General features: G+C 40.0%; 11 protein-coding genes across 20 annotated transcripts in view; 5 read left to right on the top strand and 6 right to left on the bottom strand.

The window, feature by feature from the left end:
* LOC115421938 (alpha-1,3-mannosyl-glycoprotein 4-beta-N-acetylglucosaminyltransferase C-like) overlaps window positions 1–8,999 on the top strand; it is a 13,383-nt gene extending 4,384 nt beyond the window's left edge. For 2 of the 3 annotated variants that reach the window (XM_030137951.1, XM_030137950.1), the window contains exons 4-5: window positions 451–705; window positions 1,397–3,488. In XM_030137951.1, the coding sequence (XP_029993811.1) occupies window positions 451–705; window positions 1,397–2,277 (1,136 nt within the window). In that variant the 3' untranslated portion in view covers window positions 2,278–3,488. Of the gene's footprint in view, window positions 1–450; window positions 706–1,396; window positions 3,489–8,988 lie in introns of those variants that run through there. The other variant, XR_003935764.1, reaches the window with a different exon arrangement.
* On the bottom strand, window positions 2,493–5,696 carry cfap126 (cilia and flagella associated protein 126). The gene is made up of 5 exons (XM_030138827.1): window positions 5,670–5,696; window positions 5,523–5,585; window positions 5,300–5,374; window positions 4,943–5,134; window positions 2,493–4,110 (listed from the first exon to the last, which is right to left on the bottom strand). The coding sequence occupies exons 1-5, from the start codon at window positions 5,694–5,696 to the stop codon at window positions 3,793–3,795; spliced, it is 675 nt and encodes a 224-aa protein (XP_029994687.1). The 3' UTR covers window positions 2,493–3,792.
* Window positions 6,228–14,536, top strand: ccnq (cyclin Q). Its single transcript, XM_030137953.1, has 5 exons — window positions 6,228–6,656; window positions 7,160–7,343; window positions 9,232–9,364; window positions 10,164–10,382; window positions 13,081–14,536. Exons 1-5 carry the CDS (start codon window positions 6,509–6,511, stop codon window positions 13,168–13,170), a joined length of 774 nt encoding a protein of 257 aa, XP_029993813.1. The 5' UTR covers window positions 6,228–6,508; the 3' UTR covers window positions 13,171–14,536.
* A 10,806-nt stretch (window positions 14,537–25,342) lies between these two features.
* Window positions 25,343–64,475, top strand: atp2b3b (ATPase plasma membrane Ca2+ transporting 3b). 5 transcript variants are annotated; one of them, XM_030139115.1, is made up of 27 exons: window positions 25,345–25,891; window positions 29,698–30,461; window positions 33,769–33,966; window positions 35,124–35,381; window positions 36,820–36,945; window positions 37,759–37,884; window positions 39,246–39,302; window positions 39,675–39,716; window positions 39,840–40,013; window positions 40,924–40,995; window positions 41,212–41,354; window positions 42,945–43,077; window positions 43,661–43,770; window positions 44,061–44,195; window positions 44,880–44,986; window positions 45,132–45,207; window positions 46,130–46,288; window positions 46,444–46,623; window positions 47,127–47,214; window positions 47,304–47,410; window positions 47,732–47,923; window positions 48,823–49,036; window positions 49,700–49,911; window positions 51,174–51,281; window positions 51,479–51,661; window positions 53,572–53,731; window positions 59,978–60,120. In XM_030139115.1, exons 2-27 carry the CDS (start codon window positions 30,218–30,220, stop codon window positions 60,001–60,003), a joined length of 3,630 nt encoding a protein of 1,209 aa, XP_029994975.1. In that variant the 5' UTR covers window positions 25,345–25,891; window positions 29,698–30,217; the 3' UTR covers window positions 60,004–60,120. The 5 variants fall into 5 exon arrangements, with proteins under 5 accessions (XP_029994972.1, XP_029994973.1, XP_029994974.1 ...); XM_030139112.1 differs by lacking the exon at window positions 53,572–53,731 and having other exon boundaries at window positions 25,343–25,891; window positions 59,978–64,475; XM_030139113.1 differs by lacking the exon at window positions 53,572–53,731 and having other exon boundaries at window positions 25,343–25,899; window positions 59,978–64,475.
* Window positions 64,476–68,413: 3,938 nt separating this feature from the next.
* Window positions 68,414–70,920, bottom strand: crebzf (CREB/ATF bZIP transcription factor). 2 transcript variants are annotated; one of them, XM_030139117.1, is made up of 4 exons: window positions 70,741–70,920; window positions 69,241–70,062; window positions 68,975–69,049; window positions 68,414–68,566 (listed from the first exon to the last, which is right to left on the bottom strand). In XM_030139117.1, the coding sequence occupies exons 2-3, from the start codon at window positions 70,008–70,010 to the stop codon at window positions 69,040–69,042; spliced, it is 780 nt and encodes a 259-aa protein (XP_029994977.1). In that variant the 5' UTR covers window positions 70,011–70,062; window positions 70,741–70,920; the 3' UTR covers window positions 68,414–68,566; window positions 68,975–69,039. The 2 variants fall into 2 exon arrangements, with proteins under 2 accessions (XP_029994977.1, XP_029994978.1); XM_030139118.1 differs by having other exon boundaries at window positions 68,975–70,062.
* Window positions 70,921–72,115: 1,195 nt separating this feature from the next.
* Window positions 72,116–74,414, bottom strand: las1l (LAS1 like ribosome biogenesis factor). Its single transcript, XM_030139413.1, has one exon. The coding sequence runs from the start codon at window positions 74,379–74,381 to the stop codon at window positions 72,663–72,665; it is 1,719 nt and encodes a 572-aa protein (XP_029995273.1). The 5' UTR covers window positions 74,382–74,414; the 3' UTR covers window positions 72,116–72,662.
* Window positions 74,415–74,582: 168 nt separating this feature from the next.
* Window positions 74,583–78,253, top strand: haus7 (HAUS augmin-like complex, subunit 7). The gene is made up of 9 exons (XM_030139414.1): window positions 74,583–74,691; window positions 75,236–75,351; window positions 75,463–75,527; window positions 75,642–75,703; window positions 76,245–76,432; window positions 76,578–76,689; window positions 76,861–77,073; window positions 77,623–77,734; window positions 77,835–78,253. Exons 1-9 carry the CDS (start codon window positions 74,635–74,637, stop codon window positions 77,894–77,896), a joined length of 987 nt encoding a protein of 328 aa, XP_029995274.1. The 5' UTR covers window positions 74,583–74,634; the 3' UTR covers window positions 77,897–78,253.
* A 528-nt stretch (window positions 78,254–78,781) lies between these two features.
* Window positions 78,782–79,597, bottom strand: mrpl49 (mitochondrial ribosomal protein L49). Its single transcript, XM_030139689.1, has one exon. It carries the CDS (start codon window positions 79,562–79,564, stop codon window positions 79,037–79,039), a length of 528 nt encoding a protein of 175 aa, XP_029995549.1. The 5' UTR covers window positions 79,565–79,597; the 3' UTR covers window positions 78,782–79,036.
* Window positions 79,598–81,337: 1,740 nt separating this feature from the next.
* On the top strand, window positions 81,338–84,671 carry LOC115423015 (ninjurin-1). Its single transcript, XM_030139690.1, has 4 exons — window positions 81,338–81,506; window positions 82,777–83,011; window positions 84,143–84,278; window positions 84,360–84,671. Exons 1-4 carry the CDS (start codon window positions 81,444–81,446, stop codon window positions 84,442–84,444), a joined length of 519 nt encoding a protein of 172 aa, XP_029995550.1. The 5' UTR covers window positions 81,338–81,443; the 3' UTR covers window positions 84,445–84,671.
* A 1,347-nt stretch (window positions 84,672–86,018) lies between these two features.
* emd (emerin) lies at window positions 86,019–91,154 on the bottom strand. The gene is made up of 7 exons (XM_030139691.1): window positions 91,034–91,154; window positions 90,560–90,638; window positions 90,379–90,474; window positions 88,712–88,746; window positions 88,603–88,628; window positions 86,631–86,705; window positions 86,019–86,549 (listed from the first exon to the last, which is right to left on the bottom strand). The coding sequence occupies exons 2-7, from the start codon at window positions 90,636–90,638 to the stop codon at window positions 86,357–86,359; spliced, it is 504 nt and encodes a 167-aa protein (XP_029995551.1). The 5' UTR covers window positions 91,034–91,154; the 3' UTR covers window positions 86,019–86,356.
* Window positions 91,155–92,134: 980 nt separating this feature from the next.
* On the bottom strand, window positions 92,135–135,871 carry flna (filamin A, alpha (actin binding protein 280)). Of its 3 annotated transcripts, none has more exons than XM_030138063.1 (48): window positions 135,614–135,871; window positions 128,514–128,986; window positions 117,315–117,566; window positions 115,866–115,963; window positions 115,188–115,335; window positions 114,559–114,677; window positions 114,400–114,477; window positions 114,128–114,290; window positions 113,816–114,016; window positions 111,631–111,768; window positions 111,298–111,424; window positions 111,079–111,215; window positions 110,724–110,920; window positions 110,074–110,187; window positions 109,833–109,976; window positions 109,211–109,334; window positions 108,850–109,010; window positions 108,668–108,758; window positions 108,298–108,467; window positions 107,998–108,115; window positions 107,692–107,804; window positions 107,391–107,540; window positions 106,665–106,983; window positions 106,187–106,360; window positions 105,909–106,071; window positions 105,663–105,823; window positions 105,413–105,580; window positions 104,318–104,441; window positions 103,708–103,864; window positions 103,413–103,602; window positions 101,952–101,975; window positions 101,213–101,460; window positions 100,080–100,179; window positions 99,852–99,992; window positions 99,591–99,719; window positions 99,022–99,195; window positions 98,778–98,939; window positions 98,457–98,660; window positions 98,035–98,187; window positions 97,828–97,950; window positions 97,039–97,305; window positions 96,801–96,938; window positions 96,533–96,648; window positions 95,545–95,677; window positions 95,222–95,398; window positions 94,891–95,109; window positions 94,578–94,775; window positions 92,135–93,852 (listed from the first exon to the last, which is right to left on the bottom strand). In XM_030138063.1, exons 2-48 carry the CDS (start codon window positions 128,881–128,883, stop codon window positions 93,668–93,670), a joined length of 7,560 nt encoding a protein of 2,519 aa, XP_029993923.1. In that variant the 5' UTR covers window positions 128,884–128,986; window positions 135,614–135,871; the 3' UTR covers window positions 92,135–93,667. The 3 variants fall into 3 exon arrangements, with proteins under 3 accessions (XP_029993923.1, XP_029993922.1, XP_029993921.1); XM_030138062.1 differs by lacking the exon at window positions 101,952–101,975 and adding an exon at window positions 100,923–100,997; XM_030138061.1 differs by lacking the exon at window positions 135,614–135,871 and adding an exon at window positions 100,923–100,997 and having other exon boundaries at window positions 93,668–93,852; window positions 128,514–128,883.
* Between the last annotated feature and the right edge of the window lie 6,925 nt (window positions 135,872–142,796).

The raw sequence follows: 142,796 nt of genomic DNA, 5'->3' as shown, positions 1-142,796 counted from the left end.
TAGCAGTGGAAACCCTGCATATGTTCCAAAAGAAATGTGTTTGGTTTAAGATGGGTAAAGTCAAAACTGACCATTTTCACTTCATTCAAAGTATTACTGCTCAGTTTATGTACAGAATAAACTGAATGTCTGCATACTTGTGCACTTTTCTCCTTTTTTAATTATTCTACTCAACAATACTAATTGATCTCATTTGCTTGCTCACTATTGTCCTCTACAGTAGTGTCCCTACATTAATTTGTCATTTATAGTCATTTACGGTAAATGCACACAGTCTGCGGAGGCGCTGGCTGCACATCAAAGACTTAATATGCATCACTCCTAAACCAAACAACCAGCTAAGAGCCTGTAAGTGCTATAGAGCAGTACTTAGAGGTTTTTTTGTCATTGTTGCAGATTGTTCATCTTCAAAAATTACACATTTTTTCCTTTTTTTCTCATTTCTGGCAGGGTTTCTTGCTGTTGGCCTTTCATCGGTGAAGAGGACAAAGGGGACCTATCTGATTTCAACTTTGCAGTCCCTGTTCTCCCAGTCATCTCCTGAGGAGCGCTCCTCCATGGTGGTGGTAGTGTTGCTGGCAGAGTTTGATGTCAGGTGGAGAGTATATACAACAAAAGAGATCAAAACAGCATTTTCTTCAGAGTTAGAACAAGGCCAACTGGTGGTTATACATGTTCCTGAGGAGTTTTACCCTCCTCTTACAGGTACAGCACTTGTGTCATTTGTGTTATTCAGAACTATGGCTTAAATGTTATTTTGAAACTTGAATGTTGTATGTCAAAAACATGATGGTTGGATAAGACTGACAAAACCAGCCAATCCAGGTGGAACAGTACTGCACATTTAGGCCTTACAACGCGGAGCCCTTTGTTTGCCCTTCACAAACCTAACGTTTAACTGTTCAGTGCATTTTGAGTGGATCCGAAACCTTTATTACCAAAAAAAGGACTCCCCTGAACTGAAGTGTGAACTGTCATAGACATGTCATATTTTACAGAGTGCAAAGAGGACAGAGATGGTATTAATAATGACTAAGTCTAAGAAAATGATGAATAAAACAATCTGTGCCTGAAAAAAGTGGGTCTGAAAAGTATAATTGTGAAATGTTACCATATAATAGTCCATTGTGCATCACTCTATTGATGATCCTACTGATCCTCACATCCTGAGTTTGAACATTCCAGTCAAAACCAAGATGCACCCAAGAATCGGAGAACCCAAGAAAATTATTGATTCATCACAGAATTGTTTAATTAAAAAGTTGAAAATACATCAATAATAGCTGTTGATGTTGTCCATAATAACAATAATGTAATGATAATAAGGTGAATTTTGCTGACTTCAAAACCACTGTGAAATAGTGTTATACACTGTATCTTTTTGTTTTATCTCTAGGTCTAAAGAGGAACTTCAATGATGCCCCAGACAGGGTGTCTTTCCGCTCCAAGCAGAACGTAGACTACTCATTTCTGATCCACTACAGTGCTGGACTTGGCAAGTACTACCTCCAGCTGGAAGATGACGTTTCCTCTGCAAAAAACTTCCTTAGTACTATTAAACTGCGCATTAATGAACAAAACACGAAGAAGACCACCTGGGCGATGTTGGAATTTTCGGTCCTTGGCTACATAGGGAAACTCTACAAATCAGCTCACCTTCCTCTTCTGGCCCGCTTCCTTTTCCTCTTTTACCAAGAAATGCCCTGTGATTGGTTAATGACCCACTTCCGTCTGGTCATGACACAGAAGGACACAATTCTGTTCAAACCCTCACTTTTCCAACACATGGGCACCTTCTCCTCTTTTCAAGGAACATACAACAAGCTAAAGGACAAGGACTTTGAGGAGGGGCTCTACTCAAATCCAGTAGCAGATGTTTACACCAATATGTCTACTTATCAGAAAAACTATCCCAAACTGGCCTGGGAGGCTGGGGAGGGATTTTTCTGGGGACGCTCCCCAGAGAAAGGGACTTACCTGACTGTTGTTTTCAAAGACCCTACAGTGGTGACAGGGATTTCAATAGAAACAGGCTCAGGTGGTAAAGACCTCCTGGAGGCAGCTCAGGTAGAGCTGGGCCATGATGTGATTGACAGTGGCAAAGAGGAGAAAACTTGTAAAACGTTCCAGTTGCTCGGGCAACTAGAGAACGGGAGGCTTGAGTTGCAGGGGATAGACAAGAAGCATGGCTCTGCTTCGTCCTGTTTGAGAATACTTGTTACAGCAGGACAGAAGGATTGGGTAATCATTAAAAAAATAAGAATCTCAACAAGTTAAGAAGGAATACACCTCCGCACTGGGGCTGTCCCTGACCAAAGATTTCCCTAGTTGCTAGTTCCATAGTTGACTAGATTTTTTTCATGTTGATTGATTTTTATTTAATAAATTCAAATATAAATTGGTCAATCTAAAAAAAACAAAATAAAAATTACCCATAGGTGTGAATGTGAGAGTGATTGGTTGTTCGTCTCTGTATGTCAGCCCTGTGATGAACTGGCGACTCGTCCAGGGTGTACCCCGCCTTTGCCCATAGGTAGCCGGAATGGGCTCCAGCACACCCTGTGACCCTAGTGCGGATAAAGCGGGTTCAGGAGATGAATGAATGAATGAAGTTCAAATATATCTTTTTATGAGGATAAGAAATATATTTGAGTTCCAAGCCTGTGAAACAATGTTAACTCTGTGTTACATCACAGAGAAATAAAAGAAACATTAATAAAAATGTTTGAAATGTTACTTTTATAGAGGAAGCAGCAGAAATAGTAATGTCTCTGAATGTCTGAACATTTTGTTAATTTATTTCAATCTCAGTTCTGTCATTTACATCACCATGAATGTGTTTACAGAGAGAAATGGACATTAGGTTAAACAGTAACTAAGATAATTTAATTTCCTCAGTTTCCATGAGCCTAATGGTCCATATGTATCTGTGTTATTGAATTGGAGCTGGCAGCCATGTTAAGTCATTAACATTAGGTAACGCATTTTGAATAATAAGCCATATTTGAGGTTTTTGCACTTCACTTTCTTGGGGAATTAGATAATAGGTCATGTAAACGATCATGTCCGTGGATGACTGAATGAGTGTTGTTTCCTGTGGAGTTTTGTTTGCCTGCAACCAACCAACCAAACAGGACTTTGTTGACTACAGATCTACTCCTTGACTAATATTTGGTCGGCTATGAGCGTTTTCCTACTACACACTAAGCCTACATGTGAAATTACTTTTCAGATAAATGTTCTGAGTCTGAGTATCTGGTTTGATCTGCTGAACCTTGCTTTGAGATTAAAGCATGTGATTTCTGTGCCTTAGAAATAGTTTCATTAATGTCTGTTCAATGAAACTGTGCAAACCTATTGAATGTTTGATTAAGCTCTGTCCTTTAAAAAAATCCTTCATAATGAAGCGATTCTCCAGAATATCAGCAGTATGCACACAATTCCTTGTGTTGAATATATTTGTATGAATAAAATTGCTGTGTTCACACAATGCTAAGTGTTCTTGTGTCTGTTAAGGAGTGACTGAAATTCATGTGATTTTTACTAAATACATTGAGTCATTTGTGCTGGTAACAGGGCTTCCTGTGTTGCAGTTGTGCTGTATTTTTCCAAGACAATAGGCCCGACTATTGTGAGAGACGGACATTTATAACAATTGTTGACTGAAAGACATGTTGCTGTGGCCCCACCTAGTACATTTACTTAATTACTAGTTGCATGGAAAATTCAAATTTGACTGGATTACTCGTGTTGGTCTTCTTGTTTTTGTCTCTGTTCAGATAATATTTGAGCTCATGGGTTCACTTCTTTCTGTGACATATTACTCATTGGTCTCCTCTTGCCAGTACCAGATCTACTGCTGGTTCCTTCTCTTGTAGCAGGCCTTGAAACTGGCTTCTCTTTAGCTGTGGAGAGCTGGCTCAGTGGTCTGTCTTCACCAGTAGCCTCAGCAGGTTTTATGCCTTCAGCAGTCTCAGAGACAGATCCATGTACTACTGCTTTGGAGTCCTGGGTTGAGTTTCTCTGGCCTCCAGTGGGGGGACGGTCCTGAGTTTCTGGCAGAACTTCAATTGCAGGCGGGGTCAAAGAGGACTGACCAGCACCATCCTGCTGATGTGTAAGACCAGACAACACGTTAATGTTATATTGTGTATATATAGTAGTAAACATTAATGCAATACTGTATAGACACAAAAACACCCAGTGCATATTCTTCATTATGTAACAGTTAAAAACTGAAATGAGAAAAAGCATGACAAGGAAACAAATGCAGAGCAGATATTATTAGGGACAGAAGGTCAGTGAACGCTCCAAGCACCATCCATGAACCAGGAATGACTAGATTTACTCTTCCTCTTCTTTCACCTTTGCGTAAATACAAATGCAAATTTGCTGCTGGTTCCCCTCAGGAAGCGAAGCCCAGCTAGGTCACATCTGCTTGGGTTAGGTTGTGTAAAAATTTACAGTCCTTTGAATATATGCAGAACAGAAAAGTAAATGATTTGCCATTCATAGGAGACAGGTGCCTAAAGATTATCTCTGTTTGATTTTTATTCAAATTTTTTCATTCCTTAACTTTTTTTTTTTTCTTTTAACAGTTTCTTAACTATTCAGATGAAGGGTCTGTACCTCCTGGCACTGACTGGTGACACTCAGCGATGATACAAGAATGAAAAAAATATTCTACCTTTTGATGTTTGTGTAACAGCAAAATGTAACAACTGCAAACTATGGCCTAACTGCTTGATATAATTAGATTTTTTCTTATCCTCTGACTCACCTTGTGGTTTGGTATCTTTTTAAGCTGTCATATCAGTGTTTTGTTGTTGTGGTGTGCTTTGAGGCTGATAGAAACAATGATAGCTAATTGTCCTGTCACACCCTTTAAACTTGAGGTTTTGAATGTGTGTGTTAACCTCAGATAACAGTCTCTGGTTCTAACCTGATGGCCAGCATCCTGGTCCTTGTCTGTGTTTTTGCTGCCCCTCTGTGGCTCAGAACTGCCAGTGTCAAAACCCCAGGATTTGAGTCTGTTGAGACCCTCCACTGAGCGGGCTGTGGGGCAGATGCGGTGGGCTGGGATACGAGCTGGTAGATCCCAGGTCCCTTTAAAGTCTGGCCAAGCACTGCCCTTCTGTAGCATAATATAAATATTTAAAAAAAAAGATGGTGTGAAGTCGCAGGTTCTATATTGACAGGTTATGGTCTTTTTAATAACTTGAGTACATTTCACAGTTTTTTGAGATTCTCCGAATATGAATTAATAAAACAGACAAGGAATAACCAGACATGTTATTACCTTGACCACTCCAGGGAGCAAATGACCTCTATCATTGGCAATGAAGGCTGTGTGACCCTCATGTGCAGTGGGTCTCTGCAAACACACAACCACAATGTGAGCTGAACCAAACCCACTCATCAGATTTTCAGATGACAATGCTACTCTTGCATCTATCACACAACGACATGAATTACAACCAGTGTGATACAGTAAGACAGAAGTGCTGATATAGGTTAACTACCTCTTTGAAGGGTTTAGACACACACCAGTTCTGCAGCCTCTGCGACTTGAATGCACTGTCATACTGAGAAAGGAAAGTGTTCGGTGTTATGTGAGAATATGTACAACATGTGAAACTCATTTCTTCCATCGGAAAGCAAAGTTTTACCTGGTTTGCAGAGTAACCGGACGACATTGTTGCATCTGTCTTCCTGTCTACAGCCTCCACCTCGGTTTGTGTGTACTGGTTGGCATAGCAACAGTCAAATGACCTCTTTCATCCTGGCCTTTTTTAAAAAAAAAATAAAATAAAAAATGCTTCAGCCACTGATTTTATGACTAAACAGGTCCTTAATCCTAATTTGTTTAAGGCACGCAGAAATGAAAAACAAAATGCTGACATTAAATTACAATAATGACAATAATTACGTGAACTGAACAAAAAGTTAACTTAGAATATTTCATTTTGTTTTCATTCATCATAAATCAGTGATCATTGTGGTATTTATTGTCATATTTTTGTTCGTGTTCTTAAAAAGCAATGTTTAAATATCACATTTACATCATATATAATATTTTTGACCCCCTTGCATCTTTGATTCAAAATCTGTATCTCTTTCACAACTTTCCCCCATAAACTGTACATTTGTGTACTTTGTGGTCGCTGTTAAAATGTTTTTCCTTTCCATTCTTTGATATTTTTTTTTAAACCGGAAATAGCTTTATTTTTATTCCGGTTTCGAGCTAACGTGCTTTGTAATGTGTAACCTATATGCTCCGAGTGTAACTTAGCTAAAGAGGCTTGATTAAAAAAAACAGCGAGTTCAGTTTTAATCGTATTTTGTACTTTATTTTGTTTTCCTAACATAACTGTGGTCACATGTGGTTAGGTGAGTGACCGGTGAGCTAGTATTTCATTCTCATGCTAATGTTAGCATAACTCAAGCTAATGTAGACAGTCGTTTGAAGTAGAACACTTGTAGCTCTCCTGCTGATGGTTCAGGAGGTATGGAGGGTCCGTCCTCACGTCTGTCTGAGGCCCGAGATGGAGCAGTGCAGCCGGCGGGAGGGAGGGATGCCAGCGGGGAAGTGGAGTCTGACTCTTCCCGGGACGTGAAAACACACTTTCGCGTGTGTCGGTTCATAATGGAGACAGGTAATCAGAGCTAAAGCCCACGGGTTACACAGTGGTACGGGCAAAACACCGTCTATTACTGTGGAATATGTTCATGTCTTTGTTTGGAACAAGCCACTGACTGCATAGAATTGAGTACTAAGTAAACATCTGTCAGTTTATCAGATTATGTCTGTTTTTCAGCTAACATTATAGCTTGTAATAACAGGGAAACCACAGGTGTTACAGGTAAGATTAATAAATGCTTTTTTCCATTTAGTTTCCTCAGAAGTTTCCAGGAAACGAGTATGCACGAGTGCAAGCCCTGAAGCTGATGCCTGAAACACTTGTAATGATGTTATGAGCAATACCAAGTCAAAATGAAAACAGTCTAGTTCTACCTTAATTTCTCTGTGTTAGCTACCCCAGCAGTGATCCAAAACAAAATGATAGTGAGCATCTTTGCATGTATTTACTCATGACAGAGTGATAAAGTTGGCAGTTGCTGGGGCTCAGCTGCTTAATGCTCTGCTTTCTCTGGTCAGGAGTGAAGCTGGGTATGCGCTCAGTGCCTGTGGCTACAGCCTGTGTGTTGTATCACCGTTTCTTTGAACGTGTGAACATCAGTTCCTATGAACCATACCTGGTGGCCATGAGCTGTGTGTACCTGGCTGGAAAAGTGGAGGAGCAGCACATAAGGACCCGGGACATTATCAACGTAAGCCACAGGTACAAAACATGGTTGAAATCAAATGCACCTGATTATTGCACACAAATGACTATAAATGCTGCAAGGAAGGGTTATTTTCATTATTAATCAACATGACAGCTTGTTTTTAAAGTATCTGATCACTCTTTAGGTTCAAATGAATAATAGGAAATTTACTTGTGTAGTTTAACAAATTTATTAAGTGTATTTCAATATTAATGTTCGCCAACATTTGCCATTGGACTTCCAATAAACATAGATAGATAGATAGATAGATAGATAGATAGATAGATAGATAGATAGATAGATAGATAGATAACACAGACATGTCAAACCTCAGAAAAATATGTTCATTATGCACCCTCTCATCTTTCTCTCGACAATAGCCCATACAGAGTTCAGGTCGGATGACTTGGCTGGCCAAGCAATACCGTGGTCAACAAACTATTTATGAGTGATTTTGATACTGTGGGCAGATGCCAAGTCCTGCTGGAAAAGAAAATCAGCATCTCCACAATATTTTGTCAGCAGACGGAAGCATGAAATGTGTTCTAAAGTCTCCTGGTAGACTGGTGTGTTGTGTGTCATATGAACAAAATCAAGTCATCAGTCTTCCAGTAGAGTGTATTGAACCAAACTGATGGATTCATTGTATTTATACTGCATATGGTTTATTAACTCAAAATTAAATATTAAAATCTTTTGAGGTGTCGTCTATAATTATCAGTATCAAAGAAATTTTTGAAAAATTTCACTTTACATATAATGAGTGTAGAATATATGCAATTTTCACTGTGGGAAATCACATTCCTCTTTCTTTTTTGGGGGGAATGTCTTGAGATGCACCTATCTAGTTACTGTAATGTCACAATGACATACAATATGAAAATGAAAGTTTTTGTCATATCACCTACCCCTACCATTGTGCATTTTATTTATTTTATTGTGGTTTTTATGCATTAATTTATTTTAATTGTTATGAAACACATCAATGCTTGGTGATAATACAAACAAATATGTAATAATAATGTAATAATCTGCATTTTTAGAGGTGAAAATGGCTCTACTCACAACTTCCTGTTTTGTCACCTTGATGATGAGTTGAACTTCTAGTAAAATACAAAATGTCTTTAAAAATACTATCACTAATCAGAGATGCTCATTCATTTTCCAGTGGGTCGAACAAAGGCATTTTACTCTTGCTCTGTTGACTCATAAGGAGCCATTAATTTTTACCTTGTAAAACCAGTGTCTCAAATGGTTTATTTGTCTCTCGGTTTGAATCCAAATTAACACCAGTGTCACAACAAAGGCTGCATAATAGCTCTTTTTGTAGGTGAGTGTAGGTTTAAGAGGCTTCAGGGCTCAAAATTGTACAATAAAAAAGAAAAAGCAGCAAAACTATTCTAAATATACTGCACATTCAAACCAATATTTTAGTTTCATGTGTGTCTGTCATAGGTGCTAAAGCTAGTACAAAAACTCAAACTAACCCTTTCTCATAAGTATCTTGTGATTCTGTGTGATGTGGATGTTCTTGAACTACAACTGCCTCACATCCACACTTACAAATTCTGCCACTTTTCAAAACAGCTTTTCCCTGCCTTTTCACATACAGTAGGTGGAGTTACATGCAGGGGTAAAGTTAAACTTTGGATGGATGAGTGACTGAATGATAAAACAAGGAAGATAATGTATGAGGACTGATGACTGATACCCCTGAATCAGAGATAAACTACAATATGTCTGTGTTAAAGTTGTGTTGGACCATTTTGACACATTCAGAACTTATGCCACTATACGAGGATTTTTTGCATGTTTGCTTCTGTCTCATCAAAGCAGTCACCTCAAATGCTCCCCTTCTCTTCCATCCCACCTTTCCTCTTTGCTTCTTTTCCTCCCTTGCAGGTATTTCAACAGTGGCAGTGCTCCTCTAGAATGTGACAAGGAGTTTTGGGACCTGAGGGACAGCGTAGTGCAGTGTGAGCTCCTCATCCTCCGACAGCTCAACTTCCATGTCTCCTTTGAACACCCTCACAAGGTAGGCCTGTGTGTGTGTGTGTTTTCCTGTCCTCCTGATTTAGTGTTGAGCCTTCCTGTCTGACTCTGTTACTGTCTTATGTTGTCATGGTTGTCCCAGTGTGTTTGTTTGTACAGTTGCTGAAAAAGTGGAAAAGGTGTTGTTAATGCTAAGTTGTAAATACTGTGCATACTTTTTCAGCTCGTACGATCTCGCTATTGATTTTATATTTAAACTTTATTAATTTTCGCACAGACCCCTGCCTTCACAAATTGTATTTAAACAGATGTAGATTTTGATGATGGCAATACATTAAAAAAATCTGGTGACAGGAACAAAATTAAAAGTTTTTCAAATACACCAGGTTTACTAGTTTGTTAAGATTCTACAATTAGTAAGTTAATTGGTAACAGGTAATAAAAGGAGCTTCTGCCAAAGGCTTCAGGCACTTTCATACCTACCTCATTTATCCAGATTTTGATCCAAATTTCCTGTCTCATTCTGGATCAAACTGAACCATGGTTCGATTCATTTACAGTATGAATCACTTTTGGGGATTTTGGAGCAATTGTATGTATTATCACAAAGAAATTAAAAATGAGCTGAATTAAGAACATGCTGATGTAATATCAGACACATGTCCATCTATAAACTATTCAGTGTCAAGTATACAGAGAGACAGAAAAATAACAATGACAGCATGGTGTAGGAAATTTTTTTGAGTGAGAACACAAATAACTAAGTCAGCTGTAATAACTGTATTACAGTTTTCCACTCTTTGACTTCACTGAATGATATTGTAACTTTTCTTTCTCTCCAGTACTTACTCCACTATCTGTTGTCGGTGAAGTCACTGGTCAACCGCCACGCTTGGTCTCGGACCCCTGTCGCAGAGACGTCCTGGGCATTGCTTAGAGACTGTTACCATGGAGCCATGTGTATCCGCCACGCACCCCAACATATTGCCATAGCAACGCTGTACCTGGCTCTTAACAGCTACGGAGTGGAACTGCCAGTTGGGGAGAAAGAGTGGTGGCAGGTGTGTGTGTTAGCTGCACATAATTATAGTATGAAGAAAGGACTCATCTAACTGTGCGTTCATATGAACAAGAGCAGGGGACCGGATCTAAACAGTCATCTAAGCATAAAATCCAACTAAAATCTGATTCAAATCCGTTGTACTGTATTTCATGCAGTTTTACTGATTTTAATTGGGATTATTTATCAGAGTAGTTGTGCTCAGTTATTTTTGTGTTTCTAGTGCTACATCTGAACAGACTGAGGACAGGTCCTACCTTTAAACGTGTGTGTTAAATTTACACTTAAAGATGTGTCAAGTCTGAAGCGGTTAGATAATTGATGCTTTCTTGTTTCTCTTCTCACTGTGGGAAGATGAGCCAAAGTTCAGACCAGGACAAATTGGTATCTCCACTTAATTGGATGGTAACAGCAGTATAGTGTAGTGTTTGTTTCTCTTTTAGGTGAGTATGTTTATACCTCATAGTATTGTGTCAGAGACAATTTTTACTCATATTTATTTTTTTATATATATTTTAAAATCTTTTATTCATTTTTTACATAAGCACTGTGTCACTCCACAAACACCTCGCTTGTTTCCACAAGTTTTGTTTTCTTCAGAATGTTTGTGTCATTTTACACTTTTGGCCTGATGTCTGTGCAGTACAAACATTGTATTTAATGATCAAATATGGTTTAGAAAAGACTTAAGAATTGATTTAGTAAACACTCAAAGTAGGAATTTTGTGTCTAGATGATGAATTCAAAGTCAGACAAGCTGCTGGAACAAAATAGAGATAGGACATTATCAGAGCTGGTATTCTTTTTTTATGATTATTTCATAGTGATAATTTTTTTCCCAGATATGCAATGTGCTGATGTGGCTCTGGTACTGTAGGGTCACTGTGGTCTAGAGCGATGTCCTGCTGACATCATTATCGGAATGGCTACACGTGACAACCAAGAGGCTGTCAACATCGATATGATAAAAGAGCGTCTCATCATTTTAATCCCACCACTCCAAGGTGAAAACTCCCAATACATACATCAGAATACTACTGCTACTAGAGATAATAATAATAATAATAATAATAATAATAACAACAGTAATAATAATCAATGTCATCCTTGAAGAAACCCATCAGTTGATCAACAAACTTCTGTGGTCCATCCAATAGTGTCTTGTTCTCATCAGGAGCATTACAGTGTCTCACCCCAGCACAAGGCATTAAATAAAATCTTAAATTGCATTAAATCTTAAAAGTATACCTTGTTGAAACCTGTTAAATCCTGTAAAATGCTCCTTGACAAACAAGATCTTTGTCTGTAATGTACAGTATGTGAACATGTAATCAGCAAAACCAGCATTTCACTTTTAAGATTCAGGGGCTGGGGTAAAAAAACAAACGAAAAAAAAAAAAAAAACTGCGGAATTTGATAATATGCACCTTCCTTTAGCAGTTCTCTCCTCTTGGTCCAAATCAAAAGACTAAATGGAAATAAAGATTGGATGGATTGGAAAAGAGATGAATAGAATAGAATAGAATAGAATAGAATAGAATAGAATAGAATAGAATAGAATAGAATAGAATAGAATAGAATAGATTATCTTTATTGTCATTGTACAAGTACAACAAAATTAAAAGTGCCATCCAATCTGTGTTTCATATAAAGCCTGCTATAAAAATGCAAATCTCCAGAAGCCTCTTTTCCAATCCTTCATGTCAAGACACAGATTAGAGTAGTAGAATTGGTTCATGTTGCATCTGATCTTGACAGAATCTGATCAGCCTTTGGTAATTACAGCTATCAGTCATGTTTTAACCTCCGTACTTGTCTGAACATACATGTGATTAGACAAAATCTGAGAATCACAAGGGACATTTCCTACAGCCTGAAAACCTAGTCAAAGAGTAGATGCAGAAGTTTCTTGTTCTAAGACCACTTCATTTATAATAACCTGAAGGACAATTATAGAAGTTATGCCCAGTGATACTAAAAACCTATCTAGCACTGCAGCTTTAATTGGATTAGGAATTTCTTAAATACATCATTTCAGAGCTCTAACTGGGCTGTTTTGTTTGCCTGTGCATGCTGGATAAGGTCACTGATAAAGCCTGAGGGGTTAGTTTGCGAAGCAGATTATGTTTGTTTTATTTGCCCATGGTAAGGTGTGTGTGATGCAGGGTTGCGTCTTCACAGAAGCAATGTCCCAGTTACTGGGTACAGTTTTCGTGGGAGTTTCTTTGCCACAAATGAATAATCCCTACAAAAACTTAGTAACCTCAATAAACATAGTAGGACTTTCATGCATATGCAGCGTCCGTTTTGTAACACGTGTGTATCTGTAGGTCATGACATACCCAAACAGTAGGTGCAGCAGTAGCTATGTTGGTCACTAATGCTTTAGGTGTCCTCCTGCCTTTGGCTTCACATCTACCATTCAAGTGTGAGGTTCCATCACTGGATTGTGGGCGCAATTACAGTTTCCCATTGTGAAACATTTTTAGCAATGATGTTTCTTTTATTATTTCTCTTTTTAAAAAAGTTCATCTATCCAAATGCAAATGGAAAAAGTCTGAATTTGTTATGAGTTTCCACTTCAGTTCTTGAGGCAATAAAATCTAGGTCATTTGAAATGATGTGTAGACCTTTGATGTCCCCTGTTTATTGAGGCCAGGTGTGGAGCTAAAATCTCTCTTGTGTGTCTGTGTGTGTAGGTTCTATGTGAGGATGTGACCAGAGCTGACATAGACGCTGTGATCTCAGACCTTCTCCAGTTGTACGACATGGAAGCCAAGTGTATCTGAAGGACATAACCTTAGATCTGAACACAGGAGATGCATAACAACTGTCTTGTCTGTCGTGTGTGTGTATAGTATCTACATATGATTTAATGTGTCTGTGTGGCATGTGCCTGTGCATGTGTGAACACCATATCTGGGTTCAGGTGCATTTGTATATTTGTGTGTGTGTGTGTGTGTGTGTGTGTGTGTGTGTGTGTGTGTTAGCAAGCGAGGAACAGTTTGTGTTGCCCCAGTTAGTCTTTGAGGTGTGACAAAAACACATCTGCACTACCGATCCCTGCCACCTTGGGGAGACATTTCTTGCTTTCTGGTTTCCAATCCCTGGGCCCTGCAGAATGCTGATGTGCTCTGGAATACATCATCAGCACCGGCCCTCTTGAAAAACATCCCAGCTCTCAGCACCAGCCAGCCTTTCATATTCCACACAGACAAGATTACAAATTGATTTAACACTCCTCACCCAGTTTTTGAGGACATAATAAAAATAATCTCAGTCAATAATTGTCAGAAAGATGGTGTGATTCCCAAGACATGGGAATGTTGACCTCTGTCATAACTTTATTGAACACCAACGTCATCCCAACTCATTGGTCCAGTGGGATAATTTGATCCAACTAATGTATGTAGTTGAGTTTATGATCGTTATAAGAATCCAGAGCATCTCAAAATTAGCTTTTCATAACTGGATACCAGTTTTCTCTATAATAAAACATAAACCAAAAAATAAATAACACCTCTGTTATCATTATTAGTAGAAGATTCTGAAGTCCTGTAATTGGATTTATGACATTCATCATGAGCAGTTACTGTTAATGTATACAAATGATTATTTTTTTTATAAAAAGAGGTCTCACCATCCACATGTAGGTTTTGTACTAGTCTTGCTTTGTGTTAATCTGTCCTCCATAGTTTTGGCTAGTTATGATTTTTTTTTTGTCCCAACCCATACATCTAGTTTTCTTTGTCAGCAACAAGAGTTAGTCAAAAACCTAAAAATCTGAACTAGCCCATCTGTGAATATATCAGTGTGAAATATTGTGACAGCCCACGGATAAAAGCCCATATAGCCTAGGGGTAGCTTCAATTCTGTAATACAGTTGGCTCAAGTATGTGAGTGTTAAGGTTATTTCAGGACTCCTTGTTCTGACTTTTAATAGTCACGTTGGGGAGAAACAGTAACACTAGAATGAAAGCTCAGCTCATCTCTAGTGTGAGAAAGGAGTTTGACTTTTTCACATCAGCCTGTTAATATAATGTGAAAGTTTACTTGATGTGTTTTGAAGTCCTGTTTTTTTGTTTATTTTTACTGTACAGAACTTCAGACTTGATATGTGTCAAATGGGAATAAAGACAGATTTTTGTATTCTTACCCATTTTTTGTGTTTTTGTTTTAAAATCTTAAGTGTGTTTTTTGTACAGGAGAGAGGAGTCGTAGTCACATGATCAGCACTGACACATCTGAGTCTCCATTTCTATCTTATCCTCCCTCCTTGCTTTCCTCATGCATTCTGTCTCTGTTCATGGGACAAGAGACATTGCGTGCATCCCAATAGCGTCACGTGTTGTACAGTATCCCTCTTTCTGACATATCCTCTCTGTGTTCATCTGTCACTCATGCAACTCTTTTTTTCCCCCCCCTCTTCCTCATCTTGCTGCTGGGGAAAAATCTGGCTTGGCCTTTTTCAAGCTGCTCCTCTTTTGACTCCTGTCACCCCATCTCCACCTTTTTTCTATCTCTATATTCTTTGTGCTCTCCTTCACTCTTTCTTTCTTGCTCATTTTTTCCTCTTCGCTTCCATGCTACCTTTTCTCCCAGTTTCCTTATTTCTCTCCTCTCTCTGTCTCCACCCTTTTCCTTCCTTTTTTCCCCCTTTCTCTCCTCCCTCTGTCTCCCTAATGTTATATTAATAATGGAGAGGGTGCGTGTTCAGCCAGACTCCATGAATTAACCATCAGATGGGAAAGAGAACTGAGGGAAGGAGTCGGACGAGTAGGGAAAAAGAGAATGACATGGATAGATGAGAGATGGAGAGGGGTACAAAATGAGGAAAACATAGGAGATGGAGGCAAAAGAAAAGCTATGGATGGAGTTTGAGAGCAGAAAATGCCAAGTGAAGGAGTGGAGCTCATGCATCTTTGAATTTCACTTCAGCATTTTCCAGCCTTTTCTGATCGCCTCTGTGCTGTATGCCTCCGATCTGCTTACACATCACTTCAGCTTTAACTGTGGGCTTGAGGGGAAGTCAGAAGGTCACACACGCGACCAGCTGTGTGTGTGTAGATGTCTCTGTGTGCATGTGTGTTTATTTTGAAATGACAGTTTGGGATGTTAATACTATATCAGGCCTGCAGTCTAGGAGCTGAGTGCCCTTGAACTGATAAAAGCTCTGCATCCTTCAGCCTCAGATCTATTAGACATCAACCAAGCGCCCCTAAACGCTCTAAATGCCTAATGCATAGACAATAGATTTAAGAGATCAGGTGCTGGGGTATGTGTGTGTGAGTCTGTGTGTGTGCACTCTGAGCAAGAGGTGGAGCAAAGAGCGGTTTGCATGATTCATCATCCATGTAAACAAAGGTGAAAAGATAGATGGAGCAGTAGATAGACAGCGCTGTCAATCCAACTGTCAAAAGTCTATCATGAGCATTACAGATGTGCTACGTCATTGTGCTAGTTATACAAACACAGACTGTTGCAGACAGTGCACATCCACAGCTTCATGCTTCAGTAACACTGAATCTTGCTATCTAAAATATTACTAAACATGTGACATTTACAATTATCTTACCTTATGTTAGTCCCAAGGGTCAAATCACAGCAACATCTCACAAAATACATTTTGACATTAACCACAGCGTTTTACATAATGCAGCATTTCAGAAAAAATGGCACAAGTCTGATCTTGTCACTCATATGTGTCACTGAACAGCATAAATCATATATAATCACATTTTTTTCAATTGTCGTCAGGGTTACATCCATATGTGGCCATAGTCTGAACAATCAAGATCAGAATTCATGTGATTTTTACATCACGGTATTGAGATTTGTCACAAGGAGGTCACTGAAGTAACTATAATTTTCCAGTGAGTTCAAAATGACAGATAATACTCACACTATATTATATTTTATTCACAAGTAAAGTTTGCAATTTGGTATAAGATGCATAGACAATATGAATGGGTAAACTTCTGATCTGAACAATAAATCTGGACTGAGCATCAGCTGGCAGTGTGAATGTAGGACATGATGACACAAAAGATAGGACACAAGTAGGACTGCAACTAAGAAGTATTTTCAATTTCATTTGTCAGATATTTTCATATTAATTCTTTGATCCATAAAATGTCAAAAACATTGAAAAATGACATCCTCAGTTTCTTGTTTGGTCTACAATCCAAAGACCTTCCCTGTCATAGAGGACGAAAGAAACCAGAAATAATCAAAATGAACAACCTGGAATTAGAGAATTTTGATTTTTTTTTTTTTTTTTTTTTTTTTTTTTAGAATTAGAATAGATACTGATTAATTCAACAGCAGATAAGTGATCAACCTTGACAGGACCCAAGTTCAGTAACAGTTCAATGTAATTTCCTGTTTCTATCCATTAAGTAAATGCTGAATGGGATAGTGTCGCATCCAGTCACAGACAAGACACATTGATCCACTCTTTGTGTAATCTGAAATGTCATGATGTGTGAAATATGGGTGTGTTTCCTGAAAAGTTCATCTGTTTTGTGAATTTTTTTGTTGTGCTTTGTGAACTGTTGTGTTTTGACCCTCAGGGCTTCCATACATATTTTACACCAGTGGAAGCAAAAGGGCTGAGATCTCTACAACATGGATATTCAGGTTTTTGAGTACACAAGTCAGGGTTTTTCAGTTTAGTACACATTAACCCATAAACACCCAGAACTACTTTTGTGACAGTTCCCAAATCAATTTTTCTCTATAGTTAACCTTTCTTCAGTGATTTATCACCACAGATTGGAATATTATCCTCCTTATTTTATTTTATTTTTTTTTGTGTGTGTGTGTAAATCATGTTTTGTTTTTTGTTTTTTGTTTTTGAAAAGGTGACTTATTCAACAAAGATGTCAATAACTGAACAGAAAAACAAGTGTCTCCATCCACTGTGTTTCCATGTTCACTATGGAGCTTCTGAACATCCAAATGGGTCATATCTGTTGACTATGAAAAGATGACAAACTGCATTTTACACCAATTATTTACATGTATTGATAGGATTAGTGCATCAACAGGTATTCAACAGTTTAGATCAGTAGATGATTTTTGAGTTTTTATGGGTTAAATTGCTGCTAAATATACACAACTGTTATGATTAATTACTGTGCAGATTAAAAGACAATGCCGTATACTAAAGTATGAAGCTGAGTTTTTGTATTATGTGATTTATGTGCCTGAAGTTGCATCAGATAAAATAAGAAGGCCGTACTAGGTCTTCCACATAAAATCACCCTTTACATCATCCAGCGCAGTGCTTCTCCACCCAGAACACTGACATGATGGCTGCTTGAGTGTGTTCAATAGTGATTTAATTTAGGGTGTTGGCAGTGGGACTGGCACCATGAGAAAAGCTTTACACTGACTAGGCTTATTCTTCAGATAATATATCCTGTACTGTGAGCTCCTTCTGTCGGCCTTTTCAAGGTTTTATAAATGCCTCACTGCATAAATTTAGAATAGCTGAGGTGAAGATGGGGGTATTGTGTGCTTTAACCTCTCTCTGTGTTCCTTAACTACAAGTGTTGGACTGTATGGATGTGGGAGCAAAATAAAAACTGAGGAATGTGAGGAATAATTACCTACAGGTCTTCTTTCAGTAATTAAAATGAACCATAGAATGTTTTTGCAGTGTGAATAATGAATGAGCCATAACTGTATCTGATAACATTTTGGCCTTGTAAATTGTAAGAGACATACAGGTGCGGAAAAAATGATTAGACCATCAAAAGTCATCAAAAACAATGGTTATACAATCAGGTACTAACTCCTGTGTGTATCATGTGACTAAAACAGACAGAAGCGAAAACATGGATTTTTGGCAGTACAAATCCATAGCTATTGATGTAAGAACTTAAGTGATTTTGGTTATTATCAAGAAAACATGGAAAATGGATAGATACCAGCTCTTAAATTAAACTCTTATGAGCTTTTTTTTTTTTTTTGTTATCATTATATTTGTCCTAACAAATGTACCTTTAGTTGTACCAGGCATTAAAATGAACAAGAAATTGAAGAAAACAAGGGGTGGTCTAATATTTTTTTCCTCAATTGTATTTAACTTTAAAGGACATAGAGGGTGTCCACAAAATCTCTTTACAATTGAAAAAAATTATTACAAAAGCAACTGATGAGACATGTTAATCAGATTTATTCTATGTTTAGGGGCCAGGTGTATTTTTATTTGTTATTTTGGGTATTGTGCACATTTGTGGCAATAGGTGACAGTATCTGTTCAGGCCTGTGATTTGTCTATATAATCAGGTGGGTTAATCAGTGCAGGTGCACACGCTGGGGAAGCCCTGCGGTTTTTGGCTGTGCCATGGCATGTAACACTGGAGGTCAAAGTATTGTATTATTGTGTATTGAGTACTGGATAAAACTGTTTGTTTCCTACGACCACATCGTCAGCTCCCTGATAAAACCTGGTAAGTGACATTTTTGGTTGGGAATAAAAACCTGCTATCTCCCCTATTATCATATTCAAATTTCAGTCTCCTTTGAAAGCTGTTTACATTCCAACATAAGTACTAACATTAAAGGAACAGATATTTTTTTGTCATATTTCACAGTTTCCTGTTATATAAAAAGTTTTTTGTTTCTCCTGTAAAATTTGCCAAAAGTCACATTGCAGGTTTTATCAAGAAGCCGACCATATGTAATAAATCAGCAACGAAGGAAAGGAAATGTTTGGACATTTCCTGTGTTGGCGCACTTACACCTGCACCTGTACACTAGCACAGGTACAAGCCCTTCAGACCAGTGTTCGCAGAGGAACAAAGGAAGCCGTCTGTACTCAGTGGTTACCAAAGTTTGAATGTGGGATGTTGGATCATACTGTATGCAATCGAATCATTGGTTCATTTTTCTCCAATGAGAAATCAGTTACTACAAATGTTTACCTTGACCTTTTGACTGAATATGTAGCACCACAACTGGAACCAGATGGTGCACCACCACATAGGGGACTGCATGTTGGTGGGTTCCTAAATCAAACTTTTCCAGACCAGTGGATTGGAAGGGATGGTCCAATTCCCTGGATGCCTCATTCACCAGATATCACTGCCCTGGACTTCTTTCTAAAGGGTTATGTTAAAGATATCATGTATCAGACAATGATATGAGACATCAGTGACCTGAAGCAAAACATCACTGATGTTATTGACACCATTGATGAGGCTATGATGCAGACAACATGGAAACAAATCCAGTACCGTCTGGATGTGCTTCATGTAACTAATAGAGGTATATTAAATGAGGCAAAAAAAAAACTTCAGTATCTACTTTTCATTTTGTAATCATTTCTACAGATTTGTTTATTCATTTGCTTTTGAAATAAATGTGTTAAAATGTAAAGAGACTTAATGGACACACTGGAAATTGATCAAGATCATGGGTTCAATATAATAATTATAAATTAATATGGAACAGATAAGACAGACAAAAGAATTATTCAGGACTGTAAAAACAAACCAAGTCCACATGCTTCTCAAAGCCTTCACACTAACAATAAATTGAACATAAATGATTTAATAATGCTTTATTCTTCTGCCCAACTACATTTTAGAAGGAATTATTGCTATTTTAAGAGCAGAGCTGTAGTTGTATTGTAAAACGTACATGTTACTATGTATACGTTAAGTTTTTAAGAGCTTACAGTTTTGTTTTCTGTGTTTGTGAACACAGGTCTTCAACTCTCTTGGGTCAACTGTCTGGATGTTTTCTTAAATAATCTCACACATACACTCATTCAGAATATCCCAGAGGCTTTCATGGTCTTTTATCCTGGTCTTTGTCCAGATGATCCCATATCACTTCTACAGTCTTCTTCTGAAATGCATGACCGCACATATGTATTTCTCACCCATGGTATTAATATATGTACAACTGGAATATACAGCAAATATGTACACTGTATTAAAAAGAAAACTGCATTTCAGAACCAAAAATATGAATATTACGGAAGCTACATGGGATAATCTGGACAGAGAAAAAGTTTTAAAGTATTTTTTTGTCTAAGAAACTTATTCTGGCTAAGAACACCCTTTCTTTCATTTTTACTTCTTTCTTTCTTTCTTTCTTTCTTTCTTTCTTTCTTTCTTTTTTGCTGCTGTACTTTTACACTCAATGCTTCCCCATTTTGACTTTATTTTGTTAAATAAATAATGACATGATGGATTCTGTTGTGTTTTGTTATACACTCTTACAATCATTTTAGAACTTGGTAAAAGGACCAGCTGATTTGTTATTGTTTCCTGATGTAAAATCATATTTCAAAGGTGTACTTTCTTTTTCTCATGACTAAACAAAGTTGTGTCTTCTCTAAAACATAAACAATATTCTGATGACTGTGCACTGAGGACATGACCAAATTGAATGCATAAATTAAAAAAAATGTAAAATACAAAACAGTATTGTAAATGTCTTATTTCTGTTTAAGTGATGCAGTAGACCCTACATTACATTAAATATTAGCCTTTAGTTATAATAATAATAATAATAATAATAATAATAATAATAATAATAATAATATATGGATCATTTTATAAAAATGTGACTGAAGTATATTAAGTACTTCTGTTTGCTGCATTATATTTCTGACTATCCATTAGTTGTACATTCACTCCTCAAAACTACTTTACACAATCAACAGAGTGGGGGAAGAAATATTTTTTCCTGTTTTGCTCATTAATAACAATACATAATTACTCATATCTGTACTTGGTTGTCAAAAACAATATTCTGACGAGCTTTGTAACCTGACAAAGACTCCTATTTTTAGATTGGTTCATGTTTTTGTAGTCAAGATGTTTAAAAGGAGAGGGAAGAAATTTTGTGTTTATTTGTAGAAATAATAAAACAAATGAGTACTCATCCACAAAGAAGGTATGTCTGATTGTTTGCATGTGCCTCTGGGAGATGGTGTGGAACAGTTAAAGATAAGAAGAGGAGCAGATAAAATCAGCAACAAAGCTTTTTGTCAAGATGTGTGTGTATATATGTGTGTGTGCTTGGGCAAGTCTGTGGTCCATCTCCCTGCAGTGTAGAGGATATCTATTAATAAGTTCATCTGATTCATCTATAAATACATTTCTCCTCTTTCTCCTCACACTGGTTCGCTGCATAACAAGCTTTGACGGTAGCCAGTTGGGTATAGCCATGCATGCGAAGGGGGATGTGTATGTGTGTTTGGGGGCCGGTGTGTATCTATGTGTGCGTGTGTGTCGGCAGGGGCTGCATGAAATGAACGTATAATTCTTTGTTCTTCAGCACTAGGGTGTGCTAGCTTTCAGCACAGCGGACAGCGCCTCAGGGTTCTGCTTTATTTGGTCACATAGCAGAGGAGGAAGGGTCTGCTGCTTCTAAATACATCAGTCAACACTCAGTTTATTAATGCAGACCCATGAGCTGAGGACCCACCAAAATTATGTTTCACACCATGGGGACTCAGTCTTTTTAGGGCACTTTGAGGAGTTTTTGCACAGTCCTGTTTTGTCTCCCTCGGATATTATTGATAAAGTTTGTGGTTTTATATGTGGCATCTTTTTGTCTTTTGAGCCACTGTGGCTATCATTACCCATGAAAAGCAACCACTTCCCACTCTCATATTGATGCTTTGAAGAAATCTGAACAAGCCCATCTCCTTTTGTTCCATGGAGCATTTTCCTGGAAAGATCAACAGGACAAGGAATGTTTACAACAACAAATGGAAAAGGTTTCTTACGTCTGATCCATGTTGACTTATCCTCAGAGTGTTGGTGTGGTGTGATCTCAGTGTTTCCTTTCTGATTTATCTATGCATTATATGTTTATATATCTATTTAGGTATAGGTGTGTAGTTATTATCTGCAAAATATACTTAGTACAAATAGTCTTTTTTTACTATTAAATATGCTGTTTGGATTCATTTTTAATGCTGTATAAATGTGTATAGTTCACGTTAATCTACAACTTTGCATGTATTCTGGAAGACCATTATATGTTTATAGCATTGCTGTCCTGTGAGAGCAACTAATCTATAAAAATTCTACTTTTTATGAGATCAGTAATACAGACATGTATCTGCATTGTGACAATGCATTTCCCAGCTACAATCCAAGGGGTTTTTTAAAGAGTTTACTTAACTTAAGGGGGGCTTTGTCAGCCCATAAACAAATACTTGATCCTTCAAAGAAACTTCAAAGAAACATCAACCAACACATCTGGAGACACTTGGTTTTCCTTGTACAGGAAGGAGATAAAACTACTACAAATCTGAAAAGTAACTAAAGCTATCAATGTACTTGGGTAAAAGTGCAATCTTTGCCTTCTCGTCTGTTTCTTTCAAACTTTTGCATGACCATTCAAACTATTCAAAAGAGCATAAATGCTATCAGGTAGGAGGATACAGTGCTTGTAGCTGAATTTTACAAACTGTCCCCTGGCTCATGGAATCCATGGGATTACAATTCCATAAATGTGAAAACTAACTTTTTTAGTGATACCTACATGCAAAAAAAGTGCCAAACATTTACATTCAAACAGAGAACTGTGATCTCTCTAAAACAAAAGGAGAAAGTGTTGTTTTCAAGATTTCATGTCACTTCATCAGCCGTGGCCTAGATGAATGGAGAGTCAGCTTGTGACTGAAGGGTCACCATTTTGATTCTCTGGACTGGCAGAGATTTGTTGGCTGATGTGCCTTTGAGCAAGGCACTTAACCCCCCTCCCCCAATTTGCTTCCCAGGCACCTGATATGGCAAGACCACTACTCATGGTATGCAGTGTGTGATGTATGCATGATCTAGTGATGGCTTAAAGGCAGAAGGTGTGTGAACCCTTACTGACAAAATAATTATTTTTTCTTCTTAATCCTTTATCAGGCAAGTGACTATTTTTGGTAATTTCTGCATATATTGCAAGACAGTGAGAGCATCAGATACAGTGAGGACAGTGAGGCAACAATCCCAGGTCCAATGTGGTCTCCAGGGTCTGTAAGGTCCACCTCTGCATGAACAGTGAGTGTACCTGCTTTGTTAGGTACCATGAAGTAATGGTACTAATGTAAGGAATGATGTTCAAAGGGATGATGTGGATGTGGACAGGGGTCTGGATCAGCACTTATGTTGGTCTAATGTTCTAAAAGTGATGTTCTAATGTTCTAAAATACATGTTCCTTTCAGCTTACAAGTGTTTATCTTGATTTCTTCTTCTTTTTTTTTTAACTTCTTTTTTTTGTGTTTTTTTTTTTTTTTTTTTGCTACTTCCAGGAAAGGAACCAAATATGGTCACTTTACTGACCTTGATTTTCTACATTACAATAAAAGTTTTTGAAATATTTCACAAAAGTAATAAAGTCTTGTTAGGTCCTCCAAAGACACACCAAGGTTGAAATGTTGAATTTTAGAGTATTTCAATGAGTGTCCCATAAAGGGTTAATGTCCATGTGAAAGATACACTCACATCTAGAAGTGAATTACACTCTTTTTTTCTTTTTGGTCGCTGAGTGTATCAGGCAAGTCTTGTATCATGAAGTTAAGTGGACTATGCTCCTGTGCCACCAGAGATTGTCAGGGCTTAAAGGGAGATCCCCTGAAGTAAGACTTTTTTTTTCCTTGCACAAAAAGTCAGGACAATGAACAGTTTTCTATGTTTATTTTAATTATACATGTTGGGAAGAAAAAATAAAAAGCTCATGCTGAATTCTTAAAATATTCTGTAATTCATAGAGAGCAGACTCCCAATATTTTTATATTTAGGGTTAGGATCGGAAACCAGAGGCTACTGGTGTTTACATGTAGAGTGACAAATGAGGTCTAAGCAGTATTTTAAGTTGCAATGTCCTAGACTGATGGTAAATTATAATTACAATTATTGTCTTTCATTATTCAAAAAATCCTACCACAAATCTCCACATCCAGTTCCCTCTCCCTGGCCTGTCCATAAAAAAACAAAGAAAAATCATTAACCTGTTTTCATAATAGTAGAGCTGTAATTATTGTTTCACAAGTATTTTTTTTTTCTCAAGATAGTGTCTTATCTTAAAGGGTTGAAGGGACCCATCTTCAAATATGTGTCCAAAAGAAGAAATGCCCTTTGAGTTCTTATGTTTAAAACCTGAATCCATGATATCTGGAAAAAAAAAAAGTGTTATTACCAGTTGGAGTAAGATTGGATGTTACTCAACTCTCACTTCACTTATTAAATGTATTTTACTGGTGTCTTACACTAATTGTTTAACAAAAAAAAAAAAAAACAGTAATGCTTCAGCATCATGGAAGAGTTCCCAGTTATACACTGTAAAAGGGCACTCAGTTGATATTTTCCGAGATATGGAATATCCAGTCTTCATAAATTACCCAGAAGCTGTATAGGTGACAGCTTTATGAGTGGCCTTCTTTTGCTCCAAATAGAAGAACTACAACATCCATTTATTGTGTAAATTATTTTCCGAGTGAAGACAATTCATTGTCGTTGGATGAAGACGAAGGAGAACATTCATTTTAAGAAGTGACCGCCTTGCCAGATTTGATCAAACAGTGGATTTAAATTAGCTTTGAACATCTGCTCACACACGGGTCTAATAAACATTCTATGTCCATGCAAAACCTGCACAGGACCATCTCAGATAGAAAGGAAGTAAGTATTTGAAAATGCTAAACAGTTTAACTTTGATTGACCTGTAGGAATAGGAAACCCTTGTAACAACCTAAGCCACATGTAGCATAACTTCTTTTCACGTTCCGATAAAACACTGAAAACATCATTATCAGACTCATCTGCATGTTCGTGCAGATTACTACAGCCTTACTCTACAATAGCGTCTGATAAAAGCCGACACAAGGAGCGTACGGTCCGGTGTGTCTGTTGTCGTCATCACGTCGTCGGTTAGGTGGGGGGTGACGTACGGAGCAACCCTCCAACCCCCCTTCCTCGCTCGGCTCCTCTCGCGGATGCTGCGACCGAGCTCCTGTGCGCGCGGGCTCTCGCAGCGGCTCAACCCCCTCCTCCTCCTCCAAAGATGTCGCATGAGCTTCTCCTCTCACCGCGGCGTTTCTTTTCTTTTTGCTTTTCTTTTTCTCTTAGTGCCCTTATCAGTTAACCGAATTCGGTCAAATTAAGCAGCTTTTACCGCTGGGAGCAGCCCTGGTTCAGGCGCATGGACTGCCCCCCTCCCCACAACGGAGGTGTTTAAACCCTCAACCCGGCGCATCCTCTCTCGCTCGCTCTCTCTCTGTCTCTCTCTCTCCTCAACCGCCGCAGAACTCCGCCGACCAACCGTCAGGTGACCGCGCGGAGCGGAATATTCATCAGCACCGTCGTCGTCTTTCATCCTTCCACTCCTTCGGACTCCAGGCAACCGGAGCTGCCGCAGCCCCGGTCCCCCTGTATCCTCTCATCCGGTCTGGGACATTCTCCGCTCCACGCACACGCAGATTAACGGGATTCTGCCTCCCCGCCCGCGCGCTGATGCTGATGTCCTTGAGCTCGGCCTGCACGGTGAGTCGGTGAGTCCGTGCGTGCCCGCGTGCGTGACTGTTATTTACCCCGGGCGCCCGAGCGCCGTTTTTATTAGGGAAGATGTGCTGCTTGCGCTGTGATTCATTATTAGCATATATAGATGTTTTTATCGAACTTGCAAAATGTAACAGGGCCTGATATGGCATTTGTCATTCCAGGCCTTACAGAGCTGTAATAATAGCCCTTACAGTAGGGCAGATCAGAATACCGAGGCAAACAGCGCTATGACATTAACAGGGAGTCTGTGAGTATGCTTGTGTTTGCGTATACGCGTGAATGTGCATGCGTGCGCGTGTGTAGAGCTAATGATACATATCCATCCATCCCTCCATCCATCACTTCGTGTCCTGTGTGAAGGGCTGCAGTCCAACATTTTCACCTAGCAGCATGCGCTATTCTTCCGCTTGCCTCTTGGTTTTCCCGGGCGCTAGTATGTAGGCTGCCACACTATAGGGCATTTGGGTGTCAGTTGCGTTGTTTGTCTCGGTTACAGCGTGTCGCACCTGCAGCGCTGAGCCGTGGGGGTGTCGGTTTGATCTGGTAATGATCTCTGGCCGGAGGGACCTTCAGAAGTCGGTCGGCGTTGGGTGGGTGTGAGTTGGACAGAGCCGGCCGGCGGTGGCCGGGCCGGTAACCTTGCGGAGGGACATAGGGTAGGCAAGTGGCGCACCATGCTCTCTTTTACCTGACATTTTAATGGGCCTGCACTGAGGTGCCTGTGTTTCAATCAGGACCCTGTCTTGTCTTATAGCTATGTGTTTAGGATGAGGGTGAGCAGGGGGATGAAGCTCAGGCACGTCTGAAGGTGACCATGAAAGGTCGTTTCGTGTGGGAAACACACTGTTGCATGAGGCCAGTCCTGCACAGAATTGCACAGTCTTACTGCAATCGCAAGTATTAAGTTTGTGTATGTGTTTGGCTGTGATGGAGGTGGATTGTGGCTGATGTGGGAGGGACATGGGATGCTCAGTGTGAAGATATGTGTGTCAGTGCAAGTGTGCAGTCTCAGAGAAATTGATACATATCAGAGTGGACATCAATCAGTCAGACTTTCTTTCTTCCTTTTCTTTCCTGCTCTCCAAGACTACCCTCATACTCACTGCTCCTTCATCAAACTTTCACCATCATAATTCTTCTCGTCATCAGCTTCACTGAGTTGCTTTAATATAATCTACAATAATGCAGATATCTGTGTCCTGTTGAAGGCCCACCTTTAATGGCTTCAGCCACAGACTGTGTTGAATTCTAAGTGTGCTATTCCCACTGGGCATTACAGAAGTGTGTGACTGGCACCAAGCCAGCGACGGCAGGCAGCAGCCCAGATACAAGGGCCCTGCCAGAGGTGACCCTTCAGATGCCTGTCGGAAAGTAGGACTGCAGGTGCACAGGTGGCCCGCAGGCTAGGCAGTGTAGCCAGAGAGACAAATACTGACGAATGAATGGGCATACGTGCACACATATCCAAACACACACGCACACACAGCAATGATGTGAACACTCTCACCTAGGATCACAAATGTGAGCACAAAAAGTACAGACAGGGGCACCTGAGTGCATTTGCTCACACATGGGCACACACACACTTGTTCAGTCACATGTGTTCAAGTGTGTGTATGTTGCTTCCCTAAATGCACCCACAAAGCATACGCAGCCCTGCTGGCCTAGAATCAAATCCTGCGAGGAGCTTCTCTCCTGTGCCTTCCTTACGCTGCATGCTTCTCAACCTTCTTGCTGCCGTGATAAAGAGAATATACCCGGGGGAAAAGAGTGCCCACTTTCTCTAGGAGAAAAAAAAAAAAAAAAACAATCAAATTGCTCAAACCCTCTAAGGGATCGTGTGCAGAGAAGCAAGGCTAGTATTCAGGATAAATGGGCAAGCCGCTGAGGATTGTGGTGACCTTTTGTCTGACTCTTTTCATGTTCAAACACATTTTCATCCAGGACAGACCTCTCTCTCCCTCTCTCTCTCTCTCTTACTTCCTTTCTTTTATTCTGAAAGTGCTATGATGTATGACACATTTGTGCCTGTCTCATGACAGAGATCATACAAGTAGTGTCTTTGGGCATGAGTGTGAGTGTCCGCTTACTGTAAAATTGTGATGCTTGTTTCCTGTGGCAAAAGCAGACTGTATGGCGAGTGTTTCTGTAAGAGTTAAGAACGCGTAACAAATTAAGTAACAAAGTGTTTTTTTTTCTCAATTTATGTAATACAGGCTCACGTGCACACACTTGGACACACGTACACTATACACTCTAAAGGTCTCAAACAACAAGAACCAAACAGAAAGACACATTCAGAGTTAGTTACATTGGGATGCTGAAAAGAAGAGCTTTTTCTGCATGAATGTTATAAAATCAGACAGAATCAGTGAGTAAGAGCCCAGGCTGGGAAGAAAACGTGTAACTGCCTGAGTAAATAAATGATTGCAGTAGCAGGAAGCAGATAGACAGGGAGAATGACAAAATCAGTGAGTCAGGAGAGGGGGAAAAGAGAGGTGAGATGATAACAATGAGACACAACAGGAGAAGACGTACAAAAACACATGGTAAATCCATACAGATACAGTAGACAGATAGGTACAAATAAACTGATGGAAGAGCAGGCAAATAAGAAAAGATGGAGAGGGAGAGGAAGCTTCAAAGGCAGAGCAGGGTGACTCAGTCATAAACTAACACTCTCAGTCAGGATAGAGGCATGGCAGGCCAGTGAGGAAAAAGGGAGGGAGAAGATGCAAGAGGCAGAGGGAGCTGAGGGAGAGGGAAGAGTGGAGAGGAGGGAGGAGGAATTCATGATGAGTTTCTGTTTTCTTTTTTTATGCTCATCCTTATGTAAAATACCCTGATAGGGAAATCAGAATATGTTGTGTCATGTGTGATGCTGAGAATATTTAGCTACAGCCGGCGCTAATTGCTCATGTGGGATGAAGCTTCAATTTAGTGTGGCTGAAGGAAAGCGAGTTAGCTTGCCGTTGTTCTACTAGGCGGCACTGAACATTATCAGTGTCAGATTTATTTTAATTAAATCAGTTCCAGAGATCGACTGAATGTTAATACAGTGATGAGGAAATCAGTGGATTTGACAATAGCAGTTCTCTTCGGGAAATTCACCTTTTGTTTAGATCTCACACAAGCCGCTACTTCTCAGAATTAACAAATTAAGCATAAATTAATTAGACCTGCAAGGCATGCAGATGCATCCAGACATGGCATGTTTGTGTGGACACTGAAGTAAACTGTACCTGAAATTGAGTTAATACATCATTAAAACCAGGAAAGGATGTGATGCAATGCTATTTAACGTCCAATTCAATATCAGTTGAAAACATTAAAACAAACCACACAAATTAGATTATTTGATTGGTGTTGAATTTGTTTGGATGCATGTTTATTTGAATAGGTGAGGGTTTTTTTGTTCATTTTCATCATGTCTTTACTGAGCCAACTGAGTAGATTTAGTGAAAAGTTTCTCAATGTATCTTACAGAGCCACGAGTATATGTGGCTGTCAAACTTAGTGGTTCCCAGAAACTGAACTTTATGTCTCAGATGACTTGATTTCATTGTTTTTTAAAGGTAAAGTGTAGCAAAACAAGTATCATGTAAGACCTAATTTGGATCAAAAGCTATGTATTTGTTTTAGTTTTTAGTTGCTGCATCACATATTCTGCTTTCACAGAGGAATCCAGTCTCTTGATGCTTCATCACTGTCTGAGAGATGATTTAATGTAATGATAGTGAGATCGATGCAACAGAGTGGTAATGCTCAATCTCTTGCTTTCCTCCTAGGCCCTGGTGGTGCAGCAGTAACTACCTCTGAACTGGATCCACTTCCTGTCTCTGAATTATCAGCCGCCTTTGCCTCGCTCGCCCCTCTCTCCATCCGTCCATCATCCCTCTGTCGCTGTCTGTCAGTCTGTCGGCCCGTCTGTTCGTCCATGGACTGGCCGTGACCCTGGAGGGAGGGGGACAGAAACGAGGAAAGAGCGGAGTCGCAGAGGAGACGAAGGAAAAGAAAGCTGGATTCGTTCAGACGTCACGCTTCTCAAGAGCCCCTGCTCGCTGTCCTTCATCCCCCTCACCCTCCTCCTCTTCCTCTTGATATGGGGAATTAAAAGAGAAGGAGATTAGGCCAAACATTTAGGAGAAGAAAATAAACAAACCTTTCATTGTCCCTAATTAGAATTTTTAAGAGATTCTGACTGTTGAGCACATGATCAACCTTTCACCAACCAAACACAAAGGGAACTGAGTTGAGGACGGACTACAGAGAGAAAGGGGGACCAAAACAAGAGAAAACCTAACTGACATGTCCACAACAGCCACAATGGGTGAAATGGCAAACAGCGCAGTGGAATTTTATCCCAAAGGGACTCGAGGTGGGGGCGGAGGAAGGGCAGATGGCACCCATGCAGGGGGAGACTTTGTGGTCACAGTTAAGGAGCTCAGGGAGCTGATGGAGCTCCGAGGGACTGATGCTCTGCAGAAGATCCAAGACAGTTATGGCGACACAGAGGGGCTCTGCCAGAGACTACAGTCCAGTACCACTGATGGTGAGCATGCGTGGATGAAGGAATGGTTGAATGGGCAAAAGAGGGCATGGATGGATGGGTAGTTGGATAAATAATGGAGAAGGGCTAAATGAGTGAATGGATGAGCGTGTAGATGTATAAATAGACTGATGGAAAATGGATGAATGGATAGATGAATGGATGAACAGACTGCTTACTGAATGGATGGATTTGTCGACTTATAACTGGATAAATGGAGATTAATTGGTACACAGAGATTAGGTGAACAAAGTAGTGGATGGTTGAATGACATTGTGATCAGTTGTGTCATACATAAACACTCTGCTGCACTAGAGCTGTTGCTGCAGACGTTGATCAAATCTGTCCAGCCTTTTTATGATCACCTGGCTCAGACATATTCAGATAAACCATTTATATGACTGATCATTCTGTGACAACTTAAACTTTGTTGAAACAACAATTCTAAAAAAGCATTTCGATCACAAATTTGAGCAAGACAGTGGATACTGGTTGAGGAATTACTGAGGGGATAGAAATGGTTGGTGAATGGATGTATGGTAAATTAAATATTATGTGCCAGGGAGACAAGAATCTGCAACTGCACACCACCAACCATTTCAGGCCCAATGTCCACACTTATAATTTCCTCATGGTGCTGAGGGTGTTTTTCAACATTCAAATTATTTCTTCTGTATTTTTCATTTTGCTCATAATTTTGTCATTTTAAAATGAGTCCTACGTGTGTATGAAAATTCCTCACTAAATATAGGGTATTTTTACTGAACATTTTATCGATGCTCTGATTTGCAAGTGCAATCAGTGCCTCTCTTTCTCACATGAACACAAAGAACACATACGCACACTTACAAAAGAAAGTAATACGATTACACCAATCAAAGATTTGTAATGATTTGTGAGGGTTGGATTTCTCTGTGTGCTTTTGTACTTGTGTGTGTGTGTGTGTGTGTGTGTGCATGGCCACACTTGTATGTTCTACCAGGGGTGTGGTACCACACTACACCCACTCCTTCAACTAGTTTGTAACCTAGCAACACAACAGCAGAGAGAAGTTGGCTGGGAAAGTCAGCAAGAGAGGGAAGATGACTGAGAACTGTGAGATGGAGATGGTGAGGAACAGAGAGGGGCGAATGGAGGAAAGTCGTTTGTGAGTGTTTATGTGTTTATAAGAGTAACCAGTGTCTATACGAGGTGTGCGTATCTGTGAGTGAAAGAGACAGAAAGAGAGAGAGGGGGAGAAAGAAAAAAAATGAGAGAGTTGGAAGGTGTTCAGTTACAGTAAGTCTGTGTTGAGTGTTGCTAATTTGATACTGTGAGCTGATCAGGAATCAGTGCAGCAGGTCCCAACAAACCCAACACACACACACACACACACACACACACCTTCACACACACACACACACACACACACACACACACACACACACACACACACACACACACTCCAATATACACACGCAGAGTCATGTATCTGCAGTTGTCCCTACCAAACACAGTTGGCAAACAGTGCACACAGATAATAAACAATTGCACAGGCACACTGCTCTACACACTACTTGGCTGAGCTTCTTGTGCACGTCGCTGACTTTCACAAATTACATATGGTGTCACCTGGCATGATAAACCATCCTCACATGCCAATGAAGGGAGATGTTTTCCACCTTGTAGAAATCTAATGTCATTACCCGAAACTATGACGGCTCAAAGTTGCAATTGATCATTCAGAACCCACAGTTGAAGATATTTTCTCCTCTGGATTTGAAGCGCTTGACAGTACAACAAAAGCTGCTGCCTCTGCTTAGTGTGATTACAATAGCTCTGATCTCAAAAGAGGAACATGAATTGGCAGATCAGATAGACAGATGAGAAAATATATGCATTTACAGTACAGAAATACTCAGGAATTATCCAGTCACTTGTGCCTCCAGAAATACAAGATAGAATATGACTTGCACACTGGTATAAACACTCCATGTGGTTATATGTTATAAGACAGCAGATGCCGAACATCATCTGTAATATGACACCCAGAGCAAAGTGGGGGTTAAACCAATACAGAAAGGGATCTCTGTCTCTGTCTCTATCACACACGCATAAACACCGATATGGATATGGATACCCTAGCACTGCAGTATGAGACTATTATATACACACAGAAGAGGGAGAAGCAAGGAGGAGAAATGATGAGAAAGAGAAAGAGGGAGTGAGGAGAAGAGTGTGTGTGGTTATGGGGGGGTGAGGGGTGAGTAGGGAAAGCTAGAACAGCTTGCCGCATTGTCAAGGACACATCAAGGGGAGATTGAGAGAGGGAGAAAAAGAGGAGGACGAGAGCCAACAACAGAGACTGTGGAAGAGGATGAGGAGGAAGGGAAGAATGGAGGGATGGAGGAGAGAGTGAGGGAGGGATGGACTAATGAAAAGAGGATACAGCTTGCTACGATTACTCAGCATAAGGTCACCTCCTTTCTTTCCCTCCCTGTCTCTCTCTACCTCGCCTCGGCCTGAACCCTGTTGAGCGTCATATTGCTACACAACTCTTCAGCAATGCTGGGAGCTACATATGATTCCCTGCAGCAAGCACACTGGACACACACACACACAGACATCACACACAACCACACAGGCAAACGGACCCAAAGACTGTCACTGATCTCGGCCAACCACAGCATACAAATTGCCATTCCCCTTCCTAACAGCCAATCAAAAAAAAAGCAGTGCTCCAAACCTAGCTCAGTGGAGGAATGACATCACCTGTTGCTGGGCAGAAACCTGTTAGAGACAGGAAACCCTGGACCTAGTATCCTGGTCACCATGGAAACTGAATCACTTAGGGGTGAGGTTGAAGGGGAAGAGAGTGAGGATGGAGATTTAGGAGGGAGGCTGAAGACATGGGAGGCAGAGTCAGGAGAATGAGGACTGAATTTTATAAGTTTGATTTCATTTTATATTTTTAGTGTGTTGTTAAATTGTATTTAGGGGTAATGTTTGGAGTCACTCTGTCTTCCAGTGACCTAGTAATTCATTACCATGTATCTGTTAAACAGTATAACAAGGTCATCTACAATTTATGAGTGAAAGCAAACATGGAGCCCTTCTCAGCACTTTATTAAAGCTGTTTCACAATTGTCATAAAGTACAAAAGTGACTTAAACTGAGTTGTAAATAACTTTTAATCACTCCCAGCACTTTCGTCACTTTTACTTTCTCAGATTTTTTTTCTTTTACTTAAACAGATTTGCTAATATCTTTTATTTCAAACTTTTTCTTAGCGTCTCTCTTAGTTACCTTCATGTCTCTCACTCACTCTCAGGTCTCAGTGGGGACCCAACAGACCTGGAGCGCCGGGGCCAGATATACGGCCAAAACTTCATTCCCCCAAAGAAGCCTAAGACATTCATGGAGCTTGTGTGGGAGGCCTTACAGGACGTCACGCTCATCATACTGGAGATTGCTGCCATCATCTCCCTTGGCCTTTCTTTCTACCAGCCTCCCGGAAAAGAAAGTGAAGGTGAGGAGAGTAGACAGAGAGAAGATTCAAGAGTAAACTGAGCCTCAGAGAAAGGTAGTTTCACTCCTGATTAAAGAAGAGAACAGGATTAACAGATGGAGGAAATGAAGGATGTAGGAAAAGTGAGTGGATGAAATTTAAAAGCCCAAAAGAGAGTTTTGGCTCTTGTGAATGTGCAACATGATTACTAGGAACAGATTGAGCTATAAAAAATAGAAACATGAGTTGTAAAAAATAAACGCATGATCAAGTTTTAATACATGTTCACAGATATTAAGGATGGAAAGTAGAGAAAGACTAGAAGGAGTTATGAGTATGTTCTGTCTTAGATTTCATATAATACAACATATGATTCAGCTGGTGTAACACTGTGTTGTTATTATGACTAGAGTAAATAATGTTATAAACTACACAAAACTGAATCATAAGAAGTGACAAAAGAACCCACTTCTTCAAAAGATCCTTGAAGCTCTTTCTAGATTGTTTGAAATAATAGAGATAATGGTATGTTGCTGCTCATTGAATTGTTGGTTAGTCAAACAGATCTGAATGAAAAGTTTTTGATTTGTTTGACTTTAAAGATTGTGGCTTCACCAAGTAACAGTAAGAGAAAGGCAGTTGAGACAAAAAGTAAAAATTGTGGCAAACTGTTTTCGATTAGCTTTCTGGGACAGCTAACCACGGTGATAGGTCATGATAGAAAGGAAGTGGGCCTAGCAAAGAGGGGACATTGTGGCTCTTTTTGAGACCACACAGTGCACCATAGATAAAGCACATGCAAACTATACTTGCATTTATTCCATTAGAAAGAGCCCTTCAATATATGCATTTGCTGTTGTGTGTCATGAGCCACCGCTGATGATTGTGTCATTTTTTAATGGCTGTACCACCTGACGCTATAACACATGATGCAGGCATGACCTGAATTTTTTGTTTGATCTTGAATACATATATATTACTGTAGCTCACCACAAAAGAAAACTTCTTTTTGTGTCTGTCATTTTTCAGTTTAAGTAATGGGTAACCTGTCATTGTTGATCACAAGTATCTTTCCGTGCTGCTTTTGATATCTCAAGTGAAAGATGTTGAATCTATCTGAAATTTAAACTGTGTATAGATTACAAACCATCCATTTGTCCAACCATTTCATTCTCCAGCGTGCGGGAACGCGTCGGCGGGTGCAGAGGATGAAGGTGAAGCTGAGGCCGGCTGGATTGAGGGTGCAGCCATCCTGCTATCCGTTGTGTGTGTTGTCCTGGTTACAGCGTTTAACGACTGGTCCAAAGAGAAGCAGTTTCGAGGTCTGCAGAGTCGGATTGAGCAGGAACAGAAGTTCACTGTGGTGCGGAAAGGAAATGTCATCCAGATCCCTGTGGCTGACATGGTGGTGGGAGACATGGCCCAGGTCAAGTACGGTAAGGACTCAAAGACCATGACATTGTTCTCGTCTGACAAGTTCTGACAAGCATATACTGTATGTTGTTGCATCTTGTTTTTATTACACTACTCTACTAGCATTATATAATACTTGATTCAGTGGTGGTAATTTAACACTGCACCCCAAAAGGAGAGTCGCTCTTCAGTTTCACATCTGTTTCATCCCTGGCCACACCCAATAGCTTGATATGTGATGATTCATATTTTTAAAGTCCATGTAAAATATAATGTAAGAACCCTTCATTCATTCATCTTCTGAACAGCTTTATTCTCGAGAGGGGGTGCTGGAGCCTATCCCAGCTATGTTTTGGGCAAAGGCAGAGTACACCCTGGACGTGTTGCCAGTTCATCGCAGGGCTGACATATAGAGACGAACAACCAATCACTCACATTCACATCTATGGGCAATTTTAGATTAACCAGTGAACTTATTAGTGCATGTCTTTGGATAGAGTGAGGAAGCTGGAGTACCCGGAGAGAACCCATGCAAGCACAGAGGGAACATGCAAACTCTGAAATATGTAGCTTTAGTAGATAGAGGGTACTGAGCTATACATGTTTGCTAACCACCCACAGGTGCTAATGTTACCATTTGCATTACAAAGTGACTGGACTATCTCAGTGTGCCTGATAAAGTTTGATATGGTTGATTTTGATACAACTGACATTGCATTTTTTGTTTGGGTCATGTGTGAAATTATAATATCTAAGAATTATGCCAAAGGGCATAGAATCTGCAGGTGTGCTCGCCATTGTTTTGTTACTACAGTCATTTGTGGTAGTGCATGCATAAGGTAGGGAGGAAAGGACATTCACCTTGACATTTCTTCATTGTTAATGCGCAAAAAATTTAATAAAGTTTGTTCTCAAGTCCAGGCCCCAGTCTAGTGTCAAGTCTTTTGAGGACAAGTTAAGCCTCAAAGTCACTGCGTGTGAAGTCCAAGACCCAAACTTCAGTCCCTATTTCTGCCTAATAGTGATGTCATTCTGTAGTTGCACACCCTGAAGTACATTTCTACATCACTGCAGCAAGTGGAGATTTACTGCAGTGATGTAGAAACTGCAATATGAAGATTTTAGGGTTTTAGTTCCTCTTTAAGGTTTACGTGAGGTATACATTTGAATGTGCTTTGTGATATTTGACTGATGCGGTTACACTGCAATCTCAGTGTCACCTTTTATTCGGAATCGTTGATTTTTAATATCTCAGTGTAAGTATGTTAAACTCAAAATATGACATGCCCTTAAAAGTCACTCATAGGTTTATGCATTATGATACTGTATATTACCATGTTAATCACGCTCACTCTAGGGAAACATGGGCCCTGTTTTACCCTTGTTTAGAAGTGTCCTTAACCAGAAAGGAATTTAACTAGAAGGTGAATGAATCGCTGATCTATCAATGTCTGTGCTTAGGTGACCTGCTGCCAGCTGATGGTATCTTGGTCCAAGGCAATGATCTGAAGATAGATGAGAGCTCTCTCACTGGAGAGTCTGACCACGTGCGTAAGTCTGTGGACAAGGACCCCATGTTGCTCTCAGGTGGGTTTTTATGACAGTTTTTTTTTTTCAATTTGTTCACATGCTGCATCTTATCACTAGAGTGATTAGAGGTAAACCAGTACTTCCAAACCTTAACTTATACAGATTCAGAAACAATTCACATCACAATTTCTGGGCACCAAATAAACAAAGTTGTACTGCCCAGGTTACGGCAAGGCAAAGCAAGGCAGATGTATTTAGCACAATTCATACACACGGCAATTCACAGTGCTTTACAAAAATGGAAAAGAGACAAGTTAAAAACACAATTACAATTAAAACATAATCAATAAAACATAAATAATAATCAATTAAAATAAATTAAAAGAGAAGAGTGCAGATAGAGCACTTTCAGGTTAACAGGTGCATCACCTCGGGTAACATAAACAAGAGGGATTTCACCGTGATATTTATGTTTAAAACAGTAGCTCAGCTTTTCAGTTAGTCAAATTTTTAGAGTGATGCATTTATTATTTAAAATTATATGTAGATCTAGCCAAGTTTCTCTAAAGTTACCTTAAAGGCTGATGGAATTTTAAGCCTGGCAGCTGTACGAGTAAAGTTAACCTAGCTAGACTTGCTTGTCGTAGCTCTTTCGACATAATATTTGACAGACTAAAAATTAGTCCACATTCTCCACTTCTTGTATCATGTTGTATTATGTTGAGCTGACCTCTCAGCACCTCACCCCATCCTGCTCTGACAGTATTTTCTAATTCTTGCAGAGATACTTTGAATTGATTATTTTTTTGTGCTGTGTTACTGTGGGTGTGTAACTGAATCTAAAATCACCAATCTGTTTCGGATATTAAGGTACCCATGTGATGGAGGGCTCAGGGAGGATGCTTGTGACAGCTGTAGGTGTCAACTCTCAAACGGGCATCATCTTCACCCTGCTGGGTGCTGGAGAGATGGAGGAAGATGGGAAGGAGAAGAAAGGTAAGTGACCACTACTTATGTGTGTAGCCCAGTGAAAAGAGGTGATGTTTAATGATAAATCAAAGGGGCGGATGGTTTTCTTCTTGAAATCTTCTCAGAACCAGGAAAAGACAGAAACATTTGGAATCAAAAGCCTGAATGAAGGTTACCATAGGATGGTTACAGTCTCTCTCTCTCTCGCATCTCAACTGTTTCCATGGATGAATACTTCAAACTGCTCTTCAGTCAGTTAACATGTACTCACATGACAGCATGTGTGTGTGTGGTTGTTGTGTGCATTGAGGTAGTTGGCTGCCTAACTGATTTCAGATAAGAGCTTCAACAGGAAACACACCAGTTTAACCTCATAGATAATTTAGCCCACATCCTCTCCATCCTTCTTTCCACTCTCTGTTTCACTCTCTTTCCCTCTTGCTGTCTCACGTTCTCATGCCTCCCTCGCTCCCTCTTGCCATCCTTCCCTGCCTCTCTCACTTCATCTTGTTTACCCCACTCCTGTGCCCTCTTTCACTTTCCCATCTCTGCTGTTGCTCTCCCCTGTTTCTCCTTCCCTCCCTTAATCTGAGAGAGAGAGGCTGCAGATTGAATCAATTATTGAAAGAGCAGGGGAGAGCGAGGGAGCCGGAGAGATTCAGGGAAGAGTGTTGGTTGGTCAACGCATGAAGCATTAGTCTATGCTCAAATTTGTTTTGGAAGGCCCTGCAGTCAGAGCGCAGCTGCAGACAACAACAGAGGCACATACTTTGAGAAGCACTTAAGGTTAATTTCATTACTAGTGCACTCATCCATACCTATACCACTGCAGTTCTCATTTATGCACTGGAATGTGTTGCATTGTTGGTATCCTGAAGGGGGCAAATCATCTACGACACCCATCAATGCAGAAATTGAAAGAAAAGATTTAGCTGATTACACTTATTTTATGAAAAAAATAGTCTAATCACTTTTTGTTTTCAGTCTGTTTCTAAAGTGTTAGTTGTGTACAAGAACCTACTGCACTCAGTGCAGCAGCCACTGTGGGGTGGATCATTCAGTCATTTACTGGAGCTAATACATTATTCATAAGACTTCTACAAATGCCATAACTTGTTAGTTTTTCCTGATGCAATGTGGGTTTGCTATAGGGCTGTTTACTTTTTTCTTTGATCTGTCTCTCAGTTTGAGTTCGAGGTTATATTCAATTAAATTTTTTTTCCCCATTCTATAAAGCCATCTACAAACATTTTACTAGCAGAGTCGTGCGTGCAAACACTTTGAGTATTTGAGTTTTTTATTCTCCCCTTTTTGCTCTCTTTTTTCCCTTTTTGCCAAATCCTCTCACGTATCCCAAAACCTTCCTGTCTCACACAACCTTCAAACAGAGGACAGTACTCAGGTCCTCATCTCTACCGATGCCAGTTACAGCACAGTCACCAATGGTATGTGAGCATAAAGTTGTCTGCCCTGCCCCGTTCCTTTCCTCAGGCAATGAATGGACCCTAGTAAACGGTGCAGTGAAAGTGACAGTGACTTCTTTGGACTCTGTTCATATAAAAATGTCTCTGAGTCTGTTGACCCCATGTATGAAGATGTGTGTACCTTCACTACTCTTCCTCTTAGTATTTTTTTTTTTTTGTGAGTTTCTGTTCATAGAAGATTGTTTTTGTCTGTCTTAAAATGAGAAATTTAACTCATATTTACTCGTTTCAAAAATCTTTTCACAACTTTTTCTGTTATTTTCAATCTCTTTTCCCTTTCTCCTTTCTTTCTATCTATCATCTTTTCTTTTCAAACTTTCCTTTTTTTCTCAGGAAAACAACCTGATGGAGCTGTAGAGAACAATCAGAACAAAGGTAAAAGAAAAAAAGGGCTGCATCATGTGTATGTATGCATACATACACATGCTTGGTTTTGGATGCAGGAGCATATTTCTCCTTCAGATGCTGTGCTGAAGTGAGTTTTTCTGTTTGTTTCAGCTAAGAAGCAGGATAAGCAGGATGGGGGTGTTGCCATGGAGATGCAACCCCTGAAGAGTGCAGAGGGAGGCGAGGTAGAGGACAGAGAGAAGAAGAAGACCAATGTTCCTAAGAAAGAGAAGAGTGTTTTGCAGGGCAAGCTCACCAAACTCGCTGTTCAGATCGGCAAAGCAGGTAATGAAATGTCATATGTAAACTGTGCATAAAGATGTCAAACATTAATTAATTTTCAACACTATTCAGACAAAATGTAGAATTCAGCACCACAGGGGTTTTGCAGATGAGGGAAGCAATGAAGTAAAAAATACTTGGCAACTACACTTAAGCATCAGTATTTCCTTGAGCTTATTTATTTATTTATACAACTTTTTACTTTTACTCCCTACATGAACCACTTTATAACTTATTACATTTTCACACCAGGCCTCATACTTTTACTTTAATATATTTAGTGGAGTTATTTTGCATTTTTGTCTACCTTCCTAACATCAAACTAATATTTATCTACTGTAATAGAGTATGAAAAAAGTGATTGCTTGGTGTATCAACTGGGGCATATCCCAGTTGATCCAGCATAGAATCCAATTACAAAGTAAAGTTAATATGACATGATGTTCCATTAGTTTTCCAGAGAAACAGCTGATAGAAGTACATTTATATTCTACTCTGCTTGCTTGTGAAGAAGTTGAAGCTGCACCTCTGCAACATACTTTTGCCAGTTTGTTTTTTACACAGATATCTGCACTTTAGTAAAGTATATGTGATCTTATGACATTTCTAGAGGTTTGTGACCATGACGCACAATAGTTCTTTGTGAATATGGGAAACTATTTGTGGGAGTTTTGCTTAAGTTTGTGGATAAGGTGCAATGATGCAGAGATATGTGAAAAAGAAATGTCCTACATCTAATAGTTAAGATACAGAAGTCAAGTGAAGCAATGAAGCACAGTGCAGTTGTTCATGCACACAAAAAGCATAGCTTATGAACCAAATGAAAAGGTGCAGCCGAGGTATCAAATCAAGTTAGGACAGAGTAACTGAGTGACACTCTGATGAACTCTCCTGTCTTTGATTTCCCCCACAGGTTTGGTGATGTCAGCCATCACCGTCATCATCCTGGTGCTCTACTTTGTCATCGACACGTTTGTCATTGAAGGTTTGTGTGTATGCAGGTTCAGGCCCAGTGACAAGTAGAAACACACACACACACACACACACACACACATCAGAAAGCATCCTTCACACTTCCCTGCAGTTTTTATGTCATTCTTTTCCTGTGGTGCCAAATGTTTACCACTCTGTTGGGTATGAGTCACTCTTTAAAGTAGACTATTTGTTTTGGTCTTAATATGAAGTGTGGTGTGTGTTGCAGGTCATGCGTGGCTGGCAGAGTGTACTCCGGTTTATATCCAGTACTTTGTCAAATTCTTCATCATTGGTGTCACTGTGTTGGTGGTGGCAGTCCCAGAGGGCTTACCGCTCGCTGTCACCATTTCTCTGGCTTATTCTGTCAAGGTAAGACCATCCATCCAGTTTAGTAAAAGGGCAGCAAAAGGAGACATAGGTTGTAGTTTATGAATATGTGATACAAGCACACAGATCTCACAGTCAAGAATCAAGTGAAGGGAACAAATCAGGATGAGAAAGTGTGTGGTTAATAATCAGTGTTTCAGACCTTAAATTATCCTTATCCCTTTTTTATCAACAAAAACTTTTAAAATGCATCATGCGACTGAGTGACCATTTTTTTTCATATCTCAAAAACAGATTCGGTAGTTTATAGTTTTTTCTTCCTCTTTGGTTTAACAGAACCAGCTGTAAAACAACACCTACGGTGAACGTGTTAGCATACAATTTAGACATTCCGCAGACACAGAAAACATTAGCATTTATTTGGAGTCATGTCACTGTCCGCCGACTCAATGTAAGACCAATTCTAGTACTCCTCTAGCCTTGAGAAAATAGGACTTATCCCAAATCCTAAATGCTCTGCTATGTTATCCTGCTCTCTGACATGTGGTTCTGAATAGATAGTGTTGTAAGTTTATTAGAGCTTTTTGTGGAGAAAAGCTGTGTACAGAGGCTGTAAACAATACTGAGGAATAAAGTCTGGCAACCTGTCACTATGACACACCTTACAGCAGTGGTTCCCAACCTTTTTTGGCTCGTGACCCATTTTATTATCACAAATTTCTGGTGACCCCAGACATTCAAAACAGAGAATTGTTTTGCCAAAATTAATTTGTTTTTGATCATGTAATAGTTCGCTATGCAATGTTGCAAACAAATGTTAATTTTAGATGATATTTAGTATGTATAATGTATATTATTATGGATGGAGGCAGAAAAGCCAGGTGTAGATTACTGCACAAAGTGAGAATTTTATTTTCCTTGGTCAGGATATGTACAGTCAGTCCAGCTTGGATTTACAAGGCTGACAATTAATACTGAACAAACAAGAACTCAAACTATGAATTATGAAAGAGCTGCAGCATCTGAAACCGACCACAATGAACATTTGAAAGATAAACAGTACCACAGTGCTTCAGTTTCAGCTTCACAGTTTGTCATGTTTTTAATGGATTGTGATTGTCTCTGTCAACTCACCATAAATTTTTGATTTTTTTGTTTTGTTTTGTTTTGTTTTTTTGTTTTTTTGTTTGTTTTTTATCAATTACTAGAAATTTCAGGCGACCCCATTTGAATTCCAGGTGACCCCACGTGGGGTCCCGACCCCAAGGTTGAAAAACTCTGCCTTACAATTTACACATAGCAATTTGATCCATGTGGTGATATTAATTAGCTGCATTAAATTCAATAACAATGTGCTGGTAACATGAGCAATGGCACCAGTTTAGTCCCCTTCTTTGCAAACAATATCAGTAGGGACCTAAAGTATAATCTATTCTAGTATTAAAAAAAACCACAAATATTTTATGTTTTATTTGCTTCTAAATGGGTACTGTAAGAAAACAGTAATAACTATTCACCTGTTTCCCTCTTTCCTTCCTACTGTCCTTCCTTTTTCCCCCTATTTATCATTTCAACTCCCTCGCATCTGCCCCACACCCGTCCCTCTGCTCTCCATCACTATCTCATTTGTAGAAAATGATGAAAGACAACAACCTTGTACGGCATCTGGATGCATGCGAGACCATGGGCAACGCCACGGCCATCTGCTCTGACAAGACTGGCACTCTCACCACCAACCGAATGACTGTTGTACAGACGTATGTAGGTGAGTGAAGAGCAAATTTACAGAATATGTCATAGGGATTTGAGAGGAGCTGCACAATTAATCACCATAGTAAAAAGGTGCATGTTAGAACATAACAAAGTGCTCTCTGTTTAGTACAGTCTGCTTATTATTTACACCTAAAACAGGGACTGATGATAGATTTTTAAAGGCCTATATAATGATGATAGTTTAGAGCAAGAAAAAAAGCTGACTGATGTTGAACTGAATGTTTAAGTTAAACTGTGAAATGCTTAAATAAATGAGTCAGAATCACATAAAATTCAAAGTAATTAATCAATAAATGTTAACATCTGAAGATCAGAACATCCACAAAAGTTCTAGTTAGAGTGAAATTTTAAATCATTCCAGTTTAAAAGCCTAAAACTAGCAATCAGCCTGTATTGGTGCCAACTTCTGCCAATACTGATAGTTTGTAAAACATCTTATCTCTAAAAGAAATTAGTCTCTGTCTGTATTTCTCTTTACATATTGAAGCCTTTGCATTGTACATCACATGATTATCAGGTGTGTAGACTAGTTGAAATGGATGTGCAAAGATTATTAATCACACATTATTTCCCAGGTGATGTGCACCACCGTGTAATCCCAGACCCTGGACAGATCAACCCCCGGACCCTGGATCTATTAGTCAATGCTATCGCCATCAACAGCGCCTACACCTCCAAGATCATGGTGAGTCATGGACAGACAAAGATACCACTGTTTTCTGGAAAGTCATCTTACTATTTCGCAGACCCTTCAGCAGACCTTCATTGTGAATGCTCAGGTGGATGCAGGGGGATTCTGAAAATAATCTCACCTTTCACTGTGCCTTTGTTTTAATAATGTCACCCTTTCCCATGTCTCTTTATTCCTTTCCACGACTTTCTCTGCTATCCATCTATGTTCTGTCCTCCTCACCTTCCCTGCGTTTGTGTTTTCCTCACTGCCCTCTGTAATCCACCACCCCTACTGTCTGTCAGCCGCCTGATGTGGAGGGGGGTCTAGCTAAGCAGGTGGGCAACAAAACAGAGTGTGGCCTGCTGGGATTTGTATTAGACCTACAGCAGGACTACACCCCTGTCAGAGAGCAGATTCCTGAGGAGAGACTGTACAAGGTAGGAAAACATGGACCGCATTTTAAGTTGTTCAAATGAAATCCTTTGACACTTACCAGCTGAAGCAATCTATTTCAATTTATCCGACAAATTACATCATCACTTCCAACCACTTTCCAAAATCGCTGTGAACTCTTGTTTGTTAATTTTATCATGCTTTTTACAACATATCTCTAAAAGTTTATTCACCTCATATGTCTCAAGTGAACTAAAATTCAAGTTGACGGAGTTAGAAACTTCAGATTTGCAGCTTTTTAGGATTAAAATACCATGTATGTAAGATAGATTTATTGATATAATTTTAAATAAACAATACTATTACTACTACTACTAATGGTAATAATAACAATAAAAAGTAATATATGTAATATGTATTATTATTATTCTCCATCAGTGATTATCAGTTTGTATTACAATGAACAGAAAGTAGGCCTATTTTGGTAATATGCTTTATGCACAGCTTCATTGTAACTCACACGTAATGCCATGCAATTAGATTTTGAGTGTGTAGATATGTACAGATCCTGTCAGATCAAGAAGCTATAAAGTTAGACTTATCATTTAGTTTCTTTGCAATATCAAATTTGCATTATTCAATACCTTGAGCAATGTTGCGAGTTATATATGTATATGTATGATTTAACACTTAGAAATCTCACCTTCTTTCAACTCTGTTTCTCTAAGGTGTATACATTCAACTCAGTGCGTAAATCCATGAGCACAGTGATCAAGCTACCCGATGGTTCCTTCCGCCTCTACAGCAAAGGAGCGTCTGAGATCATGCTGAAAAAGTGAGTGATGTGGGACAACACCTGACTGTGAATTAATGGGGGTAAACATGTTCATATTAAGTTGAGACTCTGACAATAACATGGTAACTGATTGTTTTTCGAACACTCCTTTGTGCATCCTTTTTCTGTTCATTAATCTCTTCAGGTGTTCCTACATCCTCGATGCCAATGGCGAACCTCGCAGTTTCCGGCCACGTGACCGAGATGAGATGGTGAAACAGGTGAAATATTATTTAACAAGTCACTTCTGCTTTCATTCACAATAAGACAATCTTCCCTGGAAAATTAAATATAAAGCAAACTGATGGTCCATTTGAAAAACTCCAGATGATGTGCAGTTACTAAATCCTAAAAATGTCTTGACAATCACAATATTCGCCCACTCTATTGTCATGAAGATCTTCCACACAGCTCTGCTTCAGGCAAGGCTAGCTGTCTTTTTTTAAACATGATTTTATTAGACTGCCAAAGTTTTTAAAAGCTGCTGAAAATCTTTAAGACAGACTGCTTTGCTGACTCAGTCTAGTTGTACCTAAAATATTCACCAGCAAAAATAACTTTCACACTTTATTGATATGAAAACTGCCGTTCCAATCACACTAAACACCACAAGCATTACTGAACAGAATGTGAGTGAAAACTGTGGCATCAGCGTTGGCAGACTTATATACAAGTTTATTAAACATAAAATCTTGCTACATCATCCTAGCTTTAACTAAAATATCCACCAATAAAATACATGTATTTATTCCCCATACTGTAGATTTAATTGACTGACAGGATGACTGAACGTGTTTATCTCATAATGTACACTGCTTTTGCCTTGAGAAAAATAGCTCTCTTCCATACACAAGTTTTTTCCAGCTCAGTTACTCAGTTTGCACTGTGGCAGCGTTATGCCAGCTCTTCTTTAAATCATAATGCCTCTCTCTGCTGTCTGCATTCAGCTTGCAGTGTTTTCCCTACAGCTACATCATAAGACCCTGCCACAGATGCACCAAAGTTTTACTTAAAACTGCACAAAGGCAATTTAAGCCAAGTTTTAAACTTTTGTATGGAGTAAAATTATTTTTTCTCTTTGTAAGAGATCAGTGGAGTGAGAGGTTTGTTTTGTTGTTATTTATGATAATCATTCATTCATAGGTGATTGAACCAATGGCCTGTGAGGGGTTGAGGACTATCTGTATTGCATTCCGTGACTTGCCATCTAATCCAGAACCAGACTGGGAGAACGAGGCTGAAATAGTTACAGAGTTGACCTGCATCACTGTGGTTGGGATAGAGGACCCTGTGCGGCCTGAGGTATGTGGAAAAAAATAAAGTAAAAGTGCATCTTTAATTTAAGTTACAGCTGATACTCTGAGATAAACTGCTCCATAGCGTGTGGCTGTAATCTGTGTGTAAGAAAGTACTTGGCATGAGGTTTCTGTGTGAACAAATATCTCTATGCGTCCAAGGTGCCTGATGCCATCCGAAAGTGCCAGCGTGCAGGCATCACAGTGCGAATGGTAACTGGTGATAACATTAACACAGCCAGAGCCATTGCTGCTAAATGTGGCATCATCCACCCCGGGGATGACTTTATCTGCCTAGAGGGAAAAGACTTCAATCGACGAATCAGGAATGAGAAAGGAGAGGTGAGTTGGAGTTAAACTCAAAAAATTAAAAAAAAAAAAAAAATCATCAGTTTAGTAGCAGATCTCTTGATAACCCCACAGCCTCTCCCTTCCTTTAATGTGTCCCCTCCTCAATGCTGATATACTTATCCTAAATGTTTTAGCTAGTACACAGCATTAAAGCTTACATTTGTTGAGCCTCGCTTTCAACAAACCCTTTCAGTGTCAACATATTAGCATTTAATAAAATGGATTGCTGCTGATTAGTACTGTTGAGTGCATGTAAATTTATATTTGGAAATGCTGTGTGTAAATCATCATCATATAAGAGTACGAGTACAGTGTAATTACTTTGAAGAGAGCACCATACAAGGACCACTTTCTCAGTGCCTCATTGATGCTTTTTCTCCAGAACACTTGCTTGTAGTTGGATCCACAGTGACATCTAGTGAAGATTAGTTCAAATTTTCTCTTTCATGGACTTCTACATTACACTCTTCTCCACTTTCTTCTCCATTTGACAGATTGAACAGGAACGCATTGACAAAATCTGGCCCAAACTCCGTGTGTTGGCTCGATCATCACCAACTGACAAACACACACTGGTCAAAGGTGAGTCACACGTTTCCTGCTCCAAACACACAAACACACACACACACTGGTTCATACACACTCTATAGCCTTTTACTGTTTGTGTCCAGGCATCATCGACAGTAGCATTGTAGAACAGAGGCAGGTCGTCGCAGTAACAGGAGATGGAACCAATGATGGACCTGCGCTGAAGAAGGCTGATGTGGGATTTGCCATGGTAACTTGTTTGAGATATTAGTCATCATGGATGTTAATGTAGATTTTAGAGAACAAATGCTCCTTTCTATATATCACTATGAAATGAATGCCACAGAACATATTAATGATAAATATTAACTTCAAAATATTTCATCTCTTAAATGTATATGTTTAATAGCGTGACTGTGACATTGACCGTGGCTAAGTGGTGACACTTGGCGACAGGACTACACGATATTGAGACAGTTGCACTTCAACATAATTTTTATGCTTGACTGTTTGCATGAATCATCTCATAACTGTCAGTCCTTTTCTCCCTCTCTGTCGAAACCTCTGTCAGGGCATTGCGGGGACAGACGTGGCTAAAGAGGCATCTGACATCATCCTGACTGATGACAACTTCAGCAGCATTGTCAAGGCAGTGATGTGGGGACGAAATGTCTACGATAGCATCTCCAAGTTTCTGCAGTTCCAGCTCACGGTCAATGTAGTGGCTGTCATTGTGGCCTTCACCGGGGCTTGCATCACTCAGGTAGACAGCTTTATTAATAAACATATAGACACATGCTGACACATGTACATTTCTATGCATACACGCATAAAATCACTCCATAAACATTAGTCACTTTTTGACTCCTGAGACAAAGAGGATGAAAACATGCTTTTTTCCCTCACACAAGTCAAACAGAGGCACGCACAAATACAAATGGTATGTTACTTGTTGTCATTGTTGCTTATATTATTGGAATTTTATCATAGTAAAAGGGATTTTTGAGGCTCATCTTGAGCTCTTATCACCATAGCAGTAGAGCCCTACAAAGCAAATCTGTAAGGAGTATTGTATGGTCAGGTTTCTAAATAAAATACCTCTACATAACAACTTCCGCTTTAAATTTACACTAAGTAACATTTGTTTGTGGTAGAGTCTGTGTTGTGCTGGTACATGGCTGTGTTGACAGTGGACTTTCTAAGCTAATGTTGCATTCTTTACTCAAGAGGAAGGGACAGAACTGCACTGAGAGTCTTGGAATAAAGCCTAAATATAATCTTTTGGAAGTCAGTATACAGGCTTTTATCATGGATGTAGATCACCGAGAATGTCTGGGAAGGTGCTAATTTTTAAGGTTCATTATAGTTTGTTCACACGTCGGAGAAAAGTAAAAAAAGGATTGCACAGAATTGCAGCATGCAGAGGCAAATCATGAAGACACATTAAAATACAAGACTGCAGTATGATATCTTTACTAATCTTGAGATTTTTCATAACCATTGAATGGAAATACGTACTCCAATCAATAGTTCACCAATCATGACGTTCCTAACCACTGTAGATCCTCCTTTATTGGAGCAGTTCATCAGCTTGGCAAGGACTGGCGAGGTCTCGCCTGACACTGACTTGCCAAAGACTCCTGATGATGAATCTCTCTGCAGGACTCTCCGCTGAAGGCAGTGCAGATGTTGTGGGTGAATCTGATAATGGACACGTTTGCCTCTCTGGCCCTGGCCACCGAGCCCCCCACTGAGGCCCTGTTGCTACGGAAACCCTATGGCCGGAACAACCCGCTCATCTCACTGACCATGATGAAGAACATACTTGGCCATGGAGTGTACCAGCTGGTCATCATCTTCACCCTGCTGTTCATAGGTGAGTACACCACAAACACAAGCTCAGATAACCAGGAAAATTGTTTGAGCTGCTATTGAAACAGCTGACTTCAGTAATGTCAGATTTTATGTGTGACTGTTAGCTTACCAAGACTTCAACACTTGTGCAGACAGATACATAAATAGAACCAAGATCTTTGGTTGAGGCAGCCACTGGAACACTCTGCCAGAGGACTCAGGGTAGCTGGAGATCTTTCTTTTTTTTTTTTTTTTTTTTTTTTTTTTAAGATACTTTTGGCTATTTTCAAGTCATTATTACACTTATACAGTAGAAGTAGACAGGAAGGTTGCAGGGAGACAAGAAGGAAGATGACATATAGCAAACAGCCACCGGGGCAGCTCTGAGGTAGAACACAAAAACTCTGGGTTAGCAGTTGGTTAGATAAGGTTTATAACATGCTAAGTTTGTTGCTCTGTTTTATTCTTTTTTTGGTGATAGAAAAGTATTATTTTATTCAATTCGTATGGAAGAATTTGATTTATTGATTGATAAATGTGCAAGCACTTAACATTTAGTTGTTGACATGTTTATTTTTCCTTTAACTGATCCAGCACAAACCCTAATTAACAGTTTTTACATTTCTCGACCTCTCATTTCTACTTCCTCTGCAACCCTGTCCTTCTTTTTGTTTTATGTCTCCAGGCGAGCGTATGTTTAACATTGACAGTGGCCGTAATGCTCCACTCCATTCTCCCCCATCCGAACACTACACCATCATCTTCAACACTTTCGTCCTCATGCAACTCTTCAACGAGATCAACGCTCGCAAGATCCATGGAGAGAGAAATGTCTTTGATGGCATATTTTCCAACCCAATATTCTGCTCCATTGTTCTGGGGACCTTTGCTGTTCAGGTAAGGTTAAAAAGTCAAATGCATGTTGCAGAAGAGGAAATGGGAAAGAGGAGCAAAGACAGAATGTATTATGACTCGACAGCTTGCCTAATTTAAGATGTCACACTTTAGCCACTGTAAGAGGAAAGCTGCATCGTTTCACATGAGATACAGATGAAATTTACAAAATAAGGAGCTGTTAGCACATAAAAACAAAGAAAGACAGAGTGTAAGATTCAAAGTTGGAAAGAGGGAAGTTTTCTGAAACTCCTCTGTTTTGTGTGGTCCTCTAGGGACAGACAACAGAGGCATGAGAGTGAGCTAGAGGGTGATGGCAGTGATTTGGAGTGTGACAGCGACAAAGAGAGTGGAAGAAGTCATTTCAGATAGAAAGAGGATAGAGGATATGTGCGAGTTAAGGACAGGAGGCAGCCTGAGAGAGGTGGAAGAGACAGAGCGTGAGATAAATCAGAAAGCTGGATGCCTCATCTCTTTACAAAGATATTATTACTGTACTTGATACACTTTATCATAGTCCCAGTGAGATTTATGACAGTGCTGTTCAGTGTCAAGATGATAGTGTCATTCTGTTAGACCTTGTTCTGGGGTGTAAATGATCGTGTTGCTATTTAAAATGCTGGTGGTACCTTCACTGAATTATGTGAATGTGTATGAGCGAAGTGTTACTGTGACACAAAGTTGAAACATGTTACAGGACTGTGTTCATAAGGGTACAATTATCAATAATTCATTTTTAAAAATGCATAATAATTTCACTCAAAGTGTCATTTTATGTTAGTATTATGACTGGCCAGGTTTTTTCTTCACAGCACTGTTTCACATCTCGGTGTCTTCATGTTGAAGATCAAATTAGGACATTATGTTCTTACACAGTATTTTCACACTCAATACCACGCCAGTTACACACAAATATGCTAGAAAAGACTTAGAACAACTAACTGATGTTGTCCATGTCAGATTTCGTATTTGTATTACGTATAAAGTGGAAAGCTATACCTCATGAATATTTAAATGCAGTACTCAAACACAAATTCTGTGCTTGTATTATTACACTTGTAATTCCATCTTGACAGACTGCAGAATAGTGTCTGCTGTTGGCACATCCTGCTGTTATTGTTTTTCCTCCTTACTGTACGGGCTGTGTTTCGTGCAGCAGAGATCGGTGGTGCAGTGCCAGTTTCTCCCTCAACGTTGTGTGTGTGTGTGTGTTTGCGTGTGTGTGTGTCACAATAATTATGTTGTACCCTGTGCTTCTGCTGCAGATCGTGATCGTGCAGTGGGGAGGGAAGCCCTTCAGCTGTGCCCCTCTCAATGTGGAGCAGTGGCTCTGGTGTCTGTTCGTAGGAGTTGGAGAGCTGCTCTGGGGGCAGGTAAGCAGCTCTTCAGTCTGCTGAGTCAAACCACACAGAGCAAGTGTAGGCTGACAGGCCTGGTTTACCTAGATTTTCCCTTGAGGTGAAGCTAGGGGAACATTTTCACACTAGTTTAGACACTACTATTGTATTCTGCCTGATTCTGCTCTGTATCTTGCTGCATTGTATCTTTCTAATTCAGCATGTGGTTCCAGGTAATTGCCACTGTGCCGACAGAGCGGTTGCCATGCCTGAAGGAGGCTGGGCTGGGCCTGGAGCCTGGAGAGGAGGAAGGAGAGGAACTGGCAGAGGATGAGGAGGAGATTGACTGTGCTGAGAGAGAGCTGCGCCGTGGACAGATCCTCTGGTTCAGAGGACTCAACCGCATCCAGACCCAGGTACTGTTTGACAGCAAAACAAATAACTAAAACCCAAACTGTCTCGAGAAGTCATTTGCAAAAATATCCAGTCTGGCATCACAACACTTTGACCTGCAGCTGCATAATGTCAGAAGCCTCATAAGGTCATGATACATGTGTAGTTTAAGGTGGATTCAAGGAAAAGGGAAAAACACAGATCAGTGTTTTCAAAACATTTTAACAATTTGCATTGAATGCTAATTATTTAACAGGACATTGCTATCAACTGTGTTGTAATAATACTTAAAATAAACTACCAGTATCATGGCCTTTATTCATTAATATTATGGGGCAATATGAGAGACTTTTGGAAAGAAAGAAAACATCTCCATAAGAAATCTACCATGCTACTGTGAAATTGTTTTAGTTGATGATATAAGAATCATGACTTTTTAACTTAAAACTAAGTTGAAAGTGACCCTTATTCGTTTCTACTCTTCAAAAGTCAGTCTCTATTTTTCTGTCTGTGCTGTTCCTCTGACATGTGCCAAACAGAATAATGCCATTTTTTTCTCCCCAAAGCAGCTAACTGTTTTGTTCTGTTTAAACATTGTGTAATGCATTTCTCAAACTTTTTTCTTTCTTTTTTTTTTCACTGGAAGTGTAATATGATATACATATAAATGTTACGAGAGAGGCATAAATGTGGTAACTGGATGTGTGTTTAGCATGCACGTTCAGCTGCACTTGTGTGTATGTGTGTATGTTTACATTTTCTGTACAGGCTGAGGCTAAGTAGACAGGCTGTTGGCTTTGGCTTGATGACATTAATTGATTGATTCTCACACTGCTTTGTGAGAGAATGGAGGTAAAGACAGCAAAGCAGCACCGGCAACAATCTGCTAACGGCCTCCTAGCAGTGTTAGAGAGGCAGTCCAGACTCTCTGCTTAAGTGCCTGTCTTTGCGTAAAGTGGTCAGTTTTTCATTAAGAGGTTTGGTCTGAGTGTGCAGACAGCAGTACACATACACACACATCCTCATACAAACATGCAGTTATTATCTCTAATATTGTAGCGTTTTTATGTAATATTCAAAAAGCCAACTACATACATTCGCTGATGCACATGTTCCCTCAGATGGAAGTGAAGAGCTATTGCTAGTGACGTTAAGTGTTTTAAAACACAGGTGTCAAACATGCGGCCTGGGGGCCAAATCCAGCCTACCAAAGGGTCCAGTCCGGCCCTTGGGATGAATTTGTGAAATGCAAAAATTACACTAAGATATTAACAATCCTTTTAGTTCAGGTTCCACATTCAGATCAGTTCAATCTCCAGTGGGCAGGACCAGTCAAATACTATCATAATAACATAAAAATAATGACAACTCCAAATGTTTTTGCTTTGTAAATGTAAATATTTTCATGTATTTACACTAAAACAAAGTATAATTTTGCAAAAAATGCGAACAACCTGAAATATTTTAAGAGAAGCAAGTACAATTTTAACAATATTCTGCCTGTTATTAAAATGTTTTGTGTTTGTAGATCCACTGTGATCTATAAGTTATAATGTACATGTGTAAATGATAAACTGAGGCAGAATATTGTTAAAATTACCCTTATTTTTTCAGTTTGTTCATGTTAGTCACATCTTTTGAAAGGATAGTTTGTAGATGTAAACTTTTTCATACGGTAAATTTACTTCTTTTGCTCTAAAACATAGAGAAAAGTTTGGAGTTGACATTATTTATATATTATTATGTTATTATTTCACTGGTCCGGCCCATTTCAGATCAAATTTAGCTGAATCTGGCCCCTGAACTAAAATGAGTTTGACACCCCTGTTTTAAAGGGACCCACAGTTTACCAGTACATGCAAACACATCTAGTACACTCAGACCGGCCTGTCCTGCCTTCACTGAGTGCTGCTGTTTTGTCTCTGTCCTGCAGATGGAGGTAGTGAGCACGTTCAAGCGAAGTGGTTCGTTTCAGGGGGCAGTGAGACGGCGCTCCTCTGTGCTCAGTCAGCTCCACGACGTAAACACTATCTCTACCCCCTCTCACGTAGCTCTCTCCACCGCAACAGCCAATACCAGCCCAGCCCCCGGGAGTGAGTCCGCCGAACGCATGTACACATACACACATGTACATACACACCTATACCTGCACACACACCTGCAGCCAGTCACTCACTTTCTCTTTCGCACATTCAGTCATTGACATGAACACACACACACACACACACTGCTGCACGGCACGTGGACTGCAGTATTACTCTCTATGGTTGTGTCCCCTCCGCTCGCTGCTCGTGTGTGTGCAATGTCTCCTCTATTCTTTTCTCAATTCTCCCTTTCAAACAGCACCCAGTCCTGACCGGCTGTGTTAACAGTCCATTCTGGCCTGATCTGGTCTGGTCCAATTCCCAGTCTGGTCCCAGTCCAGAGTCTCTTTTGTTGTTGAGTGTTGGTTGGTGCAGGAGGTGACTTGCTGTTCTCTCTCTCTGTCTCTGTATGAGATTTCCTGACAGAAATGGACCAGCATAGTTTATAGAGTCACAAAGGAAAGTGATTCATTTCAAAACAACAAACAGTTGAACATTTTTAAGAAAACAAGTGAAGTTCAAGAAAACAAAACTTCTGGACACATTGTCATGTTCAGAGGGCAAATGGCAGCACCTCCTACACTATGTGTTATTACTTGTTTGTGAAAGAGGTCAAGCGTGGTTACTGTGGTTAATCCTTGCTGTAAACATTTTTGTAAAGAACTGGTGTAATTTTCTCCTCTATAAAAACAAAGACAGTATAAATAGTGTTGTTCTAACATTGACAGTTCTATTTTAAAAATGCTATGGCTAGAATTCATATTCATTTCGAAATGGCTTTCATATGGCTTCTGCAATTCTCTAAACTGTAAACCTTCGAGTATAAAAGGCCCATAACACACTGCTGTTTCCAAGACTGAAAAGATGCCCTCTTCCTCTATCGCTCTTGCTTTCTCTCTCCTTATTCTGGTCCTCTCACTTTTGCTCAGTGCTGCAATTGTTGTCAACTGGTTATTTCTGTAACAGTATTTCCAGCTCCGACGTCACAACAACTTTGGCTCTCCTTCCCCTGATGTCTCCAAAAAGTCCTGTTTTCTCTCTCTCTCTCACACTTTCTCTGTCCAGTCTGGTTTTTCTCTCCTCTCTCCCTCACGGTTGTCACTCTCTCCTCTTTCTCTTGTATTTATGAGGTGTTACAGGTTCCCAGTGCTTGAAGTCAACAGGAATATTCTGCAAAATGTGTTATAATTGTTCTTCATAAATAGAGTTGTTCTTTTGTAGACACCTTAAAAGTATTTAGATTTTATCAGATCTAAATACAGGCTCTTGTGTAGCATACTGATAAGATTTCTTTAGTAGATTTTCATTTGTTTCTTTTTCTGTTTTCTTTATATCTTACTTTGACCTTTACCTCATCCCTTTTTGTCATCCTCCCATCTCCTTTCTAGAGTAGCATCCACCCCTCATGTTTTTTCTTGATTTGTTTGTATGTCAGTTCTGCGTATGTCTGTGTTTGTGCGTGTGTTTACCTGCGTGCATGTGGACTTGCTGACGTATCTGTGAGCCGCAGTTTGACTTCTGTGTGTTTGTGTCCGTGCATTTGTGTGTATGTCAACGTGTGCAGCTATGCTAGTACACTTGTGGCTGTGCGTGAGTGTGTCCGTGTGCGTGCATGCATGTGTACGGCTGAGCTGTCTCTTCATTTGATTGTCTCATCAGTCTTTTCACCGTTCCTTCTCAGTTGCTTCTTCTTAGCTTCCTTGCTCCCTTCTCTCCATCCTTCCGTCCTTCATTCCACGCTGCCTTCCTCCCACGATGCTCCATCACCTGTAGGTGTAGCTCTAGAGAGGCTCTAGTCGGCGCCTCATTGTTGACTGTGATCATTTTGTAGTAGGAATTACCTCGGCTACTTTGGAAACACATCCTTCTCTCCATCACTTTTACAGTCTAATTCTAATGTGATATAAAATATAATGCATTATTACAAAGAAAACTCAGCTTGAGTCAAATCTGCCACATTGTCTGGCTGATATCAAAGACAGATAATGTGAACAAAGTGTGGAAGGAGGGATGTACTGTCAAAGTACGAAACATGAGATAAGGTCCAACCACTTCCAGTTCATTGCTTGCTTTTTCAATTCTTCTTCCCTAATGTAAAGAGGCTGTTGTTTCCAAATCTGTTATTCAGCTGCCGTGTGACACATTCTTGGATTCTGAAGTCATCCTCTTGTGCTTCTGTTCATGATGAGAAATCAAATGGAGTTCCAAATAAATGAAACAAGAAGGGAATGTGAAGGAGCAAGCATTAACCATGGTTTAATGTGACCTCAGGTTTACTTTTCTGAATCACATATGCCATGTCCTATGCAGGCAGCCTGTGATCAACTAAAATTGGATTTATTTCTATTTCCTTGAACTGTCAGGAATATCAGGAAGAGGCTTAATTAAAAAAAAAAAAACAAGCTGTGTAAAATTCACTTACAACCAAAAAAAAAAGAACGCCAGGCCTATTTTATTTTACTAATTTCCAAAATGACATTGTTAATATTCTAGAAATTACTGGCAATCCAAAATCAACAAATATAACTACAGTTCATTAATCTGCGCGTTATCATAAACTGATCTCTGCTACCTCCACTGCTGCCTGTCCACAGTTAGTTTCAGGCTCACTACTTTACTCCATTGCCCAAAGCTCTACTAGCCCTTAGACTTGGCACTGTGCCCCATTGCAGTACGATGTACGTAGGTCTGACGTCGACATCATCATAAAGCCAAATCTAGTATCACTGGGTATGAAAAGAACCCTGGGCTGTCTGAGTATATAACTAACAAATGTTTAATAGAGATCAGATGAAATAAGGTGCCTGTGTTTCATGCTTTCATTCACCTGAGCTGTGCTGAATATTAGTGATCCCTCTGGATCATTTGAACCGATCTATGGATCCAGTTTGTTTTCATTTCAGGCCAGTCTGCCTCTTATTTGTACAGTTACAGTTAATGGTGCTTTAAAAAGGTTAAGCACTGATCTGAATAGACGTAATTTGGTTAGAAACAGTAAAGGGGAAGACAATGAATCCCAAACCCATCCTCAGTTCCTCAATTCTTTGCTGCCGTTCTCGTAAAAGTCCATTTAATAAGTGGATGCTTGCTGCTTAGATGGGATGTGAGTAGCAGCCATGCAGATACATGCATTGAATTAAGGAAATATTGCTGAGGTAATGTTAATGGGTTAGTGCTCAGCCATGTCCAAGCCTCAGCCACACTTCTCAAAAGGCGGGCGTTCCTCAGAGTTGGGCCACACTGTGGGATATGGGAGCCATTAACCAGTCATTTACCTCACAGCTTCTCCCTGTATTTATGTTGCAGTTTCTTCTCATCAGCTATTGTTTTGCACACAGCAGCCTCTACCTTCCAGCGCCTGTTTTCTTCTCGTACTTTAACCATCACGTTTTTCCATCAAGCACTGCTGAAAGAGCCGACAGGGAGAGAGGGAGAGAAAAAGAAAGTGGGTGAGAGAAATAAGTAACACAGCAGTGCCCTGACCTCCAGGCATCTCTGGTCACACTGTGGGCGTTATATACTCGAAAGTTTACTCTTTCCATGGAGACAAAATGAAAACAAACCAAGCGCTGACCAAGTGAGAAAGTAACATTCTGAAACCTTCTCAGTCTGCATGAGATGTTTTTCTACTGTCTGACAGGCTCTTTGGAAAAACAGATAAGCACTGAACCTACTGCTTGACCGTTTGTCTGTCTGTACGTCTGTCTGTCTGTCAGTCTATCATATATAGCAGAGTCATATATAGAGACTCCTCTTAGTTTGGCCAACTGCAGCACTGAGCCCATTCAGCTGCCTGAACATCCACCTTTCATGACCACAGTTTGGATTCCAGTCGGTGTTGCAGTTGACATAATGCATTACCATTGAACTCATTTGGCCAAACTGTCTCTATGTAGGGCTCTGCCTGCCTGTGCCTGTCAGTATATTTGTACTGAACTGTCTCTGTTTCTTTTGAGCTCATGCTGCTTCTTTTCCTCTGTTTGGGCTTTGGGGAAGGGTGCATGGACCAACTGCCATGGCAAAGGAATGTGTTTATGCACGCACACACCATACACTGCATAATGCACCTTGTATACTCATAGACTTCACTCCAGTGTGTGTGCGAGAGAAAGAGATGCAGAGAGCGTAAGTGACAAAGGTCTGATTCAGCATGACCTGGCTGCCTTTCTGTGTCACAGGGCTGATGCCCAAGCTTCGCGTTGGCCTTTGAACCAATCACCTTCTGTTTCCAGTAATCTAACCAATCACATATTGTTCTAACCTGCTGATTCTCTGTGATGTCACCTTTCTGTTTTGCAAGACTTGTTTTTTTATATCCTGCAGCAACATCATCAGCATCATCATCATTTCAATCACTCTGCTCTCCTCTGTCTCTCACTGCTGCATGGCCAAAGTACATTTAGCACACGGGCATGTGTGTGTGTGTGTGCGTGTGTGTGAGTGTGTGTGTGTGTGTGTGTGTGTGTTCGCAGAAATGCTGACTGGCTGAATCAGTGTTTGGCTGCCAATGCGTCTGAGCGTTTGAACCTGCTGTCTTAAACAAACAGCCTCATGACTGATAGCGATGCATGCAGATGTCCATGCCTCCAAGCTACTGTATATGAGGTGGAAATGACCCACTGTTCCTTCACTTCTTTATAACTGCAACTGCATGCATATATATGTGTGTGTGTATGTGTGTATATGTTGTGTGTGTGGTCACTGCTATAGGTTCTTGCCAATGTCTTATTTTATTGTACATTAAACTAACACACTCACAGTTCCTGCTTCTGTGCTAACAACCATCCTCATTTTTGTGTACATGCATGTGATTCAGTGTGTTCAAGTTTGAGTGTTTTTCACCACATGCATTGTATCATCCAGCAAACCTCCATACACACACCCGCACCCACACCCACATGCATATATAGTATGCTATGCGTGTATGTGATGTGAAAGGTCTGCAGCTTCTGTGGTCTTTGTGATGGTGGATCCTGAATGCTTTTGTCTCGTGAGGTCTGATTGGTGTAAGAGAACTGACAAAAATGTCATGAGCCAACTTGTTTTTCAAACACCTTTATTTTTAATTTTTATATTTGGAGACACACAGGATCAGGTGGACAGATTGTTAAAATATCAAAACATTACACAGCTCTGGAAATAATTAAGATACCACTGATTTTACTTCTTGGAAAGTGTGTGAGAAGAGTGAAGATTTTTGAAGTTTATTATAGAAACTGTAGACCACATTTCCCCAAAATTCCAATTAAAAATAAACATTAAATCATGTTAATTTTCAAACAGCACGATACTTTGCTTTACTTTGGAGATACTTTGGAGGATTTCAGTATTTGATGTAATGACCTTGATTTTCAGTGACAGTTTTCATGCATTTTGATGTGTCTTTCATACTACTACTGGTACAATATGCCACTCCAGGTATACAAATACACCATATCACCTTTGTGATGATTTTCAGTAGAGCTCAAGTCAGAAAATGTAGAGTGGTCTCTTAATTTTTTCTAGACTAGACTTTTTCATATACACCAAAGTTGAAAAAAGTGATTGCAACAAAATTAGTACTGGTGTGGTATAACCCTGTCCTTTTGGCCTAATCCCACCAATAGAACTAAGCTGGAATCAGCTTTAAAGGTTCAGTGTGTAGTATTTAGTGACATCTAGTGGTGAAGTCGTAGAATGCACTAGTCTCTCCTCATCTCACCCTGAACTACAGTGGCTGCATAAAACAAGCCAAGTTGTCTTTAGAGCCAGTTAGGTGTGTCCTGATCTGGCCTTTTTTTAAGGGGATAATAACTCTGATCATCGCATGGATGATACTAACTTAACACTGGATTCTGTCCACCTTAAAACAAAAAAGAAGAGGAGAACGTTGTTTCTGAGTCACTATAAAAACATGGCAAACACTATTTTTGATGTTTTCTGCATTTTTATACACTAATGACAATATAAACATGAATATTGCAGTATATTCCATATCTGAAAATCTTATGCACTGGACCTTTAAAAGCAGCTTTGGGGCAAAGGAATGTTTATCAGTAGTATTGCCTTATGTAGCATGAAATGCCTCATCTTTACAAAATGAGACTGTCGCCACCTGGCCCTGAATGCCTGTCTGTCTGTCACTGTCTGTTTGTCTGCTGGAGGACACAAGTCTGTCTGTCTCTGGGTTTCCATCCTCTCCTTTTCCCACTTTTATATCTGACTTTCTCCTTTCCTTTTGTGGTCTCTTCTTCCTCTTCTTTGTCATCACGGCAGATGCGAGTGGTGAAAGCATTCCGTAGTTCACTGTACGAGGGCCGGGAGAAACCAGAGTCCCGCAACTCCATCCACAATTTCATGGCCCACCCGGAGTTCCTCATCAATGATCTCATCCACAACATCCCGCTGATCGACGACACCGACGTGGACGACGAATCAGAGCTCAGCAGATACCAGCACCTGCACCCGGCCCTCCGCAAGCCGCCACCCCCTCCTACCCAGCCACAGCCCCCGGCCCGCATCCGCCCCACCCGTCCTTACCGCCAGTACAGCCTCCCGGTGACACCTTGTAACAGAAACAATAATAACAACAGCAGCAGCAGCAGCAGCATCAGTTCAACAGTCACCCATGACAAGAGAAACGACGTAGTAGCCCCTAGCAACCGGAGCCCCCATCACCATCAGCGCCATCAACACCACCCTAACCATCATGGCAGGGACAGGCCGGTGAAACCCTCCGCCCCTCACCTGGCCCATCTCTACTGTGTGGAGACCTCCTTATAACTGAGCTGAAAGTGGGTCAGGGAGGAAAAGGGAACGGAGTCTTAGGGGAGGGGAGGAAAGGGGAGCGGAAAGGAGAGGGCTGAGGACAAACATAAGACATTTTCATCATCTCAGATCTCACTTATAACACTCTTCACAAGTGGGAGCAATGGACGAGGGAGGTACAGGAGGGAGTGGACAATGGCCGGAGGCTTCTGCTTGCAACTCCCTGAGAACAGTGTGAATTTCCCTCCCTTTGCCCTTGCTCCAGTCCTCTTGGTCTGACCCACCTCACCCCTCGCCTCCTGACACTACCCCCTCTCCCCCTCCCACAACCTTAAACCCACTCCGAAGAATCCTCCCCACCCCGCCTTGACCTCATGCACACTCGTCACATACACATGCACAGGTCTGCTCGTGCTGCATTGTCTTGAGTAACAGTGGGTCGGGGAGGTCTTGGGAAAAAGGACACGGTACCGGATAGGAATCACAACAAAAAAACAGTACACTTCTCAACTCTTCAGCAGAACAGGGCCGTCTGGCTATGGGGGCTGACTCACTCTGTTTCTATCGGTGTTCATTTTTAGTGTTGTCACCCCACCCACTTATCTACCTGCCATGACACCATAGTCACTGTCATCATCAATTACCCAGCTATAATCTACAGCCACTTTAAAATCACTACTTTGCTTGCGATATAAGTAACGCTTTGTTAAAGCTTTAACTAGACTTCAGTCTTTTCCATTCACTTATTAATTTACTTCTCAACATAATGGTGCTCATTCATTTGTTTCTTTGTCATTACTTCTTTTTCTCTCTCTGCTTGTGGTTTTTACATTGAGCTTTTTTAAAAATGTCTTTTACTTTGATTCTCTCTCTCTTTCAGTGTGTATATGTGTACTGTCTTGTCTCTTCAGAAAAAAAAACTAACAAAAACATAACAAAAAACAGAAATTGCAAACAAAGATACTGTTCATTTAAACCTAATAGTAAATAGAATGGCTGCAAAAAACTATAAGGAGGGGAAAATACATATATACGTATATATAAATATATGTATATATATAATTTGAATGTTCAGGAAGCAACAACACAGAAGTATTCATCTTCATCACTGCTCTTTGTTCAGATCCTTGAATGCTGCCCCATAAGTCCACCTGTTACCTGTAACACTGTCCACCCTGTTATAAGATGATACAGTGTGTGGGATTTGACATTATTTTGATATTTTGATGTATACGTACATTAGCCTCATGCAGTAGAACCTTCATTTACAGCCTCCTGCCATGTTGATGAACTGACGAGTATGTATGGGTAAAGTTACCGGGCTGCACCTTGGGCCGAGCCCCACGGATGACGTCCACTTCCAGTGTCTTCATTTCTGTAACACCTTCCACCATCTTCTCTCTTGCTGTTCCTCAGTCCATTTTGTTGTTTCCCTGATGTTCACTTTGCTTGTCTTTGTCTCTTAAAGTCTTTTGTCAGTGGGTGTGTCAGCTTTTTTTTATTTTTGAAAAAAAGCTGAATGCTTGTGAAGCATTAACCCTTTAAATGCCATCAATCACGCAATGCACAGGCGATGGCCCTTTAAAACTTACATGCACTCACTCAAAACATCAACCCACTCCCGTTCACTCACGTGTCTGTCACGTGCCCTTTCCATTAGAATTGTGGACAAAGAGATTGTTTCGTATGATTTGTTCAGTCTGGTCGTTTTTACAGCAAAGATCTAGTTCTTTAAAAGCAACCAACAACCTGAGCACCACTTGAGCAGTCAGGTCCATGTGTAATATCGGTGTTCAGTTTCAGTCTGCTCAGATCTATCAGGTATGACCAGTGAGAGCTTACATGTCATGTCCTTGTCAAATACTGTGGACTTCTGTCATCACAATGTACATGACTGGAATCCATTAATATGAATCTTGTTGGAGCAAACATAAAAGGGCATAATGCACTGCATGGGCACACCCCAAAAAGAAAAACAAAACCAACCAAAAAAAAAAAAAAAAAAAAAATCACTGAAACCATTTAAATACAGCCACCTCTGTGACAGCAGGTGCAGCGCTCCCAACATCACATTCCACTGTTGCCATGCCGAATCCCACCTCAACATTCCATGGAACATAACATTCCAAGCATCACATTCCAGGTGTGAGAGTGCCCTCCTGTATCCCATGTTGCACTAGGTGTGGGTGAACCGCTGACTTCATGTTGCCTCGGAGCACGACTGCAATGCAATTCAAACCTGGAACACCCCCCTCCCCCCTCCCTTTGCTTCCTGTTTTTTCCCCTGCTCTTTCTTCCCATCCCCCCTCCCTCCCCTTCAGTTGTCACCCTTTGACTTCCCTGTTGAGTTTAATCAGCTGGTCCCGACACCAGAGAAAGGCACGGGCAGACATTATGCAACAGACTGCCATGTGGGCCCCTGTACCTGGGCACAGGAGTAGATCTAAAAGTCTAACAGGGATGTTAGCACATGCAAACACAGAGAGAGAACATGTCTGTCCTGCTGGTTCTGTTTCAGGATGTGCGCAGGGCTCTCTGGGAACACCCTTACCTGTACAGAACTCTGTCTTCTTGAATGCTCATCATCATCGCCACTGCTCTGACCTGATCTCAAATCAGGCGGGCGGTGACATTGTATTGGTCTGTCTGTTTTGAAGCATGCATTTGGTATCATTAATGTCACTCTTTATGTGTTGGTAAATCATTTAGGCTACTGTCACTGCTGTGTGCTATGATCAGTCTCTTCATATTTGCCCTCGTCCTCTCTCTCTCTCTCTTTCTCTCTCTCTCTCTTTCACATACAAACACTCATGTCCTGTTGAAGTCTAACCTATTCTATTTCAGCACCTGTTACCACAGCTCTTTCAATGCTTTCTTCGGTCAACAAAACTCTTGTGCACATACTGACACAGACACACATGCATACCTAACACCAAACAGGCAGATTAATCTACAGTGGTGTAAATTTGACTGTCCAGTTTCAGCCATCTCTGTCCATCTGTCCAGCCACGTTACATCATGATGTTGTGAGACAATTTCACAGAAGGCAAACACAATGTGAAAAAGAATATATTATATTTATCAAAATTATAAATTGTACAACTGCACCACTACTGTACAGATCGCCCAAATGTGCACATGTGCATCTTTGATTTACAGGTACTATGTTCCTGTTACACTTTTTTTGATGTTTCTTTCTTTTAAATCCTACTGCTTTTTGTAAAGAGAGGAACAACAAAATGGAAGCGCTTGTATATTATAATTATGATTATTATTGATTTTCTCCACCGGTGCGCCCACTGATGGAAAAAGACAGTTGCACATTCTCCTGAGCATATTCTGAGGGCTGTGTTTTCTGTCCATTGAACAGCCCCTGAAGTGTGCAAAGGTGAGGAGATGTTTAGTCTCTTAAGACCAGAGACACCACTCTGTAAATATAGAACAGGAGATACAAATGTACCTCATTATGATCTAAAGGACTGGACAAAGTGGGGACCCAGGGAGGATGGAGAACTGGAGGGCGATGCAGAGCTAGAGACTGCAGAAGTGCAATGCATCCACTTGTATGCATTGTTTAGGCTGCTCTTTTAGATCTGTTACCAGTATTTACTGCCATGTCACGACGGAAAGAAATGAAAGTTTTACATTATTCATTATACATACTGTTGTAAATATTGTGTGTGGAATGGTCCCCCTTCTTGCACAATGCAGTGCTGTTCTACAGACAGAAAATACAGCCTTAACTGTGCTGAAATAAAAAAGACCAAAAAAGAAACAAAAAAAACAACAAAAAAACATAAAGACTATTGAATATATTAAAGAGTTACCTGCCTGTTATTTAAGCGAATAAATATCTATATATGAGAAAGAACACACCTGTATACTGTAGACTAAATCTGTATGGAAATCTAAGAGAATTTAATGGGAATTAAGTCCAACACCTTTTGTCTGTATGAAAGAAAAAAAATACATCAAAGTATTCTACAATAATAACTTTGACAAAGTCTGTGTGGTCCTGTGTTGTTTGTTCACAATGTTAGATTCCACTCACATTTTATAAAAACTCTAGAGATGCAAATATCTGACTGGAAATAGGTTTACTGTAAACTCCACATGATCATGAATGAAGGGGACTTAAACACCATAATTTGGAATATGTCATTTTGTTACACATCCCTGGACCAGTGTTTTCATCGTGAAGGCAAATTCTTTTAGAACAATTACATCTATTACACAACAGAATTTAACAGTCCTGCCTTTAAAAAATTCAGTAATTTTGCATTTATTAATTATTGCATGATGTGTGGAGGATTACTATTAATAATCATGTGTTAGTGTGCAAATATTAATTCTGGAGATAATTACAATCTTAATCTGTAGAGTATCCCTGTTACTTTTCATACGGTAAGTAACAATATGCAGCTGAAACAAAAGTAAAATACTTCTAATCCCTGTATATTATGTTTTTATCTGTACTTTTCGAGTACTTATTCATCATCTGACAGAAATGTAAAGTTTTTCTCAAGTTCAGACATTTCTTGAAGTTGATGCTCCAGTTTTCCCAGAACAAATGCAAACTTATAGCTCATCTTCACAGGTTTTTCCTATAGTGAATTAATCTCACCATTGTGTAGTGACTGTTGTGAAGTGTCTGCGCATTTGACTTCAGGTTAAATGGTTTTGACTGAAAGCTTTGGCACTGAAATAGACTTTTGTAGTTTATGAAGGTGAGTGTGGAGTCATGTGTTTGTGTTAAAGAGTTCTGGGAGATAGAGCATCCATTTCAATAGTGGATTTAAACTATAGCGGTGACAGTGATAAATTAATTTGGAGTATTAAGTTATTGCTCTACAAATCTGGCTCATGTGAAATATTGTTCAGTTATGGGAGATGTGTCTATTGTTAGATGTTTGGGATGTTCAGTGATTGACAAACTGCAACACCAGCAGCTTTACACTGACTTCACACTATTTTTAGGTGCTTGCTTATACTGAGCACTGAAATCCTCTGCTGTAAACATGTCTTGGACCCTGTGTTCATTTGTACACCTGAATTCACAAGGAGACAAGTCGTTTTCAGATGATTTTGGTGCATTCTCCACAAGGTGGCGTCTGGACCTGGACCACTCCTCTAACCGAACCAGGTTATGTAATCCTCCTCATCCAAAGACACATTTTGAGGACTACAGACTGAAGGTCACAGAGATGTTTTAATGTCCTGTTGGAAACCTCAGTTACTCCATAAAACACTCCACGTCTAAGATCAGATATGTGAATAAATCCATGAACCCTGGATCAGGTTGTGTTCAAGGTCAGAAACATCCCCTGGACAGATTAAATCCAACTGTATGACGAAATGGCTCTTACATAAACAGGGCTGCAGGTGTTTTGTCAGCATTCACACATAACAGGACAGCTCTAATGCTTATTTGTTCAAATACTGACCTAAATCTATGGCTGTATAATCAAATGGTACTTGGTAGTACACTTGGGTTTATGCCGATTACCTGGACCTGAATAGGCCTCTGTCTACGTCCACCAGTGACGGGGCTGAATTTATTAGTTTTCAGGTCTTACATTTTTATTCAGTTATAAGAATGGTCTGTATTTGCAGCCAAAAACACTTGAAAATCCACACACTCTGGATTATTACTCTTAACCTAGCACGCCTTCGAACTAATGCAAACAGTGGTTCTGGTCCATTTAACAGGAGCAGAAAACAGGAATATGGCGACAGTACAATGTAATTCACACATTTTTTCGTAGTTCCACTAATTGATTAATATTAAGTCCCTTGTGCCTGTTTTATTAGAAATGTTCTTTACTGATCACTTCATCTCTTGCACTTACTTTCAAAATATGTCAGATTACTACATGTCCTGTGAAAAATACATTTTAATTATAGTTATCACATTCAATTACTTTTATGCTACATATTTTGCACCCACATTATGCCCCCAAATGCATTTAGTGTGCATGTTTATTAATAAGGCACCTAAGAATCTAGAGGTAATTCTACATAAATATAATATTCTAATCTGTTATTTTAGTCCCTCAAAGGTCAGTCTGCTTCAGAGGCAGCTCTCATATGTTCCACTTATATTAACATATACAGTACACACCCTTACAGGATGCTGATAAACTACTCACTTCTAGCAAGATCTGGGTGATATGATTGGAAAACTAAAGGACAACTTTCTTTTTTTCCCCCCCTCCTTGGTTCTGGATGACTTCAGACCATTGTTGTTTTCTGGTGATGTGAACTGAAAACAAACATGATCTTCAGGTACTTTCACTAAAACTATGTAACTGGAGAAAAACATTTTCAGTTAAAATATTACAAGTAAAAACATTGAGTAACAAATGCCTCCAAAGGATTCATCTCAATTCACAATGTTGGTGTTTTAGCCGTTTTCAAAGTAACATCTTGATAAACTAATTTGATCTCTTATTCAGTCCCGCATAAGATCCATTAGAGGATCAAGTGTCAGCTGTCTGTCTTAAGTCTTCATACAAGAGCTTTATTTCTGAGCTTATAAATTTTACTATACTTTGTCAGGTGATCTTCGGTACAAGACATGGTTTGAAATTTAATTTCTGCATCTAACTGCTGTACTGTGCAGGTTTTAACCCATGTACTACATATCCTCCACAGCAGGCTACTCCTTCACCAAGACAAACCATTTTGTCAGTTTTTTATAGTTGCCTATGTTTAAGTGCAGCATCAAACTCAACTTGTGTTAAGCTGTACTGTATTATCTGTGTGGCAGTGCAGTCAACAGCACACTAAAAAGTTTCAGGTTCAGGTGTTTCGAGTGGAAATCCCAGAGACGTGACTGTCTGACGCCAAAGAAAACTGTGTTCCACATTCAGTGAAGAGCTGAGAAAGATGCACAAACCATCGTAAAATTGAATGTTTCATTTCAGCTCAGGGAATAAAACAGTTCATGCCTGTTAGAAGCTTCCTACTGGACCGGACACAATAGTGAGTAACCAAATTCTGCAAAGACTGATTGTATATTTTCTACATCCCACAGGGATGAAATGAAATCATATTTCGTCAGACAACTTGGATTACAAGTTGTGACAATAGTGAAATTATGCAATATTTGCCCATTGATGCAAAAAAAAAAAAAAAAAAGACATTGCAAGACAAAGACGATGCAGCTTTAAAGTTAATAATGTGCATCCTTTCTGACACTATTACTGTGATTTCACCCACTTCTTATGTAAGAAGTTCATTATTGTCATATTGCACTTCTTGGACAAGACAGCTATTGTGACATTTTATAAATATAATCATAGGAACATTCTCCAACTGCACTACCACAATGACAGCAGAACAAAGAAAACGGTAAGCGGAGGGAAATGAGGTCGCATACTGAATCGAGGACAAAGAGGTTTTAGATTTTAACGAAACGTATGAAAAGAGGTGAATTGGATTTGAAGTAAATGGGCTAAAACATGCGACAGCGGGATGCACAGCTTCATCCCTGAAGGCCCTTGCTCATACTGTGTGCTTTGTAACTTCCAAATGAGGTCTTGGTATTTGTTTTGAGAACCTTTACCAGACTTGACCCAAATGTTCAGGAAAAGTAAGATCTTTATCGGCAGAGAGCTTGCTGTTTAGAAAGAGAAAAAGAGATGCATTAATATCAAAAGCACAGAAGAAAACACAGTAGATATTTGTAAATGAAACATAATCAAAATATCATTTATTTGTTCAACATTTCCCATGTCTCAAACATTATGTAATCCAAATTATATACACATTAACATGTTAACACACTTCATCAGTACTGGCGTTTCACCGCCTACAATAGCTCACTGTGGATGTATTAGTGAATACATTCCAATGTGTCAGTATAGACCAGAGATAAGGAGACGTATGCCTCTCATATAGCTTTACTCCGATTAATGGAGCAGCTGCAGTTAACTCCAACAAATGAGCTGCGATGACAAAGAGCTAAAGATACTGTGGAGTATTGGTGAAATAAGATCACATATACCATTCGTTACCGATACTACCTTTACAAAAATACCAGGCCACGTTGACAGCAGCTTGTCCAGCCTCTTCAACTTCCACCAGCAGAATCCACTTTAGCATAAAGAAAAATAGGTACCGCTAAATGAGAAGTATTCTTTTGCACATTGGTGACTGTTCACAAAGAGATTGTTTGGCCAAAACATAGTATTTACAGATTTATCTTTTCTGTGGATTATTTCACTTCCAATCTGAAACCGTTCTCAAGATCACTCTTTGTGGACCTTCACCTTTATCATAATATCTTTATGCTATTTCACACAAGATACTTTTTACATTTAATTCTTACTTGTACATTAACTAGTAAAATAAGAATCACTCATAAACAAAAATTATAGAGAAACACAAAGCCCACTAACTGGAATAACTGCTGTATAAAAATAGAAGAATTAAGGTCACTGCTGAACACCTCAAGCCTGTAAAAAACAAAATAAACAAAGTCTTGTCTTGTCCGATCCTTACCATGGAGTCAAGCAGGTAAAGGTGTTCAGAAAGCCACTCATCTCGCTTGGTAGATCAACCATTACCTAGAAGAAACTGTCAACAAGGTTTAGCAGTAACATGTACTCAATCTCATCACACATAAATACATGCATATTCAGCAGTTCTCAGGTAATTTTAACTAATTCAACAGTGTTCTGTCATCCTCACAGAGCTCAGTTTACTGAGTCAAATCATGTTCAGTCTCAATATCTGAGATCAAAGATACAGTAAGTACTTGACCCTACATTTTAAGCGATGTGCTTGCACTCTCTGCACATTTTGTGCAGAACTCCACTGAGACATGGTTCTTGTCCACATGCAGACACACGCCTCCAGATGTCTCTTTCTCCTCCACTTTCACCCGTTTCCTGGGTAAGGCATAGTCGTGATCATTTGAGTCGCACCCCTGGAAAAGTGAGGAGGATAATTTCATCCCATTCACACCGCTCAGTCTTGACAAGAGCTGGGCTAACATGCTCTCATTGGCCAGCACAGCCCTCAGGTACCTGGTTTCATCTTCAAGCTCCTCAACTCTCTTGGTCAGCTGAGAATTTTCCTGTTTAAGTGTGTTGTTTTCTGTTGACAGAACACCGACTTTCTTCTCCAGGCTGCTCACATATTCTTTCTTCTTAAGACGATTCAATCTGGCAGCGATGGCGTTTTTGTTGATCACACAACTAGACTGGCTTTGCCTGTTCCTCTTCAGATCAGATGAATTTCTCTCTGGAGAGGAGGCTGTTGAGGCTTCTATCCCAGAGTCTTGCTCTTTGGCACTGTACACACCCAAGTCAGCCAACCCGATATCAAAAAGAGGGGAGGATGTGTCTCGCTCAAATGTCCAATTCAAGTCTTCTATTCCAAGTAGGTCTTCAAGCTCCATTCCAGCTGTGTCCAGGTCATCAGCTGGAAATCCCTCTGATGGACTTGGGAGATCTTCTGCAGCATCGGTCACTTCTACCTCCACAGGCTGCACCTCACAGCTGTTGGCAGTGCGGCCTCTTCTTCTAGTGATCATAGCTCTTTTCTAATGAGACGGCAAGGATGGTTTCCAACCAAAAATTCCTCACCTGTGGACAGACAAACAGACACACACAAAGACACTTAGTACTTAGAATATTTAGAGAATTACTTTATCCTTGTTACTTGGAAATACAACTATTATTCTAATATAAAATGTGCAATATTGAAAGTCAATATTTTACATTTCAAAATCGTTTAATTGCATTTACTCCAAACGTGTACCAGTGTCACTATTACGTAAGGTGTGTTTTAACGAAACGTATGTGTTACGTATCTGGTTCCTTCCTTAAACCAGGCCCAACAGCATTAGCACTCACTTGATACTGGAAGAAACTATAGTAGATTTGTACGACGCCGAATGTTATTTTATTAGACACAAGTTATATTTCGCAAATGAAAAGACAATAGCAAAAAATACACATAAACTGTTATATTCACTTTCTGTAAGCATCGATTAAGTAAGCTAGCTTGCTAACTGAGGCCTACTTCCTTACCCGTTTGCGGCCGCTTTAATAACAGCCAGCTACAACTATAATATTTACCATTGCGAAAATATAAATCAATTATTTAGCAGGTTGAGTTATTTTAACCGGCTACACAATAGAGGGGAGCCTTCTAAGTAATGTTGTTTTTGTTGGATTTAGCTTCGTGTAGCTAATAAAGGCCATGAGGCGCCAAACAGAGAACACGAATGACGCAGCACCTATAAAAACAAACCAACTTACCGTCTGCTTCAGGAATAAAATAAAGGTGTAATATTGCAGTCAAAATGGGTTCTTCGACCAGAAGGCGCTGCCCGCTGACAAACTTAGGCAAGTTGCAGTCCAAAAAAAAAAAATAAGAAAAGCGCAGATGACGGCGAAGTCTGTGTCTACGAACCCCGTGCGTCTGGATGACTGCGGGCACTTCCGGTTAGGTTTTCAAAGTAAAAGCATGTTGACCTTTGATCAGTGGGCAGTACTTTGGCTTATGCTCATGAAAGGAGGCATCCAGATAAAGGAACAGCCAAGTTATTCAAGTGTGAACTGTAGTTGTCCAAACCAGGCTTGTGTGTTTGTCCTTTAGGTGGCAGTTGACCAAAATTTCAGTACATCAGGTATGTATGTAACATCCAGTACTGTTAGAGGATTATTATTAGCAGTAGTATTAGAGTATTATTATTATTAGTAGTAATATTAGAGGATTATTATTTGTAGTAGTAATTTTAGAGTATTATTAAAGGTAAAGGTCCTTGTGTTGTGAATGATAATGATGAATGAAACATGTTTCTCTTGTCATCATATCAACATATTAGTCAAATCAATATTATTCCATTATTCATTTTACACCTGTTTACTGCCCTATTCATCATCTCATCCCTCCTACAGTGCAAATAGACTATATGTGTTTTAACTGGTCCAAAACAAACTCTTAAACTCTAAAACTCCATTATTTTAATAGTAAACCAATTCAAATACATTTAATCTTTTCTACTTTTCTGGTTATGTTGTGGTCTGCCATATATTGATTTGTCTGGATGCTTCTTTTAAGAGATATAAGCTTAGTCTAGAGAAAACTTTATTATAATCATACATTTCATTTAACTTCGTTGATTTACATTGTTTTGCAACATTTGCAAAAGAAGTTATAGTGAAGCAAGTAACTGTTCCTCACAGCAATCATAATATTAATGATAAGAAAGTTTATTCATACAGCACTTATCACAGAAAAAATTCACAAAATGCTTTACACTGAAATCAGAAGTAAAATGCATAGGCAAAAAAAAACCCAAACAAAAAACACAGCTACATACACAGGTATAAAAACATAAAAGCAAAAGGTCATAAAATCAACCCCTAACTAAAAGCCTGTCTAAACAGAGTCTTCAGTCACCTTTTAAAAGACTCAATCAAGTTTAAAGTGTGAAGGGCCAGTGGTGACACATTCCAAAGTCTCTGGGCCACTGCTTGAAATGCTCGATCCCCTCTAGTTATGAAGTGGGTGTGGGGGATGACCAGCTGGCACTGACTCGAGGATCTAAGAGCCTGTGGAGGGTTGTGCAATTGAGTAAGAATTTAGGGTTGTTTTTGCTACTTAATGTCTAAAGGAACAGCGCATTTCTTAAGGACAAAAGGCTTTTATTTAGTATACATCCATAATGCATTACAGAAAAAAACACCTTCTGTTGTTAACATTACAATATGCATTTTGCCAGTCCATTTTAACTGAATGTCATATATTCAGAAACCCTCTGAAAACAAAACAAAAATAGCTGAAAAAAAAAACAACTGGTAGCCGCGATAGGCTCCAGCACCCCCATACTTCTCACAAGGACTAAGTAGTTCACAAAAAGGATGGATGCAACATAAGAAAAATGCACCTGACTGTCAATACACCATGTGTCACATGTATCAAACTACACCACAATTCACTTTTAACTTGGTCAATTACATAGGCCTATATTAATGACATCATAAAGATTCGTTTTACAAAAACTTTGCAAACTTCCAACATCCAGAGAAAATACACATTCTACACCTGACTCTTTTCTTTACCTGTTCTGAGCATTTGTGTTTGTGTTGGTCTCAAGTGTCAAAACCATAGAGAGCATCAGATCAAAACTGAACTTGCCCCTTACAACCTGCATTTCACAGTATCATTAATCATCTTAAAAAAGTTGCAGGCCAGATTTCAGCTTGCTGACGTCACTGTGGTTCCAAAGAATGCCTTCAGTTGTTCTCACTGTGGCTGGGACTCCTGGGACATTGTGTTGTGCTGTGCTCTCCAACTCCACTGGCTGATCAAAGACAGTCATCGTTGAGTAGGTGTCCACCATGAGGCATGAAGGGTCATCTGACTGTCCAGGTACCTTACCAAGGGGATAGTTTTTCCACAAAACTTTGTCTGCACAAATTTGCCATGGAGAGCCTCTGAGCAACTTTGCTTTTTCTGCCTCAGCATCTGCCCACTTGTAATCGTGAGGGGACTCACTCCTCTCAAAGTCTGCCCTGGATCGCCATCGTCTTGAGTGCTGGAGCTTCTCATGTAAACTATCAAGTGTGTATATGGGCTGTTGTTTCTGCTGTGGAGTGGTGTCACATTCTGGCCGTGTGGTCTGAGTGTAGATGGAGGAGAGCAGCAGCAGCCTCTCTCGGGTTTCCACAGGAAGTGGATGCTCCATGTCATCCAGGATTAATTTGAGCAGGTGAGGCGTGCTAACACATGGAGCATCCAAGCATGCAGAAAGCAGCTGCTGCCACCTCAACTGGATGCGGTTCACAAAAATACTGCTCTTGATTCTGGCCTTCTTCTGACCCTTTGTCTCAAAATGGTACTCAAACTTTTTAGTGTTACAAATGAAAACTTCAGAGATCCAAGCAGAGATATAGTAAGCCTTGTGATTATTTGGCTCAGTGAAGAGCATTTTCAGTTCAATAAAGAGCTTCTCCAGAAGCAGGTGAATAAAGGATGGTGAATTAAGCATCTTCAGGAGGGGCAGCCAAAAGCGCAAGAAATTTTGAGGGAGTCGGGGGGCAGAGGGGCTGGTGTTGTTAGAAGGGTCACAGCCTAGTGTTTCCAGCTGTTCAACAGTAGGCACCAGAAATCCATCCTCCAACAGCACATCAATCAGCAGGTCACTTGAGTCCAAAGCAAGCTGCTTGATCTCAGCTAGAATCCAGTTCATTTCTGCAAAGGGTTCTGGTGAGCACCTCTTTTCTTTATATTCAGAAACTCCATCAAAGCCCTGGTACTGCTCCCTTTCATAAGATATCAAAAGTTCACGTGCATTCTTGTAAGCCTCCACCTCTTTTTGTCTTGCAAGAAGCTCATCGTCTTGGGACTTTAAGTAAGCCTCCTCATCATCTCTATCTGACTGGGATTCCCACGCCTCCTCATTAGAGCCCCCTCCCAGTTGTCTGGACCAGTACTCCTGCTGGAGCCACTCCAGAACCGCCTTGCATCCCTTTCGACACCACTTCAAGGTCGGGAGTTTCCGATGTGTAAAATCGTGCCTTAGATTCACGATCCATTCTGGGATGTTCAACTTGCCAGCCAGCCGCCTGAGTGGTCGTGCAACTTTCCCCTGCTGGCGTTCAGTGATCAGATTGACAAACCTGACCATGGCTGTTCCGTAAAGCAGGACCAGGTCATCTCCGTCCAGCTGTCCTGACCGGTCCAGTACCTGACACCTGACCAGGTCGGCGGTGCAGTCCACGGCCACGGGGGAGTTGTTAGCATATCTGCTTTTCCAGGCAGATATCCTTTGCAGAGCGTACTTCTGTAAGGATGGATCATTTGAGTAGAGATACTCCAGTACCTGGTCCCACTCAGCTTTGTTGATCCATGCTACCACATGGCGTTTCTTCACCGAGTTCTTTCTCTTCATTTCAACGGCGGGAGGGGCTCACAGGTCACTCACGGATACACCCTGTTTATGTACAGGCGAAAGGGTGGTAAACTCTTGTCTTCTGAAGGTTCCCTTCTTGAACAAGTATTAAAAATACCTATTTCTTGTGGTGTAAAAATGTTCGTAGCTCACATTTCTATAGTTACCGATAGTATCACATCCAGGAAATGACATAATCATTCCTCGTCTTCATTTGTAACGTCATTTGGGGCCGACGGCGAACAGCAGCAAAATGGCGGGTGGTTTGAAAGAAAAACAACTTGCTCAAAATGTTTATGATTTATTGCAGGTAAAGTTTAAAAAAGGCTTTAAACATTACGAAATAATACTTGTCTTTGTGAAACGTCGGTACTGTAACCAAATCTAATGTAATCTGGATACATTATTCAACATTGACTTATCTTCGTTACTTGTAAAGTTGTAACTATCACGAGATAATACGTTGGTAGCGTCTTGATATGATTTTATTACAATAATCAATATCATTGTTTCCTGTTGTCTATCACGAGGTTAACCTGGATCAAACGTATAATTTGCCCTTCTGACATCCATTTGATATATGCAAGTCCTTACAAAGTTTTACAGTCAGTTTAGTCTTAGATACATTTAATTTTGGATGGGTTATGTATGTTATAGTCTATGTAAGCCAAGCTTATCATAATGATGTCTTTACTTATATACACACGTAATTGATTGGAAAATGTAGATTAGCAAGGGGAGAAAGGAGATTTGTCCAAAACTCAGACTTAGATTTGGTTACAGTTCATATGATCGTGGTACATCGTCATTTAACAACATCTGAAAATCTAATTATCTGCCTTTATTTGTTCAAGGCTGCATCTTGTCCCTTGGTAGAAGGCTTGTTCCTGCAGGAGTCTGACAGTAAGCTGCAGCTCCTGTGTACTCCCTCTCAGCACCGCACTGACATACTGGCATGGATCTGCAGCAGGTGAAATAAGATAACTGAAACTCTGGCTTTTGGTCCATCTAGGTTGAATATCAAGAGTCATAATTACATTGTAATAGAAAATAAACCATTTGCCTTGTGGTAACTTTACAGTGTCAACCCAAACTTTTCCAAGGAGATGTCCATAAGATCTAAAGTTCCTGACATTTTAAATAAAGGTAACATTATTATGTTTCAGTGGTTTACATACTTTATTAAACTGTAGTAACAGACACCTTATTTCTCCAATTTTTTGTTGAGACAAGCTACTTAAGTTGCCTGATTCTTTGTAGATATGGCTGCACTTGGGCAGGAGTTGATGTTGTGCAAAGCAGATGATTTGGATCTGATCAAGGTGAGAAGCTTCATTATGATGGTCTTTTCACTTAAAAGAAAGGGATTTGGGCTCATCAGATTGTGTCATTAATTTTCATCCAAAATGTTCATGTGAAAACCTCGGTAAAATTTGTGTGACCTTGCAAAACCCTAAAACTCTGCTCCACACACTTTTTAAATGTATTTCAGTTTTTAAGATTTGACAGATTATGAATATATATGTTTTATGAATATCAAAAACACTCATTAAATATAGATTACAAAAACAAAGCGCATATACCGTATTACACGTTTTGTTTTTTATCTCCAATCCACTAACATAATAACCAGTTGTTAAGTTATCAGACAAACATAATTATGATGAAATTTAGCTCCTTCCACCTTAAGCACTTTTCAAGGTATGATAAATTCATGACATGCTTTAAGTTCTTTTTTTTTTTCTTCCAACAATATCCATGACATGAACTGTGCGAGTTAGTAGAGAATCACCTAACTTGTCTCTATCACAACACTTAGAATCTATGTAATATTTTGCACCATTTGTCCAACCATTCATTCAGGGTGAACAAAGTCCTCTCCAACAGCTGCAGTTCTTCGAGCAGCTTTTAAGTCTAGTCCCAGGCTGCAGGAAGTCACCGTTCAAAACAGACGAAGAGATTCTGCTGAATGAACTCTTTGCTGCTGAGAATCTTCCCCTGCTCACACAAACTCTGAAACCATCACTTGACCCATGGCCTGCTCACATCAAGTACGTAAACTTTCTCTTGCCATTCTTTGACGTACATATTGTATCCTCTTATAGCTTTGCAGTGTTCATGTCTTTTTACACTTTGGCAGTGTCTTTAAACATTTGTCCCTCTTCACCTCTCATGTATTTTTAATGCACGTCACAGGGCATTGCACAAGGGCACCAAGTCATCTCATCAAAAACCAAGTAGTGAAGAGGTTGATGTGGCCTCTCTTCTGCAGTCGACACAGTCAGCTTTGGAGCAGCTGCAGTCTGAGGTAGAAAGCTCAAGTCACAGCAGCAGTATTTAACTCTTTATTCTTTAACTCTAATCTCCAAAAAAGCACTGTAGAATAGAAACATGCAGTTTCCACCAGGTCATGTAGGCTTCTCCTGGGTGTTTTTCACTGGTGGTCATGTGTTTGCCATTTCTTTTTCCCTGTCCTCAGTGTGAATTTCTGACTACAGAGGTTCAGAGTCCTGGCGTCTTCTCTCCAAGTGCTTTGTGTGTGGCGGCCAGTGACCTTCAACAGTTAATGGCTACGTTCACCCATGTATATGAAACAGATTTAAAAGCCTACTGCAACCGAGATCCTCCCAGTCTCAGCACAGAGACGGCCGTCTTCCAGAGAGTACATCAGCTACTGCTGGCCTGCAACACGGTAATCCCACACATTAATCAACCCTCCCACCCCCTGCATCACACTGTAGAGGCCCTGAGTAGCTCCTTCAGCACCAGACTTTTACATCTGCAGTGCAAGAAGGAGCAATTCTGTAGGGCATTCCTCCCCACAGCCATCAGACTTTATAACAGTTGTTTTTAATTCTAATGCTCTATTTCTCATTTTCTTTTATATTTCATTTCTCACTTGTTTGTGTTTTTTTTTCTACCTGTCTTTGCACATGTTTGTTGTATGTTGCTGCTGTTGACTGTGAAATTTCCCCAATAAAGTCATATCTATCTATCTATCTATCTATCTATCTATCTATCTATCTATCTATCTATCTATCTATCTATCTATCTATCTATCTATCTATCTATCTATCTATCTATCTATCTATCTATCTATCTATCTATCTATCTATCTATCTATCTATCTATCTATCTATCTATCTATAACTTCGTACCTGTTAACATGCAAATATAAGCCTGTCCTGACCTGTACAAACAAGTTATACTAATGCACTCTTGCATGTGATGTGTTTCTTAGGAATTAGAAATGTTCAATGAAATCACAGAAGCATCTGCGTCCATGACTGACGATGTGAGTAAGCTGCAAATGCAGCCTCGCTACTGGAGTCGAGGGGAGAAGCGCACATTGCGTAAGTGAATGCTTTACTGTTAAATGCACATCCACTCCAGAAGTGTGATGCATGTTGTGTGAATTGTTTTTATTTGTTTGGCTTCTGTTGTCTTTTGCAGCCGAGCAGTTGGAGGAACTCACAAGACGTTACAGAGACTTTCTCTCCCTACTTCATTCGTAGCGAGGCTCATAAGCACAGATGGCACGTCTCGTCACATTGTGGCACTCAGACACCGGCCAAAAACCTCAGACCACTGATGAAAACTTGGGTGTCTATTCCAGATATAAGAGGGTTTGCCCTGAGTTTGTATGTTAATAATTACCAGCAGCCGCTGGTACTTTGCAGATATTTTAGCAGAGTGCCCATACCGCTGTCTGTGTCACATGACTGAGGTGTTGCACAGGTTTAAACTGGTCAGTAAGTGAGGATCAGTTTGCATTAGACTAATTGTATCATAATTTAACTTGTGGCTTCTCACTAATTCTTTCTGTTCACATTGAATTTTTGAATAAATCTGTTTATATTGTAATCCCAGCAGACTGAGATGTACTAATTTACTCTTTTATGCTTGTTTTAATCATTTAGCAGAAATGGGAGTAGTATAATGAGCATACAAGAGCATTTGAGAACCTTGATTGTACTGTACATAAATCATCATGAACCTGCCAGATACAGGTTTATGTGTACACCAGTCTCTGCTACTGTCCTTTTTAAATACAATTTTAAGGCCAAACTTAATGTAAGGAATGATAAATCAATATTGACAGCAGTTGTCCCTCCTATATTTTTGTAAACTCACTTTGTTGATTTGAGGCTTTTTGAGTGTTTAGAAGAGCTGTAGTACTAAAAAGTTTTAAACAGTGGACACATCCTTGTTTCATAAGACACAAATATTTCCACCTTACCCTTCAAGTGTTTGCCAGGATAAGATGTTTGACTACTTTGGGTCATATTTTTGGGACGGTATAACAGAGAAGGAGTTCAGAGGTTCTGATGCCTCAATTCAAAGCAACAGCCATTACACAGAAAGAACAAATGTCCCAAATGCTTTAAAGAACACAGCAGAAAGTTTTAATTTGTATATTTAATGTGACATTACAAACACATATTTACATTGTTTCTTTATAATCCCATTAGTGCAGGAGGTCTCTGATTTCAGTAGAGTCCAGGATGATGATGTGGTCCCAGACAGACTCAGTTTGATCTTGGATCATCGGTCTTTGTCCAGATGGGACACCCTGCTGATGGTCAGGTCACCCTGTGCTCCTGGGGTGACAGCTGGGACAGTTCCAGGGGCTGAGACTGCTCTCACCACCCCAGTTAAAAGCCTTTACTAGCCAGCCACTCCTTCAGCTCTTTATCAAAGTGACCTTTGACCTTCAGGGTCTTAGTGACCTCGTTGACCTGTGTCGGCAGCTCTTTCCCTGTCACCTCCTTTAAATAGTCCTTTACGTCCTTCTCCAGAGCCCAGATGTCACCTTCCACTTTACGCACGAGCGTCATCATGCGGTTACCGTGGGTCAGGTCCGTGTAAACAGGGATGTTGTACATGCGCGAGCGACGGATCATGTAGGGTAGAGGTGGGGGTGAGTCTGCCGGAGGGGTCCAGCCGGACGGGGTCGGACCGGCGTGTTGAGGCGGTGTGGGGACCCGTGTAGGCGGGATGAGCCGCTCTACGAACTTGTATTCCTCCGCAGACTCTATTATCACCTGCTTTTTGTCCTCTGGAGCAGCAGCAGAGTTAAACCGAAGACCGGCAGGAGCGACCGGTATCCGGCTGGGAAGGCTGAGGGCTCCCCGTAGAGTCCTCCGGAGCATCACGGGCTGAAGAGTGAAGCACGCCGCCATGTTGTCAGAGAGGAAACAAGCGGAAGTGATAGGGCCGGAAGAAGGAGGAGGAGCGGCTGTGGTGCGCACTGCCCCCTACTGGTTAATGTTATAATGCACTCTGGAAGTAAAATCTAATAATGAAAAACAAGGAGTAAAAAGTATAACTCAACATAAGGAGAGAAAACTGTTTTAATCCTTTAAACCCTTAACCTAAAATGGTCTGCCTGGACTTTTTTTTTTTTCTTATTTTGACAAATTAAAAGATTAGAAAATATGCTGTGAGTGAGTCTGTTTGCCCATTTTTCCAGAACACTTTTTCCCCCAGATCTTTCAAAATCTAGCAATTATTCACAATTTACTGCATGTTATAATACTGCTAAAATGTCTTCTTCTCCAGCTTCTAGCACAGGCATGAATGAAATTACTATAGGGACCCAATAAAACCTATAAAGCGCAACGTCTCAGGTTTTAGAAACCATTGGAATTTTTCCACTCGCACAAACAGTGAAAGAGTTACAGCCATCCAAACTGCATATGTGCAGGGTGTGTCAGCGATGACACGTCAGGTTTTAAAGAGTTAATGTAGCAGCATATCAGATATGAGGGGCAAAATTACCTTAGTCAAAGCAACCATCTGCTTCTACTAGGGCTGTCAAAATTAACACGTTAACGCAGATTAATCCATCATCATGATTAATTTGATTAAAAATTTTAACACAATTAACCCTGCAGCACAGAATGACTCTGAATGTCTCTGGCAACACATTTGGGACAGTTTGTCCAAGTAGAGTTACCAATGTGCACATGCAAATGGGCAGTTGATCCCGTAGTGACAGGCAGCAGAACCAACCCATAAAGATGGAAGACGTTACATAACATGTTGGCCCTCTGGATGGAAATATGAGGACAAAAAAACTCCAAGATGGAACAGCTGTTTCAAGTTGTTTTGTTGAAACTGTTGAAGGTGTTTAATAAACATGTTAAGTGCATATATATTCCCTTTTTTCTTGAGCCTGTTTGCTCAGGCAAAATGAAACATGAGTTAATATAGATTAAAAATGAATGATATTTAATCGTGATTAATCGAAATTAATCCACAGCAACCCTGTGATGAATCTAATTAAAAATTTTAATTGTATAACAGCACTGGTTTCAACTAAATCTAAAACTCTAATACACTACTAAGGTGTAAATTCAATAAGACATAGAAGCATAGGCCTACTTATTAAACCTCTGCATATTACAGACTTAAGCCATATAGTTAATTGATTAATTGTTTATTAAATAATCTTGCACAAAAATCAAGATGGTACTCAAAGAAAAGTAGAATTTAAATACAGACTCACAAAAAATATCAACCGCATAGAAGATGCTACAGCTGTCCTTTTTAAAAAATGAATAGTAATAATAATAATAATAATAATAATAATAATAATAATAATAATAATGATGATTTATTATTTTGTTGTGTTGAAAAACAGATGCAGTGAAAGATTATCAGTTAGTTTGTTGGAGCATGCCTTTGAAAAAGCATCTTGTGTAATCAGTTTGTAACTCTTGTAGTTTATAAATTCCTTCGGTAATTAAAAATGTATCATTATAAACAGTACGGTTTTTGAGCCAAACAGGGAAGCACTTTTTTTCTTCTTCCTTTTTTAAAAAAAAATTCAGCACAACATAATAAAAACAGTTCAAGAGGAAGTTTCTTCAACCAGAGAGAAACACCCACGGTGTTAATGTGGATGTGACAATGGGAGGGATTTTTTTTTTTTTTTGAGTGTCCTTGTAACTGGATCTACAGGACGTGTTGGTTTTGTCGACTCCCATTCTCTGAAACTTTCTCTGAGAACATTTTGTGACATCACCAGCAGAGGAGCAGATTGTGAAAGGCAACAGCATGGAGCGGGATCACAGGCTTAATGGCGAGAATATAGCTCTGAATAAGATGAATGACATAGAGGTAAGAGTCAGGACAAGATTCTATTCTATTCTATTCTATTCTATTCTATTCTATTCTATTCTATTCTATTCTTTAATTTTGCTTAGTGTTAAAGGGGATCATAGTTGACCAGTAGTAAGCTTATACTGAACATGTTTATGGCTGGGTAATAATTGATAACATATGGTTAGATTCGTCAAAGGCTGAAGCTGCAGATGTTTGTTATCAGAGGAACTGAGGCTGAGTGCAGCCACAGTGAAACTTGTTGTTGGAGATACTGCTTTGTATAAACTAAATTGTCATACCTTGTTTACTTTTAAATATAGAAATAAGGTAGAGGCTGCCTGTTCTGTATTTCACATTTTTACTAACTACTACCAGGTCCTGGGTTTTTCTCTTACTGCTCCGACAGCCCTGGTGGGTCATGGCTTGTAAGTTGGGTTATCGCTAATATGTTTTGTCATATTATTGACTATGGAAAATGAAAAACTATAATATGCAAAAGGAAAGCATGGCATATTATGATGGTTAAATCATCCCTTGTTATCCTCTTTTGGATCCCACTGGTGCTCTACAGTCTATTTGTAGAGATGCCAAAGGTGACATAACACAGTCTGAAATCTGTGTTTGTTGCTTGTCAGCATTCTGCAGAGATGAATAAAAGTGTTGTGCCTCAGGCAGTTGCACCCAGGTGTGACGTCTCTCCTACTCCTGCAACAGGATTGGACAGGGCTGTGAGAAAAATGCCTTTACAGCTGATGTGGGTACACGTAGGGCTTGGTGTGTAGGGACATTGTCACACTTTTTTACCACCTTAACACTTGCAACTTTCTTCTGTTTAGCGCAGAAGGAGAGCAGTTTAGCTTGTGCATGCTTTCAAATACCACAGTTACTTGAAGTTGTGAATACCAGTGGGCTTTCAGCACAAAATCAGTTTAACAAATTCCCCAGATTCTTACGTCTGTCAGTGAAAGCATGTTATGCCATGTTCTTCTCTTCATCTCTCTATTTGTCTTCCTCGAGCCCAGGTGAGTCAGTACCTGTTGCTCTGCCACTCCCTCTTCTCCTCTACAAACCACACCTGTGAACATTTAGCAACAAAATCCATAACAGCTTGGAAACAAAACACAGTGACACATGGAAATTTTCCATATGTACAGAACCATTCAGACATGTGACTTAATAAAGTGGTGACAGTTTGTTCCAGAAGGTGGACTTGTATGTATCCAACAGTGGATGAAAGGTTCTGTCTTTGACTCTGTGATATCTTTTCTAATTTCTTGACTCGTAGGCATACACAGATGCCAGCGGCAAAATACATCGACCCATTAACATAAATCACTATGCCACTAAGAAGAGTGCTGCTCAGAGCATGCTGGACGTGGCTTTGCTCATGGCCAACTCATCCCAGTTGAAGACAGTTCTTTTTGTGGGTCCTCAGTACCGCTTCTACATCCCCCTCATTGTGCTGCTGTCTCTGTCCATCACATTACAGGTCATAGTGGGGCTGCTGCTCGTCTTTATCGGTAAGTGACACTGACATTTACATCTTCATTTTCATCAAACTGGGCTTGCGTTCTGTCAGATACAAGGATTAAAACATAAAATCCCCTACTTTTAACCCCTTCATACTGTCCCTACCTTCAGTGTCTGTTAAATTCAGTTTTGAGCAGGTCCAAGAATCCTCTCAGAACAAATATCTATAACCAAACATCTGTTTAAAGCTGACATTAATAGATGGATAGTTAATCCGTAATGTTTCAGAGAGCAGGAAGAGCATGTTTTTCAGGTTTCATGCAACTCATTTACAGAGAACAAGTGTCACATACTGACACAATGTCCCTCGTTCACATTTCAAAGATTGACCAAGAGCATTAAACTACTAAAAAAAAATGTCTTGAAAAAAATGAGCAAAAATAAACAAATTTGTCAACAAAACAGACAAAAATGGAAAAAAAAGAATGACATGGTGAAGAAAGTGATCAAAAATCACCTAAAAAATGAACAAAATCCTGAACAAACTGAATAAAAATAATTAAAATCTTCATGGTCAACAAAATGGACAAAAAGTAAGACTAAAAATCACCTAAAAATGAACAAAATCAGCAAACGTCAATTAAAAATGAACGTGTTAGTCCATTAAATGAACAAAATCTCCTAAAATGAATGAAATTAACAAAAATTAATAAAAATGAACTCATCGGTCAACAAAATGGACACAGTGAACAAAACAATGAGCAAAAATCAGTTGAAACTAATAGAAATCAGAAAATAATCAACAAAATAACAAAAATGTGCAAATCTATCACACAATTTCATGTCTTGTTTTTCCCTACATCATAACCATAATATATTGAACACAGTACATATTGAAACTGGGACCTTAAGTTAATGTCAGATCCTGTCATATCTGACCCACAACAGCTTCACTTTACAAATATGTAAAATCTGTATAACAGGATCCATTCCATCAAATTTAGTGACCCTTTCACTTAAGACTTTCAGAGTATTTCTAAGTCTTTTTACTGCTGTCAAAAATCAAATGTCAAATTTAAGACTTTCATTAATTCTGAGAACAAATGGGACCTGCTCGGATTTCTTTTATTTATCACTTCATTTTTAGAATTTGTTTATTCTTTTGTGTGTGTGTGTTTCAGTGAAATACGATCTGAATGATGTGAGAAAACACGCCAAGCTGAACAGGATGAACAACGTCGCCACTGTCTTCGTCTTCTTCACCGTCCTCATCAACATATTCATCACAGCTCTTGGCTTTGAGGGATACACAGCCAGGTATGGGTCATGTGACATAGTTAATAGCCCCTCCTCCTGCTGTAAAAACCCCTGTGACCTTATTTTTCTGCTTTTTCCCAGGTCCGCTGTAGCTCCTGTGATGCAGATACCAGACCAGGCACTTTCTCTTCTGCCTGGTGAACTTAACATGACTGGTGGTGTTTAGCCTGACCCCATGTCCGACCTTTCAACTTACAGGTGTCAAACATACGGCCCGTGGACCAAAACCGGCCCACCAAAGGGTTTGATCCGGCACGTGGAATGAATTTTGAAATACAAAAAAAATTACACTGAAGATATGTTCTTTAAAATCTTTTTAGTTCAGGTTCCACATACAGACCAATATGATATAAAGAGGGCCAGACCAGTAAAATACATAATAACCTATAAATCAGTGGTTCCCAACCTTTTTTGGCTCGTGACCCCATTTTAACATCACAAATTTCTAGCAACCCCAGACATTCAAAACGGAGACATTTTTTTTTGGCTAAAATTAATTTGTTTTTGATCATGTAATAGTTTGCTATACTATGTTGCAAATAAAGGTTAATTTTAGACGACATTTAGTCTATATAATGTATATTATTATGGACGGAGGCAGAAAAGCCAGGTGTAGATTACTGCACAAAGTGAGAATTTTATTTTCCTTGGTCAGGATATGTACAGTCAGTCCAGCTTGGATTTACAAGGCTGACAATTAATACTGAACAAACAATAACTCAAACTATGAATTCTGAAAGAGCTGCAGCATCTGAAACTGACCACAATGAACATTTGAAAGATAAACAGTACCACAATGCTTCAGTTTAAGCTTCACAATTTGTCACGTCGTTTATGTGTTGTGATTGTCTCTCTCAACTCACCATATATTTTTATTAGTAAGTTTTAATTTTTATTTTCATCAGTTACTAGAAATTTCAGGCGACCCCATTTGAATTCCACGTGACCCCAAGGTTGAAAAACACTACTATAAATAATGACAACTCCAAATGTTTGTTTTAGTGTAAAAAGTAAAATTACATAAAAATGTTGACATTTACAAACTAAACTTTTACACAAAATGTGAATAATCTGAACAAATATGAACGAGAAGGAAGTGCAATTTTATCAATATTCTGTCTGTAACTAAACGTTCTGTGTATTTGTAGATCCACTGTGATCTGTAAGCTGTAATGGACAATGTGTAAATGATAACCTGAGGCATATTGTAAAAATTGCACTTATTTTTCTTAAGACATTTCAGGTTAATGTGATTCACATTTTTAAAGGAAATGGTGTAGATGGAAACTTTCATAATGTAGTTTTACTTTTTTTACTGATATTATTTTACTGGTCCGGCCCACTTCAGATCATATAGTGCTGAATGTGGCCCCTGATCTAAAATAAGTTTGACAACCTTGTTTTAAATGAACTCAGGTTTTTGTTTGTATAAGGACCAAGATTGACCCACTATTTCAACCCCTCTACCTTGTGCCTCATTTCAGTTTCAGACACTACTGTAGGACCTTTACTGTGTTGAGTGAATGTTATCAAATGCACAGAATTTGCACATTTTTCACAAACTAAACCTCTATTTTGTATAAAATTGCTTTACATTGCTATTTTTGCATGTAATTTTGCTGAATTAAACACATTTTTATAGTTCTGTCAATCCATATTTGTGTTCTCTCTTCATCTAACTGGTTTTGTCTCATATGAACATTGTTGAGTCCTTCAGATGTAATCACTGCTCAGTCAATGTTTCTGTTTTAATATACATTTTTTTATTAATACAATGCAGACGACCGACATAAAAGCTGTTTCCCTGGCCTACATCAGCAGATCTCACAATTCCAAGCAAATCTGCTAGAAAAGGTGCATAAAAGACGTCAAATGTAACAAAGCACCGACAGAAAACTGCACTCAACCTACATGTGCAGTAATTCAAGCTAAAGGACATCAATTCAATAGAATATGCCATTACTTTTTTGGCATTTTTTCAGTGGTCAAGTAATACAAGGGGTAAAAACAGAGGAATCTCCACTAAATTATCAGCAGAGACATAATGCATTGTATGTCTGTAAGAAAACTCAGATGAATCATTCAGTCCCAGCGTCACCCTCCATACTCAGGACATGACAGAAGACGTAGTAGGAGACTCCTGCTAAAAAAGCTAAGATCAGCAGCAGTCGAAACATTCTCCAAACACAGCCTCCTGCCCTTTTTACCGGTTGTTTGGATCGAACTTCACTGTGATTGACTGTTGTGGTGGTCTGGCTCAGGATCGGGGTCCTGAAACAGAAGTGGGAACGTGAGTGTTAGACATTTACCCTTTTGCTTTAACAAGTATCCAGTTTTTGTTACAAGACTCACTCTGTGTCATCGACTAGTTCCTTGTCACTGTCGTCTTGTTGTTCGGCTGGCTCGGCGATTTTTCTCTGTTTCAGCCTGAGGCGATACAAATATGTTATTGTTTTATCTATTTCTAATAATACCATCAGCATTTTTCAGTGAAAGTACTTCACTGTATCTAGTTTACTTATCATGAAGACTATAATGAAAACTGAGTGAAAGTTCAAGGATATTATATCAGAGAAAACCGCAAAAAGTGACTTATTCAGCAAAATACATCATTGCCTGAACATAACTACCCATGTAGTTTAACATTTGTCAAACTACATGGGTTTTATTAGTGAATCAATGTTGCAGAAGATGTTGTTTCCATGTTCACTACAGAGCCTCTGAACGGCCAAAAAAGGCACATCTGATGAAAATAAAAAGCCGAGAACCTGCATTTGACCTGAATTATTAAAATGTATTGATGGGATTAGTGATTCAGAAGTTATTCAACATTTTAGATACTTCTGGTCTCTCATGGCAGTTTAGGTGTTTGGTTGAAGGTTAAGTAGATCTCCCAGGTATTTGTATTTTCTGACAATTCTTCACTTTTACGCCCTACATTTCAACAAATATCTGTTCATTCTATTCCTTAGATTTTCAAAACACACACCTAAAATGCAGCCAGTGATGACTATGATTATTTTCTCTTTTGCATCATTCAGGGTTCCCACTCTTTCCCTGGAATTATTTTCCAAGACATTTTCAGCTGCAACAGAGACAAGTTATCACATCATACACTAATCCATTCCCCTGTCCCCCTCATTGTTTGGAAGTGTTCTTTTCTACAGCTGTAACTTGCATTTACCCACAATGTTTCTACGTCTATTACTCAGACATTTAAAGTGCAGTCTATGGCTGTAATTTATCTATGAAAGATAATTATGACAAATGTATCATAGAATAATGCAAACACACCCACAGATTACAGCGTAGCACTTCATTAGCCTGAGAAACTGGAGTTCCAGTGTTCAACTGGGCAATTCCCAACTCAACTTTCTCTCCTGCACTTCCTCTAAAGATATTTGCATATTTTCAATAAATCACTGAAAAACAATTTCCTTTGTTTCATCTCAGTTTAGGCACACAAGGTCACAAGGCAGGGGGAAGATAAATAATTTTCCAGGATAACTTGAACGTTTCCAGGACATTTGACATTTTTTTCTCATTTTCCCTGTTTTCCATGACTGGAAAATTGGTCAGTCATTCTCCAGGTTTTCCACGATGAAACCCAGATCATTGCATCTTGCCAACATCAGGACAACATCACCTTTATGAATATCAATTTTTTGTTTACCAATTATTTGTATACCTGCCTTTTACACCTGCTTTTTATCTATTTTTAATGTGTTTGGTTTCTGTTTTTATCTGCTGTATGTAAAGTATGTTTGAGTTCTATGAAAAACGCTATACAAATAAAGTGTATTGTTATGATTAATATCATCAATAGCACAGAAAAAGGACAACCCCTTAATGTATAGAGCAGTGAATGTCATGTATGACAGGATAAAAGAGATGACAAGACAAAAACGCTGATGGAAACTTAACCATGGTGAAAAGGTGGTGTCTATTTAATGAGACGCCAGAGATCAGGAGAATTAAAGGATGACATGAGGCTCAACAGTTTTGCACAAAAACACCCACAGAACTACTTATTACCTTTATTCTCTGAGTATATTTCAGAGCTTGTGCTTTTACTCTTGTGAGTTCCACCTTCAACAGATTATTAATCAAATATCTGCATTTCTACTCTATACTTTGACTATTTCTGTGATAAATATCTGAAAATCATGCATATCTATTGTGAACAAATAACAAACAATTACAGTAGCCCTGCCATGAACTGGCGAGACCCCCCCTTCAGCCAGGTAGCCAGGACAGGCTCTGGCATTCCTTCAAGAAGATTAAGCTGTTCAGAAAATGAATGAACAATTAACGCTGCACTCACGTGTCTCCAGAACCTTCATGTCTAACCTGTTAAAAGGAAACAAAAATGGTTTTACTTTTCAGCCAAACACAGGGTCATTTCACACAAACAAGCACACAATCGAACTCACCGGACTACGGTATGTGATGTAGGTAATTTCTTCCTCTGTAAACAAAGAAAACACATGTCACCACCCTAAAAACATACTACAATATCAGCTCTGTTGTGCTTAATGTGACAGAACGTTGAGAAAATCATAAATTATTCATAGTGATTGAACACCAACTGGCAGGTTTGACAAGGAAAGCTCCAGCTCTGGAATTCTTTGGTGGCTAATATTACTGCAAATGCAAAAGTCTTAGGCCAACATTAGGGTTTATTTTAGCAAGGTCATACTGACAATGTATATACATTTGTCAATTTCAACATCAAGAATAATAATAACAAAAAAACTTGGGGAAAAAAAATTGAAAATTTTCAAAGCTGTATGGGCTCATCTGCACAGAGAAAAAGACAGAGGTGTGTGTGTAGCGAAAGATGATCTAAGACAGTCTAGAAATGTATAAAGTCCAGTTTAGTCTAAAAAAATTATAGTTTGAAGGATATGTACCACAATATCACTTAAAAGCAATCAAGGTCAGGATCAGAATAAACTTTATTGCTCCAGAGGGGAAGTTGGTTTGGACAACAGTGCTACACCTTGCTGCATTCACATTCAGACACATATATTAACAAAACACACTCAGCCACAAAATTTTGGAGTCTGCATAATCACAATTATGTATTAGATCTAGTCAATATATTAGGTATGATACAGAAGTGTAACAAGTAAAAAAGATCACACAAAATACTTTTACGTGTAGAAGCCATTTGTTTCAGATTTCTTTGGGGTTTAAACCTGTTCACATATTTCCTTACTTGAAGAACTGAGAGATAATTAAGTATGCTCGTTACAACCCTGCCCTACAGTACATGCCTGTCATTTTAACGAAAGCTGCTTTTTAGTTCAGAGCAAAGCAGTAAAAAACAAAGATATTTAGAGCTGGACTTTGGATTCAGCACTAACTCAAGCAGTATGTTCATTCGTGAAGTTATTTCCAGTCACAAAAATGTAGAGCTTGCATCAATAAATATAACACAACCCAGTCCAAACACACATATGAGTAACACAAAACCATTGTTTTTATTACAGAAAAGAGCAATAAGAAAGATGTATAATGTTAATTTCAGGGAATATACAAGTAAGTTGTTTATTAAATCAGGATTGTTTAAGTTTAAAGAGTTGGTTGAATTAAGGACATTGCTGATTGTGTTTAGAGCGAGAAACGGACTTTTGCCTGCAAACTTGCCGAGATTATTTGTTTTAGTATCACAGGATGAAGAACATAGAAGGAGGTTTAATTTTAAACAGCAAAGGGTGCGGACTGACGTGAAGAAAATGTGTATTTCTGTTGTGGGTGTCAGGATGTGGAATTCTTTGGCAGTGGAAGAGAAGAGCTGTACAAATATTTTTCAGTTTAAGAGGTTGTATAGGGAAAGAATAGAGAAGCTTTATAAAAGCATGTAATGACATAATTCAAGTTATGGATGTTGGATTTATTTTATTTGCATTGACTATCAGGTAAACTGTTTACTGTAATAACTGTAATGGCAACATATCTGATGTAAGCAGATGTTTCAAGAAAGGGGCAGATGTTATAAGTTTTCTTCATCCTGCCCCTTTCCAATCATTTAGATTAGAATGAATGAATAAAATGAAATGAAATTTTAATTGTCACCTGTCTGCAGAACACCTACCTTCCTCTCTGTAGTAGGTCTTATCAGAGGAGGTTTTTTCTGGAACTTCTGCCATGGCTTTCTCCAGCTTCTTCTCATACAGTTTTCTGGTAGAGTCTATATCAGCAGAAGTACATCAATCTTTAGTGATATGATATCGCGATATCACACATGTGGCTCAGTGTCTGTCGTGAGTTCATACCGACAATAGGTCCGTGCTTGATGCCGTACTCTGCGAGCAACTCCATGATCTCCTCATCAGTTTTCTCACTCAAAGACATCTTTAGTGGGATAAACAAACAGATATGATGTGAAATAGTATGAAAGAGGAGGAGGAGAAGGAGGAGGAGGAGACTCAGCTAACCGCCAAACGGACAGACTGTAACCAAGCAGGAAAACTTAGGGAAAAAACGCAAATACAACCACTGATAGTAAAAGCAACATAAGAAACGCTACACAAAGTTTAACCACTTATTGTAGAAGTAAAAGTCGACCTTTGACCCCTGGATAACACATCGTCCTTACCTTATCCTCGGTACACCAGTTAAAAGATAAACAGACTTCGCGGCTTTTTCGGGAATCACGTACAGTAATAAGCACCTCGCGATAAAACAAGACATTGCACATCATTTGAGTGGAGTTACGAAGAATACAACATCTGCTCTACAGTGCTTACCTTAGAGACAGACAGGTAGAAAAAGTTGTGAGCTGAAAATGTACAGCGAAAAGAAGCAGGACGAGCTTGAATCGTCTACGGAGCAGCCAAGTGGGCGTGAACGTCTCCTGGCAACATCTGGATGACGTAACACGGCGCACCTTCTGCTGCCTTCACGGACAACAAAAGCGTACGAACATCCAGAAAATATAAACATCAAAAATACAGATAATCACCAACTGCAGGTCTAAAAATAAGAATAATTACAGACTATTTTCTGGCAGTGTGTCAGGATTCACTACTATACTTCTTACTATACTTAAACTAAACCATGCATCTATTATCTCTATATCTGTGCAGCAGTTGTATAATTTATCCAGTGGCTTTAGTACTTCAAGTGTGTCACCTCCACACACTGTAGTCAGAAGTGGACGGAGTGGTTTTATGTCCAGTCCTGTAGCGGCCCCTGGAGCCTGAAAGCGGCTCAGACCTAATATGGAAAAGTTCGCAGTTTTCCAGGAAGGGCGTTGGCTGCAGACTCCAGTAACATACACATTTTCCACTCAGTGGAAACATATGTGGTCATACACTTTGTCAATGCATCGCACCCTTAGATTCAAAATGTGTCATGCAATGTAATATAACACGATCAGACTTTGTGAAAGCCAGTATGTTTCTATTATGTTAAATTTATAGTATTTAATAATGAACGTGTTGCATTTAACAAACCAAAGCCAACTGGTTAATGCACAAAAGTTAATCTCATTAAAATGTAAACATATACATATATAATCAGCAAGCATGCTTTCACAACATAAGTGAAATACTGAACATTAAAAATGGCTCATTTGCTGTATGTAATCGATTTAGTGCATTGATTATTGTATATTGTGATTACCTTACACTTTGGCGTAGTGTGTAGTTTCAATTACTGTCTGCTATTTTGTTAATGCGTGTTTTTTTTGTCATGTCTATTATATATTACACAGCCTATATAGTTATAAGTCTATGGATTGTGTATGTGTGATCACAGTACCCACTATTTACTTTTTTTTTTTCAAAAACTGTACATTAGTTCATTTCCACTAAACAAAATTTAAGGAAAAACAAAACACACACCCATTAGATTGACAGAAAAATACTTAGACAACTTTATTGTGTATCAAAATACTGTCTTACAAACACTTTAAAGCCTTTTTTATGAGGACAAGATTCATTTTTTGTTCTCAAATATAGAGCAGACACACAGCGAGCTGGAAGGAAGAAGGAAGGGGGTGAATGGTTGAAGGGGTGAGATACAAACACTGAGCTGAAAAACAAAGCAACATCTGTTCTCTTTTGTTTTTGGTCATGTTTTGGGACGTGACACACCACATCATCATCATCATCTTCAGCCCTTCTGTCCAGCACAACTTGTAGAAACTTCCCTTTTTAAACCTTTTTAATTTAGATGCAAAAGTTCCATACTTAGAAGTGAACCACCAGTAACATCACATCATGTCTTGCTGTCTTAAATTGATGTCATTCTGAATCTGAGGCTTTCCGTATCTTAAGTGTTTTAGAACCTTATGAACATGCAGAGCACATGTTGGTGTCACACATTAAACACACAGAAAGCTTAGGTACACAGCAGCGGTGTTTGCGAGAGCATGTGTGAGACAAACCACAAGTGACGTTAAGTTACTGTGAAATGTGTTCCAATCTTCTGGCTGGTGATAACAGTCTCCCGTCTGTTCACATACAGTATGTTGCTCTAATTTAATCTACGTCAGCAGTTCCCTACTCCAATCCATAATATGGTTTCAAGAACAGCAGTGCCTAAAACTGGATTCACACTAGCAGCAGGTAAACAACTGTATTAGTTAAAGAGCATGAACAAAAACACACTGGAGTGGACTGGGCCGGCGCTGAGCATCAACACTACAAAAACTACCCCTGTATTAGTAGAAGACAAGCCATTCATCTCACTTTTGTGTGCACAATTAAAGGACTTAAATCAAAGTGTTGGGGAGGCAATATTATATCGGACTCTCTTTGGTTTAAGTCCTGTCATTGCCCATTGTAAAAAACTGAATCCATTATTATGAATATAAGAGTAGCTCTTCCAGTGTAAACAGTAACCCTCCATTCAATGCTAGGCTCAGCTGTGCCAAAACGTACGCTGCTACACTTCGCTAAGCTATTTTATCGCCCTGCATTAGTTCAGACTAATCTAGGGGCCACTACGTCCACATATGTCCATGACTTATAATGTAAAAAGCCTAAGGCACAAATGACTGCTAGTTTACAGTAATAAAGAAGGTGCATCGTTCTCCTCCCTATATTTACCTAAGAATGTGATTAGCGAAAGGAATGAAACAAGTGGTGAGGACAATGATGAAGAAAGGGGAATATGTGCATTCATCTTTGGGAGACCAGACTGGGTTGAACAAGCCTTGAAGGAAACAGTGAAAATGTGTTGAAGCATTGATTTTAAAACACAGAAATCTGGCTGAGGGTAAACACTGATGTGAGAATCTGTTTTGTACTTGGTACTTGGTTGAATTTTAAACAAGGGAGGGACTGGAGCTGTAAACATTGATTGGTTAGACTTTAGATATGGTTTCAGTTGTTTTAAACAGTGGTATGATAAGTTTCTGATTGCAGAGCGGGGGTTTAGACAGTGATGTGGTAGGGGCTGCCAGGGATGTGTTCATCTCCCCACTTGACCACCAGGATGTACTCTCCCTTCTCTTTGAGCTGGTAGCTGACGTTGTACAGACGGTTGCCCAAATGTTTCACTAGGATCTCCTCACAGGGGACTTTAGGACCGTCCACACCAACCAGGAGCATGTTACGCCCTGTCAAACAGACACAGATGACATTATCAGACCCAGTTCCATATGAGTACTATGACACCAGTGTGATTCCATACACTTAGACCAGTGTGAATCAGACATATTTCTCCATAATTAAAGAAAAAAGGGCCCGTGTGAACAGCGGTGGGAAGTATTTTTATTGCAGTACTTAATACTAATTTGAGATTATTTATTTGAGTATTTCCACTTTATCTATCTGATCTAACAAACTAATTTACTCTTTACTACACTACATCTGTCTGACAGTTTTTGTTATGTTATCCTTCAGGTGACAGTAGATAACTGTTATAAAATACAACATATTATTTAAGGCTGAACCAGTTTCCAACATTTTTGTTTTCTGATGTCTTACAAAAACCAGTGTGCAGTCAGACTCACATTTCAAATGTCTACGAATTATTAACCACTATCTTGTAATTTTTTCTAACCAACTTCTCACATTTCGTTTCAATGAATGTTCAAAGGAAGATTAGAGAAAATGAAGGAAAAGTGTATATCACAACTTTTTTTCCTTCTTTCCTCCATTAATCAACCTTTAGATTTATCTGGTGTCCCTGTAGATGAAACTGAATATAAATTAGTCGAAACACAACTGATGCCTCACTGTTCCTAATCTATTGATGTCAAACTAAACCAGAACTTTTACTTCAGTAAAGGGTCTGTGTACTTCTCCCACCACTGTTTGATAATATCCTCATTCTACACACCTGCTTTGCTGCAGTCAACACTGAAGCTGTTCTTCTGACCGATGAAGCCCTTGGTCAGGCCCAGGCCCTTTGCCACAACCTTGCTGGCATCTGATTGGACGGGAGCCCCCTGCTGAGTGCAGCTGATGGCACGGGTCACGGGGTCGACCATCACAGAGGACGTTTCATGCATACTGTGGCTGGACACCAGTTTGGAGCCTGGAGAGATTTGGATTGAAGTGAACGTTGGAGACAGTCTCAGTTTACCTGTTCCATTATAGGGTGCTTCTCTATTGTATCAAACTTACACATTGTAGCTCATCTGAGGACTCACCAGTGATCTTAGCCTTGAATGGGCTTCCAACAATATGGTAAGGACCACCATATTTGATGGAAATGAGATAGTTGCCAGGAGCCATTGGGGTGTACGTAACCCTGTAGCCCTCAGGGCACTCCACACAGTCCATTTTCACCTTGGAGGGCCCGTCAATGGTCACAGCTAAAGCCCCAGGACCTGCTTTGCTTGTGTTCACCACGAATTCACAAGCAGTTCCTAAAGTGCAAACGACAGGAGAGAACATAAATGAGGAGATGAAAATGATGTTTAAAGGGCTAAATCAGGGACTGATCAGCCACTTCTCCTCTAATTTGACATAGTTTATTACCTGTAGTGCCTCCCTCCAGGCCTGGTCCATAAGCAGACACCATTCCGGGGTCTCCAGACTGGCCTGTCTCTCCAACACGGATCTTAAACGGACTACCTGGAATGTGGCTTCCATTGAACTTGACGTCAATTAGATAGAGGCCATTCTCTCTGGGGATGAACCGGACTGCATACTTGTCTAGAATAAAAGTGGGTGCAAAGGTGTTCATATCTCAAGCTACACAGTGAAAAAAATATTCCCCAAAGGCATTATGAAATGGTGTGAATAGACTTAACATTTCCATGACAAGCCCCAGATGAATGTGGGTGACATGCTCGGGTTACCTTGGTCTATCTCAGTGACACAGCACTCCTCCAGGGCTCCAGAGGGGCTGTGGACCTTAGCATCGATCACACCCTTGGCACCGTTCAAGCTGACAGCGAATGATGCTGGCTGGTTCACCTTCAAGCCCGACTCCTGCTCGACAATACTGACATGCTCAACAAGGTATCACGATTGTTTCAACACTATAGCATTACATATAACACAATATGCCTATTAACACAAGACATAATGACATTTTTTCTTTCTTCTACAATTAACCTTACCTGAAGGTCGCTAACAAGGCTAAAGAGGAGGGCTGCACAGTAAAAGGCAGAGAAGGAGCTTTTTGTGTAAAACAGAAAATTAGAGGGAATGAGCAATGCATAGGCTTGACAGTGTATTTGTCAGTTTACGTGTATGTGTGAACATGACTCTCATAAATGTTGATGTAAGGGAATAAATACTTTAAGTGCGGAAGTGTACACATTTTTTACATGTGTATGTAAGCAGTGACAGAGAGGAAAAACAGCCCATGTCAGACCTCTTTAACCCTTTAGCGCCCAGTAGGATTTATAGGGGGGAGGCTGTTGAGAGCCTTTAGAATGAGGCACGAGAAACACACACAGTCCTCTTGTATCCCAGAAGCCTTGCACCACCCAACAATGCAGCAGCAGCAGCAGCTAGTCCTATGCCTTTACCTTTGAAATTACCATCACCTTCATTTCTGAAACCTTCACTATTCTGATGTTCTAAAGTCAGTCTTTAAAATTAAACTTTAAGATAATAGCTATATTTGTGATATTCTTTGAATGGCAGATATGATGACACTTCACCCTATTAAAGACATGTTCTGAAAAATAATTAGTCTCCATACATAAATTAACTATGAAAATACATCCTGCTGAGATGATAAATTAGTGATTCAAGGAGCTGCAGCTGCTGCATTGTGGGCACTGTGGCCGGCCTGGTGTGTGCGCACACGGATGTGTGTGTGTCTCAGAGCCTCACCTGAAGACTGGCAACAGTAAGGCGACGGGCGTCGTCAGATGGTGAGGCTACTGGGACGATGAAGGGGCTGTCTGGGATGTGTTCATCATTGAAACGAATTGACACCTCGTAGTCCCCTATAGGACAAAAGATGTCATGTGAGAAGAACAAAAAAAAAGACAAAATACAACATTAATAAACAGAGATTTAGTGGATGTACAATATTTTCATCTGCAACACTTGCTCTGTTCTTATCCATTCATAAACCTTTCCCTGGTTCTTTTCTCACCAGGCTCCTGCACAATGTAGGAAACTCCGCTGGAGCCATCCTTGCGGTCCTCAAAAGCAATTTCAGCTTTGCTCGGCCCCTCCACAGCGATACTGAGACCTCCAGCTCCAGCCTCCCTCGTCCAGATACTGAACTCAGCTACACACAACACAAAGGCCAAAACAGTGTCAGTTACAGTGTTATTTAAAGATACTGAAGTGCACAGTCGTCTGCTAATCCAGTACACACACACACTGACCTGGTACTCCAGCCTCTGCTCTCTCCAGACCTGGTCCTCCAGCACGGACCTTATGTGCTCCTCCCTCTCCCAGGGGTCCAACAGTGAACTGGAATGGACTTCCAGGTACGTGCATGTCATTATATTTCACACACACGGTGTGCACACCCGTCTCAATGGGAACGAATCGAATGCAGTAGGTGTTGTTCTCTCCCTCCATAATGTCAGCCTTGTGGGTCTTGCCAGAGGGACTGGTCACCTGAGCGGTCATGTCCGCTATGCTAATCTCTGTAGACACAACAATGTTTAAATTACTGTACTGAGAGCAGTGTTCAGAGAGTCAAGGCAAATTCAGTAGAGGAAATTTTACAAAAAAACATAGTAAAGTAAGTTTGTATTAGTAAGAATGATGTATATGAGGAGGCTTCAAAAAGTTTGTGGAAAAAGAACAAAGCTTTGACATGTTTTAAATGACATGGGCAACAGTTTGACACCGATGGACTTGAAGGCTGGTATCAATGCTTGCAGGAGTCAATTGACCCAGATGAAGCATATGTTGAAAAGTAAACATCATAATTTAAACTGTTTTTTTCCAACTATACTTTTTTGAAGCCCCCTCATAGATCTAATCCCAATAAGCCCAATTTTACCCCTGATCCATAATCACACACAATGTTTTCAGAGGGGCTCATGTCACCCCTTGGATCCCCTGTAACTCACACCCCGACATCAGTGACAGTTGCGTAACAAACAGGTTCCATGTATTACAGTTTATATAGCATCAGTGTCATATTTTTCTGTCTCACTCACCTGGGATCTTCAGGCTGAGGTCGCACTGGCTGCCGACATTGGCGACTGACGGTGCCCTCCTCTTCCTGGTGATGCTCTCCTTCATCCTGCCCTCCCCTGTTACCTTCACTGTGAACGCACTCCCTGCACAAACACACAATACACTTGGAATTAGGTCTACAGAAGAACATTGCCCTCAATAACCTCTTGCTCTCTCAACACAAATACCTGGCACGTGTTGATCAGCAAACTTGATGTTGATTATGTAATTTCCTGGTTCTGTGGGGCAGTATGTGACCTTGCAGGTGCCGTCCTCCTGGTCCTCAGTGTTAATGTCCACTTTACTGGGGCCCTCAATGGACAAGCTCAGGCCACCATAGCCTTTGAAAATAATGAAGGTAAATTTAAAAACCAGATAAACTGAAATGGAACACACAAACCACTTGCATAGTCATTTTATTTGTACAATATACAATGCATAGGTGCAAGTTTTGTCCCTTAATGACAGAGAAGTGAGTCAACACCATTTCAGTCCATTTTTCGATATCTTGATCTTAGTGTTTGCAATGAAAATATGCAATTTACACACTTGAAAAGATAACACAGTAGATGTAACAAGGGGTTATATATTATATACAAGAAGACTGTACCTGCATCACGAGTGTCAATGATAAACTCAGCAGGTTCAAACGTCCTGGCTTCGCTCAGACCCTGGCCACTAACACGCACACGACTGGCATCTCCAATCTCTGACTGGCTGATCATAACTGCAATAGGGCTGCTGGGAATATGGCGACCGTTCTTCTTGATGTTCACCAGGTGCTCTCCAATCTCCTTCGGTACGAATGAGATGCCTGTGAGGGATGCACACAAACAGAAGAAAAGGGTTAAAGTGAAGGTTTAAAGGATGACTGCTGCTGAGAATCATCTTTCTTAGCAGTTTTTCTCCTTGTGTTGTTAGTGACACTTACCGACATGTCCATTACGCAGTGTCTTCAGCAGGCAGGGCTCCTCACGGCCAGAAGGCGTGGTGAGAGAGGCGGTCAACTGGCTCAGATCTAGGTCTCCAATGTCCAGTGGAATATCTGCAGCTGAGCCCACCTTCAGATGGGACATTCTCATGGAGTCATCACCTGGAGAAAAACAGTAACCAGACAGTTAAGGGCCACGCTGGGGAAATAATATGCTGCAAAGAGAGAGGAAGAGGACTTTTACCAGTAATCCTAGCGGAGAAGGGGCTGCCAGGAATGTGCTTGTCATTGTATTTGACCAGGATGCTGTAGTCTCCAGGCAGGACAGGCAGGTAGGACACAGTGCAGGTCCCATCCTGGTTGTCCACACAGCTGATATCAGCTTTAGATGGACCCTCGATGGCCAGGGACAAACCTCCTATAAGGACAAGACATGAACAGACAGTGCACTGTGTAAGTTTGTTTGTCTTTACTTGCCTGCTAAAAAAATGTCCAAAAAAAGTATAAAGTAGCTCAATAAAACATCATGTCATTCTAAAATGTATTCACACACATGATTTATGATGATTTATGAACGATATCCATAAAAAATAGCTGTAAAAAATATGTCTCTATCAGTGTATTTTTGCCTGTTATTAAGCTTAAGAGGAGATACGTAGGAGATACATAAAGGAGATACGTAGACTAATACAAAAGTAGACATTTTCTCCATAATTTTAGTGTAGTTTCTTTTTTGTGAGGCCTTATTTTTACTAATCCTGGATCAGATTAAAAAGAAAGTCTTCTACAAACTGTCAAACTGGTGCTGTTTACCTTCTCCAGCATCTTTAGTGTTAACAGTGAAAACAGCAGGTTTGTTGACAGTTCCGTGGATGAGACCAGGACCATAGGCACTGACATTACCACTGTTCATATAATCCACAAAGAACTGTAGAGGACTTCCTGTGGAAAACAAGAAGAGAACAAAATGTTGAGATTAATTTATTTGTAATTTTACCCCATCATTTTTTCTGTATCTAATGTTTAATTAGAGATTTTTTTTTTCATTTTTGCAGTCAATTCAGAAGTTTTTACCTGGGATGTGAATGCCGTCATATTTGATGTCCATCTCGTGCAGTCCAGCTTCAGTGGGGGCATATTTGACAGTGACGGTGCCATCCTTATTGTCCGTGATGTCAGGCTTGGCCACTTTGCCTGAGGGCATTCGGACCTCACCTTCACAAAGTCACAAACAAACTGTGAGATACATGAAACAATGAACATTGTACACCACAAGTGAGTTTGTCATCTGTGCTCTGTTACCTGTGATCTCTCCCTTCTGGATGGTGAATGGGATGACCAGATCAAACGGTCTAAGTCCTGCTACATCCAGGCCATTCATTCCCATCGGTCTGTCTGTTGCCTGGGAGACAGAGAGCAGAGGTCAAACACTATCTGAAAAGAGTCTGTGGGCGCGATATCCTATTCTAAATGAAATATAATCAGAAACATTTGTAGGGGTGGAGATATGACGACAAACAACATTGAAGATGGAGGGATTAAGGCTCCCAAGCACCAGCAAAAGTGTCATGAGATAATCATGAGATGAAATGAATGACAATGAAGTTGACAACTGTGATCATGATGACACTGACAAACTGTGAAAGAATGATACAAGGACAAAAACCACCAGTAGGTCAGATGAGGAAACAAAACCCCAGTGAGCCATTTTGTGAAATGTGGAGCAGCTGACACGCTCACATTAAGGAAAACATGTCAAAATGGCAGTTTTTGTCTCCCAAGCAGGTTGTATGAGGTGACATGGAGCAATGCCGAAGAGATGGGCTGCACAAGAATTTAAGGAAAGGTATTTTATTCCTTATTTATTTTTAGCGGTTGTTGTGCAGCCCTGATGCACTGTCCATGTCAGAGAAATCCTGGTAACAGGATGAAATGAGTGAAATGAGAGAAAACAATGAGACCCTCTGAGAGATGACACCTGCAATGAGAGATAACAGACATGGATGCAGGGGGGGATGAAGGGAGGCCACGGATGAGGATCAGGATGAGACGATGTAAAAGTGCGAGAAGGGAAGACCCATGTATGATGAACAAAAATGGAGTCAATTCTATGAGAGGGTGAAAAAAGGTGGAGCTTTTAGGTACCCAGGGCTGTTGAGCGTAGTACTGGGGCATTTGGCTCTGCTGCATGAGTTGGTCTGATGGAGCTCCTTCCAGGGCCTGAGAGGAAGGGGGTGATGGATACAAGGGAGTGTTGGGGTTGGAGAGGGTGAAAAAAGATGGAAGGGATTGGAGGAGAATAAAACGTAAAAGTTGTCAGAGTGATTTTTAAAATGCTGGTGCCACCAGGACCCAGGATGTTTCTGTAGGGAGAAACAGCATCAAGAATGTTCAGTTGCTTATGATAGCAATAGTGAAGTGTACACGCTGCTCACCGTGACTTGGAAGGGGCTGTTGGGGATGTGCTCTCCTCCGAAACGGACGCAGATGACATATTCGCCAGGCTGCGGTGCCGTGTAGAAGATGTCAAATGTGCCGTCTTCATTCTCCACAACATCCACATCGAGCTCTGCCCCCTCAGGTGTGCACACGCTGCATGTCACTTTGCCTTTCCCAGCAGCCTTGGCATCCACTGTGATGACCGTCTGTTCTCCAATCTGAATGGTTGGACCAACACCAGCACCTGCAAAAGTGAGCAAAAAAAGTCTGTGTGTAGAGATTTTTGATGTATCCTTTTTTTTTTTTTTTTTATAACGGATAACATTCAGCATGCACAGTCCATAACCATAAGACCAGGTTAAAGTTGTATGAGATTCAGTCATGTTATTTCCATCTATGTCGTTACTAATGGCTCATATGTTATTATCATCCAGTTTCCATGTAGATCTGAAAGCTAGATTAAAGTGCCATTCCACCATGCCATCATACCTACTCTGTTAGTCCATTAGTCTGTCCAATAAAAAATGTGAGAGGGAGAAAGAGACAGATCAGTCAGTACAGGAAGAGTAAGGAAAAGACAGGAAGGTAAAATGAAGACAATTATATGTGAGGAGAACAATAAGAGACATAATGGGATGTCCTGATGAAAGCTGGTGCCCCTATCCTCCATGCTCACATTAGAGAAAGAGAGAGTAGAATAGTTATTACATTACAAAGTCATTCAGGAGGGCTTACCTAAACCGTGACCGCCGATTGAGACTGATAAGGTGAGAAGCAGGGGAGCGAAAAAAAAAGTGACAAATAAAAGACAGTCAGGTGGGGTGGGGGTGGTGGGAGGCAATAACTGTGCTCCAAACACTTGATGAAATGAAAACAAACCGTGATGGTGGAGTGTGAAGCGGGGAAGGGGAAGGGGGGGTATATGTATGTGTGCAGCGGGGGACTTGGGCGAGGAGTGAATGTCACTCAGGAGCACAGCGTGAAGAACACAACATACCAAGTGCATGAAAAAATAATCAGATATGAGCAGCAGGTACTCTGAGAGATGCGATCTACAGTGGCTTGTAAACATTTGCCATGACTTGTTGGTTTCCACTCTTTCACACTGTCATGGATGGGAACTTTGAAGGTAGATTTTATGAGATGTACGGAAATGATTAAAACACAACACATGAAATTGTATTGATTTTATAGATAGAATCCAGCATCAATATAAATCTGTGTTTATAATAAATATTAACCCTTAAAGACCAAGTGCTACTTTTGTTGCAGTTCCCAAATGATTTTTCCCTTTCTATTTAACCTTTCTTAAGTGATTTATCATCATTTATTATATTATCATCTGTATGTTGCATTTTTTCAATGAAAATCATGTATTTTCCCATACTGAAGTTACTGATCATGTAGATTTTCATAAAAAACTTATTATTATATCAGAAACAGAGAAAACAGAAGAAAAAGTGACTTTTATAGTAAAGATATCAATAACTGAATGTAAAATGAGTGTCTCCATCCACTGTCATTGATCCAACTCCATGGGTTTTACTGGTGAATCAATGTTGTAGAAGATGATGGTGTTTCCATGTTCACTACACAGCCTCTGAACATCCAAATGGGTCATATCTGACGACCATGAAAAGATGACAAACTGTATTTTACACCAGTTATTTACATGTATTGATAGGATTAGTGGATCAGAAGTAATTAAACCTTTTAAATCAGTTGATGGTTTTGGTCGCCAGTGGAGGTTTGGGTCTTTATGGGTTAAAAGATAATATAAACCAAAGCTTATGTATATATGATGTAAAAATGGGTAACAACCACAGAATACTTTGTTATAATCCATTACAACATTAAAATCCTATTTTGCTTGAAACTTTAATGGGTTTTAATCTTTAAGATATTCAACAGTTAAAGTTGAGTGAACCATGTTTGCATAGTCATGAGAGGAGATGGTGTTTTCGACAACTTTCAATGAAGTTGTTGAACTTTTCAGCAAAAACTAGAACAGAATCAAATTATTGTTGAGAGATAATTTTTTAGAGTGTCTTATAAATTACTGGAAGGAATCTTTAATAATAATAATAATAATAATAATAATGATAATGCACAAAAAATGTAGTTATGTATATAAGTGTCAATAATATTTCACACAGGCTTTTTATAGTTATCAACAGTCCTCATACAAATACATACCTGTGACAGTGCATTTGCTGGCGTCTCCAGTGGGCAGAGCCCGGATACGGTAGGGTGAATATGGAATCTCGTCCCCTCCGTACTTGATGAGGATTGTGTATCTGCCAGTCATGTCCGGCACATACGACACCAGGTAGGTTCCGTCATGGTTGTCACGGATGTCAGCCTTCTTCGGTTTTCCCTCTGGGTCCTGTATGTGGATGATGAGGATGAAGGTGAAGGTGAGAGTAGCTTATTGCAAGAGGTGGCAGGTGTATGTTACAGATTTAAAATAACCTGATAACATGTTACTCACAGTGATCTGCACAGCCAGGAGTCCTTCACCGGCATCTTTGGCATCAATGGTGAACTCAACTGGCAGAGAGGCAGGTACCCCTGTGGTGTTGAGGCCAGGTCCACTGGCCCGCACCTTACTGGCGTCGTGGGTGGGCAGCACTTTAACCTTGTAGGGACTGAGATGAGCACAGAAGAGACTGGTTGAATAGAAAACCTGAAGAGGTATGACTGTTAAAATGTCTGACAGTGTGGAATGGCAGGGATTTATATTTGATTAAATTAGATTTAAATTTACTGTAATTGCACATGTACAGGTACAAGGTAACGAAATGCAGTTTAGCATCTAACCAGATGTGCAATCAGTAGAAAGTATGTACATAACATGCAGGATAGATTTTGGGGTGCTATAAATATACCATATGGATTGTTATATACAAATTAATAAACACTGAGATGGAACGTGTTGAAGTGGTACAGACATAATGTACAGATTATGGACATAATATACAGGTGGATATAAGTGGAATAATATATAGACTGAGGTGATATTAATATACTATACAGTTAAGTACTATCGACATATTATACAAGTGGATGACAGACATGTATTGTGTGTAATTGAGTGTTACCTGCGTGGGATCTCCTCGTCATTGTATAATACATTAATGGAGTAGGGTCCCTCTCTGGTGGGAACGTAGTTGACTGTGTGAGTTTGGTCACCGTTATCCACAACTTCAACAGGTTCCACCACACCTACACAAATGCACAAAAAACAATAAATATTTTAACTCTTCTAATATCCTTTACTTAATTTTACAAAATATAAGGTTTATGACAGTGTCTACTTTGTATTGGGAGGTTGACATTAGCTAACATCATTTCTATGCCAAGCTGACAAAAGACTTTCTTGCCTATGTTCATGATGACATTCTGTACATAATTTGTACCTTCAATCTGAACTGGCTCACTGAAGTATTCACTGCCTCTCTTCTGCTTCTCTACTTCAGCAACACTTTAAACACTAGCTACACTGACTAACTACCATTAACTCTGAAATGGAGCTAGTTCACACCAAGAAACAATACCTTGCTTTATTTAAAAGTTAAATATGTTACATTCACATATACTCATGTGCTTACATAAAGTTTATGTCTGTAGTAAATTAAAAAAAAAAAAAAAAAAAAAAAAAATCAGAGCTGAGGACAAATGGCAATGAATGAAACTACAATATACAAAATTATGCATAAATTAAAAAACATTCAGCTAGTGTCGCAAAGGTTTTAAGTGGCACTCGCAGTATTAAAAGTATACAGATTAGCATGTTTGAGAGGAATATAAGATTAAAGAAGATGAATAATGTATGAATTCAGTCTAGTTAAATACAATAAAGCCTCACTGCTAAAACAACGGTTAATATGAAACAAACTGATTTAAGCACAGAATACCAAAGGTACATTATATTTACAGATATATTTTTTAATATTATACTTCACTAATGATCAGAGCAAGAAGGTGTTTTTCTGAGTTTTTTTTTCCCCGACACAAATGTGACTTTTCAATCCACTTTAATATCCATTTTTTCCTTCGAAATCTGCTACTTTACCCTGGAAAGTCATAAAATGAATATGACTACTTTTCCTCGGCTCCATACATGATTCTTTTTACCTACAATATAGTCCTAATATGCTGTTGTAATCAACAGAGACAGATGCTCAAATACCTACCTTTAGGTCCTTGTACGCGAACCTGCAGTGGTGCCACTCCAGCTTTGGAGGCGTCCACTGTGAATGCCTGAGGAATATTTGCTCTGACGTTGTTGCTCAGGCCAGGACCCTGGCACTTCACCTTGGTACTGTCCACAGTGTCACTGACTGGCACAGAGAATGGACTTCCTGGATATAGAGAATATCATAAAAGTTAGAATTTTTTGACACTGTGGTGCCCAAAAAATATTGTCCTGTGACAGATTTGCACCTGCAATGGGTTGTCTGCCGTATGTGATGTTGAGGTTGTATGTGCCAGGCTCATAGGGGATGTACTCCACACTGCAGCTGCCATCCTTGTTGTCAGTACAGGACATTTTGGCCTCTGATGGACCCTCCATTGCCAGACCAAGACCACCGGTACCTGCTCCCCTGTAACAGAAAAAAAAGTTAAGAAACACTTGGATTTGCTAGTCATTCCATTACATTTGTGTTTTTACCCTTGGCTTTCACTTACCTGGTTTCCACTGTGAACTTGTTGGGTTTGTTTGTGATTCCACCTTTCAGCCCAGGTCCGTGCACACGTACACGTGCAGGGTCACAACCCTCGGTCACAGCAACACGGAACGGACTCTTAGGCACTGGAGAGCCATCATAGCAAACCTCCACACTGTGAGGGCCTAAAGCAGACACCAGACAATACCACCTTTAAAGTCAAGCATCAAAGAATCTAAATTTTAAAAAATTCTGACCATCTGACCGTTGACCATTGTCTACTGAGACATTTCAACTCACCTTCCTCATATGGAGTGTACTCCACGCTGTAGGTCCCATCTCCAAGATCAGTGATCAGGGAGTCTGTGCGACTGCCAGAGGGGTTGCTGATGAGAGTTTTGATGTGGTCACCTCCAGTCTTTGTGAGAGCACGAGCATCCACGGTAAAGTCTGTAGTTGCTTCACGGAAAACACCTGAAGAAACACAGAATGAAGCATTTTGGAAAAATGTTGCCATGATCTAAAAAAATACAACTCTTCAGTAATTACCTTAAAGATTATCCTAGTGAATAAGAAAAGGAACGTGGATGACAATATACAGAAAATGAAGACTCTTACCAGAATAGAATTTAAATAAAATGAATAAATAATGTGCTGTACAAGTATACAGACAAAATGTATCAACTTAGAATTTTCTTTTGTTCTCCAAACAAATAAAGGTGATGAAATATTCACAATATTGAACCAACATCCAAATTCCTACAGAGCGTTACTTTACCTTTGCCCTCAACTCCTGGTCCAAACACACGGACTCCACTGGCATCGACAGCAGGCTCCACAGTGAGCCGAGCAGGAAAGTTTGGCACATCCTGGCCACCGTAGCGGATTGTAAGAGTGTAAGAGCCGGGGTACAGAGGGATGTAGGTAATGGTGTATGTCCCGTCTCCATTGTCCTGGATGTGCACCTCAGCCTCAGTGCCACTATCTGAGATAATTTCAATGGTCAATTCAGCAGGACCGGCGTTGGTACAGTCCACAATGAACTCCCCTGTTTCTCCAACCTTGGCGCGCTCCAGTCCTGGACCAGAGCAGCGAACCTGAAAGTAGAGGTGAAAGGGAAATGACGTGAATGATTAAAAGTGTATCTGCTGAAATTAGTCTTAAATATAAATTGCATTAAAAAAAAAAATTCAAAAATGGCACTAAGTATTCCAGTTTAAGTAAACAAACTTGTATGAATGTCAACAATGTCAATATAAAAAAACACTATAATGTGCGCACACTTGAAAATCCTGGGTCTGACTTATCAGATGCACTACTGCCCCCAGTGGCCTGACTTATCAGTGCATGGCAAAGTTTTTGGACAGATAGATGGATGGACTACCAACTGATGACAATACCCTGCGGCCAGTGTGGCCGAGGGTATCCAGCTTTGAATGTTACAATTAGCATACGAATTAATAAGATTTTAAAATACTATATGTAACCATAAACTGTGGCCAACCTTGGAGGGATCCGTGGCAGGATAAGCTGTGGGGGTGAAGGGTGATCCAGGGATAGGGATTCCATCATATGTCAGCTCAACCTGGTATGGTCCTGCATCCCGTGGGATGAACTTCACCTGACTGGTCTCAGGACTCAAGCCTGGCTCAACCTGAAAGAAATATTATTGATTGAAAAATTGTACAAGTTAGGCTTAGCATACCATATGCACTGTGTGGAGTACAGATCCTAGACTTAAGAAATGGTCACTTACAACATAACATTAATTTAATACATTTTAAAACCAGGACATAAAAATATACCTTGCTGGAGACTGGCTTCCCTGATGGTCCGGTCACTTTAGCAGCAACCTTGCCTTGACCACCTGCACCCTTTGATTTTACAGTCACATCCTGGTCTTTGCCTACAGTCATTTCTACAAAGACACACAGAACAAGGACAAAGTGAAATTTTTTCCCATAGAGAAAGCTGCATGACCTGACACTGTGGTTACTCATTTTTCAATCTAAGGGAAAAATATATTAGAAAAAGAAAGTATTTTTGGAACATATATGGGGGTTAAACTAAAGAGGTATAGTATGTGTGGTATGGTATGGGGAAGTACGTACTGTCTGGCAGGCCTGTGACATTGATCTTGCTGAGGTCCACTGTGGGTGCCACAGCAACATTGAAAGGACTCTTGGGAATGTGGTCCCCTCCATAAGTCACAGCAACTCCCAGAGGACCCTGGGTAAGACAGCGGAGAAGTGACACATATGTGGCCTCATTAATTATGAAGAAAAACCAACAGACTGAAAAATAGTCCTTCGGCTTAAAATAACCAAAATAAAACTAAGCAAAGCTGAGAAAACCAAAGTGAGTGACTATGTGTGTGTGTGTGTGTGTGTGTGTGTACTTCTTGTGTTTACCTGCTGTACTGGTGTGTATTTGACAGTGTGTGTGTTGTCATGGTTGTTAATGATTTCAAAGTCCTTCACTGCCTCTCCTTTCGTTGGACCACTGAAATTGCAATCCAGGTTTGCTTTTCCAGCTCCCTTGGTGTTCACAGTGAAATGAGTGGGCTTGTGCAGTTCAACACCTGAAACACACAGAAGAAGCATACGAGTCAATAAGTAGGAACAACAATTGTGTGATTGACAGATGTTTTGTCTTGTACAGGTTAGACTAGAATGAATATAAGAATTGTATAGCTGGTATGAGCTACTGCCACCAGATCAGAAAAAAACAGAAAACCACAGCTATAAAAATTAAGTAATTGTGTATTTTTTGTGTTCTTACCACTGCGGCTGAGTCCTGGACCCTCTGCCTTGACCTTGCTGGCATCATGAGTAGGATCCACTTTGACCCTGATGGGTGTCATTGGAATAGCCTAAGGGGAGGATAAAAACAAGGAAGATTATACATTGTCAACACACATTGAATCCCAAAAAATACATTTGTATCACATGGCTGCGACTTACCTGATCAGCAAACAGGACCATGATGGTGTAGCTGCCTGCTCCAGGAGGAGTATATTTGACAGTGAATGTGTCGTTATCATTCCTTATGATGTCAAAGTCGATGTCAGCCTCTGCAGGTCCGACCACACCAGGGGCGCATTTGATCCCTATGCTGATGTCACCTAAAGGCAGAAGACAAATCTTAATTTAATAATATACAAACTATAGCAGTAACATTCTTGACTTTTCTGTCATAATTTCACTGTTCATACTTCATAGAGGGAAAACATTAAATACACCTTTTAAAGTAAACTATGTAGGGTTAAAGATGATAGAAAGTACCCCATGATTTACTTGACACAGGAGTTCTGTGTGGTATTACCTTGTCCAGCCTCTGAGCAGTCGACCGTGAAATATGTTGGCTCAAAGGCCTTGAGGCCAGTCTTAGCCACCCCAGGTCCAGATACCTTCACCTTGTTTGGATGACAGCCTGCTCCGATATTCATCTGTGACCATAAGACCAAAAGAAAAATTTGTTTTTTGCGATAAGATGGAGAAGTGATATTGATGGCTGTGTGTACATCCCTCAAAGCTCAGTGATGGACACAACACAGTAAGTGAATTATAATCTCCACATGGTACCGGCTAAACTAGACCCAACTATTTGCCTTTTTTGGTTTCAATATGGCAAGAGTTGAAGATAATCTCTGGTACTTAAGTGTCTGCACACAGGACTCACTCATAGACTCCCTCTTTTCACTAAGCTATATCTGAAACATTCCAGGTTTAAATGGCTGATAGTGTGCTGTGAATCCAGTCTGCGGACACTTTAATTACCAGGTATTATCCATAACTTTTGCCCAGTGGAAAACTAAAAAAGGCAGGTAGAGTTGAGTCGAGCTGAGCTGGTACCATGGTATGTAAAGCAGAATTTATGTTGTAATTCTGCGGAGAAACATCCCTCTCTTAACATGCATGTATGTGTTATATATGTGTGTACTCACCCTGAAAGGACTGTCAGGAATATTGACACCTCCCCAGGAGACCATGACAGTGTGTTTTACAGGTTTACGTGGCGTGTAAGTACAAGTGTATGTGCCATTGCCATTGTCCTTAACTTGGACATCCACAGGAGAGCCCTCACCATCCTGTAAAGTTAAACATTAAGACAGACATGTCTGAGACATGATACGTGATGAATGAACGCCCTTTTCAGTTGACATGCTAAAGCGCACATGAACGTACCTGAGCCACTATCTTCAGAGGAGCCTTGCCTCCCTGTTTAGCATCGACTGTGAACTCCGTTGGTTTTCCAACAGCCAGACCACTGCTCTGTAGACCAGGACCATAGGCCTTCACCTGGAATAAACAGTCATTCATATACCTTCAGAAATACAATTTACATTTGAAGAGCAAAAACAAGAGATGTATGTATGCAGTATGTGTCTATGCACAAAAAATTTCTGGCAGGGCTATTATAGTCCTTATCAAAAACAAGCAAAAACAATGACTAGCAGTGAAAAACTTCATCAACTGAAATAAAACATCACAAACTAAAACCAAATTAATTTACATTTTAAGTCAGCATCATTTTCATTTTCCCCAATGTTAGTGGTTCAAGGTGTACAAAAATAAAATGGCTTTGTAAAATATGAGAATTTGAATAAACAATGGTTTTGTCATAAATTGTCACAAATCCTACTGTACCCATTTAATTTTAAAATAAAGCTTCCCTCATAAAGCCTAAAACATAAACACTAGAAATGCCAACAAACTAAAGTGTGTCTCAACAAGTGTAATCTGTATAAGTAAAAAAGTTATAAATAAATTAAGAACTAACTGAAAATTAAAGTAATAAAAATCTCGTAACTGTGATAACTCTGGTGTGTACATACTTTGTCAGGGTAGAAGTCTTTGCCTGGTGGATTGACAATCTCTGCCATGAATGGAGAGTGCTGGATGTCTTCATTGTTGCAGAGCACGTGTACAGCGTACTCCCCAGCTTCTGTGGGCCAGTAGCGTACGTCACAGGATCCATCGCCTTTGTCGTCACATTCAATCTTGGCCTGAGATGGACCTTCCACAGAGAAACCTGCAGATAAAAAGAAGCATATTTATGACTCCAGAAAGCTAATGTTAACAATTAACTGCAAACAAGCAGCTGTATAAACAACTTACACTCCAAAGTTATAGTTGAAGAATTCTTTTTATCTGTGTGTGTATTGTATTTGTTGTCTCTCTCTTACTTACCCAGTGTACCGACATTATCTCCGACAGCCTCCACCACAAAGTCAGCAGATTTGCCGACCACACCGCCCTCCAGCCCAGGACCCCATGCTCTAACCTTCTGCTGGCCAGCCTCAGTGCCAATCTTGACCTCAATGGGACTGGACAAAGCAAAGAAACATTAATCATAACTGCAGCCATTTGTAGCTTAAATAGTCCGTTCTCTCTTGTGTTTTTGTGTACCTGCGAGGGATATGCTGTCCTCCCCAGGTGATGGTGATGCTGTATGTTCCAGGTGTAGTAGGATAATACTCAAATCCATACACACCATCTCCAAGATCTTTCCTCTTACAAGGCTCGTCAAGACCCTCTGCAAAGGGAGTAAAGTTCCTCATTTTGTCATTTAACATTATCTTGTTGGATTATGCATACAAAAGGCAGACATATCTGAGCTGTGTGGGTTAATACTCTTTTTTTTGCATCAACTTTAAACTTGCTCCAAGTAATCTATGACTGCAGACAGAGTTCAAAGAAAAAACTGGCAAGACTTTTGCTGATGTTTGCAGTGTAACTCACTGGGGCCCTTGATGGAGACTTTGAGCTCTCCAGTGCCAGCTCCTTTGGTGTAAACCTGAAAGTCTGCAGTCTCCTTCACCCTCAGGCCCTTTGGCTGCAGACCACGACCCTTAGCTCTGCAGAGGCTTGGGTTACATGCTGCGGAGAAGATGCACAAAGAATAAAAAGTGTGAGAGAAACAGACAGAGGCTAGTTGCATTATTCCGACTCCAACCTTATGACCACATGTGATTTCAGCAGTGGTTACGGTGGGGAGAAAAGGAATGAGGTGCGGGATGAATGATATGAAACCAAAACTATTTCCATCCAAACTGTACATCCATCACACAGACGGGGGTTGCTGGAAAGCCTATCCCTGCTTCTGAATTGTCCTTTTTCACTCTCCTCCCCCTCGCCCGTGGCTCTTATCCATGTATCTAAACCCACAGTAAGACCACAGTAAAGGAAGCAAGCCTGTATCACCACACAGGAAGTGGAGTACCCTCCATATCTGCTCATTAAACATGTGTAAAATGGGACCTGCTGAGTCACAGTTGACTGGGTCTGCAGGAAGCAAAGGAAATCCCACAGGAACAGAGACACGCACCATCGAGAGGAACACAAGATAATGTTAAGGATAGTGCCCGTTATTACAAGTATTAAAGCCACTGAAACTCTAGAGAAATATACTTTACAGAGGAGAAATACTGAATTAAATATCAAAAGTTACTAAAATAGTACACCTGCGCCAAAAACAAATGTTACTGCACTGCTACTGTGCTTTGAATACAAGTTTGATGGAGGCTGTATGTTATTTGAAAGTTGTGTTACTGCATTTGTTATGAAGATCACTTGTGAGATGGAACAAATGACAACCACATACTGCAGCTGAAAGGTATTCTTCCATTTAAAACGTGACAAAATATTTGTCTGATTACTTTGTAGCATGTAAGAACACAACACAAATATTTGAAATGTTGAAAACTCCAAATAAGGAGTCAATGCTGGAGACGCCTAAGTCACTAAATGTGAGGTTCATAGTCATGATACACATAGGCTAACGTAAGGCTTCAGAGGAAAATTAGTCATAAGTAAAGACATGCAATTATACACACACACACACAGTATAGGATAACCCCACTCTCCAATATCTCTAGGGCACACAACTCATCAAATCCTGCATGCAGTTGCACACGTTCAAACACACAAAGTGGGTACCCAAAAGAGATCCCAGGAAACAGGAAATGACAGCAGAAGGAAGAAGCTGTTCCAGAGAGAGGAGAGATACCACCGGACGTCTATCAAAGACAAGGAGGGGGGAAAGAAAAGGCACATAGCATCCAGTACGGTGGCAGAAAAGGACAGAAAGCATTAGGTTTAGATTAAAGAGATCACATCAGAATGATTAATAATACAGCATCTGGATATTTTGCTTGGAATAATTAAAAACAAATGTAACTGAAAAGTGAAAGTATTCATTTATAACTACTTCAAAATGTAGCCCAATAAAATGTACTCTGATGTTTAAGATAATTTCTGAAGACTGTTAGCCTTAGCACATTACATTTTTCTTGAACTCTTGTTAGCTAGTAGCATTCGCTACATCATCACTGGAGCTAAATATGTTAAAATCCCAAAACCTCTTAAATAATAGATAAATGGCATCAAATATAGTATAAAATATGCTAATGGTCAGATACGTGTCAAATATACTTAAATTGTTTCTATGTTAGCATTTATATCTCAATCTCCAAGCCTAAATAGATCGCTAATTAGCTAGCACCTAGTAGCTATCATAAGCTTATTAAATTTGGTGCAACTGATAAAAAAATTTTGTAACGGAATTAATAAATGTTATAAATCTCCAGGGTAAGTATATCAGAAAGTTTAGCATATAGAACACATTTAGAATTTAGACTGAAATATATAAGTAACACTTTTAATGTCTTCTAACCCTAAAATACATGATTAGAAGACAATAGCATTAAGTATAAGACTGTGTTTCCTGAGGCTGTAAGACATAATAACATGAAAGAACTTTACTGCCTACAAAATGCTACAATAAATACTATATGAGCGTATTAAATTAATACTTTGACCAGCAAGTCAAAATACTTTACAGGTGAGAGACTGGTCATATCCAAATATGCAATGTTAATGCCTTTGTTTTCTATTTGTACTTTATCAGGACATAGGACCAACTTACCCTCTCCCACGTTGACTGTGAAGGGACTCTTGCTGATCTGACCACCAGCGTATGTGACGAAGATGGTGTGCTGACCCTCCTGTGTGGGTTTGTAAGTGCAGCGGTAGCTACTGTTGCCTTTGTCCTCGATGGTACAAGGTACTGTGTTCTTCTTCCCAGCAGGGTCCATGATCATCACCTCCAACTCACCAACACCAGCACCTGAACAAAAGAAACACAGGAGATGAAACGTGTGAAAAAACACAGCATGAATGCCACACAGTGGGATTTTCTTGACTATGGTGGTTCGAACCAGATCGCTGCATTTGTTACCTGCTGTGTAGACGTCGAAGTAGGTGGTTTTGTTGGCAATGTTTCCTGAGGGTTCAAGACCTGGTCCTTGGGCTGTAGCTTTGCTGGAGTCTCCCTGAGCCATGCCAATCTCTACCTCGAAGGGGCTCTTTGAAATGTGTTGCCCTGCAAACAGCACTGTCACCTACAGAATAGAGAAGAGAAGGTAAAAACAGTGGCAAGGGCACTTTTCTGCCATTTGATTCTTGATGGTCCACATGTTCTGCAGATCATTATAAAATTACATGATTTACCTTGTGCATGCCTGTAACTTTGGGGACATAGAAGACCGAGTAGGTGCGGTTCTTGTCATTGTTTGCTGTCACTTTAGCCTGGAGGACATAAAATAGTTAAAAACACCATATGATACAAGAAACAAAAACACTAAGCCTTATAAGTGACTGGTGTCTTACCTCCTCTCTGTGCCCTGCAGGATCCTCCACATAAACCAGCACCTCTCCCATCCCTGCACTGATGGTCTCCACAGTAAACATAGCCTTCTTCATCACAACATTACCAACAGGCTCAATACCTACGCAGAGCAAGGATGACAATTACTGTCCATGGCAGGACATTAAACGATTCAACAGCATATACAGCAGCAACATGAGTTCAACCATAAACATCCACAGCAATAAACTACAACATACACTTGGATGGAGCAGTAACATAAATCCAAAAACATAACAAATAAATAGTAAAACACAGACAAAGCTCATTTTACTGCACACTGACCACTTTTACTTTCCGTACTTCAAGTAAAACTGCAGGGTTTCCTTTATTTTTGACCATGAGCTAATATAAAATGAGCTGTAGGTACACACTTAATACATTTTAAGCACTATCCAGATCAATTTACAGCAAATTCTTTCCGAGTGCCTCAGTCCAAAGCTTTTGGACTAACTCACAGTTTTGCGTCCACGGCTGTAAACATCTAAATCCCCCCCCCGCTCTAAACTGATCCAGCTGCTCAGCCCAATAGAGCTCTATTTGTTTGCTTCCTATTTTAAGTCCAGCTGCAGATGTGTTTGTCAGTATGTACCTGGTCCATAGGCCCGGGCCTTCTTGGGGTTGAGTTTGGGTCGTAGAGGCGCACCGGGCTTCAGTTTGGCTTTGGGGAACTGGGACAGGTAGGTCATGACTGAATGTTCATCCACATTGGGGTCAACGATCTCTTCTGGGGTTATCACCTAAGAGATCAATGCAACACCAAGACAAAGAACAGGTTTTAGTAATCATATAATAGATTGAGTGATTTTTTTTTTCCACTTGCGGACATATTTGTTGTTGAAAGGGAAGAAAAGCTATAGAGGGAGGGTTTGATTTGTTACCACGGAGACAATTACCCATAGAAATCAACTGAGGAGTGTTGTGATTTAGTGATCAAAACCACATACCCACTTGTACTTTGATGCAGAAAAGCACCTGAAACAGTTTGACACGCAAAGCAGAACGAACCACTTATACAGATACCCACATTGCCTCATTCTACAGCCCACAGAGACAGCAGGGGAAGGGACAGAGACAGCTCCTGAGCAGAAGCAGAGCTAAGGGCGGAAACAGCGACAACCACAGAGCCAACTGTCAGCACGCTATGCTGTTCCAGCTGCCAGCGCCGTGCCAATCATACCAAAACTGTCAGACATGTTGATTTACCAGAGTAACCAACAGAAGAGTAAAGCCAATATGGTGAATGGGATTGTAATGGGATTTAATTCACCTGTGGGATACCCAGCCAGTCGTCAGCTTGCTGCATGGCCTCACGGGCATTGTCCACTGGTTTAGACTGATCCCACTGGTCCCAGTCAGGACACAGACCTGAGAGAAAGAGAAAGTCGTTTGAGACAAAACAGGAAAAAGTAGAGCAGGACTCGCATAGAAACATCTACAAATTGCAATAAATGATGGATAGTTATTTTTTCCAATGACAAATATTCATTTATGTGACAGTGTAAATAAGTTAAGCACTTCAAATATCCATCTGATTACAAACTTATGTTTTTTTATGTTATCTGAGGAAAATTAGGATGAATTTTTGCAGCTTCTTGTAGACTCAACTTTTAAAATACATTTTTCTTGGTAAACCATCCTTAAATGCTAGGAAACATTAACATGGACTTCAGCTTTGCTATATAAAGACAACAAATTGTAAATCCCACATTTAAACCTTTACATCAGGGAAGATAAATGGAGAATTCAGATCATGTATGACCTTTATTTGAAGGTAAATCAACCGCAACACTACAACGTTTTCTCTCTCTCTCTCTGAATTTATCTGTTGGATGTTTAGAGATTTCTTTTGTTACAATGAAAGTTTATCCCTCTCTCTCTCTCTCTCTCTCTGCCCTTGAATTTATCTGTTGGATGTTTAGAGTTTTCTTGAATTTATCTGTTGGATATGTTTAGAGTTTTCTTTTGTTACAATGAAAGTTTATCCTGGCAATGCATCCATGTCAGCAGTAATTTATTTACATGTTCATGATGAACGCTCATATCTGAAGGTTGTTATTTTTGGACACTCATGGAACGTTCTAACTGGAGGGAAATAAAAGCTTGTCTTGAGTCCTTATCTGCTGCTCCAGGCTGTTGGTGATCCACAGGTATGTCAAAAATCCCGAGCATGTAAACAGAAACCTCCTTCATTTCTCACTTTCCCTCATATACCTCTCCCCTCATCTCTCACCCTCTTTCCTCTCTAACTTACCAGGAACATAATGGGAGGGATAAGTGCCCCTCCTCTCCTTTTATCTTGCTCACTGCCCCTCCAGAGTTAAACGTCCTGGTGCTAATCCCTGGTGTTTTTGCAGTCACACAGATGTGATTTACACACTTATGCTTTGCTTGACTTCAGATCTGCAACTGTCAGTCATTACTGAGATAGGATGCATAAGGTTTACAATCCCAGAGTTTTAATGGTGTGCCTTAATATTCATGAATACTCATTTCCAACTTGCACTTAAAATGGATAAGCTTATGCAACAGAGCTCAACATCAAGTCACACCTGGTTTTATTTTCAAAGAGGACAAACATGCACACCCACACATTTAGACACAATTGAGCCTGGAGACAAACAAAACATGTGCCAGCACTATATAGGCACATTATTTAAGACATAGGAACACAGCAATGTTCCTACACACACACATCCATACAGGCAGATTTCCTCACCTGGAGCACAGCTGTCGACCAGGGCACCCAGAGCCTGGCCAGTCTGCCAGTCCCTGTTGAAGTTGGTGATTGGAAGCTCGGGCAGTTTGTTCTGGATCCATCCCAGCAGTCTCTGCTTGGGGGTCTTCTGCCTGCCATCATCTGCCTCCTCCTCCTCATCCCACATGGGCATGGAGATGGAGTAGTGCAGAATCAAGGTCCAAATCAGACCCAGGATCAGCTTCAGGTTCCCATCCACAATGGCTTTAGAGTCTGAAGAACAGGGAAAGATTTAGAGACATTACACAAAAAATTAAGTAAATGAGGTAAAAGTTCAAGTTTTATGTAAAACTCAAGTGAAGTGGAAAAAAAAATACTTGGGTACTCATAGGCAGAGGAAGAGTAGTTTAAAGCTGTCACTAAAAGCCATTGTTGAAAGAAGAGATAATTACGTTGAAAATCATATGGAAAATAATGGAGTTGAAGCCCTTTTGAAAGAGTAGGATGAGGAAGTAAAAAAGTCCTCAGCCAAAGACCAACTGGAGGAAGAGCTATGACAGATCTTTGATCATCCACTACTTCAACTTCACCGCAACGGAAATTAAGTCAATAATAACATGCTTTAAATTCCTAATTTTCCCCCAGACCATCTTTGCTATTGAACATATGGCCTCCATCTATAATCTGGAGTGGGTGCAATTATATAAATCATCATTGATGGTCTGATAGGAGATATAACCAAGGTTTATGTTGATATCCAAGACAACATTTCTACTTTTCTTATACACACCATACTAAAACATGTTAAAAATTTCTCTCAGAGATGTGACCTAGGTATCAGGAGGGCGAGGCAAATTGTGAAAGAAATAGTAACATGATGTGTGGGGGGAATTTTCCAGATGAATCATTTTGCAAGAGTAAAACAAATGTTCACATGAGATCATCTGTGGAGAAATAGGAACACCGTATTGCATCGTTAAATACCATATAATATTCAATGTTACTTTTTAATAACACATTAAATATTTTAAAATTGTGTTGTGGGAGAACTGATTCGTTAGAACACTTCTACTTAAAGCCATTATTGCAACAGCATGACACAACAGCACAACTTGTACCATGTTTGGTTGCTCTATAGTAAATTACACTTGTCTATGTTCAGACAAGGCCACATGCACCACTGTAAGCAGAGGAGAAAGTGAAGCAACTCACAGCTAGCCCAGACATGAGGAAGAGATCTACACTGACATTCCACCCAACATAAACACTACAGCGCGCGCACATACACACACAAATAGCAGTTGATCAGCAGGGGTGATTGCTCAGGACCAGCCTTAAGGAAAAGGTGGGGCTTGACTGTGTTCCTGTGACTGATGGCAATTACATCAGAGAAAAGGGTTAAAACTCTGATTCTTGTGATTGTCTGAGTGGGTGCTGATGGGTATCTGGGATCTGATAGGCTTTTAAGGTGAAATATGGGTTTGAATCACATGAACTACAGCAGCTGTACCCACTTGGCAACTTCCTTATCATTTCTGGCTTTTCAACACACTGATAAGGCATTGAAATAACTAAGAGAATGGGGCTGAAAAAAATATAAAACCTTGTGCATTCACATCTCAGTAAAAAATACATCCTTAGGATATTGTGACTCCAGCGCTGCTCTCACAGTTTTCAACTTAATTTGTTTTGTCAATGTTGTCTAGATTAGAATAACTGTTGGTATTAGCAGCTCAACCTAAACGACAATAAGGTCTCAAATTATTCTGAGGCGAGCCTCTTTTTTCATTTACATAATGGTGCTGGGGCTGGAGTAGGGGGCTGAGGCTACTGAATAGACTGAATATTTAAGGCCCCAAGTAGGAGGGTCTGAGGGCTGTTCAGCCAAGAACAGCAAGAGTTTGAGGGCAAGATTGGGATGGATGGGACTGTCGGCCAAATGGGGGTGGGGACTTTGATACAAGATGAAGACAGAGCAGTGAGAAAGAATAAAATGAGGGCTGTTAAGATGTTCAACAGCAACTCTGGAGAGCAGATACACATGCTGCATTTCAGGTTATATAAATTCATTTGTTCTACATGTATGTGCACATCCACATCTGGGCCATCACCCGGTTCATCCAAGGTGGATTTTGTCTGTAGTCGTGTTCCAACAGAGATGTGCTCACAAGCTGCCAACCCTGCAGTACATGACATGTCAGCTGCTCCCATGTCAGCAGTGGAAAAATACACTTTGTACAATGATATACTGAGGCAGAGTCAGAGGGAAGGCCCGTTTGGATGACCCATCACCATGGGAACTTTAAGAGAGTTGGATTGTTATAGCAACTGAACGACAAGTTTGGAACAAAAGGAAAGAGGAAGAAGAAGGGTTAATGACATGATCGATGAGGCAGGAGAGACCATCACAGAAAATACAAAAGAGAGAGAGAGAAACATTGCCTAAAGACAAACATAAAACTGACAGCAATAGATCTGTGATGCGTCTAGTCTGTGCGTGGTGTGTGCGCCACAAGCTTGTTCTTGTAATAAGAATGCAGATCTGCTACAGCAGGGGTGTGTCACATAGCGGCCTATCATCCACCACAGCACAGACCCACTGAGAAAGGCCCACAACAACATACCAGATCAAGAAACCAACAAGACCACAGAGGACCTGATTGATTATCCTGCATGGTCAACTCCAGCTCAACAAAACTCTGATGTGGGTCTTTATGGAAAATACTACAAACAGAAATTACTTTACTAGTACAGATAGGAGACCCTGAAATTTTCTTGTGGGTCCACAGAGTTTACCACACTGATCTCCAACAAACTGTGTTTGTCTTAACTGTTACCTTGGAGATGACAAGATAATTAGTGAATCTATGACTACAGTAACTTTTATATCTAGATATCAAACATTTGCTTGATTAAGTGTTTGGTGAAGTACCCGCACAAGTGGCTACCATGCTGTTTTAATGTGGTATCTGTAGTTTGTTATAATCATTAAAACTTTCTAAAAAGCTGGAGCCATCTGAGGGCACAGTAAACACGATAATTTTAAGTGTTATCAGTTGTAGTTAAATATATGTTTGTAAAGTGAATGAATAAAAATCACCAAGCAGCTCATAAGACCTTTTATGCAGGCGCGTCACTACTTAAATGTGCACTTTCTGATAATGTGTGTATATGTGTTGACACTTTGATTCATGCTTCTCACACACAAAGCTACTAAACATGCAAAGAATTTGCCAGCATTCCCGGCAAACCACAGCACACAGAGTCTGACGGAGCCCATATACGGACACAGACTGCTGCAGACACCCCCTCTGCTGATTCATACCCCCTTTGTGTGTAGGTATGTGCATGTGTCTCAGAAAACAGAGTCAAGAGTGGAGGCTACTGTATAGAGAGAGAGAGAGAGAGAGTGTGTGTGTGTGTGTGTGTGTGTGTGTGTGTGTGTGTGTGGGGATGTTGCTTCTTTTGCCCCCAAAACTCCCATGACTCATGTGTTTGACTCGTTGCTATAGCCAACCCCCTTGGTGACACTGCTATGACATCACTGCAACCCCTGACCCGCAACCTGACCTCATCCCTGCATCACAAAGTGGGAGGGGGATGGAAGAAGGAAGAAAGTGCCAGAAGATCGACAGTGGGGGAAAGGTTCTGCACAATATTCAGGTTATTCTGCAACATCTGGAGCGCATTAATACAGAGAGCTTGTAAGGGGAAAGGACAAAACAGCAGGTCTGGTTGGGACGTCATGAGGTTTCTTCTTCCTCACTCGATCACTCATATCGTTCATATGCAGAGTTATGGGTTACATATAATAATTCAATTACAAAAACATTGCAGAGGTCAAAAGGAGATGGTTCCATTTACAGATACAGAATAGACATCTACACGCAAACACGTTAGATCAAATTAGTTTTACATAGTTCATACTGTCAAACATAATTTCTGTAATATCTTCAATAAAGCTTCAATTCAGTTAGAGGAATCTGACTTGCATTACTGCAGAATAAGCTGTGGTAATAGATTGAATTTGTGGACTAAATTTGTGGACTAAATAAAGTCCACCCAACTTTTATTATGAAAGAACTTAATTCACCAAAATGAAAGAGGAAAAACCCAGAATGTGAAAACAATCCACCCTCTTTCTGCAACTAAAATAAAAAAATCAATCAATATAAAGATAGATAAGTTGGAACTGTTCAACACATCCCAACCTGTCAAAAAAACACACCTACAGTTCCTATTGTGTGAAGATTTATCACAGCCTGGAATCCAGAGTCCAGAGAAGGGGGCTGAAGTCTTGTTACCTCTCAGACCACTTGAAATGTAACTATGGGGTTTTTGCCCAGTGATGCCAAAAAACAAGTACTGTACTTTTAATTGCTATATGATTAGTAAAAATAGTTGCCCAGGAATAAAATGCAGTTTGTAAAATGCCACTCTAGATCCATCCTCTTAACTGTAAGCACCATTACATAATATAAAAAAAATAACAAATTCTGCAACTAATCCCCACTTGCACTTGCTACTGACATGCTTAAAATTTTGCACACCCTCATCACCTTCAAACTTAACCTTGATATCAATATTAATCTTTCAAGCATTTTTTCTTAGAAGAAAATAATTTGGAGATAAAAAATCTGTAGAAAACACAACAAATATCCAGCTGGTAATACTGGGCTTATATTGGTAACGTAACTATCGAATGAGGATATTCATGTCTAATGGGCTTTACCAACTTTCAGGTACAGTACAATGATGTCCAAATGTACAAACACACACACACACACACACACACACACAGGAGTCATGCCTGGAAAAGGGGGAGGGTCTGCAGTGACCAAAACCCAGTCAGACAGAACAGTCTGAGGAAATGTCACACATTCCACTCAGGCCTTATCGGACACGTATTAATGCAGTGTTCTTTAAAGGAGCTGCATGTGTGTTATGTAGTACAACACAGAATAAATCCAGTAAAAAGAACTGCAGGACATAACCCAAAAATAGTCTGTCATTAACATCTGGTTTTATGACTGAACGTGGAGTCTGCTTGTAGCTTCAACATCCAAAAGCTGAAAATGTTTGACCTGGAGCTTTTCCTCCCCTCCCACCTTCTCTCCCTCCTTTTACTTCAAGCAACAAGCCAGTCCAGAGCTACTACACTTCCTCCTCTTCCTTTCTACTTCTTCCAGTCATCCTGACTCCCTCCCTCCGCTCTCCATCTCTTCACTCCCTCCGCTGGAAGAAAGTTCCTCCTGGATTTTTAGCCTTAAAAGGGCAGAAGCAAACTGGATCTTGGCAGCCCTCCCATTCCCTGGGCTCTGGTTACAGACAGAGGGAGGAGGGAGGACAGGACAGGGGAAGGGAATGGAAGGGAGGCACAGGGGTGGAGGGCCAAGAAAGAAAAGAGGGGGAAGAAAAGAAGGGAAAAGTGCTGTGTGGGACATTTTTAAAGCCCACACTGACAACATCTCCCGCTGAGGATGGGCTGAGATATGATCATTTGAATGCAGAGACAGAATAGGTTGAAAGAAAAATGAGGTTTGAGGGGAGCGAGTGAAGGAAGAAACAAAGGAGGGGAAAACATGAGGGGTTTGAACAGGGGGCAGCGAGGGACAAACCGGGGAGGTGAGAGGAGGACATGGGCACCGCAGAACATGATGAATGAGGAGGTTTAATAAATACCCTGCGGCTTTAATCAACTGTTTGTTTCCTGGAAGCGTTTGAAGAGTACGATCGACCATAAGAGCGGAGTTTGGGTTTCCAAGTAATTGATAGTTCTTGGCCTGGCAAAAATGATTCAGGTCTGGAAAAGTAGATCCCCCTCCAGATGAGTTTCTGGCACAACAACCCAAGCTCTGTCTGTTTGTAGGTAAAATCTTGTAACATAATTATCCTGCCTAAAACCATATTACAAAAACAACTATCATCATCGAGTGCAGTCGTTTGATCTGTCGATATAAAAGTTTTTCGTAAATTGCGATATTACATTACAGAATATAGTCGAGACATTTTTTTTTTCCCCCTGCAGAGGCAAAAAAAAAATTCACTGAAACCCTGGAGATGCACAGCACATTATAGAAAACTGATGCTTTATGTCTGCTTGTTCAGTCTGAACATGAGGCATGGGGTGTTGGGGAATGTTTCCAACTCTGTGATGTAATGCAATAGCCTGAATACCACTGTACTGAATGGGAGTCCACACTCTGCTAATCCTCAGTATCCACTTGACCAGTCCCAAATCGCCTGTACAGACAGGAAGTTAGACTAACGATAATGAGCTGACAGGAAGTGATCCATTTAAACATAACTAAGAGGCTAAACACTGTTATCTCACTCTCCAACCAGGAGTCCTCTCTATATTACTACAGTCTGCTCACTCTTACTTTATTATTATTATTATTATTATTATTATTATTATTATTATTATTATTATAATATAAGATTATGGTTGAGGTAGGTTTTTAGAATGATGCAATGATGCATGTGTGATAACGTTCAAAACTGTGTTGAAGAGGCACTTAATAAACTAAACTAAACTTGCTTGATGTCAATTAATGTACCAGTATTTCACAGGTAGCTGACTGGATAGATTTTATTAATGCATGCCCATCTGATTGGTTACATGTTTAAGTGCTGTATGTAAATAAAATGATTTTCCTTATTCATAGCATTTGTGCCAGTATTTTGCAATGCGGTCATGTTCAAACCACAATGACGAAGCAAATGCAATTGCTCAGTGCTAATGTGAGTTACTAAGTAGACTTATTTACTGTGGTGGATATTATCTCATCTTATCATCCATAAACTGCTTCTCTATTGAGTTTTATTTCATTATATCATACTGGAACTAAGTATTAAATTAAAAGATGGTACTCTCTGCCAGTTTGACTCACCATAGTGAGTCTTGGATTGATGGCGCAGACATGAAAGTTGCAGTCAGTGTGTGTTTTAAGCAAGGGAACTAAGCTGGTACTCTGCATTTTTTTTGGTGCATTGTCTCATTTCAGTTGTCAAATTATGAGAAAAACACATGGTAATGTTGTGAATAAATAGGCAACTTGTGCTTTTTGGCACTTTAAGTGTTTTTTTCTCCATTTACAGTTACACAGACATTGTAGTATACTGTTTGATGATTGTCTTGCAAATGATCAAATAACGCAACATCCCATCATTGTCAAAGACGATGAATTGTGATACTATCAAGTATTACTCTGATTCCCACCATTAGTTGACATTCACTACATCATGGTAAAGTATGACAGAAGACTCATCTCGAATCCTATGCTGACTTGTTAAGAACACCACTTATGGATTCTGATAAGCCAGTCAATGCAAATATTGAACTGTCACACAGCCCTCAGAGTAATGACTAAACCAACAATGAGTCACTGATGACCAGAAACCGCTGCTACACTGGCCTTTCTACATAATCATACCTTTTAAGCATGTTGGTATTTTAGCCACACCTGGTATGACACCCACCTCATCCTGTTGTACTGCTATGACTTTGTGGGTCTATTTAAAAGGGGTTTATTTTACAACAAACAAAGGTACAACTGAACATCCTGTCCACACGTAGCAGATGACCTCTAGAGAAGGTACACACCCTTGTCATGTTAGGTATCTTGTACTTAATCTGTCTAGATATTCACATCTAACACACCAAGGTAGGTCAATGTAAGTAGACAAATTCATGGCGAATCAGTGTCATTTCCTCCCACGCAGACGTTGCCATCTGACCTCACACACCTTATTTCATTTGCAACAAACTGCCCAGCTGCCTGCTATATTCTTTGAACCGAGAAGCAAGAAATATAGGAAGTGTTCATTAACAGATGACCCACCCATTTGATTTTAGTCACACTTTTTCTATTAAATGTTTTGCAGAGTCTGAACATGCCTGTTTATGATACACTGAAGGTTTACCAGCCCTACTAATAAAATAATTCTATATTATTACACATCATCAACCAGAAGTACACTTATCTCCTAGTTTCCTTTCCTTTATTCATAATAGTGCATAATGCATTTGATCATTATGTAACAACAGATTTACTGTTGCCACAGAGGCCTCTGTCTCAACCTGCATGCTCTGCTCCCAGGCAGAAGCAGGGGAACAGCCAGGTACAATGTTACGCCATAGCTGTGTTTTTTTTTTCACATCCTGCCAGTGTGGATGACTGGATGAGTCTGGCACAATTGTTGCAATCTTAATGTTCTGACAAACTCCACAGGTTTAGTCAAGTATGCATAAAGTGTTTGTGCTGAGCTGCTGATAGGTGGGGAGTAAGGATATGCTAACATCAGCACAAACAGGACAAAACAGCTGTGTACTTTTACTCTGCTCATTGGCTAATGTGTTCAAGCTTCCTCATACAAAGAATTATCACCATAGAGGATGAAGCCAAGAGAAATGATTGAGCTTGTTGAAACGTGGCTATGATGAACTCAGTGGAATATAGATGCAGGAAAGACTGAGCACAACAGGAACACCCTCAAAGAACGCCAGAGAGTTATTAAAAACAAGCAAACATGTCAAATGCATCACACAGACCTTAAGGAAAATAACTGAAATCACTATTAACAGTTTTCTATTGAACACTAACTTTAATGTTCAACGTGGCTTGCACCAGAACTGTAATCAGAGTAAACTAAACACAAACAAAGCCAGTCTGAGGCGTAACAAAGATCCTGTCAGCTCATTCAACATCCTGCCTGCTAGATGGCAGCCTTGCTACTTGTCATCTGCATTCCTGCCTGAATACATGTGAGTTCTCATTTATCACCAATCATGTGTTTGGCTGGTTGTTCCAGATCATGTGGGTTTTGGTTTTGTGTCAAAATTGCAGAAAGAGATTACCTGTTGGCTTCAAATGACATTACAGCCAGCACCAAACTACAGTGTGTGCTGGGAAAATAAGGAGAGCGCAACTGTGCCTGGATATAATGGATTCACTGCCTATTTAAAAATCTACATAAGACCCACCATAATATGATCAAAGCAGGATACAGAACATACACTAACGTCGTAGTCCAGCTTCACAGCTACTGTAGCCCTGATTGCTTTTAGGGTGGAGTAAATCATCAGCATTTCTTGAGAAACTCATTATGACAGTATCATGTTGGGCATTGTTGCGTATCAATGTGTGTCCAGTTTTAGCAAGTAAAAGAGAAGTTAAGTGAGTAATGAAAGAGGTGTGGACTTAAAAATCAAAGGTCATGAAAAGTCACAAAGATTTAAAAGCAAAGTGCTAAAAGAAACACAGAGAAAAGCAATAAGTGCTTGAAGTCCAAAGAAAGAGGGAGAGACCATATGCATCATGCTGAGCAGAGATGGCAGTTTGGTAATTTGTGGTGAGGGTTGCTGCCTGGGTGTGTCCATTTTCTGCAATGAAAGGAGGAAGTAAAAGAAGAGAGCGGACTCCTCATCTTCAGATTAAATGACTCAAAGGCAGCAGCTAGGGTGAGGGTGAGTCAGCTGGAGACACAGACAGACAGGATGGGTCATTGGTGCCTGGTACCGCGGCCTGAATACCAGCCGTTTAATTAAACACACAATCAGCTCGAACTGTGAGCACAAAACAACAGGAAAATGAGTGTCTCTCTTGGAATGTGTAAGCTCCTGAAAACCAACATCCTAAAAATAATCTAAACACATCAGAGGCAGATGCAAAGACAGACAGATGGCATGATGCATGTAACAATCACACTCTTAAGATACAGTTCATCTATATTGTTAAAATCTTAAGATGCAAACCACAGCTAATGTGATCGATAGCCAATGAAGGAAACTGATTTGGTTATGAATTTGACACTGAAAGTAAGGAAGGGGCAGGACTAGATAAGCCTTTGCTTCTTTCTGTCCCTTCTCAAACTGTGTTTATGAGTTGATTCATATGTACATTTATGTTAAATTTATTGTATTTCGTTACTTCCTCTGTGATTAATGACCATTGATGGGTGCATATGTAATTGACTTCTTGATTTTATTGTTTTGTTTAGTTCTTTTTTCTTTTTTTCTTTAAAATTTGAGACAGATGAACAAAATAAAGCTTTGATGAGCTTGCTCCAACCCGTTTTGTCATATTGGATGTAGTCTGGGATGCTTCTGATTTGTTTTGAGGCTGTTTTATATTGTCACCTCTCATGTTAGCTGCAGCAGGAAGCAGTAGTATGTATGTGTGGAAACCATGAAGGAAACAGTGACACAGACATTCCCCAAAGGATGTCACAGACTCACTGATGGCTGATTCACTGATAGTCAAAAACCTCTTCCTTTTGTTCTGACCGCAGACTCTGTTGGTTTAAGCTTTGTGTCTGAGATGCAAAATTTGTTGGTCTATATATATTCCAGGTAAGAGAGGGGTGAGGTCTGTGATCCAATTAGTCATCCTTATTCAAACTCAACTACTGAGTGGACAAATTCTTCACTTTAATTCACTTGCAATGTCATCAAGTTAAATCACAACTGTTGTTAGCAGGCAAGCAGCTGCATGTAGGCAAAGCCCGTTAAACCCAGTTTTATGTCACCCAGCATGAGCCAAATACTGTCTAACGCTGTGGAGACCCAGCCCCAGCCCACTGCACGACATGAACACAGACAATAGCCCTGTGTCTCAGTGTGTGAGTGTGCAGAATCAGCCCTTCTAGGCCTGAATTACATCCTGGCCCACAACATTTGGCTGGGACCGGACTGGCTCAACCTGGTTCAGGCAGCAGGGAACACAGAAATCCTAGTCCTCCCCCCCTTATATACAGACAGACAGGCCCCCCTTACAGATCAACCCAGATCTAGAGAGCTGGAGACAAAAGCTGTGCACCCTGAACACAGGGGAAACGCCTGCTTTCTCAGTGAGAACACATTCAGTAATGTGACCAACACTGGGAACTCCTCTGTAGACCCACTGAAAACTGTACCACACACACTCACACACATACACACTTAAGCTCTGCCTTATTGCCCTGAACATAGTGACATTTTCTACTGTGCAAAACTTACTCAACTTTATTCTGCCACTTAGAGCCACGTTCACATGCTCTGTTCTTTAATTATGACAGTGTGGCCCATTTAACATGTGTTGGCTTCACTTTAAACAAGTACAAACACGTAACATTAGAATAGAATAGACTGGTAAAGAAGGTTGAGATGCGTTCACGGACAGACGCTCATTCATTACAGTCCGCATGTCTCAGCGGCGTCCACACACTTCACTGACCCACCTATGGACACCAGCTTGATGTTCTCCTTGTCCAGGAACTCAAGAGCCACCGACACGTTCTCCAGCTGCATCTGGCGGAAAGTGGGCCTCTGGTTGTACTTTCTGAACATCTTCTTCTGGGACAGGACCTCCAGGAGCCCGATGAGCCGCAACCCATCGCTCAGGTCCGTCTGCAAGTTGCCGATCCGCTTGTTGACGCATTTCAGGTGCTCGTTACACCAACGGGTGAAGGTGTTCTGCTGGATCTTCTTCCACGGGGCATCCTCGGCCAGGTCTTTCTCCGTGGCGGGCATTTCTGCGTCCTTGTCCGTGGAGATAGCGTTAGGAGCGGGCGCGGCGCTCTGGTGGAGCCGGGGGTGGGAACCACTCATTTTTATGGTCTCGGCTGTCTCTCGGTTCGCTGGCTTTTTTTTTTCTGGGTGGAGTCTGCTCAACTTTGCGTGGCCGCTCCCTCCCTCTCTCTTGCTAGTTTGTCTGTGTTTCGGAGAAAAGAAAAAGAAAAGAAAGCAGTGAACATGAGAGGGTGACTTATAGCCTGGAGATAGTGATTTCGCAAACCAAGTAGAGGCGGTTATGGCTTTGGAAAGTAGGAAAAGGAGTCACTTTGGATCAAAGAAGCATGGCACCGCTGATCTGCTCCCACAGTCAAGCCCAGTGTGACAATAACATAGTTTTTATTGTCCTGGAGGTCTAAGTTAAAGCTCCTCCAGAATTAACAGACTATAGGCCCTTTTCCACCAAAAGCCCAGGAACTTATTTACCAGGAACGTATTTACCAGGAACTTATTCGGGGTAAAAGAGTTCCTGGTAATTGAGTTTCCACCGCACCCCAAAGTTCAGGGTAATTTATTTAAATCAGGTTGATGATGTATGAGGGAGCAGTAACAGAAACTGTAGTCCAGTTCATGTCCATTCACAAACTAACCTCTAGCACAATAAAATGAAACAGTACTCAAGTGGACAGATTGGGTTTAATGTTTTACTGGTTGTTGAATCACTTAATCCATCTGGAATACATTTGAAATGAAGTTAACCATCATTACACATCCTTAATTTGTATTTAAAAATGTTAGAGCATGTATTTTCAACTTCTCATTCCTTAAACTCAATCACATCTAACTTTAAGTGTGATAGATGGTTCTGTTTCATTTCTATTGTTTTACAGATATAGTCCAGGTTCAACACTAAATTCAGACAGATTTACTCAAATGCCTGCATTTAATTCGACTGCATATTACTTATAAAAGTACTTACACTCTGCTGATATTTTGATGCCTTGTAAATGAACAGACAATATTAGGTTAGAATTTTTTTTTATTTTTAAAAATTGAAACAAAACAAAAGGTGCAAAAAAAACAAAACAAGGTGCCTTGAGATTAAAAGGGAAATAAACATGTGTGAAAGGTTCAGGTTTCTGGACCAGTGTCTGAACCAGGTGGTCCAAGACAGCCGGTCTGGAACTCCATGGTCCCGGTCCCTTTTTCACTTTCCTACTGGAAAAGTGGAAAATAATAAAAATGCAAAAATGAATAACAGAACACATGATGACAGAGTCCTACCAGTGTGATGTGACATGTGACATGTATGACCTGGGCCATTTTAAACAGCAGGAGATGATGGACCATGACACAAACGAGCCACAGGTTTGGAAAAAGAGGTGAGTCCGTCCAGTCCATTTCAGGTGAAAATCACAAAACATACAGAATAAATCTGTGTTCAGCTCACGGCGACAACACAAATACTTCCAGTTCTGTGATTTAAGTTTAGTGTCTGACTGTTGACCAGTTAGTATTAGGTTAACCGGACTTCACTTCTGACTAAACAGCTGATGCTGCTGACTACTGTTACAGCATGGAACCAACTAAACAGTGAATACTTCTGTGATATTCATACCATTGGTTTGTTCGACAGTCAGATCCACTGCGACCGTTGTGGTCCTTCAGGTTCTTTTAATCCTGCATAAATTATTTCTTTATGAGCCTGTCTCTGAATTTAGACTGAAAAGATACTAGTCATATGTTTATTTAAACAACTGGGGTAAAGTACAGTCAGCATAATCATCATATTTTGCCAAAAAATAGGAAAACATTCAGGTCTGAAGTTTGATACTGCGGTCTGATCTTACAATTCCAACTACAGAGTCATTTGAAGTGGACATGCCACTTTAAGTGTGAATCCTGTTGCTCACAGCAGTCCTCTACAAAGTGTGTTTTAGGATTTTTTATGTTTGCCAAGTAGATAAGGAGGCTACAGTAAAGACTGTAAACAAGGTCATACTTTTAAAGGCAGCACAGTAAAAGACACAGGCTAATTTGACTGTCTGTGTCTTTCTCCAGCCCATCCTTTGTAGGAGGATATTATGTTATTCTCACCCTCTGATTTATCCCTAATTATTTGGCAGCAGCCCTCACCTTCCTCTCCCTTGAGTCATAGTGATGCTGTGGCTTTTGGAAAAATGACAATAATTTTCTCAGCCTGAAAGACAAAGCTAGATTACACCAGATGTACAGAGCTGAAGGGCACGTGTTCAGAGGCCCTCAGTGAGTGATATGAGCTCATCTAAAGCTCTCAGCAGAGTTCACAGGTCCCATGCTGCACAGGAATAAATATTTGAGACATCCATTTGGGATATGAGCGTCACAGTGTCCTCATAAGGTCAAAGACCTCTGTTTGTTTGTGTTTATTGGCCTGCGCATGGCAATGTTCACATCCACATCTGCGCACATGCACAGTGTGCTTATTTGTGCATCCAGAAGCCTAAATCACTGTATTCATCTGTGTGTATGTAGTGAGTGTCATCACGATTTCAAAGAGGTCACAGAGTCAGCCAGACGTTGTACGTGTCTAGACACACCGGCTTTACCTGCCTCCTCTGTCACTTTAAACAACCTGATGACATCACACACTTATTATGTACAATACAACCAACAACTAATGACATATAATTATGACAGATTGAGTGTTTTATAGCAGCGATGAGGTAGTCAGCAGCAAACAGTTGTCCAAAATGAAACACAACTGGTATTTTTTGGCTTATTTCTCTTAAAGCCTTGTGTATTTCAGAATTTATGCTGACAAAGATATCTCTCCCTACATGTATTAGAAACAGATTACAACAAACATGGCTTGCTCATTTGATTTCATTCATTTTACTTTTCGGTAACCTCTCTGTAACTTACAGATCAGTGGTGGCTCCAAGGACAGAGAGAGATGTGACTCTGCAGCTCTTTTGACTAAATAAGGAGCTCAATGCCAGGAGCCACAGTGTGGCCAGCAGCCATCAAGAATGCTTTGCCTTTGTGTGTGTGTGTGTGTGTGTGTGTGTGTGTCTGTGTGTGTGTGTGTGTCTGTGTGTGTTTGTCTGGTCAAGGGAGAATCTGAAGAATGCTCCTCACCCCATAACAACCCTGGAGCCCCTGCCTTAATAACACCCCAATAAAAGAACCCCATGAATGTAACACGCACACCACACACACACACACACACACACACACACACACACACACACACACACACACACACACACACACACACACACACACACACACACACACACACACACAGACAACCTGGCATTGTGCTATTACATTCATGGGGCCATTTAAAACAATAGAACAATGGTATTAGTATTAGGCATTTCAACTCTGGTCCCAGTAGGTACATAATTTGCTTCAGAAATATGTCAAAACAATTTACAGGCTTTCCCCTAAAATATGCAACCTGTGGCAGTCCAGGAAAGAAACACTGAAATCTATGTAATGGATAATTCAATAAAATGCAAAAGGTACATTACACTTAAGTTAAGTCAAGTAGTAAAGGATCATCCATCTTTATTCATAGACACAGATGTCACTTTTTACAACTGCTCTATATTGTGAAGTGCTGTTGTTCAAGAGCTGATAAACTGGTGAGATATTCAGATCCCTATTGTTTGACTGGAATTCAACAAATAAACAGGAGACAAAACAGAGGGCGGGGACAAAGCTGACCACATTAAAACTTCTCAGTATGTGAAGAGTGAGCTCCTCTCCCTGGCTGGTCTTTGAGCTCCCTCTAGTGGCTGTTCTTGGAACTATATTTTTCTACTTGGTCTTCTCTGAATTACCTCATTTGCTCCCTTCACTTAAATCATCTTCACTGATCTCTGAACCTGTTTGCTTCTCCAAATCCTTTAGGTTTTAGTTCTCTATCAGTCTACACTTTTGCTTTTTCTTTTGTATAACTTGGACTCATCTTAGACCAGACAGCAGCATGCCATTGAAGATGTTTTGGTAATTGTCTACGTAAATAAGAGGTTCAGTTTAACCAGTGAGGTAATTTTAAGAATTTATGTGAGAACTGAGAGAAGACTTAATCCAGTCTGAGGGTGGGCTAGACAGTGATTATGAGACCCAAATCCTCTACTGTTATTTCACATCCAGCCTCCACATTCGGCATGACGCCAAAGCTTACAATGAGTGAGACAGAAGTTAAAGCTCCATTTCCTGGATCAACAGAATTTAAAAAAAGATTTTATAGGGTGGTGTCCACAGTTAAGAACATTAATGCCTATTCAATATTTCTAATAAGTGCTTTGTGATGATCATATAATGTGCACAGTAACATCTAAATATGAATGTCAGGAATGCTGGTAGCCTAGTGTGTATATTACACTGCTTGTGTATCTTTTAGAATGACAATTAAGTGTCTGTTCTATTCTATTCTATTCTATTCTATTCTATTCTATTCTATTCTATTCTATTCTATTCTATTCTATTCTATATTAAATATTAAACTGTGCACAAATCAATGGCATTGAATTATTTGTATTGTAAATGAATGAATATTATTATAGAGTCTGTGATGGGAACAGCTTCTTATCATCACTCACCACACCCAAACAGCCACAGCTGAGCAGAAGATAGCAAAGGAAGTCATATATGAAAACTGCACATAGCGATGTTAACCTCACCATACATACTTGCAAAGTGGTGTGGTGAGGCAGCGAGTCAGATGCACAGATTACAGCAAAATTTTGGCTTTCCCTTTCCTGGAAACAGTGTGTGTTTGTGTGTCTTTTGTTGACGCTTGGTTGGTGATGGGTGAAAGTTGGCTGTGATGTGTCATATAAGGACAAGTCTGGTCTGAATGTTGCCACTGCTCACTTTCTATGTGGGTGACGTCTTCCTTTTCATCTGGAGCTGAAACAGTTACTTGTTTCACCAATCATCTTAGTAATAGCAGCCAATGTAATGATTCTAAATGCAATAAATAAAGGATTAGTTGTTTATTTATGGTTAAGTGAAGTTAAAATCAACTCTTTCAAAATCCTCCTGGATCAGCTGGAAAATGCATATACAAAGCTAAAAACTGGCATGTGTTTCAGAGCTGAAAAGTGGACTTTTTAGTGATTCATGTGGTTCTCACAGGACAGTGATGCTACAAACATATGATCTTACAGAGTATGATGCATCACTGGAGATTAAAATACTCAACTGTAGTAGTTAAATGTGCTGAAGCAGTAAAATGGTGCATGCACATTAATGCAGTAGTAATATGAATCCACAATATACACTGTTGCCCATAAAGTTGGATTAAACTAGTTTTACTTCTCATGAAATTACTGTAAGAATGTGAAATATTCTTGATAAAGTGCAACTGGACTCATCTAATCATTGTTCCTAGTCAAAGGTGATGACTGATGTGTATAAATAGGAATAAAAAGACAAATGTGTCTGAAATTAAAATTATTCCAACTTTATGGACAACAGTGTATATAACACTAAATCACTGACAAGGCCTGTTTCATTTCACACTGACTACTATTGCCTTTCATATCTTAATTATTTTTTCTGACACATATTTACATTCTTGTACCTGAAGAGGAATATTTTCACAGTGACATTAGTTTTACAGAAGTAAATTTTCTGGTGAAATGAAGTAAGTTACCTCAGATCTTTCTCTAACCTTTTGGCCAGCACACACAGTAAACATCCAAAGCCTACAATCTGAAAACACATATTTTTCTCTTAAGTGTGTTTGATGAAGGGTGTACAGGAATGTTATGACCTCAGTATAAAACCACCTGCCAAAAAAGCTGAAAGGCACTTCACTGGTAGGCATGTTGCATTCAGTGTGTGAGAAAAAAAATTGGAACATTGCACCCCTCCATCAAAGACAAATGAAAGAGATGAAGGTGGATCAGAAAGTTTTCCTTCGTGGAGTGAGCCCTGCTGTGACATGAAACACACCCTGATACAGAGGTGGACCACATTATGGAATCACTGGTCCAGTCAAATGAAGAGCAGGCTTAATGAAAACATTTAACTCTCAAAACTACTTCTAAGTGAATCGAACACAGTTAACATTTTTTGACATGTATTCCGTCCCGTGGAGTCAAAAAGAGATGCGCACGCGACGGGTCTGTTCTCGCGGTGTGAGACCCACTGCAGGCGGCGGAGGGCGCACGCGGTCACCGCTCAGCCCCCCGGTTAAAAGCTCGAGCGCAGTCAGTGTCCGTGCATTACCATATTTGGTGTGGAGCCCCTAATTGTAATAGCGGGGAGATGCTTCAGTCCGCCGCTGCTGCGCGTGTGCGTGGCCGGACATGCGCGTGCATGTGCGCAATAGCCCATAAACAAAGTATAGCATGAGATGGATGGATGATCTCCAGAGCCATGCAATGCAGCCAGCCTTACATCTTACACCGAGATATTTGGATCAGTCATGTGCATCAAAATCACGAGCCCACTGTGCAAACCAAAGTAAAGAGGCACGCGGTATAAAAGTTTGCGGTGCGCGAGGCGTGGCGCACCGCTCCACAGCTGCAGCGCCTAAAAAGCTCGGGACCCGCTTCCAGCATCGCTCTCCTCTCCCACTCCGCTCCAAAGTGACCCCACGGAACCACAACATTGCGATACACATCAGACAACATGGACTTCATTCACAGCGACAAACCTGGGTCAAGTCACACTGAGGGTCACTGGAGCGCCCCTCTCTCTCTTTTCGTAGATAAAGTCACTTATTTGTAACGGTTAAAGAAAAATCACATACAAACACACAACTCAATTCCACTGTCACTCCCAAACTCACGCAATGAGTGTAAGGTCAGATGAGACTTACATATGTGCTGTAGCCTGTGTATGTGTGTGGTCGGTGCGTGTCCGGTGTCTCTCCGGTCCGTTCGGTCAGTGCGCGCAGCCTGCAGTTGGTCACAGAGGGTGTGCGTGTGTTCAACACCGAGATCCCGGACCTCCCTCCCCACGCGCTGTCCCGGTGGGGGGAAATGTGTGTACTGGTTGCACTGGTGGCGTAAAGGAAGAAAGAGGTAGTCCCTGTGCTGTTTTGCTCTTTTCTACCTCCTCCTCTCCTCTGGTTCTCTCTCTAACGTGAGAGCCTTAATTGGTAAACGGGTACAGTATCAGAGGTGCTGGGGGTGTAGCTCTCCCGTTTTCTTTTTCTGTGGGTGACGTCATGACCGCGCCTTCGGGATTTTAAAGGTATGATGTCACACCGGGAGCTGAGCGGCCCCGTCTCCCCCCATCCTCCTGTGGCGGAGGTGGTGAGGGGTCATGGGTCAGTAGTCTGTCCCATTGTCCTCCTCTATGTGGTAGTGGGTTTTTCCTCTATTTGGAGGTTCAAACCTGGACCTCAGAAAGGAATGAGACTGAAAAAGGACAATTTCCAAAGTAATTCCCAAAGTTTTGGGGTTTATATATCCACACTGTCACCCATAAATTTCGAAGAGTTTTGTTTTCAGACACATTCATCTTTTTATTCCTATTTATACACACTAATAATCACCTTTAACCAGGTGCAATGATTACATACTGAGTCTCAGTTACACTTCATCTATCAAGAACAAATTACATTGTCACTATTGTTTCATGAGAAGAGGTAAAAATACTTTAACCCAACTTTTGTGACAGTGAAGGATTTAAAACAGGATGAAAATAAGTAAGTAAGTAAGTAAGTAAGTAAGTAAGTAAGTAAGTAAGTAAGTAAGTAAATTTTATTTATAGAGCACTTTTCACAGACAGAGTCACAAAGTGCTTTATCAAATCAAATCAAAATCAAATTAAATTTACAGAACCCAACAGGATCCTCCAGAAATAAGACTTAAAAGTCTATATGCTTGGTTGTCTTTTCCATTCAGACTGAGGCACCGGTGTCTATTTTAGAGCTGAAACAGTGGGAAACCCCATGACACCCTCCTCTGCATCTGGGACATCAGGGATAAGGGAACCAAGAGGATCCAGGGCTGTACCAGGGGCATTGGTTTTGGGTCAGAATTAGGCTACGTTCACACTGCAGGCAAAAGTGGCCCAAATCTGAATTTTGCCCCTACCTGTTTTTTTTATGACAGTCTTGACAGCGCTTTTTTTTTTTTTTTCTTTTCAAATGCGATGTGTTGCATACAACTTCAGTCTTGACAGTCATATTGCATTCCATCCAACTTTTCTATCACTAGCCTCTTTTAAGCCTTTTATTATTTACCTGTGATTTTGAAAAACCTTGGTGTGTTTCCACCAAAATTACCTGTAGAAAAAACTTCAACCCCAAATTTTCCCTGGAAAAAGTATCAACTAGAGGGGTGGGAATTGAAGTGAAATTGTCCAGAATTCTTAAGGGGTGGGGTTGTGTGCTGAAGAATGCTGATTAGTGGAACACACTTTTAGGGATTTTATTTGCAATGTAGTAAAACACAAAGACCAACAGAACAATTTGAGCGCCCTCCATCATGGTGTATTGTGTTGCACAAATGATGATGCAGGCTTGCGGGTCGACATTTAAGACTTTGTTGTGCTTGTCTGGCCTTAAGCTTCTTCTTCTTGCCACCTACTGGACTGGAGGTGCAGTGCAGTTTCTTGTACCACCCCCCCCCCCCCCCCATTTGTCATCAGCCTGATTTAAATACATTTTCCAGAACTTTGAATGGTGGTGGAAACACAAACCACACACAGATTACCAGGAATTCTTTTACCCAGGTATATCAATTTCTGGAAATAAAAGTTCATGGAAATGGAAAAGGTGTTATTAAAATGCTACTGATGTCACAATTCTTTGGTACTTTGGAAGAGATGAGACCTGGCAAGATCCATATTTACTTCCATAAACACAGTGTCAGTCACATCCTCTGCACATGTGGGTCACTTCAGGGCAGTAGACTGTTCACACATAAGCCTGATGGCAGTCGCATTTAAATTAGAATGTGAAAAATCAGATTTCTGCAAAAAATCAGAATTGAGCATTTAGAACTGCAGTGTGAATGTAGCTGTAGACACTCAGTTGTGATGGTTAAGGATTGGGTAAGGGGCTGAGGAATGCATTATGTCAATCAGGGGCATAAATATAGACAGTCCAGGCTCTGTGGTTGTACTAGGGTGGGGTCCTGTGGTGATGAAAGAATAACTTACATCATTACATTTAACATAGAGCCAATTTTTATTTGTGAATTGTAACATTAGTCAGATCTGTAGCGTTTTTTTTTTTTAACTTTTGTCAAACACAGATGGTTACTATGCAATATTTATGATGATGCTGGCTGATATCTTTATTGTAGTTACTGTTTTCAGCGTGTTGATGTCAATGTTGTGTCCCCACAAAGTCAGAAGGACAAGGGTGTGCTTATGAGTGTGTGTGTGTGTGTGTGTGACATAGTGAGACAGATACTTGCATCTTTCTGCACCCTCTGTCCTCTGCGTCCTCCCCTTCCTGTTATCTGTTATTGTTCAGCCAGTCCAACGAACATGGGGAACCATGTTTCTTTGTGTCAAACCCTGCTCTGACTCAACAAAGGGGCGGGAGAGTGGTTTGTGTGTCAGTGTGTGTGTCATTTTTGTGTGTGTGTGTGCTCTCCAACTGAGTTTTGGCTCAGGAAAGAAGAATGTTCGAACTCTGCTGTGCCCTCTACTTACAGTTCATCAGTCTGGTAGGAGGACGGACAGAGAGGAGTGGAGGAGGTGGAGGAGGGGATTGAAGAGAGACTGGAGCAGAATTAACCATTAAGAAGAAAATTTTAATATCTAAACCCTCTAAATGCACTTTTTCTTTTAATAGGGATGTGGTGGTTCTTTGTGATCTTAAAGTGACAATGATAATAAATTGTAAGAGTGTATGAGTGTAAATCTGAATCTGTACTTGAGGCTTTGTAGAATCGACATAAAGTTCATCAGAGGAGAAAAATACGTGATGAAGGGGATTCCGAAAGACAGAATAGAGGAAAAAGATGAAGAGATGGGTTCACAGACAAAGACAAAGAAAGGAAAACAAGGGGCTGGGTTATCTTCCTTCACTGATAGAGCGTCATGGAAGTACTTTGTAAACATTAGTTATCTTGTGTCTTCAGCCTTTACTTATCAAGCAAGTAAAACCCACGCCAAGTCCTATATTTATATGTGGGTCTGTATTAATTATGGCCAGATGTTTTGTGTTGTGGTGCAGAGCTCGTCCAGTCGGTCAGTGACATCATCTGCTTGTAAGAGTTACATCACCAAAAGCTTATTTAGTGGTGTAAAGACACACACACACACACACACACACACACACACGCACGCACACGCACGCACACGCACGCACACACGCACACACACACGCGCACACACGCGCACACACGCGCACACACACAAAACACACACACATTTTTTAAGTTACTGAGCAGAAGAAAGATTGAAGTTGAGCAAAGATGTGAAAAATTCTATCCGCATGACGTCACTGTGCCGCAGCAGCCTGGTTGGTATTATTTATCATTCATTATTATTCACATCTGCACATTGAAATATTAGATTCACTGCATGTTTTCATCAATAATGTCCATAGCAATTGTGGCTCTGCTGAGAGTTTGGATGGGGTGTTGTGTTTCTCTGTTAGAAAATGTATAAGAAATCTACAGAAAGAGCAGTTCCTTACATTTTTATTAGTCAGAACCAACTTTTAATCACTGGTGCCAAGCACAACAAACCCCGCCCCTCGCACATATTGCAGCTTATTTTGGCATCGATCCAGCTGATGCCTTCATGTCTATGCGTGTGCTAATGTCAGCATAGACATAGACAGCATCACCAAATTTTGGCCATGTTAAGTAAATGGGAAAAAAAGATTGTAAAAATTCATAAAAAAATTGAACTTTGACCTACTTTTCCCAAAATGTAATCACATCTCTTCTGGTCATTGGCAATCTATAAACCCAATTCGGTATGAATTCAACAAATAGTTCTGCTGCTAAAGTGTTAACAAACAAATAAAACAACAAACTGAACCAAAAGCAGTAACTGTTGCCTCCCCTTTGGAGGGCAGGGTAATAATAGGACCAAGGGTCCTGTAGTCCAACGGCATATTTAAAGACATCAATTGACATTCGTTTGACCTTTCAAGGTCTCTCAAGGTCAAAGGTCATGGCACCATATGTGACTTTCTATCTCTTGCCAATAGTAATTATATCAATATCTTCAACTGTTTTGAAGTTATAGCTCTTTGAAATGCATCCCATTATAAACTAATGGGGACTTTTAAAATTTCAAAAATTAATAAAAATTGTTACCAATAGTCCATTAGACCTTTGGGCCATTGGACTAATAAAAATGACCCAGATGACAGCAAGACTTTTCTCTAAATCCTGCAGAGAGTGAATAAATGCCTAAAAATGTTTGTGGTCACCTTATAATGGTATCATATTTGGTATCAACATCAGCCATGTTGAAAGTTATAAATTTGATAATTCATAGAAATAGTATACTGTACTTATCTTAAACAGTTCAGGATCACATAAGTTTAAGCATTAAGGCTTAGGTAACAGGTTGACATTTTTTCCCATCCTGTGTCTGTTTTTTTGGAATGTCTGAAATGAAAATTTATTTGTGAACCAAAGAAAATCTTCCGTGACCAATCTGTGGGTTTCCTTTTGGAAGCGTATGGTTCAAGATGCTTTAGTTGAGGGTAAAATACAAGTTAGAGGTCTGTTTACAAAGAACAAATTATGTGACACAGAAACTGCAGTGTAACCTTAGTGAGATACAGGCGATTAATCTCTGCATGTCCATGACATCTCACTCTCATGTTTCGTGATGGTCATCTGTTACACTTAGGCAGCAGCATGTGATGCATCTGCTGTACTTCAACTTATTGATCAGATAGACAAACTCCCTCAAGGCAACCACTGAACACAGGGCAGTGTATCGCAATACAAGGTCAACATTAGCTGCACTGCAAAAAAGGCCTGTACAAAAACAAGAAAATGAAACTCATTATAGGATTAAAATGTCTTATTTCATGTAAAATTATCTGCCAGTGCAGTAAGAAAAATTGCGCCTGCCAAGTTTTCTTAAAATAAGAAAATATTATCTATGGATTATAGAATGCTAAAATTCTTACTTATTTCCAGTCTTCATGGTGAGATTTTTTTTATTTATTTATGGTATGTAAAGATAGTATATAGTCTTATGAAGATGTAATGACTAAATAGATATGTCCAGGTAACACTGCATAAAACAAGTAAAACTTTCTTGAGGGCAGACAGGTACTGTGTTCACCATAGTCATTCCCCAACAACGGATCTTGTTTTGTTATAAATGTTGCTTAACATTGGTTGTAATATCTCCGTGGGGTAACTCAAGATGAAAATTCTTGGAACAAGTCAAATAATCTTAACAAGATGAAGTCTCACTAAGTAAATAAATGTAAAAAATGATCTTTCAAGTTAAATATGCCAAATTCAAGTTAGTTTTTCTAAGTCAGATATTGTTTTTTTGCGGTGTGTGTACTGGAGTTAAGAACATGGGATTTATTTCACTGCAACCAATATATCTCATGGATGAAAAGTAGAAGCACAGGGTGATCACATATGTCTCAGTCTTCATGGTTTTATCTTCCATTGGTCTCTTAACAATTTGAGCTCGACTGTGCCGTGTTTTACTTTGTGTTTTACCCTGGTCTTTGCCTATTTTCATTATATTTGCAAAGAAGAAAGGTTAGGTGAGAGAGATGATGATGATTTTAGACTTAGCAGTTAGAATGTATAAATATTTAATTTAAGAATAAAGAAAGAGTGGTGATTGTGACAGTTTGTACAAAGGGTTCAAGATTTAATTTGTGTCATTTGTGACAAAGTTTGCAGTAAGAGATGTAGCAGGACTAAGGAAATCACAGAATAAGTAACAGTTTCAGAGAAAGTACTCAGCTGACATCCTCATAACAAAACCTCACTGTTGGCCTGTTAAGGAGCTACTGGAAGTAGTCTCACTTTCTGCCACTTGTCTTTTCTTCCAAACAATATGATTCAGGTCGATTTAAACATAATACTCGCTGACAGTGACAAATCGTCCACACAAGTGTCTGAACTAACACACAAACATTTAGATCACTGCCAAGGTGACTGTGCACAGAAACAAAGCTTGGGCACTTCCATCAAACACATTAACCTTTTGCAGGTAGTTAAACATCCTCAACATGTGAATTCAACTGAGAAGTATACACTCACTCACACAAACACAAAAGTGGCTCAGTAGTTCAGTAAATATGGAAAAAAGTTACTCATTAAAGGGAATGGAGTCCGTATTTAGACATGTGAAATATGGAGTTGTTTTTATGACAAACTCGAGCAGATAAATCACTTACATAGAAAGTACACTTGAAGAAATGATGACAGGAATGAGGACATTAAATAGCAAAATAAGTTACAATCGGCCTGCTACACATAATAATAGCATTACTGGGATAGAGCCCATAGTAAACCTAAATATGTATAAATCAGATAATGATTAAGGGAATTATTGTTTTTTTTGTTTTTTTTAAATAAGAATAGTTATGTGCACTCTAACTGATTTGCGTTTGTACTGGTGCCCACACTAATATAATGCACATCACATGGTGGTGACCCATACTAAATAACTCTTTTAACAAGCCGATGGTTTATAATCAGAACTGATTATGCACATGACACAAAAAATATTCCAAGTTGTGCATACAATATGTTGGAAAACTGACATGAAATAAACAGTGAATCCAGCAGTCCTCTGCAGCGAGCCCACAAACACAACTGCTGCAGAACAAGAGCTCATTGTCCTCTCAGAAACAGCCACTTAAAACCTACCGCACCTGCACATACACTCCTTCAACACACTTAATATGCGGCATAATCTTTTACCACAATCACAGTAGACTGTTCTGTACAGATCTGAAGTCATAAAACACAGTCAGGGCCCAACATAGTAATCATACTGACTCACAGAGCAGCAGACTCTGATGTCTGCGGCACGCTGAGTCACGCACACCCGGGACGTCAAAAGTACAGGAATAATGAGATGTTCAC

The sequence above is a fragment of the Sphaeramia orbicularis genome, chromosome 7, assembly GCF_902148855.1.
Source record: "Sphaeramia orbicularis chromosome 7, fSphaOr1.1, whole genome shotgun sequence".
Taxonomy (NCBI): domain Eukaryota; kingdom Metazoa; phylum Chordata; class Actinopteri; order Kurtiformes; family Apogonidae; genus Sphaeramia; species Sphaeramia orbicularis.
This window is presented reverse-complemented; position numbering and strand designations above follow the sequence as displayed.

Bases quoted from the DNA above. Each gene is read 5' to 3' on its own strand.
- cfap126 (XM_030138827.1), bottom strand. From the start codon at position 5,696: ATGTCGTCCGGTTACTCTGCAAACCAG. The intron at 5,135-5,299 runs GTAATAACATGT...ATTATGCTACAG, and splicing joins TGCTCCCTGGAGTGGTCAAG to AAGGGCAGTGCTTGGCCAGA. The intron at 4,111-4,942 runs GTTAGAACCAGA...CTTACACATCAG, and splicing joins ACCAGGATGCTGGCCATCAG to CAGGATGGTGCTGGTCAGTC.
- ccnq (XM_030137953.1), top strand. From the start codon at position 6,509: ATGGAGGGTCCGTCCTCACGTCTGTCTGAGGCCCGAGATGGAGCAGTG. The intron at 9,365-10,163 runs GTAGGCCTGTGT...CTTTCTCTCCAG, and splicing joins CCTTTGAACACCCTCACAAG to TACTTACTCCACTATCTGTT. The intron at 10,383-13,080 runs GTGTGTGTGTTA...CTGTGTGTGTAG, and splicing joins GGGAGAAAGAGTGGTGGCAG to GTTCTATGTGAGGATGTGAC.
- atp2b3b (XM_030139112.1), top strand. From the start codon at position 30,218: ATGTCCACAACAGCCACAATGGGTGAAATGGCAAACAGCGCAGTGGAA. The intron at 45,208-46,129 runs GTGAAATATTAT...ATTCATTCATAG, and splicing joins GAGATGAGATGGTGAAACAG to GTGATTGAACCAATGGCCTG. The intron at 51,282-51,478 runs GTAAGCAGCTCT...ATGTGGTTCCAG, and splicing joins GAGAGCTGCTCTGGGGGCAG to GTAATTGCCACTGTGCCGAC.
- crebzf (XM_030139117.1), bottom strand. From the start codon at position 70,010: ATGATCACTAGAAGAAGAGGCCGCACTGCCAACAGCTGTGAGGTGCAG.
- las1l (XM_030139413.1), bottom strand. From the start codon at position 74,381: ATGAAGAGAAAGAACTCGGTGAAGAAACGCCATGTGGTAGCATGGATC.
- haus7 (XM_030139414.1), top strand. From the start codon at position 74,635: ATGGCGGGTGGTTTGAAAGAAAAACAACTTGCTCAAAATGTTTATGAT. The intron at 75,352-75,462 runs GTGAAATAAGAT...GTAACTTTACAG, and splicing joins CTGGCATGGATCTGCAGCAG to TGTCAACCCAAACTTTTCCA. The intron at 76,433-76,577 runs GTACGTAAACTT...TGCACGTCACAG, and splicing joins CCATGGCCTGCTCACATCAA to GGCATTGCACAAGGGCACCA.
- mrpl49 (XM_030139689.1), bottom strand. From the start codon at position 79,564: ATGGCGGCGTGCTTCACTCTTCAGCCCGTGATGCTCCGGAGGACTCTA.
- LOC115423015 (XM_030139690.1), top strand. From the start codon at position 81,444: ATGGAGCGGGATCACAGGCTTAATGGCGAGAATATAGCTCTGAATAAG. The intron at 81,507-82,776 runs GTAAGAGTCAGG...CTTGACTCGTAG, and splicing joins ATAAGATGAATGACATAGAG to GCATACACAGATGCCAGCGG. The intron at 84,279-84,359 runs GTATGGGTCATG...GCTTTTTCCCAG, and splicing joins TTTGAGGGATACACAGCCAG to GTCCGCTGTAGCTCCTGTGA.
- emd (XM_030139691.1), bottom strand. From the start codon at position 90,638: ATGTCTTTGAGTGAGAAAACTGATGAGGAGATCATGGAGTTGCTCGCA. The intron at 88,629-88,711 runs GTGAGTTCGATT...TCCTTTTAACAG, and splicing joins ACATCACATACCGTAGTCCG to GTTAGACATGAAGGTTCTGG. The intron at 86,706-88,602 runs GTGAGTGCAGCG...GTATCGCCTCAG, and splicing joins CATGAAGGTTCTGGAGACAC to GCTGAAACAGAGAAAAATCG.
- flna (XM_030138061.1), bottom strand. From the start codon at position 128,883: ATGAGTGGTTCCCACCCCCGGCTCCACCAGAGCGCCGCGCCCGCTCCT. The intron at 110,188-110,723 runs GTATGTACACAC...TGTTTATTCCAG, and splicing joins AAGACTTCTACCCTGACAAA to GTGAAGGCCTATGGTCCTGG. The intron at 99,993-100,079 runs GTAACAGAGCAC...GACTTTGTGAAG, and splicing joins CCAGAAGGGAGAGATCACAG to GTGAGGTCCGAATGCCCTCA.